At 39.1% G+C, this 144,179-nt stretch overlaps 4 protein-coding genes and 1 long non-coding RNA gene across 7 annotated transcripts; 1 reads left to right on the top strand and 4 right to left on the bottom strand.

Annotated features, from left to right (window-relative positions):
• Positions 1 to 44,832: 44,832 nt before the first annotated feature.
• adra2a (adrenoceptor alpha 2A) lies at positions 44,833 to 57,606 on the bottom strand. Its single transcript, XM_085161540.1, has 2 exons — positions 52,797 to 57,606; positions 44,833 to 52,617 (listed from the first exon to the last, which is right to left on the bottom strand). The coding sequence occupies exon 2, from the start codon at positions 52,406 to 52,408 to the stop codon at positions 51,122 to 51,124; it is 1,287 nt and encodes a 428-aa protein (XP_085017666.1). The 5' UTR covers positions 52,409 to 52,617; positions 52,797 to 57,606; the 3' UTR covers positions 44,833 to 51,121.
• Positions 57,607 to 60,030: 2,424 nt separating this feature from the next.
• On the bottom strand, positions 60,031 to 76,893 carry shoc2 (SHOC2 leucine rich repeat scaffold protein). The gene is made up of 9 exons (XM_085161535.1): positions 76,776 to 76,893; positions 67,498 to 68,541; positions 66,849 to 66,986; positions 66,567 to 66,697; positions 66,222 to 66,410; positions 65,348 to 65,470; positions 64,910 to 65,047; positions 64,477 to 64,594; positions 60,031 to 63,454 (listed from the first exon to the last, which is right to left on the bottom strand). The coding sequence occupies exons 2-9, from the start codon at positions 68,162 to 68,164 to the stop codon at positions 63,246 to 63,248; spliced, it is 1,713 nt and encodes a 570-aa protein (XP_085017661.1). The 5' UTR covers positions 68,165 to 68,541; positions 76,776 to 76,893; the 3' UTR covers positions 60,031 to 63,245.
• A 2,925-nt stretch (positions 76,894 to 79,818) lies between these two features.
• Positions 79,819 to 81,225, top strand: LOC146516553 (uncharacterized). Its single transcript, XR_014874353.1, has 3 exons — positions 79,819 to 79,945; positions 80,309 to 80,373; positions 80,934 to 81,225. It is a non-coding gene; the product is annotated as an uncharacterized LOC146516553 (long non-coding RNA).
• Positions 81,226 to 81,686: 461 nt separating this feature from the next.
• pdcd4b (programmed cell death 4b) lies at positions 81,687 to 90,165 on the bottom strand. Of its 3 annotated transcripts, none has more exons than XM_085161536.1 (12): positions 90,058 to 90,165; positions 89,492 to 89,597; positions 88,915 to 89,232; positions 86,962 to 87,056; positions 86,725 to 86,841; positions 86,358 to 86,579; positions 85,126 to 85,223; positions 83,388 to 83,502; positions 82,820 to 82,927; positions 82,481 to 82,606; positions 82,261 to 82,400; positions 81,687 to 82,166 (listed from the first exon to the last, which is right to left on the bottom strand). In XM_085161536.1, the coding sequence occupies exons 2-12, from the start codon at positions 89,532 to 89,534 to the stop codon at positions 82,106 to 82,108; spliced, it is 1,443 nt and encodes a 480-aa protein (XP_085017662.1). In that variant the 5' UTR covers positions 89,535 to 89,597; positions 90,058 to 90,165; the 3' UTR covers positions 81,687 to 82,105. The 3 variants fall into 3 exon arrangements, with proteins under 3 accessions (XP_085017662.1, XP_085017664.1, XP_085017663.1); XM_085161538.1 differs by having other exon boundaries at positions 82,496 to 82,606; XM_085161537.1 differs by having other exon boundaries at positions 90,118 to 90,141.
• A 2,501-nt stretch (positions 90,166 to 92,666) lies between these two features.
• On the bottom strand, positions 92,667 to 142,548 carry rbm20 (RNA binding motif protein 20). The gene is made up of 14 exons (XM_085161534.1): positions 141,257 to 142,548; positions 109,366 to 110,410; positions 108,911 to 108,975; positions 108,475 to 108,584; positions 106,253 to 106,353; positions 101,268 to 101,414; positions 100,293 to 100,424; positions 100,130 to 100,209; positions 99,331 to 100,033; positions 99,164 to 99,250; positions 98,464 to 99,052; positions 98,065 to 98,130; positions 94,967 to 95,088; positions 92,667 to 93,444 (listed from the first exon to the last, which is right to left on the bottom strand). The coding sequence occupies exons 1-14, from the start codon at positions 141,376 to 141,378 to the stop codon at positions 93,376 to 93,378; spliced, it is 3,438 nt and encodes a 1,145-aa protein (XP_085017660.1). The 5' UTR covers positions 141,379 to 142,548; the 3' UTR covers positions 92,667 to 93,375.
• Between the last annotated feature and the right edge of the window lie 1,631 nt (positions 142,549 to 144,179).

Below are 144,179 nucleotides of genomic sequence, written 5' to 3'. Positions count from 1 at the left end.
ATGATTGCAAATTAAACATTTCTTTTCCACCTCACACAGCGACAAAAGCAATCAAGAGGAGCTCATTGCCTAGAGGTGGGAGGGGTGGTGGGAGGGCTGGGGTATTTGAAAGTTCATATTCAAGCTCCTGCTCATTTACCCCTCAAAAGTGCATCATTGTCATGGAAACCATCTCCCATTATTGTAGCTAGAGCCTTATGAAAGTGCTCCTCCAGGCAGAGTCGCGCAGTAACAGTCTCCAGTTACCTCTTTGTAAATACACTTTGAGACTAACTTTGATCCATCAGAGTGTTAATGCCATTCTTTATTTCTCCAAATTTAATTTTCTGAGTGTGAGCTAGGCAGAGAGAGTGAGCAAGGGAACAGTCTCACCTGCTTTCCATTTAAACGGGAAGCACAAAATGCAGGAGAGACAGCCTGGGCAATGCATTTGTTTTCAGCACCTGACAGGATTTTATTATTGAAGCATCTGAGATAAACTGCTCAGATCGGATTCTTTTTCAGCAGATCTCAGCTTTGGCATCCAGAGATTAACAAAAATGTTAAGTTTGGCATGAACTCATATATGTAAGCATGCACTCACTGATGTGGTAAAGAAAATCTCAGCAATATGCCATATTTACAGCCAATTATCTGAAGAGGCACTACAACTGTGCCTCTTCTGGGAGACATGAGATGTCGTGGTTGACTGACTCTATAGCACCTCATACTTGCATATTGAAGCGCAAGCATAAAGACATTTTTCAGAGCCTATTTTGTAATAACAAAGGAATTATATGTATGTGTGTGTATGTATATGTCTTGCACATAAGCATGTGTAGCTTTGACACTTACCAAACTGGTAAGCACTCCACAGTCTTACTAAACAGCCTTCTACTGCTTCACGCTTAACTACAGGTGAGACATCTTCAGGATAGTTGTAGGATTTCGCTGAACATCTTCTGTCTCTGGACAGAACTTTTAAACATTTAGTTTTTAGAAGTCATGGTCTCCCTCTTTCTTTCTGCAGTTAAGGAAGCTGCACTCACCACCCAGTTTGTTAGGTACACCTGTGTAATTTGTCACTGCAGGATATATCCAATCTCAGTGGCAGCTAGTAAGCCACATGGCAGTAATTCAATCTATTTAGGCATCTAAATGGTCAAGACAGCGTGTTGAAGCTCAAATCAAGCATCAGACAAAAGGTGACTTAAGTGACTATGAACATAAAGTAGCTGTTAGTACCAGTTTGGTCTGATGCCAGTTTAGGAAAACTGCTGATTTTTCAGCAGTTTATCTCTAGGCTTTACAGAGAATAGCCTGGAAACGAGAAAATATCCATTGAGCAGCAGTTCTCTGTATAAAAATGCTTTACTGAAAGCAGAGGTCAGAGGAGCATTGTCAGACTGCTTCAAGCTAATAGCAAAGCAGCGGTATCTAAAATAACCATGTTTACAACCAATTCAATTTAATTCAATTCAGTTCAATTTTACTTATATAGCGCCAAATCAAGGTGCTTCATATTGCACAGTAGATCGTACAATAATAGATACAGAGAAAAACCCAACAATCATATGACCCCCTATGAGCAAGCACTTTGGCGACAGTTGGAAGGAAAAACTCCCTTTTAACAGGAAGAAACCTCCGGCAGAACCAGACTCAGGGAGGGGCGGCCATCTGCTGCGACCGGTTGGGGTGAAAGAAGGAAAACAGGATAAAAGACATGCTGTGGAAGAGACAGAGATTAATAACAGATATGATTCAATGCAGAGAGGTCTATTAACACATAGTGAGTGAGAAAGGTGACTGGAAAGGAAATACTCCATGCATCATGGGAATCCCCCGGCAGCCTACGTCTATTGCAGCACAACTAAGGGAGGATTCAGGGTCACGTGATCCAGCCCTAACTATATGCTTTAGCAAAAAGTAAAGTTTTAAGCCTAATCTTAAAAGTAGAGATAGTGTCTGTCTCCCAAATCCAAACTGGAATCTTGTTCCACAGAAGAGGGGCCTGAAAACTGAAGGCTCTCCCTCCCATTCTACTTTTAAATACTCTAGGAACAACAAGTAAGGCTGCAGTGTGAGAGCGAAGTGCTCTAATAGGGTGATATGGTACTACAAGGTCATTAAGATAAGATGATTATTTAAGACCTTGTATGTGAGGAGCAGGATTTTGAATTCTATTCTGGATTTAACAGGAAGCCAATGAAGAGAAGCCAATATTGGAGAAATATGCTCTCTCTTTCTAGTCCCTGTCAGTACTCTTGCTGCAGCATTTTGGATTAGCTGAAGGCTTTTCAGGGAGGTTTTTGGACATCCTGATAATAATGAATTATTATCAAGGTATACATAAGAGCATCTCTGAATTCACAGCATGTGAATGTATGCAGCAGAAGACCACATGAGTGCCACTTTTATCAGCTACTTTTATCCACTTTTATCAGCTAAGAACAGGAAACTGAAACTACAGTTCACATGGGCTCACTTAAACTGGATGATAGAAAAATGTTGCCCAGTCTGATAACTCTCGATTTCTACTGCAAGATTCAGGGTCAGAATTTTGTGTACACATCAAAACAACATGAGAGCATAGATCGATCCTGGCTTGTATCGATGGTTCATGCTGCTGGTATTGTAATGATGTGGGGGAAACTTTCTTGACACACTTTGAGTCCCTTAGTACCAACTGAGCATCTATTAAACACCACAGCCTACCTGAGTATTATTGCTGCCCATGTCCATCCCTTTATGACCACAGTGTTCTCATCTTCAGTGATGTGTTGCATCACAAAGCAAACAAACCAAATAATCTCAAACTGCTTTCCTGAACATGAGTTCACTATAGTAAATGTTCACATTCACATCATGAATGTGATGCAGACAAATCTGCAGCAGATGCAGGGTGCAGTCTTGTCAATATGGACTCAATTATACCACCAATTATATCTTTGTTCAATTTATACCACAAAGAATTAAGGAAACTCTGAAGGCAAAAGAGGGTCTAACCTGGAATCTGCAAAGTCTATATATACACAGTGTGTACTGTGTCTATATAAGCTCGCTAAGCAGTTAGGGTTTCTTTTAAAAGTTCACATTTCGACATCTGTATCAAAAAGAGCACAAATATCTTAACAGCACTAGCTTTATACATCAAAATGATTCAGTGGTAGACATATTGTTATCTTGTCATGTTGTGTTGTCATTGTTATCTTTACAGAATAATTTATTTTCATAAAGATAATAAGGTAGCAATTTTCTAAATGACTTTTTGTCTAAAGTTTTGTCTCTGTGTGATTGGTCTCTTATTACTCAAAGTTTAAAACTATTCTCTTATCTCACATTACTTCATATAAAGCTTATGAACAAAGAAAATAACAATTTTATTCCAAGTATATCCTCAGTACAAGAGTATCTAACAGAGTATCTGAGTTGCCTGGGAGAAGGTGTAGCCTTGGAGTATATAGTTAAACACCAAGAATGACTTGCAACCTAATATCACAAACTTTTGATACACATTTGTGCTGTCACAAAATGTTCTGTCCAGAGGTGGTTATACGTTTTATATGTTACCACTGCAGCTCTGAAAATGATGACAAATCCAGTGCATGAGAGAAGGAACATTATGATTATGATATATCAGCATACATGCACAAGTTCTCACTATTATTCCCAGAGAATTCCAACATTGGATTCAGTATTATATCTGAGTAGGTGGATACGGCTATAAGGATTGCAGTGGCTGGTTGGTATGCCGCTTTGATCCAGATTCACAGCATATGTTGCAAGTTGCTGCAGAGACACAAAGAATAAAAGTGTTGGAAAGTGGGCAGAATAAAAAAAATAGGAGCTACCAGGAGCCAAGATGCACACATCATAGCATGTTATTTAACCATTGCTTCAGGGGTAAAGCAGACTTAACATTTACTAAATAAATCCTATAGACATGCATAGAACAGGAGCATTAATTCTGCACCTTTGTCTCTGTCTGTCACCTTTCATGTTGACATAATAAATAAACACTATGAATACACAACACAGAAGCTCTTTCTAAAATGCGTACAATATTTGTACAAAATTCTTCTCCCACTTTATACTATGGGTGGCTTTTCAGTCTGCGCTGCCTTTGAGTGTGGCAGGCAAGAATCATTACTTTTTATTTTTGATGTGGTCACACAAGTTGCATGAACCATTTCTAACCTTAGTCTGGTAGTATTATGCATTTAATTATCCTAATGTTAATCGTTTTTATCCAGGCACAGGATGCTTGTAAATTTAGGTTGTGAGCAACTTAATGAAGATCTCACCATTAGTCCACTCATTACTGTTTTTAAAGTCACTCACCAAGCTGTGTACTGAGATTCGCTTTCAAAGGCCAATTAAATGTAGAGATCTGATGCAACAAGAGCCTGATTAACTCAATTCAAATGCTCTTTGTACTATTTCAAAGTGTTTTAGAAGTGAGGCTTAGAAAACCTTGCATTCATCACAGCAGGCAAGGACAAGCTTAGAAATACATTTTGAAAACGTACATATTTGGGGCTCTAATACTTTTGTTTTTTTATATAAACATGTTTTATGCATTGCAGCTTAATCAGTACTTTACAGCTGAGATTAATATGATCTTTGTGCAGAACTCTGTTAAGGACAGCTCATGTCAAAACTTCAAACATAAAGTAGAACATTAGCGCTAACGTCTATATGGAAACATCAGTATGGCAAATAGATGGTTCGCTACAATAAGTGAGCAGCATAGGAATAGAAGGTTGTGATAAAATCTTAGAATAAAATATATTTTAGATAACCTTCATCAAACTCAAGCAATGGCAATACATTTAGCTTGATGAACTAATAAATGGGGATTATTCAGAATATGTGAACATGCTGTGTGACATATCACTGTCATTAATGTGCCTTCAGAGGAAATGACAAGAGAGGATTAAAAGAGATTAGAAACGCTTAAAATCACTGCTGCCTTCCTGCTGGTTTCTTGTTATTGCTTCCTAGTTACTTACCTCCTGGTATTTTTCAAAGGCCCATATGGATCTCCACTGGACATAACAGATAAGGAGGAGCCAGAAGAAAATCGGCAACTCAAGTGATTCATTTTATTTATATAGCATCAAATTGCAACAACAGTAATTTCCAGAAACTTTTTACGTTCCATTAAGTTCCATTAAGTAATCTCCAGCATGACCAGACTCATCCCAAGCTCAACCAAACAAGATGAAGCATGTTAGAGAGAGACACACATTTAATGACATGAAGCAGGGGCTGCATGAAATACACATAAAAACGGTAAGAAGTGAAAAAGAGGAGAGGAGAGGTGCTCAGGGCATGATGGGAAGTTCCACAGGAGAGGCGTCTGACAGCTGAAGGGTCTGCCTCACACAGGTCTGGGAACAGTAAGCCTGGACTGTTGTGATATTACATCAGGAAGTGTTAAGTAAAGGAAATGATTTTAATCTATGATTTTACAGGAGCCAGTGAAGTGAAGCCAAGAACGCCACAAGATCTGTGCTTGGAATAAAATGTAGAAAAAAACTCTTTCTGTCTCATACATATTGTAATTTTTTTTTTTTAAATTTACATTTTAGTTTTTTTTTTTTAAATCATTATAAACCACTAATGGTGAACTCAACTTCACATTATCATTCACATTATTTCCTTTAGAATTCTGAAAACATTTAATTTCATCAAATTTTGAAAAAGACAAAATGGGACACACAAAACACAAAAATGTAAATTAGTGGAACTACTATGATTATTTCTAATATTTTTATTCTTGAACTTCTTAGAACAGCTTAGCATTATTCATAGTTCAGTAAAACCTTTTTCATCTTGTACTGTGAATTTAAGCAGCCCATCAGTTCAATTTACATGTCATTTCAGCTCCTTTCCATCTGAGGACACTTTCACTTTAGTTTAACCATCTTCTACCTAGTGGCCCTCGAAAACAGAAGGTTTGAACAAGTGCATGGAACTAGTCACAGCCAAGGATGACTGTCTAAGATGACAAGTAAGATAAGATAAAAAAATGATATCCCCCTCTTCTACTAGTGGGGGACAGTTTTTTTTTCTACTAGTGGCTCTGGCAGGAAAAGACTCAGAAACAGAGACTTTAGAGCAGACTGAAGCTTGATGAACTCGTGATTTTGATCTCTTTTTGCACTGCTGACCTCCACCATGCTGTGGTGGAGCACTCATTGCTTCTGGACATCAAAATCCGAGAGCCGAAATGTTCTGCTGTCATTTTATCACATGATGGCTTTGTTTCAACCACTTGGTCTTTTTTTGTATTTGTAGATTTGTGTCATCTTTGATGGCATAGATTCTATTTTTGCAGAAAGACGACTGGATTTTAACATCTACTGTTCTCTGACAGAGGTGAGATACCTGTCAAAGCACAGATGTGCTCCACTTAAAGGGCTGCTGCGCACCAGTCTTACGAGCACTGTAAACAGCCCATTTGCTCATTTTCATTACTGACACTGGATCGCCCAGTCAAACTAATTAACGTGACCAGTCCCTCTCCTACTTTGCTGGGGGCTCACCTTGTCGATAAAATTTAATGTGGAAGAAGGTGGAGCTGAAAAGCTGAGAGAAAATGATAAAAATAAACTAATAATAGATGCAGCAAAATGTGCCAAATTGACTGACATGTTAGCTGTTGGGGCTGCTGGACTAACTGTAGTACCAGCAACCCGAGGTGACAGCTGTCTGTACTTCCCTGGAGTATTTATTTTTCAGACTTTTTACTATTACTTTTTAGTTTTACTCCCTACATTTTAAGACAAATATCTGTGGTTCCTTCTCCTTACTTTTTCAAAACAGGCTTGTTACTTTTGGTTCAGCCGTGTTATCTAAAGTGTTTATACTCAGGGGTTAAAGTGGGCCAGAATAAGTGCAGGAGTCCATATGTTGTAGTCAGCTTTTCGTAAGTGCTACACAGGAGGAATGAGAATAAAGTGAGTAATGTTTCTACACAACATAACATTTCTGCAGCATTTCTATCATCTCAACAAACATCAGAAAACAGTTTGTTGTACAGTGTTGATAGCTAACTCTCCAGCTGCAGTATTTCCGAGGCAGAGAAAACAATGAGCGCTGACTTCACTCCGAGATGGAGAAAAAACAAAAGACAGGAGACGAGGAGGAAGAAGAGAAGTTATATTTGAAAGTAAGGACTGCTCAGTGATACCTGATAAACTGCAGATTTAAATGCGTGACATCATCATTTTTAATCATATATGGGGTATATATATGATTTGTTTTTCATATTGCTAAATGTCCTGCAAAACAAACAAAGTGTACTGACTTTGTGTAAAATACTGGGTAGTTTTGCCCAGGATGAGCAGGTTGGTTTGCAGTATTGTGGTGAATTCACAGTAAAGCACAGTGTTGGCTGGTACACAGTTGCTGTGGTTGTCAGTCTTTGGTTACATCATGTAGCAGAGAATAATTTACATTTAAGCTGATGATTCACAGAATTTAATTGTTATACCAACTTTATACAAAGTCTCATTCTACAATGTAGGCAAGAGAAAAAATAAATACATATTTTTAATTCTCTTGTACTGCTTGTGTGCTAAATAGCGGATAGAAGATGAGTGCTTTCATTTTTATTCTCATGTACTAAAATTATTGTATTATTTGTATAGCAAAAGGTCCAGTTACTTTTGCGTAAAAATAGATGGTAGAATTGTCCTTAAAGGAGCTACTTTTAACTTTCTTGCTTAGAGTCCGGTACTTTTTTGCTTTTACTTGAGTAAAGAAGTTGAATCCATACTTTTACTGGAGCATTTTGTAACAAAGTATCTGTACTTCTACTTAAGTACAGAATCTCTGTACTTTTGCGACTTCTGCCAGCAGCAACTAATAATCACAGTCACAGGAGGCTGCTGCTGCTAGCACCAGCTGTGGAGAAGCAAGGATGAGACAGAGGAAGGTGAAATTCATGTGCTAAGAAAATAGATGGAAGTACATAATGGGGAAGGAAGAGACTCAAGGATTCAGGTAAAATGAATGGCTACTTTGACCATGAACCACTGCTAATAGCTAAAATATGTTGTTTAATTGCCACGCGCTGCAGTTCAACTAAGATCTAACCAAACAACAACTGTACCAACCGGATTAAAACCTTTTTCGATAATCAAACAAAATGAAATGAAATCTATACATAATGTGTGTATGTACGATATATGTATGATGAAGGTGAGCCGCCTGGCATTTGTCCTAGTCCAGTGTATTACAGGGACTTTGAAAGAACTGTAATATTTTTGCTCCAAGAATGAGAATAGACTGCTCTGGGGTTAGAATTGTTTCTGAAAACTTACTAAATTGCATTTAAGATTATCATAAAGTATTGAATATAAATAGCAGTAAACTCTGTCATCTCAGAAAGGCCCCAACAGTACAACTTCATGAGACATTGACAGCACGACAGTACAATAGGATGCAAATACATTGCATTAATGGCACTTGACTAAGAGCTCACAGGCACGTGCTCCCTCAAGGACAAATAATTATTGTCATGCCTCAGGACAAGCTCATGTTTACAGAATATTTCGATTTTTAATTTTAAATTTTAATATCAACTCGATTCACTTTTTCCGCATGATCACTTGTGCTACAGCTCCCACTTTTATCAGTGGTCCTTAAATGGAGGCCACCTGTGACTACTGAATTAATCTGAATGAAGGAAAAACATGAACCTCTCAGCAGAAGGCCGCATTGTCAATAGTGTATGCTTTGTACAACCTAAGCTCTGAAGCCTGGACGTAGTGTTTTCAATGCTGTGTCCAGATGAACACCTGGATGATTGAGGACGCATCACGACGAAACTCTGAAGCTAAGAGATTTCTCTGTACATCAGTGACAGGAGTGTGTCAAGGCACAAAACTGAAAGTTTTCCAAAGATGTGGTCAGACAAGTCACGATGACTGAGATCCAAAGTTCGCTTATGGAGATACTTACAGAAGGATAGCCACTACTGAAGCACTCCACAAATCAGGCCTTCATGGCAGAGTGGCCAGACACAAGCTATTCCTCACTAAAAGGAACATGACAGCCTGCTGGGAGTTGGCCAATAGGCAGCTCAAGACTCTCAGAACATAACAAGCAAAGACTTCTCATCTGATGAAACAAAAATTGAACTTTTTAGTCACAATTGCCTCCACCATGTTTGGGGGAAACCAGGTACTGAGAAACGCCTTTATGATATAATACTATCAAACACAAACTTTGGCTGCATTTAATACACAGTGTACAGAGAGTCTGGGTTCTCGGGTCCCTGACTAGATTTTGTGGCGCCCACATGCATGATGCATGTTCATATATACTATAATGTAGCAATGCCAAATGACAGCGAGGAGCATTTCTCTTCGAGTCCAGCTCATCTGTTCTCGGCATGATGGTGGGATAAATCTTCCTAACAATGATAAATCTGGTGTTGAGGAAAATCATTTCACTAATGGTTATAAATTACAACTACCAACATAAACCATCATCCTCTGAGAAGACACATCACAAAAGCCTAAAGTGGCTGATGTGTGTGTGTGTTTTTACGTTTTTTTGTGTGGGCTTCAGTTATATATTTGCACACTAAACAACATTCAGTCATCAAAGCTTTCAATGATGGACGCAGATCCTGATTGAAGGTTAATTAAAACTGTTTAAGTATGTGCCTAAAACAGGTGGAAAACTTTCAGAGTGCTTTATATAATTTAAAGCAGCATTTGGAAAACTTTTGGCCTCTTGGAGGCAGCAAGTAAACAGTAAAGTTGTGGGCTGTAAAACACAGCTGTGAGCTGAAAGATGCCTTATAACACTGTGCGAAGCTGCAGTCTTTGCAAATCTCTTTGGGTTCATAAATAGGAATCATGAAATGTCACCCATAGTAATGTGGTCCTTGATTTTACAGGAATGGGAAACTTTGATGCCTAAGAATAAATTTGCAATAAAGAAATATTATGCAAGCTTTTGGCTGACTATATTAAATCAAAGTAGAGTAAAACTATTCAGCTGTGTTTAGAAAGGTTTCAAAACTGCAAAGTGACGAAGACGTCAAGGACTGCAAAGTTGAGTTTTGCAGCCTTTATGAGAGAGAATCTTTCATCAATGTTGCACATCAGTCATAATGTTCACTATGTTTTGCTAAATAGTTAGTATTGCTACATCAATCCATTCACCAAACACAGAACGTGTTATCAAAAGGGTGTTATGCAAACAGTGGAACTGTTTTTTTCACTGATTTACTGATGTTTTGCAAATAAATTGAAAATCATCTGACCTCAGGTAAAATCTGAATATTGACTGCAGCGCCATGGTGTCATCTGCTGAAAACAGATGGCATCCGCAGTGTTACCACGTAACTCATTACTGCTTCATTTTAGTGAGAACATGAAGTCATGAATTTCGCAAGGTTGATCCAGAAAAAAAACTGTTCTGATGATCAGCTTTTGTGCACGTAATAATTCAGTCAACATTTCCCCCTGAGTGAAGCTGACCATGCGTGAATAAAACATTCATGAGCTGAAAACAAAGTGTTTTGGTGTAGCTCTGAAAACTGAGCGAGATGACAGAGACACATTTTCAAAAAAGCAGTAAAATAGTTTTTACTCAATCATCGTGCCATCCTGAACTGGTCTGGGATTAATACACTGTAGCAAAAGAGGAGCTTTTAAAATTTATGCAACATCATCTACCGTCTGTATATCATTATGCAAATGTGCAAAGAGGAAAAGGTTGTGTATTGTTAAGTGTGGAAGTCGTGTGAGGAGTGAGTGAATAATATCTTATACGAAATCGTCTCTCACCATATTCTCAAACAGGGTTCTATAATCTATTTTCTTTCTGCATGAAAAATATTTTTTCTTAAAATCACAAAGGCGTGACAGCAAAGCCATGCAGCCCACCTCTCAGCTTCTGGAGGCTATAGAGAGTTCCCAGATTTGAATCCTGCTTTTTAATATACTTCAGCCAATGAGAGGCAATCTCACTCTGCTAAATTATGGCTCACCTTCTCACTGCATGAATATACATGAAAATGGATATAGTGATGGATTTCTGATTCATATGAAAAAATTCAGCACATTTCCTGTTCTGCTACTATTCTTTTTTTAAGTTAAGTCAAAAATGCCCTAACATTATTCCATAAAATAATATTTGTGTGCAAAATATTTTACTGTCATTTAAAATGTTGCTTTTTGAGAATTAGATTTCTTCCTATTAAATCTTTTGTAATACATCATTCATTATTTACATTTAGGTGTCCCAGCTTTTGATGCCTAAGGACAGACAGTAAAAAAATCTGTAGTCCTATATTCGTTATAATCAGTGTTGGGGAGTAACGGAATACATGTACCGCCGTTACGTATTTAAAATACAAAATATGAGTAACTGTATTCCGTTACAGTTACCGTTTAAAAAGGTGGTATTTAGAACACAGTTACTTTGTTGAAATAAATGGATTACACGGCAGTACTTCCCTGTTTCATATTGTGGCGGGTCAGGACTGTTTGGGTTTTGTTTGACAGCTACGTTCTGTTGTTCCAGGTGGCAGTGTTACGGTTGCCATGGTTACAGGGTGACGCTCTCTCTCTGTGTGTTTCCTGGGTGAGAGAGGCCTTTTTGTTGTTGTTGTGCTAAGCTAATAGGCAGAATGCTACAGGCATAGCTCTAAAGAATGTAGCATCATAGGCAGTGTAGTCCGTGCTGCAGGGAGAATGGACTGCCATACACGTTGTGTGTCTGTGAGCGAGGGAGGGAGAAAAAGGAAAAGTACGAGCTGTCATCGAGCAAAAACGGGAGCTGGAAGCATGTAAATATAATAATAACCACTGCAGCCAAGAAGAGTGCCTGACGAGCCCAGTTGTAAGTAAGCTATTAAGACTCGACTGTACACCGTGTTCGTGTTTTCCTCCAAAAACAATAAGTTCCGTTGGAGCAGCCTTTCAACGCCTCTCTGTCTCTCGCTAGCAAAGTTGACCCAGACAACAAAGTAAAGCTAGTTTTCGGCTACGAGCCCGACACAGAACCCGCCGTATTAGCCAGAGGTCCCTTTACTACGGTTTGGAGCCGCGGACCTTCAGTAACAGTAATAAATCACAGCAATAGTACATTCACGTAGTTGTAAACAGCATGATAATATACAGTGGGGCAAAAAAGTATTTAGTCAGCCACCGATTGTGCAAGTTCCCCCACTTAAAATGATGACAGAGGTCAGTAATTTGCACCAGAGGTACACTTCAACTGTGAGAGACAGAATGTGAAAAAAAAATCCATGAATTCGCATGGTAGGATTTGTAAAGAATTTATTCGTAAATCAGGGTGGAAAATAAGTATTTGGTCACCTCAAACAAGGAAAATCCCTGGCTCTCACAGACCTGTAACGTCTTCTGTAAGAAGCTTTTCTGTCCCCCACTCGTTACCTGTATGAATGGCACCTGTTTGACCTCATCATCTGTATAAAAGACACCTGTCCACAGCCTCAACCAGTCAGACTCCAAACTCCGCCATGGCCAAGACCAAAGAGCTTTCGAAGGACACCAGGAAAAGAATTGTAGACCTGCACCAGACTGGGAAGAGTGAATCTACAATAGGCAAGCAGCTTGGTGTGAAAAAATCAACTGTGGGAGCAATCATCAGAAAATGGAAGACATACAAGACCACTGATAATCTCCCTCGATCTGGGGCTCCACGCAAGATCTCATCCCGTGGGGTCAAAATGATCATGAGAACGGTGAGCAAAGATCCCAGAACCACACGGGGGGACCTGGTGAATGACCTGCAGAGAGCTGGGACCAAAGTAACAAAGGTCACCATCAGTAACACACTACAACGGCAGGGAATCAAATCCCGCAGTGCCAGACGTGTTCCGCTGCTGAAGCCAGTGCATGTCCAGGCCCGTCTGAAGTTTGCCAGAGAGCACATGGATGATACAGCAGAGGATTGGGAGAATGTCATGTGGTCAGATGAAACCAAAGTAGAACTTTTTGGTATAAACTCAACTCGTCGTGTTTGGAGGAAGAAGAATACTGAGTTGCATCCCAAGAACACCATACCTACTGTGAAGCATGGGGGTGGAAACATCATGCTATGGGGCTGTTTTTCTGCCAAGGGGACAGGACGACTGATCCGTGTTAAGGACAGAATGAATGGGGCCAAGTATCGTGAGATTTTGAGCCAAAACCTCCTTCCATCAGTGAGAACTTTGAAGATGAAACGAGGCTGGGTCTTCCAACATGACAATGATCCAAAACACACCGCCCGGGCAACAAAGGAGTGGCTCCGTAAGAAGCATTTGAAAGTCCTGGAGTGGCCTAGCCAGTCTCCAGACCTCAACCCCATAGAAAATCTGTGGCGGGAGTTGAAAGTCCGTGTTGCTCGGCAACAGCCCCAAAACATCACTGCTCTTGAGAAGATCTGCATGGAGGAATGGGCCAAAATACCAGCTACTGTGTGTGCAAACCTGGTAAAGGACCTATAGTAAACGTTTGACCTCTGTTATTGCCAACAAAGGTTATGTTACAAAGTATTGAGTTTGTATTTTTGTTATTGACCAAATACTTATTTTCCACCCTGATTTACGAATAAATTCTTTACAAATCCTACCATGTGAATTCATGGATTTTTTTTTCACATTCTGTCTCTCACAGTTGAAGTGTACCTCTGGTGCAAATTACTGACCTCTGTCATCATTTTAAGTGGGGGAACTTGCACAATCGGTGGCTGACTAAATACTTTTTTGCCCCACTGTATTAAGTAATCCAAAGTATTCAGAATACGTTACTCTCATTGAGTAAAGTAACGGAATACATTACAGAATACATTTTGGGACATGTATTCTGTATTCTGTAATGGAATACATTTTAAAAGTAACCTTCCCAACACTGGTTATAATAATGTTGCCTTGTAGTATAGAGAAATATTTTAATAAGTAGCTACTAATTTTATGCCCAAGTAAATATGGTAGTTACTATGTAATTATGATAGTTACACCTGGGGCTGAATTTGGAGAAGACACTTATGTACCAGTTTAAAATCTCCAGTCGCATGTTCTCCTGTCTTCCATACTCGTTATCACAATATCTAATTGAGGCTAATGTGGTTCATAATGTCAAAAGAATAAATCTACAGTCTACAATAAATGATCTCAACACTGCTGATACTCAGAGTGAGCTGATATTAGAGATGCCACAGTACCCACATTAGTAGTTACTACTAATATAGTAGAATGGCACAACTCTCTGTACCATTTGATACTAAAACAACATTGTCATTTGTAGTTGAACCTATTTTATTTTTAAAAAGTGTTTTAAATCAGGTGCATGGTGGTGCCAGATGTTTAACAAGTTGGGGAAGATCTTTTGCAGCAGCTGCACTGGTCACCATCTTCCACACATAGTTTTTCCTATAGTTGTGAGCGTTGTTCTTCTTCTTCTTCCTCAGCATATAGCAATAGACTAGAACACTTGTTGGCATGTGTTGGCCCTTTCAGTTCCACTACTACCTTGGTACACATGGTGTTCACAGGTACAATGACATGTTTTCATATTTTCGGCATCAGAACATATTTTAATTGTTGGTTCTCGTAATATCTTTAGCTGATATCATGCAGTGCTTTAATATGAAATCTGGAAAAATGGAAGAAGGCTACGACAGTAACATGTTTATAGCTGGATTTCCATAAATGCGTTTTAAGGAAAGTTTATATAGTTACTTATATAGTTAATAGTTTGATATAGTAAGAAGAGAGTTTTCCCTAATATCAGCCTACACTAAAAAAGCTATTGTATGAACATAATTTCAGATGGTGACGTTTCTGTCCTTGCTTGTACCATCGGTTAAGTTGCTGTTGTTGTTGGATCATTACCGAGCTTGTAAGTGGCAACATTGTGAAAAAAACAGCAGGTCTGTAAAAGTAAAAGGTTTGGTTTCTGCTGTCTCATTTCTTAATTTCTGATCTGTGAATTGACTAAACGATGAATCTTGTAATTGTACTATGCATTTCTTGTCTTCAGAGCTGCCGCCTGAGCGTTACTAACAATAAAGTCAGACAAAAAAAACAGAAAGACCAAAAACTAAATTGTACACTTATTGTCTCAGAGAAAACAGTGGACTGTCTTCTCCGGAGGCCCCTCTAAGCCTCAGCTTGATTGCTTTGTAGTTCCATGAAAACCTTGGATATGTTCTGACTTTGTGTTGCATTGCTCAGCTATATAAAAGCTCAGCATCCTTGATTTGGACATTTTCATTCAAAAAATGTGTGGCTATTACTTTTTTCAAGAATTGAAACAAACAAACACAAATCTAGCTCATGGCAAGAATAAGAAACGAGAAAGATTTACCACTAAAACTAATGACCTCTCACTTTCAGTGCCACAGCTTATTCTCTGAGTGATGTGACCAACACAGATTTATACTGCTAATACAAGAACTGACAGAGGGGAAAGATATGTATGCTGACACTGCAGAGGCCAGTACAAGGTCACCATTCTGCAAACGCATGCATGTAGATATAAATAATTAGCTCGAATGTGATGGGTTTTTCTTTAAAACTGCATCTAATAATATAACTCTTTGTTCAGGGTGTAATATTGCCTAACCATTCTATAACTAAATAAATAAATCACATAACCTGTGTGGTTTTTACATCTGCCATTTCTTCCACTGATTCAACTAACTAAATTTGTCACGGCTGCGGCAGCAGTCGTGTTGTGGATTGAAAAGGACCCAAAATGCAGGCAGCTGACTGATGAAGAGTGTGACGTTTATTTACAAGGTGGGATAGTGGCAAGCAAGCAGTGAAGCATGACAAATAACTGAAGAAACCGAAACTGGGAGAACTAAATAACCAACCTGAGAGCATACAAAAGGTGTGCGGGGCAGAGAGACGCAGAGGCAGGAACGAAACACCATGGAACACAGAGAAATGCAGACAAGCCAACAACGAACACAGACCGACACTCACTAAATATACACACACAAGGTAATCGGGTAATCACACACAGGAGGGAAGAACAGCTGATCCTAATACACATGATGACTGGAGGACACAAGCTGAACACAATGACAACAGACAGAAACCTTCAGAATAAAACAGGAAATCTAGAACACGAACCGGACACAAGGGGGGAGGACACAGAATACCAAAATCAGAATAACTAGAACAGAGGAAAATAATCATAAAACACAAAACGCGGGGTCAACGACCCAGCACCATGACAGAATTAGCTAAATCCCACGCCATTGCTGTAATCTCTTGTGACTCCAACCCACCTGCACACCAGGATCCCCTGGCTGCCAATTTCTCATGTCAAATGAATTGAATAGGACAGGTGTCACTTCCCAAGTCAAAAGTAGTATCTTTTAGGCACCCATAGAAGATAGTACAGCTCTTAGTTTTTATGCTGAGCTGAGCTAATAAGCTACTTTAGTAATCTATTTAATACACATATGTTATAGTAATCTTCATCTTCAAATCAGACTCTTACAAAGTGAATAAACATAAAACCCCCCTTCTTGGCTTTTAAATCTAAAAGCCGAATGATACAGAAAAGAATTAGTAGCAGCATTGTTTTCTGAACCTTCCTCTTCCTTAGAGAGAGCAACTTCTCTTTCTCCAGAGATCCAAACAACTATTAGTTCACCTGCACTATCGTTAGTCCGTACACGTTCTTTTTACCTTCCACTGTAACAAGTTCCCACAGCTCACAATAAGCCTGTATTGTTTAAGTACCTCTCTTCTTATCTTCACCTCGGTGAGCTTGTCTGACCACAACAACCTTATAAGACAGCAATCGGCCCATTTGGTGTTTTACAGAGCAGGCAGAGTGAGAACAGGGGCACCTTTCGATATGTGAGGAGCATTCTCAAGATTGCTTTCTACCTGGGTTTATGAAACCATTGCGAACATATTTTTCCCGCCCCACCTGCTTTCTCTGTGATTCCCCCACTCCACTGCTCTCCTCCTCCTCCCCTCTCGCCCTTCTGAGATTGATTTGAGGCGTTCTAGGAAAAAGCTTTTCTTTTTAGACCTGTGGTGCTGACGTACACATTGGTCAGTGGTCACTGCAGGGTTCTGATTAGAAGTAGTACAACTGCACTTTATGCCCCTTGTCATTATATAAGACTTGTATTGATTTAAAAGCAAAAATGTTTTACTCACAGTGTCGTATTTCTGTCTACTGTGTCATGCAGTGTCTACTGCTCCCTGTAGTGCTTCAAGAAGTATTCAGGTACCTTCATTTTTTGCACAACTTATATTGCCATGAATTCTCCAGACAACGAACACAAAATACAATTTTCCCCATCAATCCACACCCAGTAGCCCATAAAATCATACTGAAGCATATTTCTTGAAATTTCTATAAATAAATTGAAAATAAAAAGATGAGGTTTCTCATTTGCCTGAGTATTCAGACCTTTAATCAATACTTTGTAAGAAGCCATTTTCCAATCTCCCTGGGTAAGTTTACTGGCTGCGTGTGGGCAATCCATTACATTCATACTGTCAGTTCATGAGATTGGATTAATATATATTGGTCTGATGTGTTTGTGCTGATACACTGTGTTTGGTTTCCACCAAACATGCCACTGCTTATTATGGCCAAAACCTCTGCTTTGGTCTCATCTGTCCAAATAACATTGTTCCAGGTGTCTTGTGGTGTATTTAGATGTAACTTTCAAAAACCTAAGCAGTTCTGTCACCTTGTTTACAAAAAGAAGAGACTTTCTCCTGTCAACCCTTGCAAATAAGCTGTGCTTTTTCAGTCTTGAACAATTGTACTGTGATTAACATTTACCACACTAGATGAGGCCTGTAGAGTCTGATATGTATCTCTTTTTTTGCCTGCCTTTCAACTTTGCCCAGACTGACAACAATTGTTTCTCAAAGGTCGCTGCTGATGTCTTAGACAACTTTGGCATTGTGTTAACGCACACTTGAATGCCCCAGATCAGCGAATTGATGATAATTACCCTCTTTCTTCTCCTGTGTTTATAGAAGCAGTAATGTGTCTTTACTTTTTCACAGGACTGCATAGAGTGGTGCCTGTGTTCGCGTGTCCCACCACCTCTTCTGCCTGAGCCTTACCCTTTTGTGCAGCTGACTCTCGTCAACTCATCTGGAGTTTTTTTCAGAGATCTTTCTGTGTTTGGCTGCATTTGTAACATCTCCCCCTGGATTCTGAGCAGTCTCTTGGTTCTTTTCATTGAAGAGCACCTACAGTTGATTCTGCTACTGCCATGCAAATGCACAAATAGTTAAGTCTGGCTAACTTCCAGTAGGCTGTCATGTCCCTTTCAGTTATAGTTTCTTCTTCCTGATATGAAGATTTGATTGATTTTGTTGAGACACTTATCCTTCTGGCAGCTTCTTCAATTTCTGCCATGGAAAGAGTGACAGTTATCAGTCACGTCTGTCACAAAGTGCCAACTTTAGGAAGGTTTCTGGTTCTGAACTATTTCCATACCACAATTATTAAGGCAGATGTTCTCCTGAGAAAAAAAAATCAAGCTCTAGAAATATTTTCTTCTCTGATTTGTGTCTTCCGCATTTTCATCACAGAGGAAAGAATGCAAAGAATTGAAATGTATGCCTTAAGATTTATCCTGACATCCAAACTCTGTCCAGTTTATTCAGTCCATTTAAGTGATTAGCAAATCAAAGAGCATGCATCTAGGAATCTAGAGTAGAGTCTAAATGTTTTGTTAATAAGGTGTTTCAGTTTTGATTTTTAACTAGTGCTGTTAATCTCGTTAAAATGACGTTAACGCCATAACGAGGCAAATCTCCGTTAGCGAGTTATCGCGGATCGCCCCGTGCATTGGGGCTGCACGGCATCAGCGCAGCGTGGTTAGCTCGTAAATGGTAAATGGACTGATTCTAGCACTTTTCTACTCTCCCGGAGTACTCAAAGTCCTCTATTCAACATGCCGCATGTCTCTAAGTTTCTTAGTCCTTCCATTCATACACATTCATACTCCGATGAATGCATCGGGTAAGTATCTTGCCCATACTTGGCACCTGATTGGAGGAAGCCACTAACCTTCTGATCAGTGGATGACCTGCTTTACCTCCTGAGCTACAGCCATCCCTCGTTAACGCGTTAGCGCCGTACAGCCCCACACACGGGGCGATCCGCGATAACTCACTAACACGTTAACAGCATTAATGCGGTTATGGCGTTAACATCATTTTAACGAGATTAACGCTGACAGCACTATTTTTTTTTTTTGGCCTGTCCCGTTTGGCTCTTTTGCCATCAGAATTATTGTCTAAAGGCGAAGAAAGATGCCCAAACGGATTTTCTTTACCAAATTGACCATCCCAGCTTTGCCGTAATGGTCCATTTGATTCACCTTTTATTATTTATTTTATTTTCACTTGCTGAATACGGGACAGACTTGACTGGGGGAAAGAAAAGGGAGAAAGAAAGAGGGAAAGAAAAACAGTTGAGAAGAGGGACGGGGGAGAAGGGCAAAAAACAAAACCAACAGAATAAGCAGAAAAAAAAATACATATATCGATCACCTGGATCACCTGTTGAGAAAGAAAAAAGAAAACAAGCAGAAGAAAACGAGAGTAATAGAATAAACAACATCACGATGATCTATGGGAATATGACAGTAAATACTAAATATTAAACATTATTGTGCAGCACGTAAGATCGACAGCACAGTGTGCTTTGAGGTAGGAGCCAAAAAGGGTGTAGTTTGTGTGTGTGATCACCCGTGTGTACACCTGTGAGCATTAACGCGCTTGTTTTTTGGGTTTTTTTTAAAAGGTTCCTTCATGTAATGATCTGCTAGAGGGTGTGGGGGGCCACTGCCCCATCCTCCAGGGCATGAAGCAGGTATGGAGGAGATCAAAACTCCAGACATCCAGAGGCCCCCAGAACACAAGAGACCAAGGAAGACCAACAGAGGAGCAGCCGAGCCACTGTCCCAGAAAGAGCTGAGGAGAGTCCCAGATGAGGGGTCACTCAGCAGCCACGGAGCAGAAGCCAGGGGGGGTTGCAGTGACGTGCCCGTGAGCTCCGCCGGCAGCCAGCTGTGCCTGAGTGACCGAGCCCCAGGCCGAGAGGCCGGGGGCACCCCACCTCCGAAGTGGCCCGAGCGAGCCTCAGGCTCCAGGCCCCGACAAGCAGCCGCCAAGGAGTGAGCCGGTGTGTACCTGGACGCCCACCCCCGGACACAAAGAACCACCAACGCACCGATGTCTGAGGGAGACCGCCCCCGGCAGGGGAAGTGGTGGGGGAGATAGGCCTCCAATCCTTGGAGGGCCTGAGATGTCCACAGAGAGGTGGCGTCTGATACCCAACCTGACATATGGACACAGACATACAGGCACACACAGATACAAACATCCATTCCCACCCTCATGCCCTCATATGCACTTACTCCACACTCAACCAACGTGGAGACAGACATAAAGAGACGCTGTACACACAATCACACTCCCCAAGCGTACTCTACAAACCGGGTCTAGGTACCCTTGCCCCTGGAGGGGGGAACTGCACCCAGACCCAGGTGGTGTTATCCTTTTCCCTGCGGTGGGGAGAAGCAGACCACCCCGACTCCGCAGCAGCAGGGAGGCCCCACATTCCGGATCCCAGTCGGACGGCCAACTCCTCCTCCTAGCCCCCCCGCTCCAGCAGGTCGCAGAGAACGGGGGGTGAGAGAAGACCCCTAACATCTTCCAGACTACATAAGACAATAGACGCCCAGGCTGAGATCTTCCTCCACCTCCCCTGTATCTCCCCCTCTTGCAGTGAGAGTTCCTGAAGAGAGGAAAGCTCCTGCAAGATGTGACAACCCCCCCCCCCCCCCCCCCCACAGCACTATTTTTAACAAATTTGCACACGTTACTGAAAACTTTTCTGTCATCATTATGTTTGTAAATATTTTTTGATGGGGAAATGCTCATTTTATCCAGTATTAATTATTTTAAACTTAAATGTGTAAAACTGCACTAAATGTGCAGGTGAAGTGAAAAAGGATTAGTGACTGAAGCTGAACATTTAGTAACAAATTTTCATGTTCTACAAGTATCTGAATTTTAAAACAGAGAAAAATACAGGGAGGCAGAAAAAGAGGCAGAAGGTAGTCAACAAAATTGATGAAGAAAAAGAGACAAAGTTCCTGCCAAAGCACAAAGGCAAACATATTGACATAATTAAAAAGCATTTGGATGTCTCTTCTGTTTTTCCAGCAATCCTCAGCAAGGCCATATTAGACATATTGAGCTTCACTAAAGCCATTAATCTGATTCAAAACAAACTGAGCACGGAAATTTGTGCCACATACACAGGGGACACATGAACATGCATTCAGCTTGTGTGTAAATTAACAGTTATCCTTTTGAAGGAGTTGAATACTGACTTTACTGACTGAAATTATTTTAAATTCAAGAGAAATTTCTGAATACTAGGGTGCTGTTTCCCCAGGTAATAGCTACTGAACAACATAAAGTTTTGCATGCTAAAGAGAAAACAATAATTGTTTCAGTGGCATTACGAGCATGTCTCCTCATTGTTAGTATACTCATGTAGGCTCGGTCCCAATGCAGGCAATAAACAATTGGTTTTGGTTGCTCCTGTGACGATTAATAAATCTCCCACTTCCAGCCCTTGCAGCCAAATGGCAACATTATATACTCTCAGCAGAAAAGTCTAAACTTTTTTTCTACTTAATTTGGTTAACAAGCTTGAAAGCAACAGGAAAAGGTTGAAGCCAACATTGCTCAGCGAAATTGCCATTTAGACCGAGCAGCATTTGTCTGTCTGATTTTAGACAAAAGATGTGGATAATTTTCTTTAAAAGGTGGGTGGTTTATCACAGAGAGCATCTGCCACTCCTTTAATGACACAGAAAACATTAAAACAATGATCAGTGACTAAAACAATTAGGTCATAAAATAGTAAAAGAGGCTAAAAGACTCACCAAGCACCATCATCCATTAATGTTGTTTTTCTCCACTAACTTAGTGGTGACTTAAAGACACCAGAGATTTCCATTTTGGTCAAAACACTGATTTTTGCCTTTGTTTGTTTAGCAGATGGTCCTCGAATGTAGTCACTTCAGCTTCCAGAGCAGTAGCTTGGCTTTCAGTTTGGTCTTTTTTGCTCGTTGTTTTTGTCTTTAGTTATTTAAAAAAAAAAGGGCACAACTTTACTTACAGTCATATGCATTGGTGTGGTTTGTTTTTAGGGTTTTTCCTGGCTGAATTTTAACTGTGCACTGTAACTATCCATCTCTTTTGAACTTTTAACTTCATGCCTGCCCTAATATTACTGTGCACAATGGGGACTATTTTTCCATTTCTTTTGTGCAATGAGGGATTTTAGAAATCGAAGTTTTATGAAACATTCAAACAAAGATTGGGAGTAGGACTGGCTTCATCCTTGGTTAGCAGTGCAACACTAAAATTGCTCAGAGAGGAGCGAGATGCAACGTGGCGAATGATTACATCTTTCAGCAGGCAATCAAACTTTAACAGCATCTGTGTTGAATTTGGCAAGCCCTGCCAGCATCTGTGTTGAATTTGTAGCCACAAGCTGCTGTGACAATGCATTTGTGTTGGCCACAGCATCTGTCTTCAGACAAGTATCAGATGTGAATTTAGCATTTGTTTTCATTGTAAAACAAATGCTAATGCTTAAAAACTTGTAAGCACACAGGCTACTAGATTAAAAAACAAACTGCCATGCCCTGAGGAATAAAATGTTCTCTTCATTTTGGAGAAACATGTTGGGATTCATATAAAAGACCAATTAAACACTCAGCGAGGGCGAGTGGGACAGACAAGCTGCATAATGAAGCCATACAGCTAGCAAACAGTGGAAAAAACAGCAAAAAGAGATCAAAAGAACAAATTTAAGCAGAATAAATGAAGCACCTGAAGATACCACAAACAGAGATAACTCAAGAGGCCACTTACACCTGAAGGGAAATGTGTTTGTTTATGACAGATGGAGAGCAGCAGAAGCAGACAGAGCCAGAACACGATGAAACAAACACACAACTAATGAAGCATTAATTGCTACTTACACCTGTTCAACATTTGCAACAATCTACAAAAATTTGATGAGATTTTGCAGAGTTTTCAAATGCCTGGATTTCTGAACAAACGTGTGCACCGCATCAGTGTCAAGCCTGGGACTGTAATATTAGGATGGAAGTCATATTAATTTCCCCAGTGAGTCATTTCTATTAGCTCATATCAGTTCTCATGTAACCAATATGAACCAATCAAATCTTGTTTTTAAAAAAAGTACTGTCACTGATTTTGCTCTGTGGCTTTTTAAATTGTTTTGCCTTTCATTCTACTCATAAATTTGACATCAGAGGAGATTTATTTGATAGAAGAAGCAGTTTTTTTCTGTCTGTGATGCATTTTATTTTTCAGCTCAGTTTAAATGAAAATGGCCTGTATTTGTATAGTGCTTTACTTGGTCCTAAGGACCCCAAAGCGCTTTACACTATACACAATGATCCACCCATTCACACACTGGTGATGGCAAGCTACATTGTAGCCAAAGCCGCCCTGGGGCGCACTGACAGAGGCGAGGCTGCCGGACATGGCGCCACCAGGCCCTCTGACCACCACCAGTAGGCAACTGGTGAAGTGTCTTGCCCAAGAACACAACGACAGAGACTGTCGGAGCCGGGGCTCGAACCGGCAACCTTCCAATTACAAGACGAATGCCCAAATCTTGAGCCACGATCGCCCATAATGCTTAGACACGAGGCAAAGGAGAAGCAGTGCAGTAAAGATCGTTGGAGTGAATATTATTAATAATTAATTAGAATTAAATATAAAATGCAAATGAGGCCCAGTGGAGTTTCCTTGTGATAAGCAACCAAGTTATGTTTTCTCTGTACAATCAAAACTGCTCCCAACAATCATAGATGTTTACATCTGCGCTGTAACTGCAATAATTTAATCAAGCGATTTGCACTACAACCTGGTTTGCCTCTTATCTGTAGTTGATTTTATTTAATTTAATAACTGTACAGTACTCTGTTTATAGTAACCATTGTCCTTAATGTAAATATGTAAGAAAAATTGTGTATGTTTCTGTTCTGTGTACTGTTTGTTGAATATGTGTCTTTCTGGCTGCTGTTACAACCAAATTTCCCCTTGTGGGACAATTAAAGGATTATTCTATTCTATTCTATTCTTCTCATTCATTATTCAAAAAATATTCTGGCTCAGTTGAGCTGTTTAGTTTAGTAGAGATTTAAAGGTATATTTGTTTGAGTCAAAGCTATTTCCATGTCCCCTGATTTAAACTTCACCCGTGAATCTCTTTGAATGGACTTCTTTTACAGAGGATTAAAATTCACGTTTGGAGGTTGGACGTGTGGCAGTAAAGTGTCGAGTTTTGTGGGTTTTTTATGTTTGTTAGCAGCTCAGTGTCCACAAATTTCAAGGTACCATTTTTAATTTTTTGTGATTGTAGATACCAACAACAGCTCGAGCTGATTTAATTTGGGTGAAAAGTGGATCAAGGTCAAGGTCACACCAAATGTCAAAATCAGTAAAAACTCTATTAATCAAAATTCTATATGGAAAAATCACAACTAGGCCTTGAGGGACATGAGTAACTAGGTTGACTAAGCTTTTGCCCTTGACCTTCATTGTTAACCCCTAAGGTCAAAGTTAACCATAAAAAAAGAAACAAAATGATTATGATTATATCATATGAAAGGCCATAGAGAAAGCAGTACAAGACACTTTTTATTTTGTCAATACGACACTCTGCAGCATCACAGCGATGAATGAATATATCTTATATATCTTTAGCTTATATAAGCCAAAGATTTCAGCCAATTCTACTGCAATCATGGATAAAGATAATCATTTTAGTATAATTTTTGGTATGTAATACTTAAGGTTGTAGGTCAAAGGTTAGACATCAGCATAATGTAATAAAAGCAGGTTGACGTCAGTATGTTGTAATAAAAATACAAAACATCAGTTTTTGTATAACCTTTGTCCTTCAGGGGGCGCTGCGCTCTCTAATCGATCTCATTTGTCTTCGTTTTTACCCTCTGGTTAGTTTTGTTTTCAGTGGCCTTTTAACTGTTGCTCATATGGTTAATCTCAGGCATGAGATTGTCTATAGTAATATTTTCTCAGTTCCTCTTCATTCTCTGTTTTTATCTCTGTTATTTGTTTGGGAGAAATTTATAAGTGGTGCTACCCTTTGCAATGTCACCTAACAGGAAGAAGGTTTTAGGTTTGAATCATCTGATGGGCTGAGAGTTTGCGTTACCACCAACCTTTCCATTCAAATGTAAAATGTGTTTATAAGAAATGCTAAGACTAGTACTGTTCATTGTACATTAAGAATGAGACATTGTCTGTTTCTTTCTGTAAGCTATACCAATTTAAAAGTGCAAAGTTTCCACATTGTAGTTTGGGTTGGTTTTTACTGAAATCTCTCAAAAACAATTTCTATATTAAAACATTGATATTTTCATAGATACATATACTGTGTATAGATACACACACAAAAATGGCCTCTGGTGGTCATAATTAATGCATGAATGAATGAAGGGGTTAAGTAATCTTTGTAGCAAGAAACAGAATAATTTATTATCTGACAAATATAACATTTGGTAATTAATGCACCACCACATGTCCAATGCCCGCAAGAGTAACATGTGAGTAGTTTTTCACAGAAATATTGTCATTTGCATCGAGTCATCAGACAAATGTCAGTGATGACAATGTCAATAACTGCGTAACCAATATCACTCACAATCTAATAATTCTCGTGGATGATTAATTGAGCAGTACCACAGGAACATGAACGACAGTTGGAGCTCTGAAGAACTCGGCGCAGATCATTACACCAGTAACGATGAAGCAACACAGATCAAAGTGACAGCAATGACACTCGCTGCACTGCCTGATGTGAGATGAGACCCTCTGATGACCTTGGATTGCTACAAGTGTGGAGCAGTCACTATAACAATAAAACTGGCTGAAAATTCAACAAGTTTTTAGCGACTTTATTTGTCGGCTGACTCCCTGCCTCCTGAAACTGCAATGGTCCTGCCTTGTTGACCCAGTGTTTTGTGTTCTTTATTGAGCTTGAAAGTCTGTGTGAATCGCATTTTGCCTATTGTTTAAGTTTAATTCTGTGTCATTTTCATTTTAGTTTTGTGCATTTTCCTGTTTAGTTTTTACTTCTCACTTCCTGGGGTTTTTTTTGGTAAGCGTCTACATTTAATTCAGTTCTATTTACACTCCTGCCTCATTGCATTGATTATCTACACTTGTGCTAATTTGGCCCAGCTGTCTTCACTTCCCTCATTACATTGCGTGTGTATAAGTAGCCTCAGTTTGCCTGAATTCCCACATTGTGCTGTTCCCCTACCTGCCTGTTGCACTGTATGCTTCCCTGGGTTTCCTGCTATTCTCTGTTTTGGATTACCAGCAATAATAAAACTTTGTCCTTTTGAATTCTGAAAGTGTGTGATGCTTTCGGGTCCTAACCTGCAGCTCAAATCTGTCCATCAAGAGACAAGAGATTTGTGTGGTGTTCACAACAGTCAGTGGCCTTATCTTTGACCTGCTAGAGATTGGAATTTAATTTATTTTCCAAGACAAAATTATTACACTCCAATTTACTCCGCTTTACAGAATATGAAGAAAAAAAAAACAAACTTCAAAAATACATCATGTATAAATCCACTTTCACATTTGAAAGCTTCAAACTTCCAATTTTTTAAATGACAAATAAAATGAAAAATAATATTTCTAGAGTGTGTGTGTATATGTTAGCCCCCGTAGGAAAAGTACTCCATTCACCCAGTGGGCAGCCACCAATATAGCTCCACGACTCGAACCCCCGACCTTCCGATCATGGGGCAACCACTCTACCTACTGAGCTATCCCTGCTTTCCAGGAAATCCTTGCCTTTGAAAAGTGCTGCACAAGATCTGCTGACCTGCTGAGGGTCTAAGCAGGTCATGTCATTATTTTCTTATTACTCAGAAAGTGTCTCCATGCTATCAGCTGGAAGCAATGCTAGGCTCAGCACCCAAAAGTTTGCATGCATTCGACCAGCAGGTTAATGCATCAATGCATCTGTTTAATTGTTCATTAGCTGAAGATGGTGGAATCCTGTTCCTATGAACGCCCGTTTCCACCACTAAAAAAAAAACAAAAAACAAGTATCCATAACTCGAAATTTCGACTTATTAACTTAAAATTTGGAGAAACATAACTCAAAATGTCGAGTTACTTTAATCAAAATTTCGAGTTAGCTCTGCCAATCAGTAATCTACATGAATGAGGTCACTTTCTTGTTACCCAGAAACATATGACGCACTCAAAACCGGATCGCAACACATTGGGGCTTTCGCGAGTACGTTTGCTGATAGTAAGGCCATGTGATTCAGCTAATAACACAAGGATGTCATCATTTTTGAAGCCACGCTAAAAATACTCAGCAATCTGTGCATTCATGACTGGATGTAATACCGGTAGCTTAGCTGTAGCATTTGTACCTGAAGGCTTCAGCTTCTGGGTAACAAGGAAATGATGTCATTCACGTAGATTACTGATTGGCAGTGCTAACTCGAAATTTCGAGTTATTTTTCTCAAAATTTTGAGAAAATAACTTTGAAATTATGGATCCTTTTTTTTTCTTTAGTGGTGGAAATGGGCTTCCAAATGTTCCATATCATTTGGACTCACTTTATCCTCTGGTTACCAGTTTTGTTTTGAAACTAGTTTTCCTGTGTATTTTCACTTTTTGCCACCCTCTTTTTAATATCAGTGCCTTATAATCACTTCTTCCTGGCATATGTGTTTCTTCTCTCAGTTTTTGCTAGCTTGTTATTGTGTTTTCAAAATTTCTAGCTTTTCCATATTATACTTTTATCATTTTTTAACTTGATCATTTTGTTGGATTTCTTTCTACCTCCTTCCATCTTCATTTAATGGGTTTGGGCATCTGTAATTTAAGATTAAAGGCTTTTTATTTTTATTGCTTACCAGTGTGCCTCATATTTCTGTCAGCAATAAATTAGTTCTAAAACATGACATTTGGAGGGGTTGGAGAAACACTCAGTTGGAGATTACTCCTATACAACTTCTTGCTTTATCCTACACTCAAACCAGCTGATATTGATTAAGCATCTTCTCTGTGTGAGACCAGTATTTCTGAAAGTAAGATATCAGCTAATAATTTCACCCCATTCTGAAGCCTTGCCTAACCTTCTTATGCAAAGAAAGCTACCATCATAGCCAAATGGACCAATTACCAACCCCCTGCTGTCTTTGCATTAATTAATTGTACTAAATGTCAGATAGCTGCTGGCAAGGGTGCAGGCGATTAAAGGCGGCCATCATTTAGCAGGTCATGATTTTGATAAGGGCAATTAGACCACAAGCTGCTGCAGAAAATCAATGGGCAAAGGAAGAGGCTGCCTCACAGAATTTATCAGGTCTGTGGAGCAGAGAGAGGATTACAACTTGTCTGCTTGTCTGAGCAGAAGAGAGACAAATTCAGGTAAACCCTGAGGTGTCATAATTTCCTAGCAAGTTTTACAACGGAAGAACATTTTAATATTTATGCAAAACAGGTCAGTCAGTTTTATCTAGACTTGCTGATGAATGACTAAAGTGAAAGGTGAAATCAGAAATTTTGCCAACTTTCTTTAATTACGAGAAACATCACACTTTTTCATATTTCTCTTTATTTCAGTGCTTTCATTTGTTAAAATTATCCGACAGTCTCAGATATCATTATTGAAATACAATAAAACCTTGCAGAGCGGAATATTATAGACTTCATATATATCTTTTAATAAGTCGTTTCCAAAAAACCCACTTGATGTGCCAATAAAAGGTTTTCCCTCTTGCTCTCTTTCAGCATCTGCATTTCTTCGATCACGTGACCTCTGGCAGGTTTGGTTCACATGCATATGAGTGATGCCGAGGGCAGATAAAGCATCCTGTGGTAATGAAATACTCCACATCTGACAAATAGGAGTCTTCACAGCTCAGGTTTTATTAGATTTAGCCCTTTTTAAATGTCTCCTCAGTGGCATGGAGGCAGCTTCACTTTCAGCGGTGAGGCACATACAGCACACATAATGTCTCAGTATTAGCTTTACTTCATTCTCAAGGTATGACAGGCCACATGCATCTGTTTGGTGAAACCCTATCATCTCCTGCATGTTCTCATATTGACAAAAAGCTGAGGTTTCATTGTGACATTTAAAGTCTTCTATACACAGGCTGTGGTATTGACATGCAACTGCTAACATGAAAATCTGTCAGCTGTCCCATGGAATAGAGGGTTAAAAATGATGATGGAAAAGATTGTGTTTGTCAGCTATAATATGTTTGTTGGCTCTCAGGTCATACAAAGACAAGAAATACGGGAAAAAGCCTAAAGGGTTTCATAGCAGTGGTGCAGTCTAAGATCCTTATGAGGATTTAATTCAATTTTTTGCTTCGACATTTGAACTTTTGTGGGGGGTTTTCTCCTTTTTTAAACCAAATATTTGACACATTATGGGAAAAAGTCTTTTCCTTGCCCTTTGGAATAGTAGCAATTCCTCACTAAACCACAAAACCTTTACCCAACATTTTCCATTGTGTCCAAATGGTAAAACATTTCAGTATGGACAAACAAAGCAGAGTCACAAAACTATAGAATAAATGTCAATTATTATGTATGGATCCTACATTTATTTTTTATTATCCTCTGGATATCCTCTGGTTGCCTCACACCAAGAAGGTCCTGCGTCAAATCCACCATCTGACCGGCACCTTTCTGTGTGGAGTTGCATGTTCTCTCCGTGTTTGCATGGGTTCTCTCCAGGTGCTCCTTCCTCCCATCACCCAGGTGGGGGTGAGGGTAGGGATGCACCGATACCGATACTGGTATCGGGTATCGGGGACGATACTGTAAAATGTGTGTGTACTCATACTCGTAAAAGTTAACCGATACCATGAACCGATACCAACTTATTTCATTAATCAGAGGGTGGCTTGTCATTTTTGTTGTAGTTTTTGAGATTGGCCACTAGGGGGACATCCCACGCTAAACAGGCACAGGGGTAGAGGAGTCAGACTGGCAGCTCCAGATAAAAAAAAAATAAAAAATAAAAAAAAAGAGAAACTGGAGGCTGCTGTAGCTAGGCTAAACAAAATGTCAGCAGTGTGGACCGGAACAGCCAACTTTAACTCAGGTTTTGGAAAAGTGCTGAAAAATGTCAAGAGAAAATCCACGGGCAGTTAAAATAAAAGAGGCTCTGACTCATTATATCGCTCTGGATGACCAGCCCCAGCCACTGCCAGTCGTGAAAAACATAGGATAGCTCCGTCTTCTCGAGCTGCGATATGAAATTCCCAGCCGCCCATACATCAGGGAGATAATGGTGCCAAAACTTTCTGAAGAGGTAAAGACAAGCAGTGTGTGCACGATGTCAGTCCTTGGTTTAACGGCACAGTGGACTGATGATCCACGGGCAGATGAGGAGTTTGTTCGTCAATGCCAAATACTTTGGTTATTTTGTTTGTGTGTTTACAATATGGACACTCTGCAACAATTTAAAAGTTTATTTTATTCTCAAACCTAATTTGTATTTATTTTATTCCAAACAGAAGTGTTCATTTATTATTCTGAAAGCTCGAGACAGTGGCAATAGTTCAGTGATATTTTGTTAAATTACAATGTGGAGACTCTGCAATAATTTAACAGAAGTGCTTATTTTTCACTTGAAATTTTTTTGTGGTCATTTTTATTAAGATATTATTTATTATCGGCAGAGAATGAAATAAAACCTGTCTTCCAATTCATTGCATATTTGTGTGTGTGTGTGTGTGTGTGTGTGTGTGTGTATCGGTTTTTGTACTCTGTATCGGCAAGTACTCAGATCCAAGTATCGGTATCGTATCGGTTTGAAAAAATTGGTATCATTGCATCCCTAGGTGAGGGTGAATGGTTATTGTCTGTGTTGGCCATGTGACAGGCTGATGGCCTGTCGGTGTACCCCGCCTCTCACCTTATGGTAGCTGATCCTGCATCTCTGAATTCAATAAGTGGAAGAGAATGGATCAGACGGATGGATGGATGGATACAAGCAGTGATTAGCATAAAAGTGTAAATTAAAATGCAGTACAATAAAATAAAAATTACATAAGTAAAATAAGTACATTAAATGTAATTAATGTAATTATACATTTACAGTAACTTCACAGTAAATAAAAAGATTACCAATTGCTGTAAATTCCACTTCGCATCAGAATAATTTTTGGTTTTAAAAAGTGTTTACTGTAAATTTAATGTGAGCATTTTTATAGTAACTGGTTGCCAGGAAGTTACTGTAGAATTTACATCAACCTGTTTGTATATTGTTTGTTTTTTTTAAACTTCTCACCAAACACATGATTTTTTTTTCTTTTTTCCTTCTGTTTTTAACACAAAAATCTAAACAGAACTGAACAACCTTAAAAATGTTTTGATACAATTTAGTGCAAGTCAAATATATCAGCTGGGTTTATTGTCTCTGTGGTATATTTACTCCTCCTGTATGGCTTTGGTTTGTACAAAGATAGTACATTTCGGACCAAGGTCTAATATGGATGTGCGGTTAGCAGTAAGTCATAAAAGCAAATCTGGAGTGTCTCAGCCAAGCATCAGCAAACAATCACTGTTCTCAGTTCATTTCCATTGTTATCCTGCCATCACTGGATCTTTAAAACAAGAAAAAGAATGACTCAAAAAAAGATTCATTCACATTCAAAAAACCAAAAGATGGGTGTTCCAGTAGCTGAAATTGATCTATTTCAGAAGCTTTTACTAATTAGTTTTGTAATTTTTAGTTTTTATTAATTCTATTCAGCATCTGTTTATCCTCCAGATCCACATGTGGCTACTTTATTTTTCTGTTTCGTGTACTCGTTTCTCAGTCCTCCTGCCTGTAACATGGAAATACAACTTAGTGGGCCACCTTGAAGGATGTCTGACTCCCTAAAATACATCTGGCAGGAGAAAGAACCAAGGCTGTTTAGGGGGGCCTTGTGTTTTGTTTTGCTTTTCACTCTTGATGTATCACAAAAAGCTTGGCAACAAATTATAACACAAAAAATACTGAAAAAATAATAATTCCACTTCAACTCATGATGAAGATTAATAATTGACTGCAACACATTGTAATACCAATTGCCATCAAAATGGAAAATAAAGATTTTGCTGGAACTTTGTAAATCATTGCTAGCACAATGTGTGACTACTGCTGCTTAGAGGCTATACATAAATAACAGATGTAGCTTCCGAGTCTGAAAAGTGAAGCTAATAAAGAAGTGCATTAGACCTGCTTTTTTTTAATGGCCAACATGGAGAAAATACCTTGTTGCAAACTAAATGTAGCTGTGTAGGAAATCCCCCTTCTCTTCCCTTGATGCACATCTTCAGTAACCATTTTCTTGAGGACTTTATGGGCTCAACACTTGGCTGCGATCTACAGGTTGCAAACACAGAGAGTTACACAACAAGCAGAAACACCAGCAGTGTGACAACGGCACTTAGAAAGTAGGTGCGGACATGAATTGTCCCTCAGTTTCTTGTTTAGTTCGAGCCCATGCTCATCTGGTTCAAAACACCAAGACATCAGTGATCAAAACAATGAGGCTTTACAGCAAGACTTCATTAACCAATGTGTGTGACAGACTAGTGCAACACCCTCTGGCTTACACTCAAAGTTACAGCAGATCATGAGTCTCAAGGTTTAACACTGATCCCAAACAATTAAATCAGAAGACCTAATGTTAAAGGTGACTTTGAATAGCATTATTATTAGTAGTAGTAGTAGTAGTAGTAGTAGTAGTAGTAGTAGTAGTAGTATTTTCTCTTTTTATAGTGATATAAAGCAATTGTGCAGTGGTAATCTGATATTGTGAGAGCCTTAATTCAAGCATATGCTATCAAATAAACCCCTACAATAGACTGGTACACTATCCAAGTTATACCGCCCCTTGTTCCCTGTGACAGCTGAGACAGGTTCCAGTCCAAGCTGTTAAAAAAGTGAATAGATGGTCTTCATATAAATACCAGCCATGCACATTTTGTGATCGTGTCTGTGCATTTTCAGCTTATTTTATGTTATTTTCCACCATAATTGATACACAAATTGGTTAAGGTTCATATAAGGTGTGAAAGAGCACACAAGAACCAAAATATATGCTGTGTGCAATAATATGCAAAGAAAACACAGGAGCAATGTCATGATACCAAACCTGCGATATCGTCTTTCAAATTTCACGCTGAGGCATATTAAATGAGTGATGCTGCCAGTAACTGTAGCGGCACGGTAAACCTTAGTGTGAGACTGTTTGTACTGGACACCTGTTGGGTATGAATTTACCACCGCAGGGCTACAGCTCCTATAACTGCGTGTTCTTTGTTAATGTGGCTGTTTAAACAAAGTGCTCTCAGGCAGTATATACACAAACAGCAACAACGTCTGACATGTGTTTGTGAGTCATAGAAGAAAAACGCCTTTGAATGTGCAAGTAATGTTTAGTCATCTGCTTTGAAATACAGAGAATAGGTAGAGTAGGAAGGAATAAATTCCACCTTCACAAACCTAACATCTGCCTATAATATATAGCCTATCAAACCGTGTGCATTCTTTAAGCTATTTGGCAAAATCTGTATTCAAAGGAAATAATGCTTTGTTGCTCCTCCAGGAATTCAACTTGTGAAAATTCTTGTTATTGCTTCTTTAGCTCTCTGTTTCATTTTTCATTTCTCAGTGATAGCTAAAAGTGCCACAAATTGATAAAAAAAAAAAAAAAAGAAAAGATGGCTTATTTCATTTAAAGATGCACCAAGCTGTGAAAAGCTGTGGGAGGACTGGTCCCCTCTTTTTTTTCTCTCTCAGCCTTTGTGCGTCATAACAACTTTTCCATTTAGGCGCAAAGCTTCTGAGTGATTTGTGTGGCAGTAGCTTTTTTACATAACAAGTATTTTTATTAGTATCACCTCTGTACACTTTGAGGAGATTGAATGAAAAGGGCTGTAATGCCCGGAGCAAACACTAACCAGGAATAATCACCGATTCAGAGGGATGAATGGAACACAATGCATCAAGTGGCAAGCGGAAATTGCAAAGGCCAAAGCATCATATGATGAAACCATTTCTGTAAATTAGATATTTACTCATCTTTGGGAGAAAACCAGGAGACAGCAAATAGGTAGGGGCGAATGTAATGTGGATTCACAGCACAGTGCAGGCAGTAATAATGTCTAAATACGGACCAGACCTCAGGGTCTAGGTCGCACTAAACTGTGTGTTTTTGTAACCTAAAACACTGTAGCCATAACCAACAAATTACTGCCATTAATAAAAATAAACACTCCATTTTCTTCGTGTTTGGACTGCTAACCATTGGCACAGCATGTTCACGCCGGATCCAACTGTGAATAAATCAGAACACATAGCTCTGCCTTCCCTCTTGCTGTAATCATATTATAGACACATATCATGGGGTGAATGTAGTGTTGTCGCAAATCTAGAATTTTAGACATTTTATCAGCAGATCGTGGACATTTAAATGAAATTACGTGATGCACCACTTCATAATGGATGTTTTTGGAGCAGTTTCTAAGGTGTTATTTGAGTTTAGAAGTATTAACCCATTAGAAAACCAGTCAGTTGAATCTTCATGTTAAAGTTTAAACCTCCTGGCTGACAGACAGTTACGGAGGTATGGTGACAGGGACAATTTCACTTGCTTGTGTTTGTAATGTGGTGGCACATTACAAAAATCAGCACTTTATCCTGGCTTTAACTGTGGACAGATCTCCTGCTTCTGTAAACATCCTTTAATAGAACATAAAAGTATTTCAAAATGGCTTAGAAAATTTACAGTTTTATTGCTATAATAAATTAGATTTACTGTACAACAGTTGTGGTGGTTTGGGGATTCCCGGCAAAGGACCCAAACTCTGAAAGACGTGGATGGGGAGGGTGAAGCTTCTAAAGACTAGGAATGCGCTGTTTCACATGTGTAATGAGCACAAGTGCTTTGGGCGCAAACTCAGATGATCTTTCTGTTGTTTTTGCACACTACAAAACAAATGCAACCAGCCACTCTATATTGTTAGAAAAAACCCAAATAGGTCTTAAGTGGTAGCAGAGCAGATGTCACCATTTGGCTTGGAATTTGCAAATTTTGGTCAGTTTAGTGCTTTTGCGATTTATTCTTTAATATTTATTTTGTTTTTTGTAGAGGGTCTAATAAAATTATTCCAAAAGCACTCTGTAGACTGAAGTTAGTAACCAAAAAATATTTGAAGCACGCCGGTTAAAGCCAGGGTAGCACTGGCATCCATTAATAGTGAGTGAAATGTGGCAGTAATATAAAGGGGTTTATCTTAAAAGAATATATTTTATTTTTACTGCAGTCAAGCTAAATGAAATGATTTAGTTGATCATCTAAAGAACAACAGAACCAGAGACACAGTCATGAAGCATACCAGCACCCACACAGATAGGAACACATTCAGTCACGCTAATAAAAACATTCCCCACACATCATAATAACACAATGAATTCAATCAAGACTTCATAAAAACACACTATTGTACCGTTGCTGACAATAGTGAGACCTGGCTGCTGTCCTTCGTTCCATTTATTTTATGACAGACAGACTTTCCTCCGAGTAAACACCGCAATCTTTTTTTCAATCAAATATCACCGCACGCCATCCCTGAAGAAGATTCCTCCACATCCTTCTATGCCCAATTTTATTTGCTTTTTGGATACCCACTTTTTTCTCATCACAGCTCCTCCAAATATCAATAAAAAGCTTAATTATCATCTTTTTGGAGCTATCCTGTGTAACCCACTAGTGCCTGTTGGTATTTTTTCACATCATCAGATTTAGTGCGCTAAAATGCTGCAATAATATTGTGCAGCTCATGGATGTTTCTGTTTGCATCTCCCCAGTGTTGCATCAGAATGTTCATCATCCCCTTGTGATGGGAGAATGGATGGAAAGCCTTTGGGAGGTCGCTGAAATTACTCACAATGTCCTTCACATTGAATTTCCCTTCCCTCCACCAAAAACAGCACCAACTACCTGCCTGCTGTTTGTGCGTGTATATTTATATGTACGATGAGAAGTGACTCCAAAATGTTTCTGGCGCTTTGTCTTTTATTCCCCCACCCCCACCCCCACCCTGCCTATCGTCTGAGTTGTTGTTTTCATTTTTGTGCTACAAGTTCCCACTTGGTCAAATCGTCACAGGGGAGGAGAGGTCACCAGATACAAGAGGGGGAGAAGAAGGAGGAGGAGGAGAGAAAATGGAGAGGATGAGTAATGACAGGAAAAGGATAAATGAGTGCAGGAAGGGGAAAATAGAAAATGAAAATGAAGAAAAGAGAATAGAAGAGAAAAGAAAAGAACAAAAGGAAAGGAAAGGAGAAAAGAAGGATGAGGGGCTTTTTTAAAGGGGGGGGGGCAGCAGAGAAAACAGAAATGGATGGGAATGTAAAGAGGGAAAAGGTGGGGTAAAAAAAACAAAACAAAACTGGGACAGAAGAAGGAAGAAGTGAAATGAAATGGAAAAAAAAAAAAATTAAAAGGAAAATGAGAGAAGAGGCAGTAGAGCGGGGGGGTGCAGTTCCAGAATAAGCTTGGATGTTTATCGTTAATCCCCTCAGGAAGGGTGAAATCTTGTGAGAACTGACTACTGTGGAACCCTGGACAGACTCCATGTGGAGAGGGCAAGAGGCACCACACACACACACACACACACACAGCAGGGTGCTAAGTGATGAGGACTGAGAACTGTTACGCAGCAGCTCACCCCCTGCTAATTCAAAGTCCATTTTGACAGCTGAGATATTGATTGAAATGAACATATTTAGTGGCAGTTTTATTAAGGCATTAAGTCATAAGACATAGATCTTCCTATCTGTCAAGATGTTAATGATGCATTACAGTGAATGATAACCACAATGTAAACATCCACTCACTGAGCTCAATCGACTTCTCAGGAGAAGCCTGGAGAGATCCTGACATGTTTTATGAAACAGAGACAAAAGGTGCTGAACTGTTTCCCATGCATTCGAAATATGAAGACATGCATTTTGACCATCGAAACTCGCTGTTCTTGACTAATTCCCAACAGCATGCTGAGAGCACTACTTTGATGTGTTATTATTTCTCCTACATGTTATGGGAGATTGATGTCTGTATTTCCCTCAGACAACTCCCCCACGGCTTGAGTAATTCCCCCAGAAACAAACAAAAACCAAAAAAACGTGATGAGGAAAGAGTGCAAGACTGTGCCAGATGTAATCCTCCCCAAAGCGTAGCTCTCACTCCTTTTTTTTCATTTTTCTTTTCCAAGCCAATGCTGACTAGCTGACTAGTGCAATCGAAACAACTGATCATCCCATCAGTATTCACAGCCAGGACCTATCCCTACTGCTGTCTACCTCTCTGCTGGCCACGTTAAGCCATTTTTTGTCACATCTTCCATATTCTGCATCTCTTTTTGAGCTCTACGCCAGCTCCCACCTAAAAGGTTTGATGAATTAAATAATTAAATAATGGAATAAATTAGCAGAAAGTCTGTCGTGAAAACTGTACGTGTTTTTGTTGGGCATTTTGCAGTTTCCTTCGAAGCATATCCACATGGGATGGGAAGGGAAGAGGCAGATGGATGAGAGGTTAAAGGGGAAATACAATGAGTAGGATTCAAAACAGATCTGGAAAGCAAATCTCTAGTACTGCAGAAGACCTCTACAGCACCTGCTGTGTAAGGAGTGCTAAGAAAATCTTTAAAGACACTATAGGCCCTGGACACCATTTGTTCAAGCTCCCACCATCAGGCAGGCAGTTTAGAACTAAGAATGAATGCACAAATAGACTGAAACAACTTATCTCAAAAGCTGTAGTACTAAAGCCGAGTCATCGTCACTCTGGTAGGAAGAGTTATGTACCTTATTTTCTGTGCAATATTTTAGGTTCATATATACATATTTTTCTTTTATTTATGTTAAACATGTTTGTGAAGCTTATTTTATTTGGTCATAAAAAATGGAAACATGGTGTCTAACCAAATACATATTCCTCCTGGCATTGTGCAGGCTTCCAGAAACACTGTAGGGAAACTTGTATGGATATTAAACAGATTTCTAGGAGATCTTGTTTTCGTCTGTGCAATATTGCTAAATTTTGAGAGATGCTAAAAAACTATTGCATGCACTTGTTACTTTTAGGCTGGACAACTGTAATTCATTATTATCAGGCTGTTCTGAAAGCTCCCGGAAAGCCATCAAAATGCTGTGGCAAGAGTACTAACAGAGCACTCAATACCAGAAAGAAAAATCACATTTCTCCCTTACTGGCTTCTCTTCATTGGCTCCTTGTTAAAGCCACAATTGAATTTAAAATTCTTGTCCTCACATCCAAAGTGTTGAATAATCAAGCCCTATCATTTCTTAAAAAACTCATAGTACACTCATAAATATCCTAATTGAGCACTTTACTAGTGCAGGCTTACTTGTGGTTCCTGGTGTTTCTAAAAGTTGAATGGGAGTTAGAGCCTTTAACTTTCAGGCCCTTCACCTGCAGAACCAGCTCCCAGTTTAGGTCTGGGAGACATTTCCACTGTTTAGATTAGATGTTACTCTTTCCTTTTAGGTAAAGATTATACTTTGGGTTCGATGAATTGACCTTAAACCATTTCTGAGTTATGCTGTCATTGGCTGTGGCTGCTGGGGGGGTGCACCGAGCGTTTCTTTTACACTTACTTCCTTTCACTCCTGATGTGTTTAGATGCCTCTTCTGTCTACTTACTCCAGCAGTTTGAGTTTTGTCCTTGTCTCTCAATGATAAGATGTCTCTCAATCTCCCTTTTTGTCTTCTCTTCTGCTCAGAACCCAACCAGCCACAACAGATGGGCTTAGTGCTGCCAGAGCTCTCCTCTTCCTGTCAGAAGGGAGTTCTTTCTCCCTACTTTTACTATTGCCATTTTCTCCATTATACTGTAGGAAATTTAACTTACAGCAGAAAGGAGGACACTATTGCCATAAACTGGTGCTATATAAACAAAATGTAATTTTTGGTTGCCTTAGGTTTGAAGCAGGAGTTTGGAATTGCTAGCAGGTTTTTGCCTCGGGATTTCAAGATTTGACGCCATCTGGAGAACTACATTTGGGCTATGCAATTTTCTCTAAATGTTTGATTATCTTTTTGGCATTTAAAAACTGAGGCTAATTCATTATAATTCTTGTTTATTACAACTGCTTCCAGCTAGAAATAACTTTTGGGTCCACTAAAATTTGTTTTGCAATCACACTGATCTCTTCCCAAAATGTTAATCTGGTACTTATGAATAACAGATCCTGCAAAGTAGATGTCTCCAGGACCAGCTTTTGCCATGATGATACAGGCAAACAAACAGACAGACAGACTTACAAATGGTAATGTGAATGGTTATTATGTGGCTCCCTGCTGATTTGTTCGGGGAGCAATTTTAAGGCTGACCTTTGTTGGGAAAGGAGGCTATGAATTCAGTGACACTGTTTAAAAAGCCTTTCAGGTGTGAGTCAACCTTAGCAGCGATCATAGAGGAAAATTACTGAGATTTACTTGCGTCAGTGGTTTTATTTTGTTTTGTCATTGTTGTTTTTCTCTGTGAGGTTAAAAGACTGTTGTGTTTACTGAAAGCTGTCTCCTTTTACTGCAGCACTACGTACAGTGAATATATCAGGTTTTCTGAGCAATCCCTTGTGCTCTCGTTGATAAATAATAGCCTGTTATTTCAAGTGTGCAGCGCAATCTAAAGTGCTGCAACAAGCCTGTCTTATCACTTCATTTAAAGGAACAATGTCTACATGGTAGCAAAGTCCAGCCGTTGCCACATTTACCTTAATACAACAAAGGAATATTTATCTCTTACATGATTTTTCTTGACTAATTATGTTTCATATTTCACATAACAAATATTTACTGGGGGACTTTAAAGCTTGGCTTGTGAGTAGGCCAAGCACTCTCAGAAAGAAGCCATGCTTTTTTGTTTTCTAAAAGTTTAAAGGACACAGCCGGAGATTCACTATGTTTGGGTTGAAGGGAAAAGATGAAGGCAACCAGTCAGTGTGATTTGCTGCTGCTCTATTATGGGATGTTTCAATATACAGCTGTTTATGTCATGACTTTTTCAATTTTGCACCATATCCCAGGGGTTCCAAACCCATATTCCCTGACTGATCCACTGTTTAATGTATACACTGCTTGTCTCAGCCTTCTCATTTGCTGGGAATGTTCCAGAGAGAATACCAGTGGTTTTCTTCCATTTGTGTTTGCCAGCGACATAACCCAATTCACCTATAAATATGGGCTATCATGTCCATTTTCCATGCCTGAGCCGCAGACTAATTTACCACTGCCATTGATATGAAAGATGAGCCTTTTGTCTCAGGGAAATAGGATTATTCTCATTGATGGGAAGAGGCAGAATCACATCTGCTTAGACAAAAAAAGGCTGCCGTATGAGAAGATGGCAGCCTGAATACAGTTTGGGCAGAACGCAACCAGGGCAGAGCTTTTATTGTAGAGATCTGAAGATCGTCTTGTACAAAACGGAGCAGGAGGTTTTGGCATGTAGATGAGATGGACTCCCACCAAGGTACCCTGTGTACTCACTTCTCTCCCTTTTGCCAGTTTCCTAAATACACATATACCTGCTGCATGTAAAACTTTGGCAATGATCTCTGTTAGCTGTTTATTTTCATAATTTCAAATAATCTTGAGAGTTTACTTGCTCACTTTTATTGCTCTTGTGTCTTTTTTCTTCTCCTCATTATATTTTTTTCCACCTGTCTCACATGAAGCAAATGAGATCTAGGTCGTAACACCCACATATCAGATCATCTACACCATTTGGATACATGCTCACTGGCACAGCCCTTTTTTCTGTTAATTGCCTATAATGTGGTTCTTTTTCTGGGATTTGCAAGCTTCCTGCTTAAACCGCACATAAAATGCCATGCTTCTGAATTACTCATAATTACCACGCAGTAGCATGTCTCCTATTCTCTGGACTGTATTTCCTGAGAGCACTTATGGAGAAACACAGCTTGAGTTTTACAGGCATGGATATAGGTGGGTAAGAATGGGTGAGTCAAAGGATGAGTTCAATTCAATTTTATTTATATAGCGCACAACAGTTATTTCATCACACTTTGTATTGTAAGGTAAAGAACTTACAATAATACAGGGAGTGGAAAAGAAAAAAACTTCCTTATTACAGGAAGAAACTTCCAGCAGAACATGTCTGTGAAGGTTCTCAGTCATCCAGGTCATTGTAGTCAAAGGAGCTTGCAAAGAAAAGCGTCTGGACTTCTTTAAGTTACTTGAAGACATTTCACCTCTTATCCGAGAAGCTTCTTCAGCACTAAGGTCAAATGGTGGAGAAGTCCCAGATATAAACCTAGTGGGAGTGTCCCCCCACAGAGGGACAAAAGGACCCTCTCGGGCAAATACCCGAGATTGGTTCTGCTAGAAGAACCAATCTCGGGTATTTGCCACGACGGGTTGGGGGTGAGTGGATTGAGAAAGGACAGAGACATGCTGTGAAAGAGCGGATAAGCAGAAGAAGATGGATGGATGGACGGACGGACGGACGGACGGATGGATTTTGCCACGTTTGCATAAAAACTTTATTATAGTGGAAGGACTGTCTCTGTATGTCAGTCAGTTATGATTAAACCACATTAACTAACACTATCTGTTCAATAAAACAATAATAAATAACATGCAGTATGATGATGATGCAGGATGTGAAGCATGTGTCACTGACTTAAAGACATGTTTCTGTCTGAATGTCAAATTTACGCTCGGTTTTTGGTCTCTACCAAAAGAGATATCTGGGTTTTACACTGATAAACCTTCCAGTTTTTCTCAACGTCTTGTTTCCAAATGTGTCTCTCAGCCTTGTGACAATAAGAAGTTACTGGACAGAAGGCTTTTAGAGCAGGTCCAGAGAAAATAGCTGCCTTCTGGATCTGAAAACTAATGAGATTTAGGGAAGCTGCGGATTTAGGTTCATTGCGTTATTCCTTGTGTCATTATTCTCACACTGCTTTATGAGCCAAGTTGTGGATTCAGATTTAACTCCAATTGGTATTAGAAGCCCTAGCATTCATTGATAAAGAGAAAGGATGATGCACCAGTAGGGGCTACTACTTTAGTTTTTTCTTTTTTGTAAAAATGCTCTTTTCTGCATAAATCTACCAAATGTTTAACTTCAATAATTGAAATTTCAATTGAACCACATCATAGATACTGGGTTCAAAGAAACCCATGGGTACAGTTTACAGCCCTGTTGCAAAATGAAGCAAGCTTGAAGGTATCATAAATTCTCAAATATTACAACTTGCAGTCAGAAGAAGCCCATCCAGGAACTCTGTCTGGTTCTGATCAGCGAAATTCTGTTATTTTACTAACCTGTACTAACTGGCAGCTCTTCTCGTCTGTGTGTTGCACAATCTGCTGGAGTCCAGAAACCAATGTGTGAATTCTCAGCACCTACATTTATATCCAATCTATGTTTAAACTGTATCTTTCTAAGGAAATAGTAAAATAATCACGTGACTTGGCGCCAAAACTACAGAACAGCTTACCACCCTCTCTTCACACCTTAGAAAAATTGCTTAAAAGTCATCTGTTCAGAGGTGTGTGTGTGTGTGTGTGTGTGTGTGTGGTTCATAGGCGTTCATTTTGTCCTTGTTTTTTATTGATACTTCTCTAAAGTACTTTTGTAGCTAGTTTTTACTTTAACATAAAGGTTCAAATGCTTACTATTAAAACAGTTAAGTGACAACATTTGTTACCCTCAGAGTGAGAACAAGCTAAAAAGAGTGACTGCATTTGCAACCTGAACTTCTTTCATCAACACTATAAAGTAATTGTGCTGTAACTTCAAAATAAGAAAATGTTCATCCACGTTTCCTTCCCAGTTATTGTGATTATAAAAGCTGCCTAAAACACATGCTATTAACTTACAATCATGGTACCATGAAAAAAAAAGATCCAACATGCCCAAATTTATACCGCACATAAAAAGCTGCTATTCATGAACCGACTGCTTTCATTAAGTCATCGTTATTAAGGCCTGCAGCAATGAAACAGCAGAGTGCTCAGGTATAATCTCCTTCAAACGCCCACCGGCCTGTCCATCAGGACACACTAGACAGTCATTATAGACACTACAGCAACCTACTTCAAATGCCCTCTCTGCCTCCCATTCACTCTGCTGTTCCCGTGTCACCATACAGATATTCTTCTCGGCTGTCAATCACTCATGGAGAGATGGGAATTTCCAGCACAAAGACCTTAAATAATGGTGAGAGAGAGATCAGCTATTTGTTGCTTTTGTAGGTGATAATTAGCGAGCCGCACAGTTTGCGCGGGGCTGGAAAAGTATTGGTTGTTTTTTTAATCTTCCACCTCTGTTAAACACTCTTTCATGAAGCTTTTTCAGCCATCAGTTCTTCAAAACGTTACTCTCGCTTATCAGCTGGTTCTCTTGGGATTGATGTGTGACAGGTGCGTGTGGCGTGTCCATCAGGTTAAATAGTTCTTTAATAGGAAGCTCTGCTTGGACAGACAGTATACACATGCACATGGACAGAGACTGGGCAGAGAGTGCTGAATGGATTACACAGGAAATCAATTACAAATACAGAAATATCAAACTAGAAAAAACAAATTTAAACAGCTACTTGTTTCATTTTCTCGTGGTCTTGGGTCCTTAACACAGTCTCTTTGTGTTTTGGGGGGTTTGACTCTTTGGATTCTGGTTTATTTTATTATTTTATTTATTACTCTAGTTTGTATTTGGTTTCTGTTACCATGCCTCCCCTGTGTTCCACACTTCATGTTTAGTGACTCTTGACTTCATGTTTTATCTCTTGTCTCTATGTTTGGTGTTCCTTTTCTGTCTTGTGTCTTTTCTGTTTCTCCCTCAGTCTAGGGATGCACCGATACCGATACTGTAAAATGTGTGTGTACTCATACTCGTAAAAGTTAACCGATACCATGAACCGATACCAACTTATTTCATTAATCAGAGGGTGGCTTGTCATTTCTGTTGTAGTTTTTCAGATTGGCCACTAGGGGGACATCCCACGCTAAACAGGCACAGGGTTAGACGAGTCAGACTGGTGGCTCCAGATAAAAAAGAGAAACTGGAGGCTGCTGTAGCTAGGCTAAGCAAAATGTCAGCAGTGTGGACCAGAACAGCCAACTTTAACTCAGGTTTTGGAAAAGCAATGAAAAATGTCAAGAGAAAATCCACTGGCAGTTTAAATAACAAAGGCTCTGACTCATTTTATCGCTCTGGATGACCAGCCAATGCCAGTCGTGGAAAACATAGGATTGCACCGTCTTCTCAGCATACTCGAGCTGCGATATGAAATTCCCAGCCGCCCATACATCAGGGAGATAATGGTGCCAAAACTTTCTGAAGAGGTAAAGACAAGCAGTGTGTGCGTGCGATGTCAGTCCTTGGTTTAACGGCACAGTGGACTGATGATCCACGGGCAGATGAGGAGTTCGTCAATGCCAAATACTTTCATTATTTTGTTTGTTTGTTTACAATATGGACACTCTGCAATAATTTAAAAGTTTATTTTATTCTCAAACCTAATTTGTATTTATTTTATTCCAAACAGAAGTGTTTATTTATTATTCTGAAAGCTCGAAACAGTGCCAATAGTTCAGTGATATTTTGTTAAATTACAATGTGGAGACTCTGCAATAATTTAACAGAAGTGCTTATTTTTCACTTGAAATTTTTTTGTGGTCATTTTTATTAAGATTTTATTTTTTATCGGCAGAGAATAAAATAAAACCTGTCTTCCAATTCATTGCATTTGTGTGTGTGTGTGTGTGTGTGGTAGAAGTATCGGTTTTTGTACTCTGTATCGGCAAGTACTCAGATCCAAGTATCGGTATCGTATCGGTTTGTAAAAATTGGTATCGTTGCAGTCCCAGTGTCAAGATTGTGTGTCTTAGTATCCCCCTCGATGTCTTTCCTGTTTTATTTTAACAGTCGTGTGTTCAGTTTTGCTTCCCCAGTTATGTCTATTTGTTGCAGCTGTGTACCCATGTGTTTCCACTTTTGTTGGGTTGTCATCCTCTATGTTCTGAGTCTCAGGTTTTTCATGTGTCTTATGTTTCTTATGTTTAGTTTCACCTTGTTTGTTAGCAGTGTCTTGGTCTCTTTTTCCCTTGTATTTGCATCTTTACTCAGCCACAATAAAACAACTCCCTTGTCTCCATGCGTCTGCTTTTGGGTCCTCACCACTCTTCGCTCCACACAATCATGACACATTTGGCTATTAGGATGTTAAGGATGTTTTTAATGTAATGTACCGGTGTCCATGGGGTGTAGTTTTTGTAGTGTTTGAATATAATTTACCTTTTGAGTTTGCACAAAGATCACATCAGATAATATCACATGATCATATGCTCTCAGAAGTTCAGAATTGTCTGTTTTTATCTTCTGCTGTTCACAAATGTAAGCACTTCTGTGCTTGATGGCTTTCACATAGTCTACAGTGCCTGGTGATGTCTTCTGAATATCACGAGGAACATTAGATTTTGTTTTATTTTTTTGTTCATATAAGAACAAAGACTACTCCAGCTGTTATGGGGCAAAGTGTGTGTGGGGGGTACAACATAGACAGGTCACACAGATCCATGAGTAGAAAGAAATTCCAGAAATCGAGTGTTTCGAGCAGTCTGAAGCCTCAACCTAATTATTTAACGTTTTGGCTATGTTTAGCATGAACATACACCATTGTAATAGTGTATGTGGCATAGCAGCATAACTGGACACTTACAGAATGAAATTTCCTTTCCAGAGATAAGGAAGTTGAACTGCACAACTTGAAAACCTTGCTAAAAGAAAGGGGTTTTTCTTTAGAATATAATATATTCTAATAATAGGCATGTATATATAAACATATACATGCCTAATATCTACTACTACTTGTATTGCATTTATATGAATAAGAACATGTATGGATTTTTTTTAACTAGTTTCATCCCTGATGTAATGATGCATCTCTGACATATATTCTGTTACTTGTGGCAATTTATTCTGTCTCAATTTAAATTTTTAATTATTTGGTTATTTGTTATACTATTTACCAAAGTAAAGCAACTTGATTTATGTTAATAAAACTCTTGTACTATCTGTGTGCATCACAATACAACATCTGTCTATGTTTAGGCTCCAGTCAGGTGAGATGAAATGAATATACAGGGTGCACATCATAACAAAATATCAAATTTAATGTGTTACAAAAGTAAAAAAAAAAAAAAAAGAAAAAAAAAAAAAAAGATTAAATTAAATAAAAAAACAAAAACAAAGTGTAAGATGATATTAGTTTGTATCACAGAGCATTTAACTGCATGGTATGTTGTGTATTCAAAATACTTATATAATAAATAAATATTTACATATTGGATGATTTTTCTGTTTGTTGGTTGTTGTTGTTGTTGTTGTTGTTGTTGTTTTGTTTTGATGAGGAGGGGTTTTCTACGTGCTGTATTTCACTGTTACCAAAACTGGGTTTGACTGGCAAAAAATAGAAACACATGTTTTGATTCTGTTGCTAAATATTGCTGCCAAAATGCACACAGCTGTTAAAAGTGAGACGATGCATGTGTACACTTGTGCACTCTGGCTCAATATGATTCTTAAACGGTAGAAGCTTAAATGTATAAATGTTTTAAGACTGCTTTTGTGCTTTTCTTTCCTTGACTGCATATTTCCAGTCCACGTTGTTCAAAGATATTTTAGACACATGAAAACTGATCTGCTGCGCCAACATTTTTATGCGCATGACTAGAACACTAAATCCTGCATGCTATCCTTTCTCCAGGCAGACCAAAGTACCTCACAAGTTTAATAACCATGTTGCGTAATGCTGTGTGGTCTCTGGGACGATGGGAGCTGATTGCACTCAATCATAATGAGTTCCTGGAAAATAGATTTGTCGCGACAAATTATTCTTCAAGGGAAATATCCATTGCCCTGCGTTGTTTTGTTTCTCCAGTCTGACAGATAATCAGCTTGTCGTTAATGAGACTGGAATTTCATTTTAGATGACACCTGTGAAATTCTCTCTTTCCTCAAAGAGGAGCTGACAGCCGGCTAAGACTGCTAGAAAATATGATCCTTCTCTAGTCGTATGTTCCTGGTGTAAATCGTAGTTAAGATGACAAGTACAGTCCTCCTGTGAAATCGCAAAAAGGAAAGCAGGCAAATCAAAGTAGGAGGGAAAAAAAACACAGTGAGTCATCAGTAACACTGTGAATAATCATGTATATTAAAGCCACCTCAAATAGGCGGATGTCACTCTGAAAAAAAGCTGTACAGGTTGTAGTACGTGGGTGCCTCAGCCAACATTCGCTGTCATCATGACCTTTTCACCCCAGCCACCTACAGCATATGTGCACAACACACAGACACACCCATCCTCCCACGGCCACTTATAAGCACTCATCTCAAAACAAAGCAGCCAAGTAAAATGCAACTTTATCCCCACATGCATCCTCCATCTATCACGGATTATTTGTCCTGTATGATTTTCGAAGCATACTGACATTTTGTTCCTGTCATTTTTAGTGGTAGCTGCACTAAACCACACTTTGCCTTTAGAGACGGATGTGCACTCTAACCTGATGATCCATGCCCTGATTCCCAGAGGCTAAATGTTTGTGTGTGTCTATGTCTGTGTGTGTGTGTATGTGTGTAGAGGGTCTGCTGACTTCGACAGCTGGCTTCCTCCAATAGGCAGTCAGCGAGTACATCCGCCTAATGATATCACTACTGCTTGTTGATGTGAAAGGTGCAGAGGGAGCGATAGAGAGGAACAGGAGGACGAGACGAGGTAAACACACAACACATATATATATTAGTTAGTATCCATTCACAAACCCCTGTGACTTGCTGTGCAATATTTCAGATCTGTCTCAAAGGAAGAGGATATCACGACAACACATGCATTTAAATCAGCTATAATTAATATAGCACTAATCTATAAAGTGACAATACGAAAGCACTGCAATCTGCTCAGCGCCAAAAAACAGATGGATACTGTAACTAGTGATATTTCTCTCAGGAGTTAGCTAGAATCCAAAAACAGAGCAAAAATGACAGTAAATATTGGATTATGTTCATCAGCAGTTCCACAACCCAGCTTCAGTTGAATCATGTTCCTGTCACACAGCTGCCGTTTGCATAAATAAGCAACTAAAAGGGTTGCCATATCAATTTACAGGGCAATATGTTGGTTTTGTTTTGACCTTCCCACATGTCAGTAATTCCCAGTTTAGAAATTTAATTAATGTTTATGTTAAGCAAAATGACTTTAGTTACACAGGATTGTGTATCTATTAATATTAGCTCATACCAGCATGCTGGTCACACCACATCAGTGTATATATACTGTATATATGTTACTATAGCAGTATGCACACTGTCCATATACACCAGCAACAGTATGCAGTATTTATAAAAATCAATATTATGTTAATTATAAGAAGAAGCAAAAAAAAAAAAAAATAGCATGGTTCAGTTCAATTTAATTCAATTTTATTTATATAGGGCCAAATCACAACAATAGGTGCTTTATACTGCAAGGTATAAACTCAACAATACAATATAGAGAAAACTCCAACAATCAAACAACCCCCTATGAGCAAGCACTTGGAGATAGTGGAAAGGAAAAACTCACTTTTAACAGGAAGAAACCCGAACCAGGCTCAGGGAGGGGCGGCCATCTGCTGGGACTAGTTGGGGCCGAGAGGAGGAATGAGATGGTAAATTTCACTTTTGTAAGGATACAAAACATCTAAACTTCCTAAATAAGTTCAGTTTAGTTTTAACTTGATGTTTAATCTTATGAGTTGGCTACTCTTTCTTGACGATGGATATTTCACAACAAATATCAATGTGAAGAGCTTGTGTTCTCAACCTGCAACCTCACAGGAAGTAGAAGCACTTAAATCAGGCTCTGGGGAATCAATGAAAAACTCTCTGCTCTGGGTATTGTAAAAAAGTAACAACAAACATGTTGATTTAGGTCATAGTTTGTGACTGGCATTAATTAGGACACAGCACTCCAAGAGAATTTATTACAAATAGACTGACAGCAAAAGCTTGGCTTTCCTGTCCATTTCGAAACAAGTGAGCAGATTTTGAGAAGACTTGACTTTGATGTATTAGTTCAGTAAACTTTATTGACACCCATCTCTGTTGGTAAAGTTTTCTTTTCTTTTCTACAACATAACAAAATCTCCCAGACAATTTCTCCTCACATTCAAAATGAGCATGGAGTATCAGCACGACTGCAAACATGTCTGTCCAGTGGGAGCTCACCCCCTGTGTTTATATGTGCTGCAAATACTCTTGCACATTCTCACACACATGCACTGCCTTTTTCTCACAGACTCACCACACTTATACATGTTGTAAACGTGCAGAGAAACACTCCCCCGGCTAAATATAAGTGTACATCAGGCTGTGTTGGATAAGGTGGATACACAGTTAGAAAAACTCCCAAAAGACCATTTAGCTTTCTGAGGACTGTGCTGCTCAACTGCCTTCCTGACTTTCAAAAGGAATCCATTTACTCCTCCTCTGCGGGGAAAAGCTATGCACTCTGTATTCGATGCACAGATTATAGTTACTCAATTGTTTTTTTTTCACCCGCTCTTCGAAGTCTGGTGGAGGGAAGACGGTGAAGAGAGAGAGAGAGAGCAAAAGAGAGATGAACCAGTCAATCAGGATCTGGTTTGACAGGCTGCGTGTCTTTATTTAATGACACATACTGTGGTAGCACAAGACAGCAAATGAACCGTTACTTCTTATCATCCAAAACGAACTCTGAAATCTAAAGCCCCACTAGACAGACTTGGGATGGGAAAAAAAGATTAGTTTAATTTAATTTGACATCTTCCCAAAAAGAAAGTCTAGCATCTTATCACAATCTTTGTTAATTCAAAGAGCAAAAGAACATTTGCACATGTTCTGTTCAGGCTCATTAAGAGCTAAGCTCTTTGTTAATCTCTTGCAAAGGTCAGATTCAACAGACCTGCATATTTGCACTTTTCTGTTGGAGTATCCAATTCACTGTACAAGAAGGTTTTCACACCCTTACACGGGTGGCATGTGGGACCGCTTTATTTTCTCCTTTGGAAACTCTTCCTTAACCCGTGATCATTTTCTGAGAACAAATTCAGACGTTTTCTTTTGTTCGTGCTGCCTTTGTGCCTTTTTTATTACACGCCTCTAGTGTGTTTTGTGTGAAGTAAACACACAGTAACACTCTGTAAATTATAACATGTCATCACCAGTCTGAAGTTTTATATGGCTCCTTGAGACTCCTTCAGGAAATGGCCTTTATTTACTCTTTAAAAGGGTCTGCATTTTTTCCCACACCGCCATCATCATCATTATCTTAACCGTCATCGTCATCAACATCATATCATAAAAAAATGCACAATACTGTATCCATAACAACAAAAACTAGAGACAAATATTCAGACAGATCATTTTGTACAATACACGTTCAAAAAAATACAATACATATCATGGACTTCACTGTGTTTGTTTCTTTTATAAAAATACAAAGAGCAGTTACAATAAAACATGTTCTCGCTGTGGTGTTCGGTACTTTAAGCCTCTTTTTTGTGTGAACTTGGTCAATGTTGAGGCTGTGGGTGGCAGACGTTTCGAAAAGATGCTGCAAGACATGAGAGAAGTTAGCCTTCGGTTCTTTCTGTTGTATTTCATAGAATGTTTCTTAACCCAAACAACAATCTTTCTGAAATCTTACCACATATTTGTGTTGCTCAAACCTAGAAAAGCATAAAAGAAAATGAGATTTTCTGCCAGAAAGTTCTAAAGGCAAACTTTTCCCACTGGTGCACAGGAAGCTCATCCTGGCAAAGCTTTTCCAAGCAGTAACACCTAGAGCAAACTGGTGATCCATGCACAAAGATCAATGTCTTTTACAATTTATGTACAGGATGGCAAAAAAGAATGCATGTACAAGATCAAGTCCATCATACATATCTCCTAGTGTCCCTCCTGCACAGAATCTTTTTGAATGACCTCCGGAAGTCGTTGTTGAAGATGGTGTAAATGATGGGGTTCAGTGCACTGTTGCAATAGCCGAACCAGAAGAAAAACTTGAACAGTTTTTCAGGGACACAGCAGGACAGACACAGTGTCTTTAGCATGTATGTAAAGAAAAAGGGAAACCAGCAGATCACAAATGCTCCAATGACCACTGCCAGGACGAAAGTGAAGCGTTTCTCTCGGTTCTGACGGCCTTTCCAGCGGCTGCCTTTGGTGCTCGGCTCGCGCTTTCTGACATCATCTTCCCCTGGTTTGATTTGACTCAGTTTGGGTTTCCCCTTGGTCGATTTTTTTTTAATTGAGCATGGATTGTTCATATGATGATCAGAGGAGGATGAGTCCTCAATGTCCACCCCGTTGGCCTCACCTTTCTCATCCTCTGCACCATCGCCTCGTTTCACTTCCTCCTTCAGTTTGATGACCTGTTCGCCATTCAGCTTGTCATGATCCTCATCATCCCCCATGCCGTTCTGCTTCTGGTTGGAAGCAGCGACGGTGGCAGCCTTTGGCAGATCCTTTCGCTTTCTGTCTCCGGGTGGTGCTCGCGTCCTCTTTTTGGCAATCTGGTAGATCCGAATATAGACCAGAACCATGATGATGCAAGGGAGGAAGAAAGACCCAATGCAGGAGGAGATGACATACCATTTCTCATCATTGATCCTACACGAAGGTTTAGTAACATTAGTAAAACTGTTATTATTGTTATAATCATTTTCAGTATTCTTGTCTTTCTTCATGGTGATTAGAGGTGGGAAGGATATAACTGCTGCAATAACCCACACAATGAAGATGATGCATTTGATGCGACGCGGTGTCCTTTTCAGGTTGTACTCGATGGCCTGGGTGATGGACCAGTAGCGGTCTAAGCTGATAGCACAAAGGTGGGCAATGGAGGCAGTGCAGAAGAGAACATCAAGTGCAAGATAGATCTCACACCACACTCCACCGAAGTACCAGTATCCCATGAGCTCATTGGCCAAGGAGAAAGGCATCACAAGGGTAGCCACTAAAATGTCTGCTGATGCCAGAGACACCAAGAATAAGTTCTGGGGAGCCCGCAGGGCCCGGCTTGTAAACACAGCTATGACCACCAGGACATTACCAAACACTATCAACAGGATCATGATCGCCACCAGCACTGTGAGTGGCAGGGCAATCTGGAGGGTGTAAACTTTCATGTCTGTCTGGTTGGTCTCCATAGCACACTCCATTGGAGCAGGTTGACCCACTGCCTATCTGAGTTCACCTGAGGTTAACAAATATCATCCACCAGGAAGGACAGAGCTTGTAGCTCACAGCAGGGATGAGGAAAGGAAGCAAATGAATCACTCCTCTGGGGCTTTCCTCAGCTTTTTCTCTTTCATTGTGCACTGCCTCCTCCAAGAATTAGCCCTTATTATTTATAAGGCTGACAGTTCATCTGAAAATATGAGGCAACACAAAGAAACAAACATCAGATCCTTCAGTGCTAACAATTCTGTTCTCACTTAACTATGACATGACTTATGTACTAATATCACTTGTCTGAGACATTAGGTGAGCACTTGAACCTGAGTAACACTGAGAAAAGAGCGTAAAAAAAGAGCGGAGCAGCCTTACCTGAGATGAAGGGCAGTGGCACAACGTGTCCAGTGCATGAGAGGCACAGGCATTAAAAAACTGTCAGTGGGTAACTTCTTCAGGCAGACCGTTTGAAAGAAAAGAGGCTCCATGTGGCGGATGAAGCGTTTCCTCTGCGTCTCCTCTCTCTCTCCTCACACAATGATCTCTGTGCTGCATCTAGTTGTGCTCAGTAGCGGACCTAATAGAGCGCTAATCACGTTATCCCGGGCGCTGCCGTGCTTCTGTCTGCGTGTGGAGTTTCTCTCCTCAGTGTTAACCAGTGCGCCACTCCCTCTCTTTATATTCCGCACGCTGCAAAAAGTGTCCCCATCACCGGGCCACTGTGCTTCCGCGGAGTGTCAACACTGGCGTTTTGCCATGACATGTTTATCTGGCAACATATCGCACACAAAATACGGTCTGCAAGCTTAGTGCAACGGGGAGGTATTAAATGAGGCGGAGATGGAAAAGAAATGAAATGAAAAGAAAACTTGTGCAACTTCTGAACGAAATAACAGGTATATCTGGATCATGCGATGTTGTTACATTTTTGTTTAATTTAATTTGTTCCCCACTGCTCCAGGTGTTTGACATGATGCCTCGTGATCCTGATTTTTAAAACGAAAAAACAGCCAGAGTAAATCGATACTAAAGGCGGAAATTACTGCAAGAGAAAGAACGCTTTTTTGTAGCAAAGTTATGGAGGTTTTAATTCAGTTCATTGAGTAAGAAACCACATTTTGCAGTTCAAAAAGATACTATTGAAAGCGTAAAGTACAGGCCGTGTTGGGACAGATATTTTTTGCAGTGCAGCTGCTAGACTCTGTTGCTAAGCAGCTGCCATGGACACACCATGTGGATATCAGAGAAGCATTTTATTACCCACCAAACCTAATTTATTTGGCCACCTTTCACACTCCACGTAGAACACACAAGGGAGTCCCCAAACTTTTTCGAGAGCGGACCTCTGACTGACTCACAGACCTGTTTGCCTGAAGGATACGTATAACAAAGTGGCCAATGGTAGCAGAGGCTCAGGCAGATGTAGAATATTAGCTCTGTATTCCCAACAGAATCTGAAAAAAAGGCAACCTCTTTTATAAGGAGTCCTCTCTGTGTGTGTGTTTCTCTGTGGCCACTTATTGAAGCAAATTCGGTGATTAGCAGAATGTTTTTTTCTATTGGCACAGACGATCTTATCAGTATCTTGTGATATAAACAGATTGCTGCCAAGTAATATTTTTCTTCAAACATGCAGGTGGTTTTCTTCTTCAGTGTAATCTCATGTTGGCTGCTGACTTATAGGGCATTAAAAGTGGAAAGCTAAAAATTAAATTAAAATGGTTCAAATTAAATAAATATCAAACATATTTTTGCCTTTCTATTTATTTTCTAATGTGTCCTATGTGACTGTCTTGCCATGTAATGAGAAAAAGTTGTATAGTGGGAAATGTATCACAATACAAGCCTATAGGAGTCACTGTGCAATCCTCTTTGCAAGACAAATCCTGCAAAGTGCCTTACAACAAAATGCTAAAAACAAAATAATAAAAAGTTTCCCAGTGACCTGAAAAAAACCTGCCCAAATATTCCTTTTCAGCATTCTGACATCGTGACAAACCTTATCTCTCAACCTCCTAATTAACAGTCACTCCGAGTCCCACCCAAACACTCAGATATTTGACTATAACTATGAATAGAAACCCTTTGTCTCTTTACATGTCATGAACTCTGTTCAGTAGTTCACTTGATGTTTGAATTCAAATATTTAACTTCACCTGATGCTTGCATTACTCTGCCCAGTCCAGTTTACTTAGACTATATTTACCTGTCATATGATACATGCATTGCGTCCATAGACTAAGGATGTGGCAGGTAATCACACAAAAGCTGCAACAATTTAACACTAAAAAACATATTTATCAGTATGAAAAAAGGATAAACACTGGATCTTTACTGAACTTTAAAATAAACCAACAGTACGCAGAAGCCGGAAAATGTTTTTCATAAATCTAAAACAGCAAGGGAACATTAAAAAAGAGAGCAATAAAGAGTCAGTTTTAAGTATTACTTAAGTTTACTAGAAAGTAGTTGTTTTCCTAACTCTGACACATACAGTGTGGGCAGTATTCCTCTGACATTAGATCAAAAATCTCACAAGACTTCGCAAACCCCACAAATGCTAATCCCCTCTTTTTATGTATACAATTTATAGCTGGAGAAGCCTGCGCTTTTGTTTGGTTTGGACACTTTTAGCATTTCTTTAGATTTCATCCACTGGGGGATTCATTATGGTCCAAACTCCCAGAGTCTTCTCAGAAAGGCTTTCTTACCACAGAAACTGTGCTGAACGCATTGTTTGTGTTCCACTAAAAAAAAAAATCGCTCTAGCAGGGTGACTCGAAGGAGGGAAATCTCGAAGAGCTGCGGGAGGACACAGAGTACCCTGCTTATCATCGGTGTGTGCCGGGCGCGCTCAGAATGCAGGAGTCAGCAGACACACTGAAAAAAGTGTCATGATAATCCTGACTTCAGTTGTGCTCGTCTCTCACAAACAAACTAAAGCTGCAACCGTTAACGGCGACTTCACTGGGTTTAACACCCTGTTGCAGAGAGGCTAAAACTACAGCTCTAATTATGAACCAACCATATTTTAGTTTGCAATTTTAGCTAATAATACACTGATTTTTACAGTCACTTGCTTACATGTAGTGTCTAATTTTCTGATGTTTTTTCCGGGGATCTTTTATTTTCTATTCACCGTTAATTTGATGATTTTGATCACGGAAACAGAAGTGTGTCTTTGACCCTGTTCACTCCAAAGCAGGAGCAACAAGATGTGGAAGAGAAAATTGACATGGTTTTAGTCAGAAACGTGTAACCCAATAGCTTAATGGATTATTAGAAATTCTGGTTGCTCTGTGATTGTCTTCTGTTGAAGCCATAAACCACAAACTATCCGATAAATGTGCGGAAAGCTTTTAACGGGAAGTCAGTGAATATTCAAAGTGCCCACCTGCGAATCGCTGCTCACAGGCAGGATCCACAAAAAAGCCTGACAATCCAACTCTTATCTGTCCTGGCTGGTGAAATGATAGCAGCCGTACAGGGAACTGGCTGACTGTTTTGGGGGTAAACATTGTCTCGTGGCGCCGGCTGATGCATGAGGGCGCGCACAAAGCGCAAGGATACAGTGACACCTGTCGTCTCCAGCAAGAGCCTCCCAGCTCCGGGAACCAGCTCCGTGGGAAAAAAGATATTTATGGACAACACAGACGATGAGGAAGTGGAGGAGGTCAATGAGCTCAGTGTTTTTTTCCCCCCAAGTTTATGATTTCCTTTGCTAAAGACAGATATGTGGGCGAAAGCACTCTCCCACAGTACATACTTGAGCGTAACTAGACGAGACGATGAACTCGGTTGATCGGGTTGATTTTCAGATGGTGGTGGTAGCTCCATGGTGACATCATGTGAGTATTATTATAGATTTATTTCAAAAGATGAAATGAAGACAAGAAAAAAGAAGAAAACCCCGTTTCGAGCTTAAGTTAGAAAATAATTTCATCTTCCCAGCAGGGGGCGGTGTTGCACTGGACTGATGACACCGATACAGATTCAGGCCGTTAGAGAGACTGTGATTACTTGAAAAACAAACAAACAAACAAACATTGTGTAAAATGCACCTGCTGCTCTTTTACCATCTTTCGTTACACATTATGTAGCATAAATAAAACCGTATTAACCCCAAAGGCAAGGTGAAAATAGCCAGTCTGAAAGTGAATTATAGATAGATGGTGAGAACATCTGTGGCAATGCTGCATATCATCATCCTGACAAGTGAGAAATGCTGGATGCAGACAAACCGCGGGCAATACTTAAGATTAGAGCAACTTATTTCTTAACGTTATCATCAGTGGCGTTTGCAGCTGTATTCTCTGCACAGGTGACTAATGAATCACATCAGCACTTCCAAGATGAGCTGTGAATGAGAACAGGCTCAGCTCTGGCACAGGTCAGCAGCGATGCAAAACAAACAGGAAACGTGTTGTGTAGTGAGTGCTGAAATTGTCCCCGGGGGTGACAAACAAAGACTGCTTCCACTGCTTAAGTGGAACCAGTGGAAAAACATTTGTTTATTTATTTCATTTAGAACATTAGAAGAGTGTACTTTTATTACAAATTAATAAATAGATTTTTCTTTCTTTGTATTTTTAGACTGATTGCATTTTGGGCTACAATAAAGCTTAATGATTTGTTATTGAAGAAACTACTAGCTCTTACAAAAGTTTCTTGTCAAGGCAAAGTCCCACACCACCAGTGATGAAGCCCCAGTGCATGTCCCACTAATAGGGATGGGTATTGATAAGATTTTCACAATTCCGATTCCATTTTCGATTCTGTTTAACGATTCGATTCTTTATCGATTCTCTTATCGATTATTTTTTCAAAAAAAAAAGGAGAACACTAAGGTCAATTAGCTTAGATCTTTGTTTTATATCTTCTCTTTGAACAAGATAGAAATTTAGGAATAACATGGCCTTACAAACCCAACAGTGAGATCTTAAGAGATCCAGCCTACGGCTCTTCAATGGGGTGTCACAGGGTCCCCAGGAAAAAAAAATTGTAAATGTAAAATAATAAAATAAATATTCTTCTGTAGCAATAACAAAGTATAACATAAATTATTCTGTAGCAATTACACAAGAATATCCAATAATGTCCCTGCCTACAATTAAACACATTCACTTACCGAAAATCGGGGGCATCTGCTGTGGCAAATGGGTTCAAGCCTTTTACCACAGACTTAGTCACCGCGCAGGCCAGACGAATATTCGTCTGGCCTGAATGGAGACGCTACCGGTAGACTGCAGCGACAACTGCCAGCATCTGAGCCAGCCAGACTCTGTCTGTCTCTCTCATCATGATCACCTAAATGCACAGTAATGGCAGGTTTTGTAATAAGGCAGATCGCGCTAACATAATATGCACTGTTAGTTGATTATTTACCTGCCGCATTAACAGGAGAGGAAGTGCAAACGTTACCGCTGCTGCTGGATTGAGGTTCACGAGTCCGGAGCGGAATTAAAAACATGACATTCATTTAAGGTTATCGCGTGTTTTGTGAGCAAATGCTTTTGCATATTCGTAGTGTTTCCTCCCTTAAATGAAATATCTACTTTGCAAGTATTGCAAGTTGCCCTGTTGTCATCCGTTCTCGTAAAGTATAACCAAACTTTTTAGCGTTTGAACCGCCATGTTTCCTGCCAGGTAAATGACGCTCCGCAACGTGGTGACGTCATTTGGGGCGACTGGAATCGATAAGGGAATCGTTTGCAAAAATGGCAAACAATTCCAAGGAATTGAAACAGTGGGAACCGGTTCTCAACAAGAACCGGTTTTCGATACCCATCCCTACCCACTAACTAGAACTGTTTCTCTGTACAGCTGCTTGCTGTTGCCACATTTTAACAGCGCAACCACCTCTTAAAATTGCCACTGTGGTTACATAAGAAAAAGATTTTTTGTGTTTATTTGGTTGGTTTCTGCTATTTTAGAAATTATTGATATTGTGTTTTAAAGGTGAGTATAGTTGTGGCTGTTTTGTAAGTTTTGATTTTCAGAGCATGATGATTGATGACGATTAAGCACGATGAGTTTTTACTAGCACTTTCTTTTAATAAATCATTTGGATGTTTTGGATTTGTTCTCATGTTTTTTCATCATGGTGGGGAAAAAAACAGCTTATTAATTTCTCTTTTAAATTCTGATTACTGTTACCTTTTAACATTAGGGAAACGTTAATATTGACTTAATATTCCCATGCTGTGATGTCTGTCTGGAATACAAAATGGAAACAAAATGATAGAAAAATGGGGGGGGAAATGGGGAGGGGAATCCTGACTTGATTCCCCTCCCCAAAAATGTGAAATTTAAATACAAGCACATGAATTTGTAAATATTTATCAGTTTATTACAGTTAAAAAGATGTATGTACATACAGAACATCACCAAACATGGTCATTTTCACTCATTTGCAAAGTAGTACTCTGCAGCTAGTCGGTATCAGAATAATTTTCTTACAATGGGGCGGCATTGATTAAGTTTGTCATTTACAACCAAGCACAAGAGTCAGTGTATTTCTCTTCTTTTCCAATTGCCAAATAATGCTTATTAAAGGCATATATATCCAAACAAATAAAACATCAGAGGGGGGTGGGGGTGCTTAGTAAAACAGACTGTTGTTTAATTGCTGGTCCAGATTTCCTGTTTCAAACACACAGCTGTACACAGGTGGAAACACCTCAGACTGGATCTTGGTCACTGGTTAGCAATGAAGACTCACATAGAGGTAGTCATGTCTGCGTCTGCTCGTCCAGTCAAGAAACAACTCATCCAAAATCTGTTATGTCCAAGGACCCGCATCTCTTTACTGGCGTAAAAAGGAAACAAAAGAAAAAAATGACTGTCTTTGTGGATTAAATCAAGCGGTCATAAAGGTTTTGCTTGGTGCACATAAGGCAGTCAAGTAAATGTATGGAGATACTACAGGAGGATGTGTCAGTGGCTGGGTGCGATTTAGATAAGTATGCACTGGGAAAGATTGGACAGCTTCACATTAAAGGGCCATTCCACCAAAGCTGACTTGGTTTATATACAAAAAAGATGAGTAATTATGAATCCATGTTCCCTCATGTGGAAACAAACCTGAAAATTGTTTGTTGTGTTTCTGAAAACATGTCCAAAACTACCTAATTTCAATATAGATTTATTTTTAAGAAATGAAGTTTAGTCCCTCTGCAAAACTCCTGAATTAAACCTGATATAACTGCAGAGATAAGATATTAAAAAAATAAATATGTTGTTCTTTTGCAAAATAACAATGCAAGTCAGTGTTGGTGGAATTCCCTTTTAATGCCAAAGACAAGGGAGACGTAAGCTAATGCACATCCACTTGGTAGCATAATGGCATCATCTTCCATTGCGCTCTCTGTTTTCTTGAAAAACTCATCACATTACAGATTTTGTAATACTGAGCCTACCATAACGTCAGATTACTGTACAGAGTAAAAGGAAAAATAAGACAGAAGAAACTAGACCCAAATTTACATTGTAACAACCAGTTGCTTGTCATCAAGTACAGTCAGTGGCCATAGACACAAGGAATAGCCAAACAAACACATAAAAAAGACCATTAAGGCTGCTTGTCAATGTAGATTAAGTAGGATAAGCATTGCCACACAATGCTTCGACACCCTTTGCAATATACAAAAAGGGAGCATTTGCAGATACACCAAATAGCCACTAAATCGAAATCTTCTATGCAAAAACGCCCGATTCTGACTCAGACAAATCATGTCAAATATGTGTTCAACATGCTTGTTTCCTGTACAAAATAACAAGGCAAGAAAATGACGATTCATATGATCCAGAAACAAAAAAGCAAAAGGAGCAAAATGACTGATTCTGTGATGCTCTCGATGGCCTAAAAATCACAAACAATAGAAAAATAAACAAAATACTCCAATTATTTTGGATGCACCAGTACGCAATACATCATCACCACCTGCAGCAACAAGTCAGCACCTGGAACTGAATGGACAGGTCGGTGATCTCCATCTCCTCCTCAGAACATTAAAACTACATTCCACGATCTGATAAATGCTCTCCAGTCGATCAGCCCCGCTCAGTTCGTGCCTCACCTCCCATCATCTCGTCTCTTCATACCCTGGCATTCGCAGCCTTGCAAAATGGCACATGAATAAAGTAAAACAGAGACTGAATGTAAAAATGGGTCACAGCGCTCACGCTGCATACCTAATGCACATCTCACTTTTGAGTACTCGTTGAAGGCATTTTTCACACAATTGTTTACAGCTAAAAGTAAATACACACACAAAACAAAAGAAACTTCCAAAGCTTTTATATAAAACCCAGGAATGCAATGCCTCCGGTGTGTTGTTGAGCGTGAACACAGAAAGCCCTTTTTACAATTTTTTTTTTTGTCTTTTTCCGACAGTCTTGTACTGTAACTGCGTTAAGCTCAAATATGCACCTTGTGTTGTCTCATCGTTGTGTCCAAACGATTTGATCTGTGTGAAAACCACCGGGCCTGATGCTTAACCGAAAAGGTCAGTGGATTTGTCCCTTGTCAGGTTTTCGAGTGAAGTCTCTATCGTTCTTGGGAGTGGATCGTTTTCCCTTCTCCTGCCCTACTCGGCTCCCTCTGTCTCGGAACAGCATATGTTTAAGTCCATGAAAAGCAGCAACAGGTTCTGCTGGTAAATTAGAAGCAGCGTTTCATTGTTCCCCCAACCCTGACCCGACCCAACTCCAACGTGAGCTGTGGTGCTCACGTCACTTGGGCTTCCTGTTGAGAAGAGTGGCCAACACAACCCACTAAAACACACCAAGCTGCTGCAGAGAAAGTAGGCCCACACATGTCAATACAAAAAAAGATCCATGATTGAATATAGAATTGGGATGCAAAACAACTTAAGGAAACAAAAAAGGTTTGGTTTGATTTCCTTTTGTTGGATTTTTAAAATGCACAGTCACAGGAAATAATACTAACTGAAAGCACATTTTATCATTTTGAATAAAAAAACAAAAAACAAAACAACCCCAAAACAAATTGATTTAAAATAAACTGGGCTCATTTGAACTGCAGTTAGCCATTATGCTTGCAACAGAGAAAGCAGGATATGTGAATATTAAAACTGTCTCACACCCAGAGAGACCCCTTTTTTACAGTTCAAGAGAGCAGGTTCCTTTGCGACTGAAAGGAAAGCCTTCCCCAAAGAAAGTTACCATTTATTTTGAGCCAGTGAAACTCAGCATTTATATTTAATTGATACAAATTTACAACCGTTTAACAAATAAAATACTTCTGAAACAAAATGCCCCCATTCAAAAATAATCAATGAGAGACTACTGATTTTTTTTTTTGTCTTAATATAGAGAATGCAAATAAAAAGTGCATACAAGCAGCAGCATTGCTGGGACAGTGTGGGACAACAAAGATATCTTTAAAAAAAAAATTAAGTTACAAATCAATACAAATCAAGGGAATAGTTTGCATGATGCTATTAAGATTCTTAACTCGACCCTGTGAAAACAAACTACAGAAAATTAAAGACATTTTTTTTAAAAAGAAAAAAGAAAGAACTTTCAAGAAGTTACCGGCCAATGTTTTATTATAAATGTTTTTCTTCTTCTTTTTTAAACTCTCATACACTCACCACTTGCTCCAGAAGCTCAAAACGTCTTTTAAAAACGCTTGATATGTTGGTCAATGATCAACTGGATGACAGCTATGCAACCCAACACTGAAGATAATATCAAACAAGTAAACATAACTAAAAATTGCACTCAAGGCAACAACCACTATTTGTATTAATATATAAAAACATCATTTATCCCATCACCTATGTATGCTCTGTTTCTCAATACCTTTTTGTCACATAAAATCAATATAGACAGGGCCCACAGCACTGCCTGTTTTGGAGAAAAGTCCAAGTTGCTTCTGTTTTTCAAGCATGTGTGATTGGCATTTCTCTATGTATGCATTTACTATCTCCTGCTGCTATTTATTTTAAAAAAGACCCTAAAAAAGTAAAAACAAAAAGTAACAGCAGTGATTTAAAAAAAAGTTACCGAAATAATTTGTCTTTGTACTCTTGTGGTCAACCGTGTTTAGAAATAAACCACTGGTTCACTCTAAACATAGGCACATTTAAAAAAGAAAAAAAAAGAAAAAAGAAAACAAAAAAAAAAAGCCAAAAAAAGAACACCATCATTAGACCTTTGTTCTCTATAGTCAAGAAGCAATTAACACAATTTATGTCAAGGGAAGATGATGTTTAAAAACAATGTTTTAAAAATGGGAGAGTCAAAAGAATATATAACAAGATGACGTTAAAAATCACGGCAGCAGCAGTAAATTAAAAGTTCCAAAGACTTTTTGTTTGTTTGTTTTTGCATACAATTGTATCCTTGCTCACATAATAGATGCTTGTAATTACCGTAAATATATTGGCAATGGGAGCATGGTTTATATGGTTGAAAGACTTGCCACTTAGCTCACAGTTACTCAATATATATAACTTTATATATCTTCAGTTTTGGCAAATAGATGGAAATAATTCCTCTTGTATGATTCGGAATGAAAGACGAGTTATGGGTGATGGACTGGCGTCCTAAAATGACCGTGATAAACTGGAGAAACACAGAAGTCTCCAAAGGTTTGCTTTGCTTCTGCCCAAGGATGATAAAAAGAAACATTTTCCTCCTCAGTATCCTCTTTTTATTTGCCCCACCGACACCTGTTGTGACGAGTGTGTTTTCTTTACAGTGTATGATACACATAATGAGGGTGGGCAGGCAAAAGGGTGCAGAGCAAGTGGAGGGTTTGCAGTTAATCAGGACTGGCATTGAGCTGCTCTTGGCTCAGACCATGGCACGGTATGGTCCCTGCATCTTGAGGAACTGAATGATGAAGGAAGGGCCTCCTGCGACAATCTGGGGTGGCAGATGGGTGAGGGGACAGTTCTCTATGCTCATGATGGACAGTTTACTGCAGAGGGCCAGCTCAAATGGAAGGCTGTGCAGGTTGGGGTTGTCGTTGAGGTACAGTTCCTCCAAGTTCTCCAGTGTGCCTGAGGACAGACATTATGCAGTGTTAGTTGAACCGTATACGGTCATCCAGGGAAACTGTGTCAATAAAATAATTTTTTTTCAATGATCCTTTATTTAGTATATTAGATTTGATGCACTTTAAGCACTCATGAAATAGCAAATGAGGTACGCATAAGTGCAATTAATTCCAGCAAGCCAAAAGCTCAGGTCAGACTAGGTTCTGGTCATCTCCGCTAGACACCCCTGGCTCTGAGCAAAACAGCATCACCAACCTATTGTTCAAAGAGACAGCCAATGAGAATAGACTTGGGCTAAAAGCAGGGCACCTAAGTGCAGTTAAAGATAATCAAGGATTATTAAGAATGAAACTGTGCAAAGCTGCTGTAGTAACTACAACATCAAGAATAAAAGTATTTTATTTATATTGCAAGAGGTTTCCTTGTAATGTTTTGCAATAAACTTTACTGATCATGATACCTAAGGCTGCAACTAGTAATAATACAAACTGCCAGTTAGTGTCCTTTTGAAAGGCTTCATATGTTAGTGAATATGAAGGGCAACAACATAATTCATTCATATTAGAAAGGCCAAATTAAACCAAGCTCAGAAAAAATCATTAATGGCCATTAAGAGGGTAAGGAAAGACTGCTACACTATAGGCAAACCTCCAATTTTCATTAGCTATACAAATTTTAAGTCTTACAAACTATAAATGTTGCACTGTTACTGCTTCAAAAGAAAATCCAAATACCTCTATACCACATCTATAACCTACTACTTCTCTCTGCCTAAACACTCTAAAAATACACTAACCTTATCTTCTTTCCCCACTCATTTTAATCTCTGGCTTAACGCAACACTAACAAAGCTATCCAGATTGGTCCAGTCACTGGGAGGAAGGGTCAGAGGTGGCACATACTGTGGACTGTTAAGCTCTTGAACCCTAATGGTTATGCTTAGCTTTTATGGAAAAAATAATGGTTACATGTATTTGCTATGTCATAAAGGAGATTTTCAGAATGGGTATAAGAGGAGTACTGACCAATCTCCTCCGGAAGGTGTTGCAGCTGGTTCTCCCCCAAACCCAGATGAGTCAGGTTGAGGAGGTGGCCGATTCCTCTGGGTAACATAGTCAGCTGATTATTTGTCAACACCAGTTTCTGAAACGAAGGTAGAGACAGCATAATGAAACTGTAAAAAGGCTTCTGATTCCACTGTATGCCACAGGATTTACCAGCTGGAGACCAACTGTGGATGATTATCTAATGTGCAGACAGGCTGTGCTGTATCTGCTCCTTAAAACTAAAGTGATTTCTATGATAAAGGATTAGGATGTCAGTTTTTAAGATTGTTAAAACAACAAAAAATGTTAAAACATTTTAAATATTACATGTTAAAACTTCCTGGTTCTGATTAAGCCTTCATATACAACAAAAATCAGAGCAACCAGACAATTTTAGCAATGGTAGGCTTACCTGTAAATCTTTCAGATAAGCGATTTCATTAGGTAGACATTCCAACTTGTTTTCCTCCAAGTCAAGCTCCCTTAACTTTCTCAAATTCCCAATACCATGTGGTAACTTCTTGAGAAGATTATTGGACAATATTAACACCTGTGAAGACAATGAGATTTTTTTTAAATAAGGAACAATCAGACAGCTTGGCACTATTAAATATAATGATTCACAGAATTAAGCAATTAAACATCACAATTAAACCAAAAAATAAACCCAGAAAAAGCAACAGCAGCTGATGTGAGTTTATTTAATAAATCACTAGCCTCAAAGATAAGTTCCCAATGTTCCCAATTTATTATGAATCTGTACCAAATATCATCTCTTAGATATTGTGCTGAGATACTTTAAAAAAAAAAAAAAAAAAAATCACCCAACATTTATGTATGAAAGACTCACCTCCAGAGAAGCAAGACCACAGATATCCTCTGGGATCTTAGTCAGCTGATTGGTGGCCAGGTTAAGTTCAACCATGCTAGTCCATGTACCGAAATCCAAAGGCAGTGCTGTTAACTGGTTGTCCTGAGCGAAGACAAAGGAATAGCGTTATTAGCAATATAACTGACAATTCAGAGAGTCAACAAAATAGAGTGAGCAGACTGATAGATTACATTAGATATGCTTCTTACAATAAAACATATTTTTTGAAATGACACTTTAAGAGTACTCACCGTGTGTTTTCTTCCACGTAACAGATATTTGACTTTGATATATTTAATGATTCCATGAACTTTGATCGTTCTACCTCACTTTTATTAGAACTACTGTAAAAACAAACTTTCCAAAAGTGCAGAATGTTGATTTGTTGCTTTTTTTAAATATCAAAATTTTCTATGAATTCACCGGAGTGCATAACTTTTTGTATGTGACTCCATATTGCTCAGGTATAACAAAGCTTCAGTTCAATACCTGATGTTCCTGTGGTTTTTCTTCTCTGAAGATATTTTAACATGTCACAGCACAGATTCAATAATGTTCAAATTCAATTTAGCTCCCTCAGTTTCAGCCTCCTAGTATTGCTCATGCTGGCTCACAGTCACAGCTTACTGGAACACTTGACAATAACGGACCCATTGTCCACCTGGACCTTTCTTTTTACGACAAGTCAAATATGTCTGCGGTAAAAACCAGGCTTAATATTCACCCGTTTTATCCCCTTGTGATACCTTACTACTACCAGACTTTGGCAAAAATAAAACAACAGCAGATAAAATGGAGATAATTTAACCAAAAGATATTACTTGTATATTGTATTACAAGCGTGTAACTATACCTTCATGTTAAGCTTGCTTAACACTTTTGCCCTGGAAAAGATGCCAAAGGGTATCTTGTTGATACGGTTGTGCTCCATGTTGAGAGAGTAAATGGTTGAGAACTGGGATGGCCCACCCACAGGGTACGACTGGAAGCAGTTTCTTGCCAGTGTTAAACTCGTCAGATTGACCAAACTTGACAGCAGACCCTGACCAAATACAGAAACAGTAGCATAGCAGGAATCATATGAGCAGAACAAGGCTGTTGGTATATGCGGTTGGGTTTTACACTGGATATATTCACAAGTAGACCACAAACATATCATATTACATTTGTGATAAAAAAAAATCCATGGTCTACCTACCTCTGGCAACACTGAAATGTTGTTGTTTTCAAGATTTAGCTCCTCCAGTTCTCGACATTGCGCTAAAGATCTGGGAATAGCTGACAATCTATTGTACCTCAGACCTAAGCGATTTATGCTTGCCAAGTTTCCTGAAATAGTAACCAAAAACATTTTTACAGTCTTTTTTGTATCATTATTAAATGTAGCTGGATTCACAAGGTTTTGGGGGAAACAAAACAAATTAAAAAAAGCTTTAACAAAAATACAAACTGATGAATACAAATGATGTAGTTATATTACCTATAGTCTCTGGGAGGTCCAAGAGCTCATTGTGCTGCAAGTCGAGGTTAGTTATCTGTGTGCAATTTCCAATCTCCCTCGGTAGGTGTTCCAACTGGTTATGGGCAACGTCCAGAGTAATGAGGCTGCATAGCTCCCCTGCAGGAAGATGCATACAAAATACAAAAACTACTAATTCAACAAGGGTGTTTTCAATATTATACACTGGCCTCACTGACAACTTCTAAACCTTTTGTCTCATTCCACATAAAGAGAATTAAAATACAGATTTAAGTGTGCAGAACAGATTTTTTTTTCCCCAAATTGGAACAGCCAAGTTAACAGCAATAACTTTTAAATGCAAGGGACTACAGTACGTTAGAGAGAACATTGACAATTACAACGCTGTTATTGGTTTGGGATTTTGGACTATAGTAATGGTCTATGTAGTACTGCTGGAGCTGAAGGAGACTGTGTATAGGGATGTTGTAGAATTATATACATTAAAAAATGGCCATCACAGCATACACCCTGATTGAAAATGAATACAGCTAAATATTTCAAATCCATGGTCAATCACTCCCTTACACTGGAATCTTCTTACAGTCAGTGAAAAAAGGCTGTCTTTTGTCCTTCCTTCATCTGAAGAATTCATTTCCATTTTACTCACCTATCTCAGCAGGTAGCTGTTTGATCTTGTTCTCACGAATGCTGAGCATGGTGAGTTTGGATAGGTTTCGGATGTCCTTCTCTACTGTTGTAATGCGATTGAAGCGCAAGTACAGCGTGGTCAAAGATGTCAAGCGATAGACGACTGGTGGTATCTCTCTTAGCTTGTTATGTCGGAGGTCAAGCATTCGAAGCTTCTTCAGGGAGTCCAGGGAGTCAGGCAAACTGGTCAGGGAGTTCTCACTGAGGGCCAAAGTGACCAGGCCTGATAGGCAACCCACCTCAGCTGGCAGGCTCTGCAGCTTATTGCTGTATAGGTAGAGTTCAGTCAACTGTGTCAACTCCTTAATGGAAGTGGGCAGAGTGTGAATGGACCGCTTGGACAAATCCAGTCTCGTCGAATTCTCCTCCCGACATTTGTTAAGCTCTTTGATCACCTCTGCATTACTGGACTTCTTGCGTGTACCTGTTGCTGGGTTTGGCCGCTTTATCGTATTGTCAACGGAGAAGGCAACACCTGGTGTTGAGCTGCTGGTGTCCTTCTTTCCTTCTTTGGCATCTTTCCCTTTGGTCTTTGGGTCTTTGCCCCCATCCTTCACCAAGCCGGCCGGACCACCTTTGGGGTCCTTTTCTTTCGTTTCTTTATCTTTACCTAAAGTACTACTCATGTCGACGTTATCGGGGAACCTACAAGATTGCTCATGGGAGTCTCTCTTGTCAGGTTACTTATTCCAAAAAAACAGGACAGACAGCCAAAGAGGCTTTTAAAAAACACATTCCTGTGCAGGCCCACACATTTACAATTACCCTTGGAATAAAGGCCTTTGGATCCAAAGACTTTTTGGATACTTATGATACTTTGTCCCTTTGTTAAAATGCCATGGGAGAAAAAATCCTTTGAAGTAGCTGGATTGTGGCATCCATAGGCCACATGCTTAAGTGTTTGAACAGCACACAATCCCAGGACCTTCGGATGGAAGCTCTTTCCCGTTGCAAAGGTTAATGAGGGTTTTTTTTTTTTCTTTTAAAATTCCTTCGACATTTGCTATGGGAGAAAAACAAAAATTTTGTTTAAATTGGCAATTTTATTTTTACACTCTACAAATATAACACTTTGGATTTTGACAGTAAATTTCAACTAGCTGTCAGTCACTTTCTCCTACAATTTTTGTTTCTTTTAACCCTTTCCTGGCAGTTCTGACAAAAAGAAATACCCCTTTTTGAAAGGACTTCTAAGAACAAAATGTTTAGAAATATTTTCTACTCTGATGATGAATCTTAAAAGTGTTTCCTACTAAAAGAATGCAGTTCTCATTACCATTTAAAATAAATCTTTCGTCCTCTTGTAGTGGGCAAAGATCAGAATATGTGTATATGAAAACTGACAAAAACCCCAGAGAATAAAATGTAAACATGCTCCTTAGAGTTGTGCTGATATATGACAATGTCGAGATCAAAGATTGTAAAAATGAGCAGCAATAGCATAGGTAATTTTTATTTCATTTCCTCTTTAATGCATTAAATCATTATTACCATCATCATCATTATGAAAGTTTAATAAATTGGATCTGCTTTCACTATCATTTCTCCATAGAATCAACACATGCAACACAGAGATGTCTGGGTTTGCAAAGGCACGAAATTAATGTGAGTGAAGCAGCTATAGCGAACCATCATCATCATCATCTACTGGCAGAAAACATGAGGATATTTCTGACTGCCGTACTGATTTTTGAATTAGAGCTTAATGTGACTACTGAGATGCTCTTCTATCTTATCTCATTAGGCCCTAGTTACCTAGGTCTAAAAACCAGGCAGTGATCCCCTGAAAACATCTGGCTGCTAGGGAGAAGCGTGTATTCCCAGACCGTCTGACAGCAGGCTGCTGGCTGCCAGTGCGTGAATTTGCAAGAACTGAAAAGAGGGTGATTGATTTGATCACTAGCAAGTTGCTGCTGTTAACGAGTGTGATACAAATAGGAAATTCAGACCACTCACCCTCAAAGTAAAAAGTTGCAATTTTTGAAACATGGTGGTTTGAGTGTTAAGAACTTTTATTTTAAATGAAAAAAACTGTCCATTTCGAGTTTGTATCACACTTTCACAACCGCTTGAAGGTCAGCAAATGTTTTCAGACATATTTGTGTATTTCATACAAACTACAAGTGACCACAGCAACCTACTGACCAAAGCAATTGCACAGAGGGTTTCAGTGCAGCACTGTATATCTCTTTGCGACCAATTTCACTTGGCGATAGCAGCAAGCAGCCTCCTGAAACCACTTGCCAATGGTAAGAAATACTTAGTCAATTTCACAGAAACCTCAAGCAATCAGTCAAGCAGTCAAAACCGGTTGAGCAACCCTCCACCCACCTCCTCCGTATCTTTTACCAGACATAACTGGTTACCAGGAGATTGCAGACCAGTCTCTCAACTTATGTGATTGGAGCTGTGACTTTTTTCTTCATCTGGTTTTTCTGTCAGTGAAAAACTCAGCTGTGTGAAAAGGGTATGGTATAGAGGTCAGGCGAGATGGGTAAGATAGGTGAAATGTTTTATTCAAGGGGGGGAGGATGATGGATGCTACTTACAGCTCTACGGTTAACAAGTCAAGAGTCAGCAAATGTTGACTTTATACTGTTTTAGCTGTTCAGCTGATATCTACCCACTTAAGTTAACTACTTATAGTAGACTCGTTGTTGTACTGAACATGCGACATTGCTAGAAAACTGCCGGAACATGTTTCTCTTATTGTGTTTCACTGGCATTTAAACAAGATACACTGACAATATTCTTCCTTAAAAAGAACTCCTAATTTAACAGGTTTCATATGCTGTCATTATAATTAAGATATTGAGTGTGCTCTGCCAGATCAAGAAATCTGTTTAATTCACTCAAGCATAACCTCACACCAACTACAAAACAAACATTGCATTGTTTTAAGTCTAACACCCCACTTAACCACCCCATACAAAATTTACAACAAAATGATTATATTGACTCCTGAGGCAATACTTATGCCCTAGATGTCCAGAGCAAACAAGAAGGGATGTTAAAGAATATACATGTGTGGTACTTGTCTCAAATACTCCCAGACAAAACACGGTCCTTTGGATCTTTATGTGACAAACTAAGACAGCCTCTCTCTGGCAGCCGTCTCCGTTTAGCCTCTTGCTGGTGCACCTTGATGACTGTGTAAGCTCTCCAGCACTAGTACAGGCTAAGCTGCAGCAAAAAGAGAGGCAGGTTTGGCTCAGGATCAGAGCTAAGTGAAAAGGTTAGGACTGCTGAGAGTAATCTTTAGAAGTGGTTTTCAAAGCATGAAGTTCCTACAACAACAGGTCATATGACCTTTTGGGTAAAATAAATGTTTGGTCAATAGTAGCACCCCTTACATGAGAGAAAGCCTTGTAGTGTGTTTCTGTAAATAATAAAATGAAGTATCCACTGCTCTTTTTGCCTGTCATAAATAAGTTAAACAGCTAATACTGTCTCTAACAGGCATACCTGTGTACTACATAATTATTTAAAGAAAATGAGAATACCCAGGCCAGTCCAACTCCTAGAGCAATGTAAACCAAACTGTGCAAGCAACTTCCTTTTATGGTTGTACTCTCCGTACCTGTCCTTTTACTTCTTTATGGCTATAACAAACTGCAAGTAAAAAAAAAAATCATCTGTATAGATTTGAATGCAGTTATAGACTTATAAGAGTTGTTGTATGTTATGCACACAATATGCACACTGATTTCAAATCAGTGCAGTTAAGAGTCCAATGCATTCTGCTTTCATTTAAATCTGTTTCTCTCCTGTCTGTGAACGGTAGACATGAGCATTGATCAGTGGTCACGACTATTTGCATAGTAATGATCGTGAAACTGAGCTCATGGCTCACTGTTAGTCAGTGGTGCTAGTTTTCGTCATTATGCGAAAGTACTGTTTATAAGGTTAGGGAAACCTACAGTGAACTGAGACTGAAGAAGTCACGTGAATGTGTAACAAAACATTTCTCCTGCTACATCCAAATGAATGGAGAAAACTTTCTCTGATTTTTCTCCACTCCTTTAATTTTTTGGTTCACCATGTGTGTGCTGGTAAAGAAAGAGTTTAAGGTAACTTGTCACATTACTGGAAATGAAATTCCAGTACAACTGTGGATGCTCCTTAATCCAAAAATGAAAAAAAATATCAACCCCAAATTTTTGGGGTAAGACAGCTGCCAAAACAATCCTGAATATGATGACAAAGGTCACACAAGCTCTGCTGCTGATAGTGGAGTTAGTCGTGTCCGAGGCAATGGCTGGTCTCTTGCTGATATGGTTGAAGCACAAGAAACAGATTAGGGCAACTCCTGGCTCCATAAGACCAACATTCAGGCTACATACAAAAGTAAAAGAAAACGAAAATGAAGCCAAGAGAGAAAAGCAATGTTGTCCCCTCCCTTTGAGCGTTGCTCCACTTGATTTTACCTGAATACAGTCAACTAAGGAGAAATATACTTTTATTTCATAGGTATTCTGCTTAATTTGTCCTTGGGACTAAGCACCAAAGAACAGTTGCCTCATAGATGAGGCAAAGACTCTGTGTCTCATTTATGGCAATCTGATCAACTAGTATGCATTTTATGCCTCAATGAATGAAACGGTCATAAATATTTTTATTAAAATCCTGGAGCATTTCCTTTGGGAGTGACCAAAACCTCTCTGGTGGGACCAAAATTCTTTGTATGCAGGATAAACCCTGAATTTGTGATTATCGTATCATCATTGTAAGTAGCAATGACAGCAAAACATTTCCCTAAGCAAAACAAGGGTATTATGATTTGTATGTGTCAAATAAATGCAGTGGTTTCTGTAAAATCACTAAGTGGCTTAATATTTAAATGAGCAAATACATTCTCACGTCAGAAGGATAATAACAGAAAACATCAAGAAGCACCAACAGGTAAGAGCGCTGTTGAACAACCACAGATTCAAGATATTCAGCCACTAGGTTAAGGCAAGTCCCTATTTGCATGAATGTAATGGTTGGCTATAAATACTGGAGTCCTGCTCAATTTGGATCATTTTAACATTGGCTCTACCAGGCAGCATTCAAAAGCCCCTCCCTTTGCTAGGTTGCTGCACAGTGATAAATGATGATAAACAGAATCTAACAGCAATACATATATTCAAATACTAAAGACTGACAATATGTGACACCAATCTTTCAAGTGGGGATATGCTATAGCCAATACGGGTGGGAGAAAAACTGACACAAATATGAGAGATTTTGATATTTCGACTGCCAATACCCTATCGATACAGGGACACCAAATATCAATAATGTATTACAGAAACTAAAATACTCTTGTGCACCACCAATCTTGAGATAATGTTAGCCCAACAATATTACATTTTGTTACAAGGAGACTACAAGGAAAACAAATCTGAACACACTCAGCTTGACAAAGCTACCACCTAATTCAGAACAAGCTAACAGCTCACTCACAAGTAAAAATAGGACAGCAACCTCACTGCTTCTACTAAAATTGGTGATGGCATCAATTTTTTTCCGCATGCTGTAGTATCTGAATGGTTGCTCAGATTTTGAGTGTTTCACAATCACAACAACTTTTGATCACAAGGCAACTGCACAGGTGGCCAGATAGGAGGCAACCTTTCTGCAAACAGTCACAGTCTTACTTAGACTTAATGCAATCACTCAAGTGAGACTGCTAAAGGTTTGCAAATAATTTCTATCCAAGCTATAAATGCAGACACATTGCCAATATGTTACCACCAGTCTGAATGCGTTTCCAGGAGACTGGACTCAGCTGGCTTTGAGCTGGATGTATTCTGGTTATAATCCTTTTTATTAGGAAAGCTGTTGAGTGTAAATGTAGTAGTTCAATATGAATTTCTGATAAATGATACAAATATGTGATAGCAATAGATATTTGATTTTTGACCATTTATCACAGTTAATTGTTGTATTAGCATAAAAAGATTGCATGCAATTGCCAACTTGAACCATTTGAATCACACACTGATAGCAAACTGACTCCACCTTAAGATAACATCAGACAACAGACAACATATGCCTGAAATCTCATTTTGCACCAAAAAGAAAAATAACTTATCAAATAAGGTCATCTTATCGAATGAAAAAAAGATCAGTGATATCTAGAGAAAACTGCTGTTACTTGAAACCTTTTTTCAACATAAACTTTCTCAACAAATAACATTTAAACTCATCTCTCAGAAGAAATTATATACATATTATTAAGGCTTATTACAATAAATATTACATACATTAAAATACTCCACTGCAAACTAATATCAGAGTAGGTCTTCAGCTGGTTTAGCATTTAATACAATGTCCTATCCTATCTAAGTCAACCTAATTGTATTTATATAGTGCCAAGTCGCAACAACAGGTCCCCCAAGGTGCTCCTAAAAGTAAAGAAACTCAGACACCATGTAGAATGATCAGTGTAACTTTTCTTCTCTATGTGCATCACTCTAATTTTGCACTTTGAACATTCCCTCACATCAGTTCTGATAGTTTCAGTAATCTACATCCAGCAATTTGCTGAAATCTATGACTCCTTATATTGATGTTATGGTTATTATTTGTTATTACTGAGACAATGATTGTTATTCTCTCAATGATAAATATAAAACCTGCAGTGAAAAAGTAGCCAGAAATGCACAAGAGATATTGCTGCATCGACGCAAAGTGTAGTTACATTTCTAGGAAGGTATACGTCAGGTTATGGTGTAGAGTTTCAGAAGGGTTTGTGGTTATGATGTAGCTACAGAGCAGATTTCCTGCTGAGGCATAATTTCCCAGTCAGCAGTTAGCAATAAGCTAGCTGTTTTTTAGCATCTGCTACCCCATGGCTCACTATAGTACCTTTGTGTTAATATAAACACATTACAGCAGACAATCTCTTTCTAAAAAAGACTTGGATGAGGGTTCATTTGTTCTTAAACAACAGGGGGAAAAAGTGCATTCATATTCAGGAAGCAGACACTGAAAACAGACAAATCATAACCAGGTTAGCAATTAATATGATGTTATGTGGTCTGAGTTATGTGTAACCAAAAGGTTCTATATCCCAGGCTTAATCCTCATAGTGAAACCTTACTTGGCTCATCTGTAAGCCCCGAGGCTCTAGTATACACAGAGATTATTGTTATTATTTTACACCTCAGTCTAAACATGTTGTACACATACTGAGGTCTAAGAAAAAGCCATAGAACATGTAAAATGACAACATAATTCTTGGGGGACTGTTCAACCTGAAGACACCACACACATACGGAAAAGGTTTGGTCGGTTGTCAGAACTAGGTTACTGTTAATGCTGTGGTATTGGGTGTGATTAGTCAGACCAAGAAAGTCTAGTGTACCAAGGATAAACTCAAACCGACTTGCTCCTGCTACGCAAACATGGCCCAGTGGGTGTTAACATTGCAGTAAGCCTACAACCCCATCTAAGCAATCGTTCAACTACTTAGCTAAGCCCTACAAAATCCACAAAAGAAAGACAATTTTAACTAGATACATATGACTGGAAAACCTAATTAGTCAACAAAGGACAACTCATGAGAAATTATGCAACTACTCAGCCAAACCTGTTTGACCAGAACGGTAAATTGTGGATGAGCCTTTAGATCACCCTTCACAACTGACTGATATGCTCATGTGTGACTGTGTGTAAGCTGAAAGTACTTGTTTAGCCAATGTAAATATGAGGCTGAACTCAAGCAAGGTTTTGCAGAAAAAGCTAATGCATTTGTCCATCAACACAACCACAACACCACCATAAAGTGCTATTTGAACTTCCCACATAGACTAATGAAGTTATCCATTAAGGATATCTTGGGCCCATCTGCTAATGTCAGTACATTCAGGCATGAGTGGAACTGTTCTCCCTTGTTTGTCCATTATAATCCCTTTAGGATCAGATGATACATGTGCCGATATATCAGCAAATTAGAGAATGCAATAAAGCACGTCCGAAGCAAAGAAATGTTTCCGAATCAGATTCAAGAAATATTCAGTCATCTGCTTGCTGGTACTTCACAGTAAGTTGAGGCCTGTCAATATAGAATCTCCGTATGATAGAAGGACGCAAAATTGCACAACAGGGGTGAGGTGGCAGCTATCGCTGCTGCCACTAAACAGAACTCCACATGACCCCACTAGGTTGAGGGGGGTCATGTAGGCTACGTGTGCAAATGGCAAACCCCTGGAAACAGACTACCGACAGAAACGGTAGCTACCAGGTCGAGAAGTCGCATTTCAATATCACCCAATTTCCATGATATGAACACCTAATATGGGTATGACAGTGTATTATCAGTAATGTGAGTGTAACACCTTGACGCTAATAATGCTACGTTGTGACTGTTAACCTAACTGCACAAGCTAGACAACTATTTGTCGTAAACCAACTCGAGTAAGCTAAAATGTCTTCTGTTAGCTAAGCCACTCATAAAACTAAAATATATAATACACGTCTCAAAGTCTTTTCTAAACTGGGAGAAACAGCAACCTGCTAAGACGACTGACAACAAGGCAGGAAATAAAAACAGCTAAGCTGAGCGTCAACGGCACGGCAAACGTCAGTTATACCAGACTGCTAAATTGCTACCGTCAGCTAGCGAGCAACTTAGCTTACAAGCTAACGGTACTTTTATTTTCCAAACAAGGGAAATCAAAACAGCTGTCATTAGCACATAATGAAATAAAGGACCATTGGTGGGCGTTTGCTAGACCGTGAAGAGAGGGTGTCGAGATTTGCCCTTAATACTCACACCCAGCACTTAGCTTAATCATTATCAGAGGTGTGTGTGTAACGCAGGCCCGAGCGGAGCGGCTGTCGGACGTAGACCGACCCGACCGAAGGGGGGGAAATCTCTGCTGTAGCCAGCTGAGTGCATACGGGTAGCAGATACCCAAAGAGAACATCCTGTGAAGGCGTGAAGGCAGCTGATATTCCGACCCGAGCAGCCACGCAAGGCCACAGAAGAGCCGACAACCTGTAACGCTGAATCTAAGCGCCGTTTCCGTTGTGAATATGAGCCGAGAAAAAAGAAAACAGTGAAAAACAGCGGCCATTCCGAAGCTGAACAAAAGAGTGCGTTCGTACTCGCCACCGCAAAATGACACATCGCTGTTACACACGCCTTAACGAGAGGCTGACAAGTACGTTACCTGTAGAGCAATGCGTTACCGTGCTGTGGGGATAAAAATGTCCACTGTTAATGTAATAAAATAACTGCTTTACCTTCAGAGGTGTGACTCCGCCATCCTCGCTGCTTCCTCCTCTTTTCCTACACTGCTGCTCTGCTCCCCTCCCTCCTCCGGTCACCAAACTGCGTCATTCACACGCCTAACCAATGTTATCACGAGACTTTGAAATGCAATCAAACGTCCATTATTTTACAAACATTTATCTGTGAAAATCAATCTGAGATAATAATAATGATTGATTACAAACCGGAGCATTAAAACAATGTATTGAAAAGAAAATTAAAAAAGAAAACGAACTCATACAAATCTCTGACTTTTATTAACTGTAAAACTGTGCAAATACATTCTCAAAACAACTAAAAACAGATGACTGTCCTTAAAAAAGCAAGCGGATTTTTTTTCTAATTTATGTCATGTCTCTTCTTCTTTTTTTACACTTATGAAAGTTTTCTGAGTTTTCAGCTCCTGAAAACGCCCTCTCCTGAAAACGCCCCCTCATAACTGTAAAAAAACAACCCTGCTACCACTTGGGTCTGTGTCCAAAAGTTATTCGCTCCCATGTTAAAATACACACAGCAAAATGTGTAGACTTGCAAAATAGATGCAAAATAAAATCAAATGAATAAATAAAAGAGTTCAATGTACATTTAAAACAGTACTACAAGAGGCAATTCTATAATTATAACCTATACACTGGGCCACCTTTACAAATACAAGACAGATTCAAGCATCAGCAATCTAATTTAAACCACATCATGAACCCATCTGCATCATAAACAATACAGGCATGGTACGATCACAGAGAAATATAGTCAGAGCTAGGGATGGGTATCGAAAACCGGTTCTTGTTGAGAACCGGTTCCCACTGTTTCAATTCCTTGGAATTGTTTGCCATTTTTGCAAACGATTCCCTTATCGATTCCAGTAGCCCCGAATGACGTCACCACGTTGCGGAGCGTCATTTACCTGGCAGGAAACACAGCGCCTAAGCGGCTCAAACGCTCAAAAGTTTGGTTATACTTTACGAGAACGGATGACAACAGGGCAACTTGCAATACTTGAAAAGTAGATATTTCATTTAAGGGAGGAAACACTACGAAAATGCAAAAGCATTTGCTCACAAAACACGCGATGACCTTAAATGAATGTCGTGTTTTTAATTCCGCTCCAGACTCGTGAATCTCAACCCAGCAGCAGCGGTAACGTTTGCACGTCCTCTCCCGTTAATGCGGCAGGTAAATAATCAACTAAGAGTGCATATTATATTAGCGCGATCTGCCTCATTACAAAACCTGCCATTACTGTGCATTTAGTTGACCATGATGAGAGAGACAGAGTCTGGCTGGCTCAGATGCTGGCAGTTCTCGCTTCAGTCTACCGTTAGCGTCTCCTTTCAGGCCAGGATAGACGAATGTCACCGAGCAGTGACTAAGTTTGTGGTAAAAGGCTTGCACCCATTTGCCACAGCAGATGCCCCCGATTTTCGGTAAGTCAGTGTGTTTAATTGTGGGCAGGAACATTACTGGATATTCTTGTGTAATTGCTACAGAATAATATTTATTGTATTATTTTACATTTACAATTTTTTTTTTCCTGGGGACCCTGTGACACCCCATTGAAGAGCCATAGGCTGGATCTCTTAAGATCTCACTGTTGGGTTTGTAAGGCCATGTTACTCCTAAATTTTATCTTGTTCAAAAAGAAGATATAAAACAAAGTTCTAAGCTAATCGAACTTAGGGCTCTCCTTTTTTAAAAAGAATCGATAAGAGAATCGATAAAGTATCGAATCGTTAAACAGAATCAAAAATGGAATTGGAATCGTGAAAATCTTATCAATACCCATCCCTAGTCAGAGCTATAAAGGTGCAAAAAGATCTGTATTTATGGCTTAGTGCACAATATAGGAGAGACTTTCTCTGCAGAAATGGATTAATAAACTCACCAAACACTAGGATACTTGTGAATCCAGAATATATAAAGGCTGCAGTTTGTTTTGCAATCTTTGACTGAGCTTATGCTTTTAAACCTTGTTGCGCAAGCTAAAAAATTGCCTCTTTTTTAGTCTAATTTAGACATATGGGGGTTAATCCAAACATTCTGAATTGCATAAGCCCATCCCCTACAAAACCATTTCTAGTGCAATTGCTGTAGAGCCACTACAGAGCTACTATTAACCAAATAATTAACATGAGTGTGATTGTTACTGCAATAACTTACTGGTGATGCGAGGGGGCAGAGGCCACACAGTTATGGATGGGACTGATAATGCCACCCTTTCATTCTATATGATAACTTCTGGCTTCAAAAACAATAACATGGCAGCAGACAAAATGCTAATGTTAGCTTTCATAATGGGGAGTACAAAAACCAGTGGTCATGTCCATGTTTTATATACAGTTTGTTATCTTTACACATTTAATTTACAGTGAATACAATTTACAGATGACAGTGGAAATACACTGCTCAAAAAATAAAATAAAATAAATAAAGGGAACACAAAAATAAGACATCCCAGATCAGAATGAATGAAATATTCTTATTAAATACTTTTTTTTTTTTTTTTTACAAAGTTGAATGTGCTAACACCTGTGGCCCTCATTTACATTGTGTGTTACATTGTGCCAACCAGAAGCCATCTCTCTGCATATACAGAAACATTACCAACCTATATCAGTGCAATAAGTGCACATAATTATTTTCCTTCTCTGGCTGGTCCCTTTATGGTTCACCATTGTGGATCATCTGCCTCCATCACATCCTACGCCTAGCATCCTCTTCTGTCACACCAACTATGTCCTCCTTCACTACATCAACAAATCTTCTGGTTTTCCCCTTCTGGTCTTCTTTTCTTTCCTCCTGCCTGGCAGCAGTCTTGCCTCTCTAACTTTGTCTCTGATATGCTTAAACTCATCTACCTCTGTTCCTTACAGCTACACTGTCACACATGTGTCTCTCTCATCCATACACATGTTCCGTCCAAAAATAAAAGTGCAAAAAAAATTGAAGCGTGAGACGCTCAATGACCCTGTAAAGCCTGCTTCATAGCGTCAAACATTATTCAAGTTATTGAGTTTTGCTATTCTGCTAGCTGCCTATAGGTGCCAGTAAAACACTGTTCAAATTAAATAGACAACAGAAGAAAATCACGTGATTCTTGCGGACGCGTTGGCTTGACAACTGTAATCTTTACCTGGTGCTGAAGGTGAGAAAAAGATTTCCATTTTACACATGCCCGAGTGGGTGAATAGTATTGATTTGTTTATACTGTTGTGCATTAGTGAGACATTGTGTCTTTGGATTAGAGAGCGTTCGCTAAAAGCAAAGGTATCGTTAGTTTAGCTGGAGCTGAGCTTGTGTAGCTAGCTAGCTAGTACTGTGTACTGACCTGTGGCTAACCTTCTGACCAGTTTATTATAAACTATGTAATACCTACTAGAAAACTAACAGGCTCCTTGAATTTTGCATTCCCTCTCGAGCGGAGAGCATTTAATAATGCAAAAACTATTCGGAATTTATGAATATGTGTCCAAAAGTTGTGAAATGTCCAAATATGCTTACCTTTCAGCGAGCACTCACAGGACACCATGCCAGAGGTCAAATCAATATTCAGAGAAGTTCTGCCTAAACAAGGTTTGTACCAAAGCTATGTGGACAGCAGTAGTTACAAAAGGTTGTTTGTGGCTCTCAAGACAACACGTGAAGTGAACTGAAATTTCACAATAGCTTGGAGATTTAATCAAGCTATGCTCTGTGGTCTCTTCTGAAAGTCTTTTCTGGCTTAAAAATATAATTGGGGTCAACATTTGGGGCAATATCGCTTTTCTTTAGTTAAAGGTGTACTGGTTGTTAGTAAGAACAAGCTGTTCAGTGGCTCACAATCAGATGTGTAAGATGCCAGATTGGTAACTAGTTGACCAGATATCAAAAATATTGTTGAATTCTTCCGGAGTGGTTGAAAAGATATAAGAAGTTTATAGATGTAGCATCGTATATTTGAAACTCCTTTAAATAGAACAGTAGCTCTGTTTGCAGTACTATAAAGGTTAAAGTGTAAAGAGAACATTTCTCACAGCTAATGTGCTGCAGACTTTTGTGAGAAATAGCACACATGCTAGGTTTTTACATAATATCTTCATTTATGCTTAAATTAAAATTTAATCATTTGTGGATTGTTTTAATGCACCTCACAGGACAGCTCTCCATGGAAGATGTCCCTACTATGGTTTTGTGTAAGCCAAAGCTGCTCCCACTCAAATCAGTCACCCTTGAGAAACTGGAGAAAATGCAAATGGAGGCTCAAGAGGCTGTTAAACAACAGGAACTTGCAATGAAGGAGCAACTACAGTACATACCCAATGAAGGATTGGAAAAAACAAATGCCTAAACTGGCAAATGTCCTTCAGATGGATCAAGCAAATGCACTGATTCCAAGCACTGGAATGTATTTGTATGGACTTGGAGGGAATCTGTCTTTACAGAGTTTTTAAAAAAGTGTTTAATCCCTCTTTGTCCCTTTTGAAAGTCTTGCTGTTCTGTGGTTATTGTTGAATGATCTATAGCATGGAATTAGCGAAGATTATATCTTTTACTTGCAAGTAGGGGTAGTGAGCTACTCATTATTATTATTATTATTATTATTATTATTATTATTATATCTTTCAGATAACTGCTTATTTAAGTTGCAGTATGCAGTTAGTACTGTGTGTTAAACAGACAAAAACAGATTAAATGATTTCATAGTGATTTAATCAACAATCAAGGAGCGTCAGGGTGTCTCTCACACTCCTTATTCCCCAAATATAAAAATAAACACTCTTAACACACCACTTTGTGAAGTTACCTGATTGGTATTCATTTTTGCACAGAACTCATGCCACGGATGTGTGATTAAAGACTGAAAACCTAGCACAGCATAGAAAAAGCAGCTAGTTAGGAAGCCAGTATTGCATTGAACCAACAAACTCCCTTTTATTTTATTTTTTTTAATACATTTTTATAAAGCTCTTGACACAAACCAGTCATGTCGATACAAACACTGCTTTCTAGAAAACAAAAGGAGTGGCAGTGAAACCAAGAAAATACTGTACAAAACAATGTGGAATGACTGACACGGAAAGGTGTGGCACTTTAAGAGCTAGCTTATGTAAATGTTTATATTGAAAAACCTTGGAGAGAGTGATCTACTTTAGTTTCAATCACAAGTGCATTTTTTTTTTTTAAATTACCCTTACCTCAATTTCAGAAATGTACCTTCTTTTGACCATTAGAAAGGAGAAAAAACATTTTTCAGGTACTTTGAAAAATATGCAAGTAAAAAAGTAGCTTTATGTTTTTTGGGGGTAATCTGGCACACAAAGTCTTCTCAGTAGCTTTCAAGTTTGACAACACCACCGTCTCCCTCGCTGACATACCTCTTACGGCCCCTGAGAGAAGATGAGAGCAACAACATGATTAACAAAAACAGAAGCACATCTCTGGAGACGAGTGTCAGATGTGTGTGAAAACCAGCGTGCTTACCGACAGGGACAGAGATCTCTCAACTTTACATCAATGATTCCCATGCTGAAGCTCTTGTCAACAAACTGCTCCAAGATAAAGTATGCACGAGGGACATCAATGTTGATCTCAGCGATGTCCATGTAAACTCTTTGGTAGCCCTACAAGAAAAAGCCAACCATTTTACAGGGCTACAAAAAAAAAAAAAAAAAAAAAAAAAAGCAGTGCGTAATTCACACACCAGGTGGCACCATACCCTTCTCATTTGGTCCACAGTAATGATGGAGGACACAGAGAGTGACTTGAGTAGCTGCAGAACCATTTTGAAAGTTTTCTCTCCATTAGACTCCAACACCATCACTATCGCCTGCGAGAAACAGAAACATTCACAATCTTGTGTTAGTACTCAGAGTACTAACCGCTTTTAATTTAACTGAAGACCACACAATGCAACATTAAGGGTGTAAAGCTAAAGAAATCCCCTCAAAACAGATAAAATGTTTCAGTAGTTTTATAACATTTTACATTTAGACTGCATTTAATGTGTCTGCTGCTACATCAAATGTAGCCATGAATTTACCTCATAGACAAACTCGTGATGGAAATGGGGAACCTCAAGATCTCTGAGGCATCGCTCAGCCTCCTTGCTGTCACCAGATAGGATGTACTCCTTCAGAAGAAGGTTCATCTGGCATGACAGAATACAAATGAGAATTTTTGTTATGGCAATATCCATACAGTAACAAAGAGCTACACAAAGAAAAACAAAATGCAAGTTTGCTACCATCTGCTTTCTAATTTCACTTGAAAGTGATGAAAACAGACATATTTTACACACAACTGCTCAAAAGTTGTAAAAAGTTTTTTTGGGATTCTTTTACTTCACCAATTCCTTGCTTTCAGACCTCTTAACGTTTCTCCCACATATGACTGCTATTTTGAAAACAACAACAAGACCAGGTAGGACCGGTTCATCAACATGGCACGGTTTGCATTTTAGGAAGAAGTTCTACAACCCCCCCAAATACATGTTGAAGACTGTACAGTGCTGCTTCAGTTTTATTCGAGCTTTATAATAAGAACCAATTACAATTCAGAAAAACTGCTTTCATTTCAGAGTGTACTTGATTCTGCTTCATATAACCTACCTCTTTGATGAGCTGTATGACTGGTTGCTGGCCTCCACCTGTCCCCCATTGGCTATCTATGCGAAGCCCACCCATACTCATCTTCAGTAGCACGGCTGCTCGGTCCAGAGCCGCCCTGAGAAGAAAGCGATGCACGCAAGGTTTATAAAACTTTAACCTAAACTCTCTCTTCTTGTTTTGGAGAGTTGCTTGTAATGTTTAAGAGAGGTGGTGCCTGAGTAGAGCGTGCTGGAGGCAACACACGATGCACACTTCCTCATTGGGAACTTTAAATGCTCTGCCCTCAATCTACATTTCTCCAAATAGCAAGCTAGCAAGGAAAATTGGACATTTGCATTCTTAGATACAAATTAGACAGGCAACATGTAGCACAAACTCTTAACAAGAAGAGAAAAGAGTCCTGCAACAGATGGTCTGGTCCTAACAGAGCCCTGATCACAAAAACCAGGAGTCAGTCTGGGATTACAAAACACGGGCACTGAGACAGCCTTCATTCAACCAACCTGCCCCAAATACCTTGTACACTGTGAGAACTGGTGCAGTTTCAAAAGCAAATCATGATCCCAACATTTTATTTTTTATTAGATATTGTTTTGCTGTCCTTTTTTTTTATAAATGTACACTTTTATTCAGTTTCTAGATAAACAATATAAATGGCAATATTTTTGAAAGCATCCTCACATCACTGGCAAAAACATTTTAAACAATACTGTTGGTGTTAACCTGTTGCTCTCCAATTAGAGGACAACAAGAACAGCTGATCACAAGGCTAAACTAAATCCTCTTTTCTCATGAATCACATTGACTTATTGCATTATTCCAACAGCTATAATTACCCTGATCTCTCAAAATGCAAATGGTGCAGACAAACATGTAACTAACCATTAAAGCAATATAATAAAAGCAACCTATTCTAAGTTTGAAATCAGTTTATTGCTAAAAGATCTGAGTATATATGAAGACATCTTTAATTTCTGTGAAAAAACACAAAACAAACTTTTATTCCTTTTTGACTCCATGAACTTTTTAAAAACAAAGTTAATGATTTGGACATCTTTGTGGCATTTAAATAATAATAATAATAATAATAAAATAAATAAATACATTTTCAACCGTCCATCCTAACTATTACCCCACATAGGCTACAGCTGGCAAATATTATGAGTTTCAAGAGATTTATACAAATTTATTTTCTGAGACAGAAAAAAAAAAAATACTTTTTTTGCTATCATTTTATTCAAGCTCCAGAGTAAAACCCAAAGAAAATATTTGTAAAATATTTACTGCCTATTTATTTAGCAAACTTTGATCTAACCCAAAATCTGAAATACAAATTTTGTATACAGTTTTTCATATTGAAGTACACATGGTATAGCTAAAATACAAACTGAACTTGTACCCTGATCCTTTCAACAGAAATGATTACGCTTCTCATTATTATTTATAGTTGGATGCTCATATTTAACATGGTTGACGTTTAAAATAATGAGGTCAGTGTATGAACAAGTAATCCCTGTGAGCCAAAAGCTTCAGACTCGCCAGATTAATCGCTCTGTTTCTGACGGCAGAGAAATGTTCCTAATGTGGTAATACCAGGCCAACAGCTCCCCACCTACTGCCACAAACCTTCTGTTTGCTAAGGCTAGCAAATTAGAAGAGGTAATTTAAAAGGGAGAAAGAATAAAACTCCTTGTTTCATCATGTTAAGCTATTCTGGTGGAGTCCAAGAACGACATACCTTGCATATTCACAGTCAACTTTTCCTTTGTAGCCTTCGATGTAGGTCTTGGATAATATTTGGTCACTTACAGCTCGTGCAATGAATTGACCCACCAACTAAAAGAGAGATACAAAGATAGAAAAAAAGCAAATAATTTTAAACACTCTTGCACCATGTTCCTGTTTCTTAGAGCTGCTAACCCACTAAATCAGGAGATATGATTGACTGGTCATTTATTTTCGGCATAAATAAAGTCCGCTTTCAACAGCCTGCAACAATAAGATTATTTGTAGTTTACAAGCTTCAGTTTGGACGCCCCACAAAAACACTGACTGGACAGATGACTGACTGTTGCTTCACTTGTGCGTGTCTCTTTGTTTACAGTAGTGTGAGCACGTGTTTGAGGAAAATGAAAGAGCTGCCTTTGCTCTTCTGGCCTCCACAAAGCCTGGGCTCACTGTTGCTCATTGTTCCTGTACAGACAAGAGGCAGCTACATCTCAGCTGACCCACTGCTGTGTCTAGACCGACAGGCAAATGAGGAGTAAGGGGGCGTGTGTGCACTTGTGTGTGAAACTGAGAGAGCGAAAGCGCAAAGGGAAGGAAGTGGGGGCAGGGCGCTATAATAATGCCCCTTTAAACCCACTGAGAATTTGGAGAGTGGGACAGACATGACCAGCGAGACCCAATGAGATGGTGAGAGGAGGGGTGCGGGGGGAAGTATGCAGAATAACCCTTTTAGCGTCCTTTGCTGAGCTTGCTTTTTGCGAGCACAGTTAGACAATAGCCACAGATCTCATGTCTGTGCAGGCCGAAAGGGAAAGAGCTCTAAAAAACACACCGGCTCTCTCTCGCACACCAACACACAAGAAAAAAAAAAAAAAAAAGAAAAGAAAAAACCCCACAGCGTTGTTCCCCTGTGCTCAACCACAAGCTATGTTAACACTTCAAACAAAAAGCATACTTCTAGCTGACGAGTGTTAAAACTGTTATCTTCTTTAAAGGGACTGAGTTGAAATAATTATTCTTCAGGAAGTCAGTTTGTTAAATGTCCTTTACCACTTGTTTTATCTCGATTATCTTGCTCTAATTATCGCTGAAAGCCAGAATTATAACTGAAGTTCTTTTGTTTAACTGCAAAGACCTAGTTTGGACTCATATCCTCAAGAAACAAGTAACTAGAAAACACACAAACAGAATAAGTTGCTAGCTGGGGAATAGGTATACACACATTTGTCTCCAAACACTCACCTGAGCAGCCCCAGGTGTGTCTAGGACCAAATCAGGCAACTCTCTGAGGAGTTTGTCAAATGACTTTTCCATGTCGCCGTGGGACAAAACCGGCCCACAAAGGTAAGCCAGCAGCCTGGAGGTGAGCTCTCGGTGGCTGGCTTTGGCCTCCAGGGCCAGTGCTACAGCCAGTGAGGGCACCACGCTCCGCATAGGCCCCAGGTTCAGCTCTGCAAGCAGCTCCTGGAAAAGGACACCAACTTGTCTTAGACTTCATGGTTGTGTTAATATCAGTTGTTTTTTTTATAGTGTGTTGATGTCAGCTTCTGTAATAGAGTAGCTCACCTCAACTGCCAGTATGCATCTACATTAACTTGGTAACACTCACCGCTACTTCATTTGTGTCTCCATGTTCAAAATACTCTTGCACTATGGGGGTAACCGTCTTCTCGAAGTCCCTTTCATCCAACGGGGGTACCACCGTCTCATACACACAGTTTTTTTCCTGACGAAGCAGAATCGCACTTCAGTCACACTTGTTTGTGGAATATGTATAATTTTTTTACATTTGCAGAAGAGCCTGTGTTAAGAATAATAATCCAGTTGATGTCAGCACAACAATTACCTGATCTTCATCATAGTTGGGGTCTCTTTCATCTACTGCCTCTGGTTCATAAACTTCACCAGATCTGCCCCATACACCTTTTCCTCCAGCCCCACCTGGAGACAAAGGGCAGTGACAATATGAATTGTGATGCGTGACATTGTCAAAGTGCTTTCTTTTTCTTTTTTAAAAGCTTTAATGCCCCCACATGTAGTGGCAAATCTCATTGTTTATCAAGTGTACAAACAGGTTTGACAACAGGACTGAATTTAGTCATAAGATTAAAGTGTCAAATGCATTTGGTGCTCTACTTTGAACTAAAACTGCTACTGATACTTCATTTACTGCATGTTTCCTGAATATTCTCTTCCTGACTTGCTTTGGTCATAGAGTACAAACTTCCTTTAAGAAATGGGCTTCTAGTGATAAAAAAGGGAAAAATACTCTTGTTTTTCTATTAGCATTTAGTCTAAATTTAATCAATCTGTCTGCATAATTTGTTCCTGTATGTTACATGCATCACAGTGTTGGTATATGGCGGTCTACTTGCTATATACTTCCTATGTAGATACATGCAGAGAACTGAAGCTGCTGCCAACATGCTGCCCAGGCTACATTTTCTGTGTAGACACAAGCAGCAAACATCTGCCAGTTCTGAGGTCAGCACTGGCAGATTGCAGACGGTTTAAGAAGCTGAATGCCAAAGCAGCTTGTGAGACATCCCTTAAAACCTCCATTAGTCTCCCACCCAGTATGTGGCATACGACATGTCACTATATTTAGCTGAGTCCACCTTGGTTGTGAAAACCACCAAGCTTTAGCATTTAAACATTACACTTGTGTACACCCTCTTCAATGTTTTTCCAAACCTTAAATGCATAAAATTTTCATGCAGGAAAGCTACAAGCTCAAATTGCCAGGCTCTGATAGTGTGGCAGTTCTGTTACGCAATCGAGAAAAAAAAAGAAACAGAAACAAAAGAGGGCAGGCTCTGCGCAGGGAGAAACTAGACATGCCCATGGGGAGAGCCAAGTGCCTGAACTGTACTGCAGTCTGCAGGGACACATACTGTAACCGAGAACTGTATGCTGACATCACTGAAGATCTGCAGCGAGAGGTGGCTGAAGGATTGGAAAATGCTGACACTTTACTAAACTCTCATCTACTTAGAAATCAACAATTATCTATACAACCTATACAAGAGGCAAAATGTTGGCAGGCCAGAGAAGCCATTATGCAACATTTCCAGCTGATTGAAAAATTATATTTTCAATAGCATAATTATCTATAGCGTTAATGTTGCTTTACACCCAAATAGATAGACAACAAAAACACAGGAAATCAGATGCTCCATAAGCCTTGTGACTGTAACTTCGAGTTTGAGACTCGTTTAAACAGCACCCGTGCATCCAATAGTTATCTTAAAGATGGACTATTCATGTCACATCCTGTGCATTAATATCAACAACAAAAGCAGTTTGTGGTACATTATACACAAAATGGTACCAGGATTGTTTTTATTTTAACCTTCTCACAACAAAATTGTAGGATTGTTGAAAAAAAATAAATAAATAAATTAGACCTCCTATTAACAAAACTAGTTACAACGAACGATTATGTTACAATGCTATTTTTGGGGAAAGGGGGCATTCACCATGCTGCAAAGAAGCCTGGAAATTTCCAGAAGGCTTGGCTGAGCAGATGGCAAGGAGAAAAAAAGGATACAAGTAAGTCTGAGCCATTTGTTTACTTGTTAATTGGTTTATGGCTTCCATAAAATAAAAACAACAACAACAACAACAACAACAAGAATGGATGACAGCACTACATGAATGTGTGGATGTAGCACCTTCCCTTTGAAGTCCTGGAATCTGAAATACAAATGGCTCTTTGATAAACATTCACATGCCTTTGATAACGACAGTGCTTTGGTTACAACTGTGCTACGTTCTTCATTTAATAATATGCTCTTACCTTTCTTTGGGAGGCCTCTGCCCTTCCCGAGCCGGGACTTTCTGTCCAGCAGCTTGCTCTTGGGACTTGTGGGTGCCACTGAAGTTCCCCTAACCACATCTCCATTATCGCTGAGCGAGTCCCCCCTGCCAGAGTCCCTGGAGGAGTTCTTCCTCAGCCTCCGCTTGGCCTTGGCCTTCAGACGTGCCTCATGGATGCTGTTGCTAGAGGAGGCCACCCAGTTGCCATTGATCTCGTTGTTAATATTTTTATTAGAGGTAATGAAACCTCCATTGTCTTCCTCCCCAGATACAAAAGAGTCACTCAGGTCTCCAACCTCTGTTGGTTTACAAGAGAAAATTGTGGTGAGTTCGTGTTTGGTTTGATTTGATTGACAATATGCATGCATGCAGTTAATTTCTATCTGCACTTAAACACAGACTACAGCTGAGGGGGAGTAAAAAAAAGTAACCGAATCTGTACACAGTGCAAGATAACATACTTTCACCCACTTCCGCATGAAAAAAAACCCACTGCCCTACATACTATCCAGCTGATGAAGCACAATACTTCAATGGCTCTGAATGCTCACACTTACCCACGGGGTTTGCGTTCAGCCAGGCCTCGCAGTCAGCTGCCATGATTTACAGTAGAAAAGAAGCTTTTGCGGCAGAACGGCGCAAAAACAGAATTTCAAGCGATACCTGCAATAACGAACAAGAAACTGTCACCTTATGTGCGGACGTGCGTCGATAACAAGCCCAGACAAGATTCAGTAACACCACGCCTCCCCCCCCCCCCCCCTGTTCATTCAAAGTCGCACTGTTGATAAACAATGCCTAACGCTACATTAGCTTAAATATTCACTGCTAGGAGATGTAACGGCTTTAAATAAACAGAGAAAATCTATCTCAGTGCGCGTATCAACGAATAAAACTCCCACACCGTCCAATATCCGCACTTTTGTAGGCGTTTTATGCGTCGCTAACTGTTATCTAGCTCTTCTTCTCGAAGCCCGAACGTCAATTAAACATAATATCGAATTGCAAAGTCGCGAGCTCGGTCTCCATCTTGAAATACATCAATAAAATCCTAATATCTTTATCTACGCTGTCATATAAATCACAGCATTAGAAAAAAACAAACAACAGAAAAATCTCCGACCGTTTGCTGGGTCCAAGCTCCAAACTGTGACACGAACACTGTTGTTTTTGTTTTACTTACAGGCAACGCTGGCACTTAGGCCAATGTTTTTCCTTTGCTCATTGGCTGGGAGAAAGGTTTTTTAAAGAAAGAGCCAATCAGCATGCAACACGGATTTCCTTCTCGCAATTTCTGTGAGCCCGTGTGCTTTATTAAGTGCTGCCCTCTGTCGGCGATGTCGCGGAGCTGCACTTTCTATACATAGAAGTCCTTTATTGGCAAACATGGCATGTACTGGCAGCTGCAACATGCAGGTTTCAAAAAAATAATAATAAATCTATGGTTTTATTGACGTTACATTATCGATAGCCTAGGACAGGACATTATTAAAATATAAACTATTTGTGTGGTACTTTATACATTTCTATTTGTATTTTTTAAAAATAAAGATTAAAGTATATGTCTAAATTTGTATAAATGTCTTTTATTTTCACAAAAATCCTCTAAAATCAATAATGGAGGAAGAATATTGAGATGCTAGTGCTAAAACTTTTGCTTATTCCATCACCAATTGCTAAACCAGCATGTAGGCATGTGTAAAGTATGACATATAAGGGCAATTTTAACAAAATAGCCCAAAAAATCAAAAGCATTCCTTTATTCACTCATCCACTGCACCTTCCCCACCAACCTCCTTAATTTTTTATTTTTGACAGTTTCTAATGCAAAATATACATAAATTCTCTACCATTAAATGGCCCTTCTTCCTCATCAACCTCTCTATGTATCAGAGAGAGTGATGAAAAAGAACATAAGGCTGTGGTGGACAACTTGGTCACAAGGAGTGAGTAAAACCCTCTGGAGCTTAATGTGGCAAACACTAAAAAGTGGTTGTGGATGAGGTAGACACGAACACTAGTGACCATTATTTTTATCCAGTGGGTCTGTGTGGAGAAAGTAGATGATTACAAATACTTTGGTGTTCATGACAATAAACTGGACTTCATCAAAACACAGAAGGCCTTTGTTTCTATTTTCAGAGATGACTGAGCTCCTTTTACAGCTGTTCAGGATCTTTTATGAGTTTGTGCTGGACAGTACCATGCTCTTTGCTGTTGTGTGCTAGGGCATTACACTGAGTGTGGTGGAAAATAACAGATTCAGTACACTAATCCGAATGCCAGCACCGTTGTGGGTGTGGAGCTTGACTGTCTGACAGAGGCTTCAGAAAGGAGGAAGCTATCCAAGTTACAGTCAGTATTGGAGAGTCTGCAAAATGTGGCCACCAAACTTTATAATTCACATTTATAATTCCTTACTTTCATTCCTGAACATAAAAATTGGTTTTAGTGATTGAATGTTATACTTGTTCTGGCTCAAATTTGAGTGTAGAAACATGAATTCATTTTATATGGCTAATAAATACCAATATAATTTTTAGTTTTAAACAAGACTGTGACAGCTTTCTAAAAGTGTGTTATGTTTTTTATTGTTGTTGTTTTATTTTTCATGTCAGGTGGTCTAATAAATTTATTACGTACTGTATATCTCACTTCCAGTTTCTAGTTCCAGACCTATTGATATAAAGGGATGATGCATTACTTTACAAAAACGTTTTGTACGTTAACACCAGTTACATTGGGACAACTGATGTTTAATTAATATTAAAAACTGTTTTTTTTTTTCCACCATGGCAATATTATGCTTAATTTAATGTGATGATAATTTCACTAAACGTTAAAAAAAAATACATGTAGTTAAAAGTGCGGTACATGGCAAATCTTCCATTTTTAAAATTGGTATTTTAAGTGAATAACTAAAATTCTGAAAACCTCGTGTATGAACAAACTTAAATTATCATTACAACATTTTCATTATAAGGTCATTTAAAAGGATTTTTGCAATTGACAGCATTTCCAGTTTTTGTAGTGCGATTTGGATTTTTGCATATTGTGAGTAACCAGCAGATTCAAATTTATCACAGTAAACAAATAATGATGAAATAAAAAACACGCATCTGCATTTAAAAACTTTCTCTTGGTTTTACATTTCTGTTTACAGCAGTAGATTTATTGCAGAATTACATGGATGTAGTGGGGTTTTTTGCCTCAACACTTGGTGGAGCTCTTTCACAGCACTGCCTTTCAAGGTTATTACACACAAAAAAGCTGCTAAAGCAAAATGATCAAATCTGTTTTTTGTTCAAGAAAGGAAGATGGCTAATTTGAGACATTCACAATGTTTATTCAAGTGTTTTCCATCAAAAAGTCAAGACGTCTGTCAAAGAAAAAATAATACTATATTGCTGAAGTCACAGGATCAGTATTCACAGTATACAAAAACAGCGTGTGAGCTTGATAATCCCTCCGTAACAAATTGTCGTAACATGAAACATGTTTAAATTAAACACATGGTCCAGTTGAAGTTTCATATCTAAGGCATTGCATGTCTTGGCAAATATGACTGGGATTGTCCTATGAATTACATTCAACATAAAAGAGAAAATAAAGATCTTTTGTATCACTGAAACATTGTTAATCTAAAGGACGTATAGTTTTCCCTGACGGATACTGAAGTTCACAATTGCATGTGGGGAAAAAGGGAAAAAACAAAACAAAAACAGCCTTAGATATAAATAAAAATGTTAATTTTATTATTTATACAGAGAAATTTGTTTAACAAGAACAATAAACCTGAGAATCTGCCTCAGTTTTTAAACCGAGGGGGGAAAAAACACAGTGGCCCTGAGAGCTCTCGTCACAAAGACGTACGAGAAGATAAAACACAAGCAGATGAAGAAAACATCCTCACTGATGATGTCACAAGTGAAAAAAACAAATGCCACAAATGTTTTTGTTTTTTTTTGTTATTGTCTAGTTTTCTTAAATACACATAGCTCTCAGGCTCTGTAACAAAAAAAACCCATAAACTTAATACCCAACATATTCAAGTAATTTAGCAGACGTAAGTCTGTCCCAGTTGTTTCAGTGATGACGAGACAAAATTCAAAACACAAAATGTAAAAGACTTTTTTCTAGATAATTTAAGATAAATGTAAATGCACTTTTATTCCAACAATATAACTTAATTTCATTTCACACAAACCATTAAAGTAAACTGTAAGAAAAATGATAAAACCTTACTATACATTTCACTTCACGTATGTACAAACCTGAAAGCCTCTATTGCCTGCGCCATTCAAACATTGCTCTCCCATAAACATCAGCATTCTTGCATTTGTCCGCATGTTCCATGCACGGCATTATCCGTGCTTTAGGATCGTTTAGGAAATCCTTCCTCTGATGTTCGTTTCGCAGCAGGTGAGAGGTCGAGGTATCGTCACTGTGCAGCTGGAGGTTCGGTCAGCACGCTCGATAGACTGACCTCTGCCAGCTGGGAAAGGTATTTCTGTTAAAAAGAAATCAAAGCAGATACTTGCTTAATACCTGCAAGTTGTGTGCTAGCCCTCTCATGGGTCGGTCTTGCTCCAGAACATCCCCCAGCACCCTAACACCCATCCATGCTTTGGTTTTTCTTCAGACACCCTTTACAGGAAAGCACTTCACAATTGATCGATATAATCCCAGGAAGAAGAGACACATTATACTCAGTAAAATTAAAGTAATCTAAATGCTGATATAAAAATCCAGCCTCATCCTGAGAAGTGTCAGCACGATGGCTTAAATCATTTATTTTGTACTGTCTGGAGATGAGAAGAGTAAAACAAGAATCAAAACAAAATCAAACAAACTACTAAACACACAGAGCTTTGACAGACAGCACAACTGTTTAAAACTGTTTTTTTCCTCCTTGGAATGTAATGCATCAAATGTGAAGGAAACACACTCCCCGACCTCGCTTCAGCTGTGCTGCAAAGGACGAGGGAAATGTAAGATGGGTCGGTGCTGACTGGCCAATAACGGGAAACCTAATACAGTCGCAAGTTTACATGCGATGCCTATGTTCGTGTGTATGTGTGCACGTTAGGACGCGACAGCAAGCTGTATATTTATTTATTTATTAGATTTCAATTTACGATTACGATCCATTGATTTTGTTAAAAACTTTTTTTTTGTCATTTAAATTTGAGCTGTTATGAAATGAAAACTTAGAAAATGGGTTAAACGATTTATCAAGCCACTAACGCCCATTAGAAAAGTAAATCCTCACATTTCAGGAACTCGAATTAGCAAACATTCTCTCAATAAACAATAACAAAAGAAAACAAAAGGGACAAAACAGTTATTTATTGCCAAAAGTCTCTTTGTGCTATCTGATTATTTAATATCTGTTATGTCTTCCAAACTAAATTTTGTGAAGAACATCTTTCTGAGAGCAATGGAGTCTGTTTTTCAAAAAGATTATTTCAAATAATGTAGTTGCAGTTGTGTTGGGGGGCTTGTGTATGTTACTCCTTCCCTGACGCCTAGCAGAGGGGGTCGTAACAGGTGTTAATGAATCATTTGCTCCGTGCATTAATAGGTAACACAGCTTCTGCAGTGGGGTTAGTGCTAAATTAAAATATGAAGATAAGTCATTTTTATCATTGCAATCCTGTTTGGAGAACAGAATCATACTTAATAAAAAAAAAGAAAAAAAAGAAAAGTAAGTTTTATCCTCATGTGAAGAAAAGCAAGGCAAATTAATATAATATGCACGTGCTGACTGTGGAACAAAGAGATTACTCTCTAGGCTGAAAACAGCTGGTGTAATCTTTTGTTAAGGCCACAGTTGATGTGGCCTAATGAATCCCTCAGTAAGGAGTGTGCGTCACACAGATCGACTTTATATGGGCATGCGGGAATGCCAGCACACACGGGTTTATGTCAGATACACTATCTCCCGCTATAAAGGTTTGATGTGTTCATATAATTAATTTCTCAAAGACTGGATAAAAGAATGGAGGTGTGTGCCGTCTCGCAGTTTGTACCTGTAGGTTCCTGTAATGGACCGTGCTGCGGCAGTGAGTGGTCTTTGCAGTTTCCTCGCTGGTGTAGAAAAGTCCGCAGAGTTTACAGTAGAAGCCGGTTCTCGGCACAACAAACTCCACTCCTATGAGAGAGCGAAAACAATAATTAAAATTTAATCCCTGACAAAAGACGGGACTCGCATGGTATTTATTAATGAAACCTTTTTTAGAAGGATTTTGATCCAGAATCACAGTCAAACCTCATCCCACTAATTTGAGTCATTCTACTCACAAATTTGCATACGTTATGGCTAGATAATAAAAAAAAAACAATTATAGAAGGTCAGTTATCAAACGTAAATTAACTACTTTACTGGGACTGGCGCGTGGGTTTTGCGGCTGACTGAAACCATCATGCTGCTGGTCTCAGATTACACATTTTCTTCTCTCTCCCCCGGGTGCCCTGATACCAAATTAACTTTGAACAAAATTTAATTGTAAATGTTTTTTTCCTGTACTGACTTCTTTCAACTCATAGTCTCCATCATCCTTTCTTTTCTTTTTATCCATAGAAAATACATAGTATTCTTTGTTCTAACAAACGTCACAAGATTTTAAAATTTATTGTCTTTTAATCCAAATGTATCCTGTCCAGACGTGTTTTGTTTTTTTCTGCTTTCTAATATTTGTTCTATTTTCCCCAGTCTGCATAGGTTATAGTAACAGATTTAAGGGCACCAGATGGGTTGTAGCTGAAGGTAAACAGAGGCTTGGTTAAAAATTAAACATGGTTGGACCAATAAGCACTGAATGAAGCACACTGGGAGTGATGAGGTAGGTGGAGACCTTAACAGTTGCTTGAATATTCTGTATGTCAGTTGTAAACAACTATATCCTAAAATATATGAATTTAGTGGGATTAAGGAACTTTACACTCTCATTGCAAAAATATCTTATAATAAACAAAACCCAGAAACTAAAGTAGTTTTCAGTCATGAACAATGTCAGGGGAATCAAGTTGTTTGATTTAGCCGAGGGAGAACCTGGATCAAGTGTATGGAGCAGGACACGTGACATCTAATCATTTGTTGTGACTCCATCGGGCAATTATCTGAGCTATTTGCACATGGGCACGATCAGACATCACACAGACTGAATGGAGCTGGCAAGGCAACAGCTGTTTAATGTCCAATATAACTCTACTGGACATTTGATGATAGATTTCCATAGGCTAATGTAATAAAATCACAATCTGATTTTGTGCGGTTAAATTCAATTGAAAGAATGGGATTATATTATCTAACAATAAAAGCGATCATACCTTGCTGGCAGTGAGTTCTTATAGTCTGCCCACTGCATTCATTTCACACTCAAAGACACGCCAAAGCCCTATTTTTAATAGCAGGATTAATTATGTATAACATATCTGTATAGGTTCTCAGTCATCTGTAGTCTTAAGAGCTTGCAGAGAAGGTGAGTAGAGTTCTTTAAGATTTTTGAAGATGTTTCCCCTCTCATCCATGAGGCTTCTTCAGTTCTGGACTTTAAAAGAAGTCCAGTTGCCTTCTTTTCAAGCTCTTAAGAATTATTTATAACCTAAACAACTAAAATTAAAAAAAACAATTTTAGTTAGCGGGAATAAAATGATTGCTGGACATATATAAAGCATAAGCGCAATGATAATGTGCTCTTAAATAACTAAAAGCTAAATGTATAAAGAAAGTTCTAAATGGTTGTTTGAGGCTTTGTTACATATTGACTCAGTGACTCAGAAACCTTTGTAAATTTGTTTCTGACTGGGTCACACAATGATCCACATTTATTACAAATAAGAAAAAGGCTAAAAAACTAAATTTAAAAGCTGGAAACTAACAAGAGCCAAGCTGAATTGAAAACACATCCACCACACACACCTATTTTCACTTTCAGGCTGGTAAAGAAGGAACAAGATGGAAACAATCAGAAGACTTATCAGTATTCCATTGGTGTTAATGCACACAGTTTTTTTCTGGACACATGTAACAGAAATAGCTCCACAGTCCTTCTGTGTGTGCACTGTGCACTGAGCTCTGTTGTTGTTGTGCCACTCCAGGGCTTTTGTACAGTAAGTCTCTGCACCGCAGGCTGAAAACTGGCCATGTGCTTTGGCTGTGTCATTCTAGCTCTAATGATAATATAAATACTGATCCCTCAGGGGTGCATTTCACAACCTGCTCACAGAAATAGGTCAGCAAGTGGCCAAGCAGTTCCAGGCAATTAGAGTGCTAATGCAACAGATTGTCAGTGCCCTTACTAATGGTAAAAAAGATAATACTTTATCTTTGGGACTAAGATTATGGGCTCAAGACTCCCGCAGCTTTTGTCCACAATAATGATTAAATATAGCTGTGATAAGCAGGTTTTAAGCCCACTGCTTTAAAATATATGGACTAAAGAATTTTCAGAACTGAGAGCAGACAAAAGCATCAGGATACACGCTGAGACTTTCAAACCTTATTCTCTGACCATCAGGATATACATTTTTTTTACAGCAACAGGTGTTAACTGGCCTCTAACATACAACCAGGTTAAATTAAATGTAAATCTTTTACAAACAATTGTGCAGTTGATCAGAATGAGGTTGTTAATTATTAACAAACTCGTTAGGAGCAGAGGAGGTGTGTGTGAGCTTGTGAATTTCTAATGCAATGAAATCTGATGGTAAACAATTTTTAAATTGCCAGCTCAATAGTACAAAATCCTTTTTCTTGCGTGCTCTGCAGGTTCCCTCACCTAAACCTAAAGTATTTCCAGTAGTGCAAATGCATTTGAAGCTGACCATATCCTGTTGTGTGTTTTATCTGAGCAGCAAATTCTCATAAAAAGTTTTTTTTTTTAAATTTAATCAGAATGTCACACGTAAGAAGTCTAGACTAGATTAGAAAAAAGGTGTTACTTTTTACTTTGATACTGCTGTAACTTAGTGGGTTATCTACCCAGACATCCAGTCTTCTACTGGTGACTTTTTTAGGTTGTGGACTTTACTCCGAATGATTGGAAAAACTTTAGAACGAGAACTACTTGCTTTCAGTGATTTTGTTAGTTCAACAGTCATGGTAACAAAACTGTGTTATGCTTACCCAAAGGAATGCCGTGTTCACTGACAGCTCTATCTTGTTCACGAGATGGTGAGCGGGCCTCAAAGTCTATGAAAGGCATATGAGTTATGAGAAAGAAACGTACTTACTTCTTGTTTTGTTTTTTGTATCTGGGTTTAGACAACTAAATAAGACACTTGTAGAAAAAATCTTCTCAGGTTACCCATTACGTAGCTCTAATTACATTTATAACCTGCACTGTCATTTGAGACCATATTGGTGACTTATTCTAATGAGGTACAGAAAGAGGAATAATTTTACACTAGCTAGATGCTTTTGTCCAACAAATGATTAACAAAACTGTATACGTTTAACAAAATAAGCTTAACAGCTACACTTGTTTGTTTTTAATGAACATTAATGTTCTCTTGTAAGCAGTACCTTTTTTATGAACATCATCCTGGTGTTGCACTCCATTATTGACTACTTCCATGACCTGTCCTACTTCTGGGGTCTTGCTGTCCTCTAATACACAGATGTGATTTTCCATAGTCTCTCCTGGTGGACCGTTGTCAGCTATTTCACTACCTTCAAAGCATGTCTCCTTCAATGCAGCTTTAAACTCCTCACTGGGGAATTCACTAAGGTTAGCAACTGGTAACTCAGAAGTCACTGGATTCGTTTTCTGTTCTTCTGGTTTGGCTGAAGTTGTAACATTCTCTTGTTTCTCAGTTACAGTTGTTGCTGCCTGGTCTCCAGCATCCCCACAAGACTTTTCAGTCTCTGGAGATTTCTCATTAGATGTTGGCTGCACCTCCAAGGATGAGGAAGACGGCAATATAGACTCTTCTACTGATGGCTCCCCTGCTGAGTCTTTGGGGCAGGATGCAAACTCTTCCAACTCAGAAAGGTCTGGCTCAATAATGGAATCATCTTCTCCTCCCACTTCATCTACAGTGACCAGTTCCTCCATGTTCTTAGGATACCAACACTCTTCATCTGTGTCGTCACAACTTTCCCGATCCTTCTCCTAGGAAAACAGGTCAAGAAAATTGTTTTTAATACACTACTTCCTGGAAGCAGGAAGTAGTGTATTAAAAGCCAGAGCTTATAAGGTGTCATAAACATCATGTTTACTTACAGCGTCCCTGTCTTTACCACCTTCAGAAGTTTCTTTTGTCTTACTGATTCGCTGAGGTGAAACTGATTTTTCTTTTGACTCGCGGTCCTGAAAAATTTAATTGCTTTAGTTACAAGAAATATTTGGCAGATGTAAATAAACAATGTACATTTACAGAAGTTACTCACAGTATTTTCAGTAGCATTTTCTTTCTCTTTTTTCTCCGCAGCTGTGTAGCTCCTGCTTGTTTTCTTACTCCTGCCCCTGCCTGGTGAACTCTGCCTCTTATTTTCCGGTGTTCTGCAAAGTTTCTGATCAGCCATCTCAAATTCTGAATGCCTGGACCTAGAGTGGTAGTCATCACCATCCCTCCTCTTTGGCTTTGTGTCATGTCGCTGGTATGGAGCTCTGAGCGGCTTGTCTGACTTGTACACTTGTTCCTTGTAGAAATCATCTTCGATGTTCCTGTACGAATTATAGGATGAGCGTTGAGGGCTTCCTCGTGGGTGCCAGTCTCTGCCCCTCATCCCTTCTCCTCCACCTCCACCTCCTCGCTCATCTGTAGATCTGAAACTAAGATGATCTAAGGATTTTTGGTAGGTCTTTCGACGGTCAGGCGCCCGTCCACCATTAGGTCGATCATCATCCACGCTGCCCCCATTCCTCCACGGATCATCCCTCTCCCTTTCATCCTCACCCCTTCTTAAGTGTGACGACCACTCCCATGAGCCCCGGTGGGGGCCCATACCGTCTGAGCCTCTCTCCGGACCCCTGCATGGTGGCCCTTGGGGGCTGTGGGCTGAGCTGCATGATGTAAAACTGGGGCTGTGGGAATGAGGACTTAGAGAGTGGCTGATAGGGCTGCGAGAACGTGCTCGCTCTGGTACAAAGCTAGAAAGAGAAGATACATGTTTTTGAGATTGCATTTTCTCCATTAGCAACTCAAAGGAGTCTGCTGCATGAAAACAAACATTTGAGTTTTCTTACTGTTCATGTTGTTGTATCTCATCCCTTTCCCGCTGTGAGGTAATATCCTGGATGATTGATTGAACATCTTTACCTGGTTTCTAAATTAAAAAGACTTATGGGTTTAGTAAATGCCCAACATAGTGTATAACTGATTTTTTGAAATGTTTCTCTTTAGTTTTACCTTGAGTTGCAGCTCCTTGTACCTCTTAGACATTCGTATTAGAAGTTTTTGGTTGTTAATCATAGCTGGAGTAAGTTGGTAGTACTGAACCATGGCATGAGCTGCCTCTACATATGCCATTTCTAGAAAGGCCTGATGGAGGAATACAATGTTAGAAAGTTGCAATAAACATGAACCCTGTTACGAGAGGTTCTTTTTTCAGGGCGAATCTTCTCAAACATATATACGTTTCAGATGACAGAGTAGATGGAAGAAAATCTGAACATCATTATCCTCCAGTATCGTATTTCATTAACGTAATAATTCACTGAAACATTTTCTTTAATCTTTGCAACTAATACAGGGATTTTAGAGTGAATGCTTTAAATTTGATAGGGGTGATATGAATGCTGCAGGTCTGTTAAATGAAACCCTGGAGCCTAAGTGAGCTGTCAAGTACTGGTAGTTAAACAGCCAGTAAGTTATGACTAAGTGTTTGGTATCATATAACAGCCGTGGCAGAAAAGAAGATGCAGATAATAAAAAAGAAAAAAAAAGATCATTGGAATTTTACACATGTGCTCCATATAAAGATAATCATCCAATCCGCAACTTTTCTGGCGGTAACCACTAAAGAAATCTGTGCAAACATAGCAAGATGCTTCATATATTTTAAAGTTAAGTTCGGGGTATAATTAAACACCCTGCCACTGGTATTAAAACCCCAGCGGTCAACTGTATGTATGACAAGCAGCTGCAATCAATCAATAAATGCTAAAATAAAGAAAACTGTAACCATGTGTCCTGCATGGTGCACATTTTAAGCACAGAAGTTACCTTTTTATACTAATGTAACAAAGAAGGTACTGATCTGAATGAGCAATGGCCAAAAGTATAATTTACGTTTTATATAGACATGTAATTGAGACCAAAACAGTTTCTGATAAACATGAACAACAAGTTACTATTCACTCATAAATAATCATTTTGTTTTACCTGATGTGTAGACCGCATGAGAATGTAATTGGTAACTTTGCCAAAGGGTATTCCCAGGTTGATCACATCAGTCTCCGTGCAGCTGCCCTCAGGGAGGTTGCATATGTGGACGACTCGACCGACGGAGGTCTTTCTGATCGGAAATGGCTGCGAATATGAAACAAAAATGCAATCTTTGAGCAACTTTAAATACTTTATCTGATCTTTATTTAGATCGTCAAACTTTAAAACATCTTTATTCTATTTGCAGCACTTGCAAACATGACCAGGATACAGAGAGCTGTGTTTATGTGTCAATTTTAGTGTGTCCCACAATGAGCACACGACTTCCCAAATGCAGAATGCAGCTACTGAACACAGGTGTCAGCCATGGAATTCAGTTACCCAGCGTCTCAAAGGTAAATATAAAAGATATCACATGACATTTCATAGCTTTAATTTCCCCTTTGACAAATCTTAGCAAGAAGTTTTTTTTTCCTTCCTTCAGGAATTATGTGAAGCTAGGCGTAGGAATTGTTATCGATCCTATCATCTAATTTTGGCTGATAACAAACATATCTTCAAAACTCTGTGTCAATCTCTGCAGTATATGAAAATCATGCATACTGTGTAAAATGAGTCTATCTAAGACTGCAACACTAACAAACAGACAATGTGTAAATTTCCCTCCTTCATACAGCCCACCTCAGCGCATTTATTAATAGATTCTTGGGAGCCATCCAGCAGTAAAAATTGCATTTTGTTATTTTTTGGCATTAGAGACATGTCAGTTTACTAGGCCCAGACATATGACACACATCTCTCCAGGATGTCAAGTATTGTGACCTGCACTGCTCAGCACCCACTTGTAATTCCTTTTTTAAATCTGAACTGAGAGGGGGTAATACAGAGGCACAAAAACACTAGAAACTAGACTCCAGGAACAATACAGATGAGGTTATACTATTTGTTTTGTATAAACAAATAGATACTATAAAATCCTATGTCATTATAAATCGAATCCCTTATGTCGATCATCTGGTGTCCCACAGGGACATGATCCCTGTGGGATGCTCTGTAATGTCCAGCATTAGGTCAATCATCTTCCACGCTGCTCCCATTCCTCCATGGATCATCCCTCTGCCTTTCACCCTCACCCCTTTTTAAGTGTGACGACCACTCCCAAGATCGTCGTTGGGGATGGAGACCATTGGAGCCTCTCTCTGGACCCCTGCATGGTGCCCCTTGGGTGCTTTGGGCTGCATTGATGTAAAACTGGGGCTGTGGGAATAAGGACTTAGAGAGTGGCTGATAGGGCTGTGAGAACGTGCTCTCTCCGGTATAAAGCTGGAGAAGGAAGACAAGTGGAAGCTAAAGTGCTTCCTTTAGTAATTCTCACATACTTAGAGTTTGATAAACCCGTCAAATAGAGTTTTATAACACGTAAAACTTTAGTATTAAAACCACATAAGGTATATTGTAATTGATAATACAGATACCTGCAACTCTTATGCACCTTCTTTACTGTGACGGAGAAGAGTGAATCCCGCGTATTGCATCTTGCAAATGCGAAGCGCTATATTCATCACCAGACTAGCTGGTCGACATGCCGTTTTGACACCTCATGTTCCTTTGACATCACTGCAGAAAGCAGTTATAAATTCAACTTGTTATATCACTGCAACTGCAACTTTTCCAGCACCCCTCCTCCTCTTTCCGCGTCTCTGGTTGACAAACCTGACCGACAGTTCCATGTGTTAGCCAGACCGGGGTCTTGATTCGACCCGCAGCATCTTAGTTTTATTCTTAGAATTTTGTCCAAGGAAAGCCCAGCAATAACAAAGACTTTACTTTGCTTGAATCTAGAGTGTATATAACTGTATAACCTTCAAAATTTACATGTCAGTTTGGTGCATATTCTGTGCATACACAAACAGCCCAAACACAACATGTGCCATGTGACTATATTTTAGACAAAAAAAACCATTTGATAATGCTATTTAAAAAAAAAAAAAAAAAGATATTATAACTTAATAGTTTCTGGCCAGCACAGTGACATTAACAACTTCAGATGCAATTATGATAATTCTATTAACAGCCACATGCCAGTTCCACCACCAGAACACATAAAGGTCAGTTCAGGATGGGCTCAATAAACAGATCCAGGAATAGGCTGTTTATGTCCCTGGAATATTAGTGAGAACAAGAGGCTCAGTCGCCGCTTGCTTTAGTCACAAATGTATGACCTGTAAAAGTCAGGCCTGTGTCTGATAGGCCAGACAGTTTGATTATCAACAATTAAAATGCACAAATACATAAAGAACAGGAAGGACTCCAAATAATCTTTTAACTGAACTGGCAATCAACCCTGACTGAAATAGTTTAATTAAACCCTTGCAAGTTTCTTACAGTTTCTTACAATCCAGCGAAAAGAAACAGTCCTAAAAATATAGCTTTGCAATGTGTTCAGTAAATTGCAGTGGAATCTCTTCTGAGGATACGTCTGCTTATTTTTACAAATCAGGGTTCATGCTGCAAGGCAGTCAGTTTGGTTTCACAGTTTCTCCCCACGTTCCTACGCAGAGTGCTCACAAGCCGATTCCTCAGATCACTTTACCAGTCTCTCACCAGTCTGAAACTTAACACTGCTGCCTGGGGGGTGTGACCCTGGGGTCTTTAGGTCTGTGCTCCACGCAGCGGTTAGCTGTAATCCTGTGTTTATCTCTGTTCGAGTTCTGTCGAAAGAAGCTACTGTGTTACTTCAGGCTGGACAGCTGACACTGCAGTGCAGAAGAACAAAAGTTGTGCATGCTTCTAATGTATGTATGAACCCACAATATTATATGTTGTGGTATTTTCACAGTTTAGTGGTTTACAAATTCCCTCACAAGCAAAAGATCCCTGGTTTGAGCCTTGGATGAGGTTGTGTCTGGAGGGACTTTGGTGAAAAAGTGTCAGATCCAACATTTGGTGGTACCTAAATCCCCTTTTGAATATAGAGCAGCTGAAAATAGCTTTCATCTTTATAGTGGTAAAAAATCTTTCCTTTTAGTCTGGTTTGTATCTGAGTTATTGTAGTTTTTATTTTTCAGTTTTAATTAAACTTTGCTCACATTTTAAAGCAAATATATCAGCTTAATTTTTGTTCCTTCTAAATGCTTAGTTTTTATTGTAGTTTTTGCCTTAATATGGTAAAATGGTGCACTTTTGCATTTTGGTTTTGTGACTCTTGCCTGTGACATTTTTTTATTCACTTACTAAAGTGTAGTTTTTATTTTTTATTTCAGTTAACTGCAACCACAATTTTTTTTATTCAGTTAAGTGAAATTAATGAAAACAATTTATGTAACTTTTTAATTTTTTTTCTGTGCATATCTAACAACTAAATTGCTGTTACACTAAAAATGACACAGAATATCAAAACTTGTATGCGTGTGTGCATTTGTGTGATCTCTGGGATCTCACAGGGCTTTAAAAACAATAAAACCTCACATGTTAGTCTTGGACAGGTGTGTGTTTATTGCAACCAACATTAGCTCATGTAGCACACCCTATAAATACTTCCACGCTAATAAAATCAAATCCTTTGTCAAAAACCAAACAAAGACGCACACGGCTTGTTCCATCGCTTACTTCAGCCTTCTGTTATACAGTTACCCTGGCAACAAAGAACAAACAGCGGCTTTAGAGGCGAAGGAATCTAGTTCAAACATTAAGGCATCCATCTCTGGATCGGCCTGTCTTGTCTTTGAATTTGACTTTGAATTTGTCACAAATTAACTTTCATTTAAAGTTACAAATTTAACTTCAAAATTTAAGGGAAATTATAGAAAGTGAGAAAATATAATCTAACAAGTTGAATGCCATGCTTTATGCATTATAAAAAACTGAAGCTAAAATAAAGTATAGACCACACGAGTCTGTATAGTGTGTTTGTGTAACCATATTAATACATATCCATGCACTGGGTGTGTGTTGATGCCCGCAGGCTGTTGAAAGCTGCATGCTAGTCATAAGTGTAGGCTTTCCGAAGGTTTGCTGGGTCTAATTTTGGTGTCCTTTCTCTTCACTCATCATCTGCACTGTGCTTTTCAAGAGACCTGCCTTCATGATGGACGCCTATCAACAGCTGCTGTTTTTTTAACCCCAGTCAAACACAGGCTCTTTAAGTCAGGCAAACTCACTGCAGGACCACAGTTAGGACAACTATCCTTCATCTATACTCTTAGAAATACTTTAAAATCAGTGTTAGGATTATTTTTTGCTTTTGCAACCCATTTGGTAACCCTCTACATTGCTAATATTAATTATGTTTGAATCCTTCAGTGTCATCAGGAGGTTAAATCTAAGTGTCTTTACAAATGTGTGCATAACCAGAAAACATAAGTAAAAGAAAAAGTGTTCAAGCAATTACAAAAAAATCTCTTATTCTTAAAATATAAATATATTCTTGAGTAAATCTGGATAAATGTTCCTATGCATGTATTCGTATTTATTGCTGTTGTGCTCTTTTTTAAACCCAGGGCTTTTGTAATTCATGCGCTTGATAGATTTGGAAGTAGTCTTCTAACTATTAAAGTTCAGTGGAAGAGCGCTAACATGAAACTTGGTGTTGGGCCTGAGCGTCTGTCAACAAGGTGAACTGAGTCCATTCAATAAGCAGCACACATTTGGTGTTGATTCTTACTTATTCACTCTTTCTTGATGTTTAAATGTCACATGAAAGAAGTGTAGCAGAATAAATGCTCAGAAAAACTAAATGAAGAGATCATGTCAAAGGTATAAGAGCCCTTTGAACATACTGTTGGATGTTCAAATGTAATTTAAAAAATCAAATTTGAATTATATATAATTTTTTTTATAGGGAGTGAAAAATCAAGAATTTCAGCTGCTTCTTTGTCACTAGCATTTTTTCCAACTTATCTTAAAATTTGATTTATGTGCGCTGGACAAGCTCTAACAAAGAACCATTTATCCAATCCAAAAAACCCAAACATTTGTCTGACCTTTGACTCTGGCTGGTGTGAGGCAAATCCTGTGTCTGGCGTGGGGTAAGTCTTCATGGCTGTAGCTGGCAAGTATGACATACTGGCTCCTGACGATACATCTGTGGAAACAATTTGATATGAGAACTTACAACTGTCCTGAAACAGTAAACCCAGTGCGAGGGAAGAACTTTGTTTAGTAAAGTACATTGTTAAATATTTTGTTCAAAATGTTTAATATATATATTTTTTTTATTGTTGCTTGTCTTAATTTCCTCTTTGTTCAAAGTCTTTTTTTTCCAACCAGCACCTAGCTGGAAGAAAAGGCTTTGCTAAACTCGTCACTCTTGAGAAACATCTGGAAAACAGTAATGATGCTCCACTGTGATGCAGATGTAGTTGCAGTTTCATTCGCATAACCCATTTTCACACAAGCCCTGTAGCTTTATAAATATTACAGATGGAGATGCAGCTGAGAATGAAAATGTTTGATGAGTCAGATTGGAGTCTTCATTCTGCAGTTTCTCTGCACCACAACATTCACATGGTGTCTGATTAAGCAGATTTCTGCCATTTTGGCCGATGTGAGAATCGTGCAGACATTAGTCCTAGCTAACTCGTGGTGATTATGTTTTCTTGTCTCTTTCCCCTCATGCTTGAACCAGTTGCAGCAGATGGCTGAACTTCCCTGAGCCTGGTTCTGCCAGAGGCCTCTTTTTGTTACACGAGAGCTCTTCCTTCCCATTGTTGTGTAAATACTTGCTCATAAGGGACCATCCAATCACTTGGATTTCAGCTCCAAAACTATTTAAACCAGATGGTTTAATCTTAAGTGCAGAGTGCCTCCACAATAGTAGAGGTGGGAATCACCATACATCCCATGATACGATATTATCACAATACTTAACGCATGATATGCTATTATTGCGATTTTTTAAAAATATTTTGCGATATTCAGATTCTGTACATAAAGGTAAACTTTATCAATATTCATTTTATCTAATATCAAAGTCTCGCACTCAGTCTTTCTCTCATTTCAGTCAGTTGTATTGTTGACCAACTGAACGGTTTGTATTACAGTCTAGTCCAACTTAACTGAATGCAACCATCTGGTACAATTATAGCTATCCTGAACTATGAAATTTATGAAAACTATGCAGCCCCTTCAGCAACTGAAGAATTTGAAAGTAAATTAAAACAAAATATAATTTTACATTAAATAAAAAAGTTTTAAACTCAATTAAAATAAAACATGTCTTAAATTAAAATAAGTAAACTGTTGTGTTTATTGCTGCCAAAAAAACAGTTAAACACATTTGGACAGTGAAGGAATGTCAGGATTCTTGCTCAGAAAAAAGAGCTGATCAACATGCTCTGAAGTCAGAGCACAAAAACTTTTTTTGTAACAAAATATCGATTTCTGCTGTCCCTGTATCGATACATTATTAGCAAACAAAATATCACGATACTACACAGTATCGATTTCCCCCCCCCACCCCTACACAATAGATATCCAAATGTTAGCTTCAGATTTATTTAAACCCTAAAGAGAAGATTGTCTAAATTTAAAATTGGTTGAATGTGCCATAGGAGCTGTAACTATGATGGAATGACCTCAGAACTATTGGAAATTGGCACACAGTACTAGCATAGTTCAAACAGCTACCCAGTCTTGGGTAGCTCAAAACACATTGTTTTCATTTTATTTAAAGTCATTTCTTCCCCATCCTTCCAAGCAGTGGGAATACAATACTGAGACCGAGATCTTCTAACAGATTACTCATCCAATAAAAATTGTGTTAGTTAATTAGGCACAAATATTATTAATGCTGTATGGGCTTGTTGGCAGTTTGTAGTTAGTAATTATACATAAGTGAATGCATGAAGCATATATAATAGGATCAAGAGAGTTTGTCAGAAAAGCAGTGCATAGAAGTCTTCGGCTTTGTTGTGTTTACTGCTACTCCTCCAGCATGTACAAAAAAGATGATTTGGCACGGTGCAGTACTGTTTTAGGACTTCAAAACACTTCATGCTAACTGCCCGCAGCACTTCAATGTGTTAAAATAAGAAGTGTTTAACTATAAAAACATGCTGCCTCATGTCCTAAAAATACCCCGTTTCTCATAATCAAGTGATGAGTAAAATATCACTTTTACAGCAGGAGTTAAGACTGATGTTTTACACTTTGCGCTAATGTAAGGAGATACACAGCTGGTGGTGTTGGTGGTGGGTTATCCTACCTTGACTCGCAGAAGAACAGACTATGGGGTTCGTTCCTGCGGGGTTCAGACCTCCATCAGAAGGCCTGCTGACAGCATAGTGAGTAGCTCCAGCTGATACCACCGCTGAACTGCAACAATCAGAGACGGCTGATTTTAGCTGCCTCTCCCCTGCCTTGCTCGCTCATATCTTATGACAGAGCTCATATTCATAGAAAGATTAAGACAGCTGCATAAGAAGCAAGGAAAAGGAAACTAACATATTTCCAACTGCTAAAAGAGGTTTGCTCTGAATTGATCGACATCGTTTTAAAGCTGTGTAAAAAGTCTGAAACTCGGCAAAACAAAAACCACAACAAATCACATCAACACAGAGGCTTACTGAACGTCCTCAGTCATCAATGATAGTCTAATTTAGACTCTGTGCAGTGAATTTTTGGAGTTGTAAATGACTCACCCGTCGTTTGCATACAACATTCGATTCTGGAGGTGTAGCTTTCCCTTCACGTGCTGCTCCCAGTCCTAAACACACGCACACACACAAACACTGTCTGAACATGTAGACTCAAACAGCTTAGACACAGGAAGCCCAATACTTGCCCTCCCTTAGTGGCTCTTAGCTACCCCTTGTATAACCTCATGGCTAAAACCAATTAAAGAGACACCATCATGGACTTAGAGGCCATCGAACAAAAATACTTAACTACCGTCTATTAGCTACTCTTAATATCTGCTTAATGTTCATTCAGAAAGTCAGGACTTGTTTACATTTTGTAAAATCCTCCAAGCAACGCACAAACTTATGTTTTAGTTCAAGAAAACTAAGTTTGTTCTGTTCCTGTTTCAAATATACAAATGCATAGATTCATATAATGGTCACGTGCTAAGATTTACACTCATCAGTTTGCTCACCTTTAGGTTGTAGACCTTCTTGTCACAAATGCTACACTGGTGTGGCAGCTGAGTGGGTGTAACAGCATGGTAATCATTGACTTGATAAGGCTGAAGTGTCCTGGTACCTGACGATAAAGCTTCCTCTTTTCCGTGCAGGTGCTGGTAGAGTCCTAAAGCCTGCATGCCACTTGAACCAAAAGAGGAAACTGCTGCACTATTGCAGTTTAACTTCGTATCACGGGTTGGCTCCTCTGGGTTATATAGTTCAGTCCTAGGCCGAGCCGGCTGTCCAGCTGGTGTCCACGCAGGGGGAGGATTAGAACCAACATCCAACATGCCGGTGTGAGACAAGTTGGTTTGACCTTGCCATTGCTCTTTATGTCCCATTGAGTTAAAAATGTTCATTTTCTGCTCACTAAACCCAGCTTGTTGTACTTGCATATCCTGCCTATAGAAATCTCGCTGAAGACCAACATTGGTCATGTTATTTGCCTGAGTATTGATAACTGTGGACAGCCCGTTACCAGCAGTGGCTGATGCTGTAGATGTCCCTCCAGATAAGTTGTACTGAAGTCGTCTGTCTGTGTCAGAGGGGTAAGTCGACCCAGACTTTTTCCCATACTCATTGCCCTGTTGACCCATCGTGTCCCCTCCACAAGGATGGTTCAGCCTAACATTGCCTGAATTTTGGTTGAATCCCCCACTGACCAAGGCTCCCAAGGCTGAATTTGAAGAGGGGAAACCTAGAACTCCTGTGGGGAAGGCACTCTGTTGACTTCCAACCATAGTTGAAGTCCGTAACTGATTAAACAAGGGCTGAGACATGTTGACATTGGAGAGAACCTGATTGAGAACAGTGGCCGCAGCAGCTGTGTTGCCTTCCTGAGCCAGTTTCAGGCGATGGAGGGTAAGCTGGGCCTGGAGCTGAGCGAGTTGGAGGCTGGCTGGAGTCAAGAGGAGCTGCTGGTTTTGCTGCTGAGGACCTGTCTGCGAACTGCCTGGGAGCTGGACACCCAACTGGAGAACCTTATTGTCAACACCGTCCAAAGGTCCCGAAGTGATGCTGCAGGGTACAAAAGATCACAGATGTTTTTCAGGAACCTCAAAGATCTAATCTATTAACCTTGCCTATGAGTCTAAGCCTGTTTCTGAAGATTTGGGCAAATTTAACTGATACTTATAGGCTACAGAACAGATCTTTGCTCTGCTCTTCATTAAAAATGGTGGATTTAGTCTACAACTGTCTGTAAAGTGTCAATTACACATTACACATGTTTTTCATTTCTAATAAAATGTGTGGCAATACTGTGATTTTTATGATATTTTCAGCCCATTTTCTTTTATAGCTTCATAATTATTTACTAGTGATTTGCAATACTGCAAGGTTTGGTAGCAATCCAATACCAAGTAAAGACACACTGAGTTTTGCTAATACCAAGAACCAATACATATACTTTTAACTTAAAAAGCAGCTTATGTAGAGCAGAGAGCTGTGTCATGATTTATGACATGAATCATCACCAGTTTGCATATTCTGAACACATTTTAAATATCACTAAAGCATTTTTTACTTTCTAGAATATTTAGTTCACAAAATAAAACACAGCTTTTACTAAACCATCGATTCAATCTTGCTAGTATTGCTCCGATAACAATACTGGCTCAATATCTGGATTGATATGTGTACACATATTATTTACCACACCTATATATAAGTAACAACTAATGCTCTACAGTTTGCATCACACAGGGTCTTGTGTACAGAGCTTTTTTTTAAAAAAATTGATTTGCAAATGTTTTGTACTGATACCAAATAATGACACATTTTGCACAGTTTGCACAGTCCTTTGCAACAGCTTAATAAGCACTGATATTGTGCTTGGCTTAATGCCCACCGGCAGCTAATTTTTGGTTAGCTTTCATTACACTAACGATACCATATATCGCTGGTATTACAAAGAAAGATTTATCAGATACTTCACAGTTTTTCTTTTCTTGCTGATATTGGCTGATTTAAAGTTTCAAAGTTTCAGCTTTAAATGTTTACACACTTAAGTGCCCCACAGCTAATATCTGCACATGTGGAAAATCTCACAAGCAATAAACCAGAAAATGAGAGTTTAGCACTGCCATTAGCCTGTTGTCATTGCTGCTGGGATTAAGGCAAACCAAACAATGTAATTACACAGCATTTTGCTTCTGATAATGTCACGGCTGGGCAGCAGTCGTGTGGTGGAATGAAAGAGGACCCAAGATGCAGATGGCAGTGGAGATGCAGGTGGAGATTTATTTAAGGTGAAAGATCCAAGGTGAGGGCAGAACTAAACATAAACCTAAACTGGTGAAACTAACACAAACAGAGGACACAAAGCGAGGAACAGAGAGACACGGAGACATACCAAAATTATGCAGAGAAATGCAGACGACGAGATGAGGAGCACAGGCAGACACGCAGTATAAATACACACACCAGGTAATCAGGAAATGGCACACAGGGGGGACACAGCTGGAACTAATGGACATAACGAGACACAAACCTACAAAGTAAAACAGGAAACTCACAGACTGTTTCACAACACTAACTCGGGGACACGAACAGAACACAGAGGAAGGACACAGGTAGGGATGATAGGAACACTAAACACACAACTCAAACCATAAGAACAAATACAAAACAGCAGAAACTGGAAAATGGTCCTCAACACACAATAAACTCAGTGTTTTGAGTTTATTGTGTGTTGAGGACCATGACAGTACCCCCCCCCCCCCCCCCCCCCCAAAAAAAAAAAAAAAAAAATTGTCCAAAATGTCCAAAATGCACACAGGGGAGCAGAGTCCGAAACATAGTTCAGGTGGCCGGCCTGGAGGTTGCCAGCCCAGGAGTCCAGAGTGAAACAGTTCAGGGGGTCGGCCACGCAGAAGGCAGTGGCGGCAAGAGAGCAGATCTGGGGGCCGGCCACGCGGAGGGCAACAGCAGTGACGCAGGCGAAACAGGTCCGGAGGCCGACCGCTCAAAAGGCAGCGGTGGTGGCAACACCGTTCAGGAGGGCGTCCACGATGGCGATGATGACCAGCCAGCGGCCTAGAAGATGGCCGGCGATGTTGAGGCGGCAGTTGGGGACCTGAAGGCCCCAACTGGCCCCCGCAGCACCGGGCGAGGCAGAAGCCAAGGCAGAAGCCGAGGCAGAGGCCGAACACGGCGAAGCTGAGGCCGAAGCAGAGGCTGCTGTAGGCAACACTGAAGGCAAAGGCACAGAGGCTGGACCAGGCGAGGCAGAAGCTGAAGAAGAGGCTGGACCAGACGAGGATGACGAGTCTGAGGCTGGACCAGACGAGGATGAAGACTCTGAGGCTGGACCAGACGAGGATGAAGACTCTGAGGCTGGACCAGACGAGGATGATGACTCTGAGGCTGGACCAGACGAGGATGATGACTCTGAGGCTGGACCAGACGAGGATGATGACTCTGAGGCTGGACCAGACGAGGATGACTCTGAGGCTGGACCAGACGAAGATGACGCAGAGGCTGGACCAGACGAGGCTGAAGCGGATGCGGAGGCTGGACCAGGCGACGCTGAAGCTGATGCGGAGGCTGGACCAGGCGACGCTGAGGATGCTGAAGCTGGACCAGATGACGCTGATGATGCTGAAGCTGGACCAGGCAACGCTGATGATGCTGAAGCTGATGGTGGAGCAGCTGGTGGCTGGACGGGCTCCTCGAGCCCCCCAGCCGACGAGGCAGGAGGCTGGACGGGCTCCTCGGGCTCCCCAGCCGACGAGGCAGGAGGCTGGACGGGCTCCTCGGGCCCCCCAGCCGACGAGGCAGGAGGCTGGACGGGCTCCTCGGGCCCCCCAGCGAAAACAGTCTCAGAACCAGTGGGCACCGGGGCCCCTGGCACACACAGGAGTGAACCAGCAGGCACACGGGCCTCTGGAAAACACAGAGCTGAACCAGTAGGCGCACGGGCCTCTGGCAGTGACAGAACAGAACCAACAGGTGTGCGGGCCTCTGGCAGGGAAGAAACAGAACCAGCAGGCACGGGGGCCTCTGGCACACACAGGGCAGAACCAGCAGGTGCGCGGGCCTCTGGCAGAGACAGATCAGAACCAGCAGGCATGGGAGCCTCTGGCAAACACTGAGCAGACTGCAGCTGCACGGAGCACTGACCCAGCTCAGGCAGCGACAGCCAGGTGCAGTCCTCAACTGGGTTCTTAGCCTCCAGGAGTCCAGAGTGGGCTGAGGGCGGAAACTCAGCCTCTGGGGAGGCCCTGGAACGAGTCATAGCCAGCTTTTGAGGAACCAGTTCATTGTGAATAGGTTTGTCTCTCTGTTCAGAATTAGCGTTAGAGCAATAGTCCAAAATGGGCAGCGTAGGCACAGCCTGCTGAAGGGAGGCAAGTGAAGACTGTGACTGAGCTGCAGGTAGCAGAGCTGATTGTGGTGGAGGTGTAGACCGAGCTACTGGCTGTTGAGCAGCTAACTGAAGTGATGGCTGAAAAGGTTGCACAGCCAGTAGCTTGACTGTCCCAGAATCCGGCTGTGGAGTGACGCGCCGGCGGCGGGTTTGTCGCTTCCCCCCCGCTGATAGCTCTGACGGGCTGGGCAAAACCTCTGGCAGGCGAAGTTGACACGGCTGCTCGGTGACGGCCATAGACTGCTGTTGCTGGGCGGACTCCGCCACTTCCAGAGCTTGCACCGCCTCTCGGGTCACATGCAGGTCCGAAATTTAATCCTCAAATCCCCGGACCAGGCGGAGGTAGGGGTTTCCGTTGAGGATTGCTTCTATAGCATTGATCCCGACAACCCTCGCCCTTGCGTTGGAAGTGTGGGACACCCAATCCACCAGGCGAAGAATGCGTGTCACATCGCTCTCACCGGGCCAATCCGCTGAATCCATAGTGGTCTCGTCGTACTGTCACGGCTGGGCAGCAGTCGTGTGGTGGAATGAAAGAGGACCCATGATGCAGATGGCAGTGGAGATGCAGGTGGAGATTTATTTAAGGTGAAAGATCCAAGGTGAGGGCAGAACTAAACATAAACCTAAACTGGTGAAACTAACACAAACAGAGGACACAAAGCGAGGAACAGAGAGACACGGAGACATACCAAAATTATGCAGAGAAATGCAGACGACGAGACAAGGAGCACAGGCAGACACGCAGTATAAATACACACACCAGGTAATCAGGAAATGGCACACAGGAGGGGACACAGCTGGAACTAATGGGCATAACGAGACACAAACCTACAAAGTAAAACAGGAAACTCACAGACTGTTTCACAACACCAACTCGGGGACACGAACAGAACACAGAGGAAGGACACAGGTAGGGATGATAGAAACACTAAACACACAACTCAAACCATAAGAACAAATGCAAAACAGCAGAAACTGGAAAATAATAACAATAAACTCAAAACACTGGGTCAACGACCCAGGACCATGACAGATAAGCAGATTCCTATCTGCTTATGCATTGAAACAATGTCTTAAATCAAACATAATTCCCAAAGGTCCCAACCTAAAACTATCAGGTCTCCTGCCAGGTTCATTTCCATACCCCAACGGGTCACAGTTGTTTTTCAGGACCTACACAGTATAAACATTGTGGCTAATCAGTGTGCAAATGGACACAGACACTAACCTGTTAAGACCTGTTCATCAATTTAATTTTGAAACCTTTTGAAAGTTTATTACATCTCTATGGCACATATACTAGCATAATTAAAGCAATGTTATATCCATCTAAAGCAGCATATATTTCAAAGTGGTCCATGAGTTCTCAATACTAACACATCTCCAGTCCATTGCTGACAGCACAGGAAATGTCATGTATTCTTTTATTAAGTCCAAGGTGCAAGGATGAAACAGAAAGGTAAGAAGACAATCCACTGAGGTATTCCCATGATGATGGCCTCGTGTACTGACACATCTGCACATCTCCCTGTCGTGTCTCTTTGTCAATTTCTGAAGGCTCAGTTCTTCATATTTAGCAGCTTTTACAGGTGATAAAGAGCTGATAAAGTCTTAAAATCACACTGTCTTGGTACTGATTGTGTTGTCCCCACAGAAGTCAGTTTGCTCCATTTTGCAGTTAACCAGGGAGCTCATTTCATGTTCATGCTCACAGGACACAGAAAAACCCTTAAAAGGTCTCTGCAGACCTCCATTAGCAACCTGTGATATCCTACTCACAGCATATCAAGCGGGCTCAGTGTGTATCATGAGTGTCCCCTAAAGTAGTTAAGTATTGTCTGTTTGAATACAACTAATGCGTTCACATACTCAATCTGCCCCAACCGGGATGCAAGCAGCAGCAACACATGTGAACTCCCTCGACCAATGACATGATTGGAGCCTCGCAGCAAGATGTTCACATTAACATTTCCAGAATAACATCATCTGTTAATTCTACATCACATGTACTGCAATCCTCACACCTTTCCTCTTGCCAGTCTGCCTCTTTGGAAGATTTTCCTGCAAAAATATCTCAGTAAAGCACGTGATCCTACAATCCCAATGTCCCTCTGGGTCTTAGTCAGTGCAGCTACCATCTCAATTTCTCAAAAGAAATAAACTGAAGAAAGAGATTAGACTTTCTAGACCTTACTCTCCATCTTGGCCGCAGCCTTGCATTCACAGGGTATTATCTTTAACTCACTGAGGATTTGGGACCTTGCAGTGTGGCTTCGTAGACCTCAATCAGCTGATTACTTATGTAAATGATGTTCCACCTCCTGATATTATAGCATCACAATGCAAAGAAAAAGCACTGGGAAAAGCAAGAAAAATCAAAGTTTGGGTAGCCAGAGTTCAAACGCAAGTAGAAAACACAAACATTGAAATGAGCTAAACTATGCAGGAAAATTAAGTCCTGTATGATTTTTAATCGTAATATTTGCATATTAATATTTGATTTAACATTATTCATCCATGTAAAACATAAATTCCATTTAATTTTTACAAAGATGTTGGAAAGTTAGCACCTGAGCTATCTATTTACAGACACAACAACACAACACAAACTGTTGTAATAGAACAACACAACCCACAGGTACCATGACCCTGTTTCACTGGTCAGCTTTTTCAGTTTCTGATGAATGCTCTTACAGGAGAGCTAAACTTAGTCCACTTGACTATTCATCACATCATCTATGTTAAGCCCTTGACACCGGCCTGCCTGGCCACTGCTTCAATATTTGTGCAAACAGTCTGTCAGAAACAAAGAAGCGACAGCCATAAAACTTTGTTTACAGCAATTATGAAGCATTTGAATCTGGATTATTTGTAATTTTTTCATAAAAGGTAGTACTGTGCATAAGAAGTGAGAGATTATAAAATGGATTTTGGTTGTTCTAAACAAACACAAGGCAAAAGGCATTTTCAAACATTAATTTATGAAACAGAATCTTGCAGAGGATTATCACCTTCATGTCTGTCATCCTGTTGGCTTCTTCAGTTGTGATATGGTCTTGTGATTACATCGCCACATCATAAACTTGTCATATCACAGCCATCACTCACACGTCAACTGAGCCATAAATCATCTTGCTGTATATACTGTGGTCCTAAAATCCCACCTCTCCAAATGAAACATCGTGAGTTTGTTTTGGACTTTGAGAATATTGTAGTACACTTTGTGTTGAAATATTGTATTAAAGGTGGTGTATTTTCTACAGTATAAGAGTAATGGCTGATGTATAACACCATCAAATCATAAAAAAGATTACTAGTTCAATCAAATCTGATAATAAAGCATTCGTTTAACTTATTATGTGTCCAAAGTGGTACATCACAATGAGTTAGTTCATCAGCATAACTTTCTGTTTCCAATTATTGGTCATACTCAGTGTTTTTGGCTTATTACCCTAATTTAGTCAACCGTTTTTATTGTTCTTTGTCTGTAAAGCTCTTTGGAACTTTGTTAAGAAATAATTTATGTATTTGCAACATATACAAAGCAAAGTAATCCAGTACAGTCTGTGGAGTTATAATACCTGTGCGTATGATATTTTGCTCATCCTGGACAATTCACAGCTCCCAGTTCTTCTGATGATTGTACACACTCTTAAGTGAACAAGCATGCTGATGGAGAGATACACTTACACCATTCCAGCTTATGACTCAAAGCTATAAATACTAGAGTTGCCCTCTGCCATCATGATACACAGTGTCCTTAATAGGCTAATATGGACTCTTGGGCTCCTGGCACAGTGTGCCAGACACTTCAAGCTAATCTTGTTATGACGATAGGGAATATAGGTGTCAAAATAACCTCAACCAGTTGTGGAAGGGAAGGGTTTAACACTATGTATGTATACGTATATGTTTCTGTATCTTTCTCATAGACAGACAGACAGACAGACAGACAGACAGACAGACAGATAGATAGATAGATAGATAGATAGATAGATAGATAGATAGATAGATAGATAGATAGATAGATAGATAGATAGATAGATAGAATAAACATTCAATGTGACTTTCTATATTTAATTGAAAAGTGGAAAAGAATATCAAGAATATTTAATAACTACAGGAATTGAGAGGAAACATAAATAGGAAGTTATAAAGTGACAAACAAATCTAATCTGAAGACAAATCATTTAAAACAGCAAAAGCAAACAAAAACATGCATTTCTGTTTAAAATAACCAATTTATCAAACTTTTCAAATGGACTACAAAGCTTAGATTTGAAACATGCCTGTGCAATTTTCAATCCTAACACACTCTTGTACTATAGTATCCAAAAGAGAAAACAGTTGCAAATCATATATAAAAACATCACACATGTATGAAATACAAATATAATATTGATATTATACATTATATAAATGTAAGATGGCGGCACGTATGCAGCTGCACAGCGCCCCCAGTCCCACAATTTTTTTTATTTTTATTTTGAAAATAAAGGGCTATTCTATTCTTTTCTATTCTATATTTGAATATTCAAATATAGAATATATTTGAATCATCCGCTGTGATGTGTTCTTATTTTGTTTCAGGTGGTATGCCGGTGTGTTTTTCGGTGTGTATTTGTTACAGTTCCCTGCTCTGAGTGACGCGCTGAAAACAGCCTCTCACAGTCAGAGTCGCAGTACAGATTCATAGCAGACAGCATTAGCTCAGTCTTCAGAATAGCTTCATGTGTTCTTAGCTACATAAATACATGTACAGGTTTCTATTTCGTCCCACAAGGTTTAATTTTAAAAATACATAATTCGAGAGAATATACATCAGAATTACGGCTGTTTATAAACTTACGGAGCAAAGTCATGGCGGATGGTATCAAACAAGAATGTCTACTTTTTCATATGGCACCATTTACAAGTTAATTTGCTGCTAACTATGCATGCTCACTTATTCATTTTTTTCTGATAGGGAACCATAAGCTGTCACAAAAACATAATAAAGACTCATAGTGACCTTTTTGCTAAAGAAAAAAAAGGACAATAAAAAGAGATTAAAGGCTGAGTGTCATCAGCATATTTTAAAATCAAATGAAAATACATTCCTTAACACCAGAAAATATGGTGTTTCTAATAATATAAACCAATATAAAATGGCAATAACCAAAACAATACGAATCCATTTTATTAAGAAAATATCTTCTCTCTCTCTCTCTCTCTCTCTCTCTCTCTCTCTCTCTCTCTCTCCCCCCCCCCCCCCTTTTAGTGGACAGGGGTACATACGTCGTGCATTATGATGTCCTCCATTTTCACTGTAGTTCAAGAATCTGATTATTTCTAATTATTTCAGTGAAGAATTCATATGAATGTTAAAAGAAAAAAAGTCAGGTAAGCTCTAATCTGCACCTGGAGTGCTGATTCCTTGTTAATTCAGCTCAACAAAGCGTTATACAAATACAAGACCACATCCTAATGTCCAGTTAAAACTTCATTCGTGCATACTGTATGTTGAGAAGCATACGTAAAGCAGCAGATTCATAAAAATCAGCCAAAAACAGCTGCCAAGCAACTTTGACTGATAGTTGCTTCCTGTTCTATTTTAAAAACAATAATAACACAGTCGTTTGGGGCACATGTCAAACTACAACAACCACGTTCTCTCTGCAAAACTCACAATTTCTAAGTTCGAAGACAGCATCATAGTCAAAAACTTAAGCGTTGATCTGGTCTGCCTACAAAGCCTCATCGGAGGAAGTAACAAATTAGAGGAAGGGTTCAGGTCCAGTTTGGTTCAAGAATAGTCATCCGCTGAGTCCAGTAAAACATCCAGCAAAATGCAACATTGTCCAAAACAGTTGCATCTTCACGATTAGCTATAAATCCTGCTTCCGTGCAGCTGACAACACTTGCTGCTATACACCCAACGAGCCAAAACTGACAAGCAAACCTTGACGTATTGGAAGAAATGCACAAACCTTGAAAAGTTAGGCAGCGAAGGTCCGAGTTACACCTCTGACGCTAAACTCTGCACTGCTTCTTAATAATCTGACCTTTGCCCAGCAACAGAGACTGCATCTTTGTCCACTAACATGTTGACTAATGCTAGCACATGTACACTAACATAACATCGCTAGAGGTCTTTACCCCAGCGTGAGTGACGCTGCTTCCCTGTGTTAACGGGACAGGCAAAGGCAGAGACGCGTGTGATGAAAAGTCACAAGTGGTCGGCATGTGTGTGTGAGGACGGGGCAGACCAGCACATAGGAGGAGAAAGTATTTACAGAGAAGGCATTTGGGTAATGCAGTGCAATCCGGAATCTGTTGCCTCCACAATAGCAGCTGTAAAGCTTGGTGTGGAGTCATGAGTCAGGTTCAAAGTCACAAAAAACAGTAAAAGCTGTCACAAGACTACCAACCAACTACCTCGTATGTGTTTCGCACCAGCAAAACCAGAATCGGGAAGTTTTGCGACGCAAAACATGGATGTAAAAAAAAAACAACAAAACAAATAAAACATTTGATAAATCAAAAATGATGCATATTCAAATACCTCCAATCTGAAGGGTATGCATATGGTGTGATTTTAACAATAAAAAACATTAGCTTCTTGAAATGTGGGGAAGGATCAAGGCATAATGTGCACATATGTAAAATTTGTTTTGCCTAAAAAAAAACTCATCGGCAAAGACTCGTCTCTAATTTCTGCTTTCTCCAAAAGATATCAGGTAAACAAGTGAAGTATGCGTGAAACTCACGGCAACCAGAAAAGCTGTTGTTGTAAGATTTATTAACACTGTGAAAAAATTGAATACATTTACATTTCTACAATAAAAGTTGTCTTTTTTATTTTATGATGTAAATAAAACAAAATAATAATTATTTGTTGTTCATCATTACAGCTACATGACTATAATATTGCAATTTGTTTTTATATTTATACAACTTAACTCTATTTATAAAAAAAGATACACATTTAAGCACATTTATAAAATTATATATACTTTTTCACTTTACAAATGTGCTGTCTGGGCATGTACAAAAAACAAAACTTTCAGAACATTTGTCTTTTGATTTACTTTTGGGTTTTTTTGTTTTTGTTTTTGTTTTTTGTTTTTGTTTTTTTGTGTTGTTATGCATTCATGTAGTTAAAACCAGATCATTAGAATTGCATAATGCATTTTGTTCGCTTCCTTTTTCATAAGAAGTCACCGTACATGTAGTCATGTACATTTGATTTGACAGATTTTCACATTAGATGCTTTTCCTGACTGAACCACAAAGAGATTTCTGTGTCCTCCCCTGATCGCTTGTCAGGCAAAACACACGTTTAAAACACGACACTATACTCCAGTCTACTGTAGATAAAATAAAATTTACAAAAAACATATACATTAAAATGCATATATAATGCATACATACATAATATATGTAAGCCTACTTTTTTTAATTAGAGTTTTCTGAAAAGTGCGGTCAGTACATTTTTTATAGCTGCAAATAAAATCTTTACCTAAGCACACATGCATTCAACTCTCAAGGAGCCTTCAGTTTGAGAGATTTATAGTCACTCCATCTGTTAGCATCACAACCAGATGGCAGGGAGAGAACAAGCTGCTTGTTTGACTGCCATACTTTATGACTATCAAGAAAAAAAACTATTATTTTTTTAATAGTAGTAAATGTATTATTATTATTGTTAAAATTCACCAAAAAAAAAGTTGCAGACTATCTTTCAAGTACTGTTTTCTAACACATTTAAATCAACTGCATTTTCTGACTGGATCCAGCAGACTAATGCAAAAACAAATTGTGTGTTAGTGAAGAAAGAAATCAAACTGATAATTATACTAAACATAGACTTTATTTTGTCTCCTTTAGTTTTTGATTTAGCTTCAGAACGTCTTCTGTAAGTACTTGCAGCTGCAATGTCTTGTGATGCTGTTTTCTTACAGTGTGGCACAACTTAGAAAATCAGACTTTTTAAAAACTGTAGCTGGAAGTACACGGAAAAGCCTGAAGTATCACACAAAAGGTTGTCACTGGTATTTATGTTATTCCTCTATTCACAGATGATTTTAATTCCATTAAAATGCAAAAGTAATGTTTATTCTGCATATTATCGAAACGTTAATTATGTTTTTTGTCACTTCTATTTTTTTGTTTTACTGATTAGAAATTTCTTTAGCAGTTTAGGATTAGATCCACATTAAATCATGTCTCTACTGCTTCACTGACTTAATATTTAAGTATTAATTTCCTGATGACTGTACCAACCGACAGGGTTGTCATCTTTTTTGCCTAATTCCACTTACACACAATCTTTACCATAAAATGTAATAATTTACAACATTTTGACTAAAAAGGGACATTATTTTTTGTCCACACACTGTTAGTAAAAAGACCTACAAGGTAGGTTCCTTACAAAACACTTTTTCTGCTGTCCACTAGGTGGTGCCACATATCGACATAAGTAGCCCCAGGTGGTCTGATAAGGATTCATCATTTTGCCATATGAGGGCACTCTTTTCATTTTAATTAACAGGTCCTTACCAGGTTCCTAGAATATGACATACAGTGTTTACATTTGCAGGCAGTGATTTAGAAAGTGTGCCTCATAATGAAATGCCATGATGGTGGTATGGTAGCCTTGGAATGGGAAACAAAGGCTTTCCAGTCCCTTGCACAGATGTGACATGCAGACAGAATGTGGAGAGATGCGTATATGTGGATACTGCTGAATGCATGACTCAAGACACTAATCAAGAGGAGCACGTGTAACCTCTGCTCTTCCTAATAGGGCAAAAAAATCGTTACTGACACTCCAGAACCTTAATTTAACTTTTCACCAATAGATGCAGCCTATCAAGCAATGAAAGACGGTCACATGGTGAGATATGTGCTAGGAAGCGGGGTCAGCTTGCTTTCGTCCACATTTGGCACAGATGGTAGTTCCTGATTTATAGGTTTCTAGCAACGGGTGTGGTATCTCGGCCACAGAGACATAGGGTCTGGCCCATCACAACCCCCGTAAAGCTGACACATCCACTCAAAGGCATCACTTTGATCCACAACATGTTTCTCTGGTGATGCTTGTAAAATGGTCAGATTTATGCAGGGGATCAGTCACAGGGTTTTATGAAGTCATATTAAAATGTAAACTAAAGTTTGTGGGGCAACTTCAATCGCATGCACCCCGCCCAGGCTAATCAGCAACAAACAAACCTTTAAATCAATGACTTACACCAAAAGTGAACAGGAGATATGCAACTACACGTTAAGAGAGTTAGTTCTCAGATGCACACGGTAGCTGAAGGTGATCTTGTTTCAAGCATAGGCTGGTAGGATACTGGAGTCGTGGAGAAACATGCAGGTCAAAAGTCTTACTTGACAGCTGTCTCCCAACTGTGGACTTTTAAGAGCCCTCCAAAAAATATGTTTCCTAGCAGGAAATCTGCAGTTAGTTGTCAAAGCCCCCATGGCATGGTGCCCACTTAAGGACTTTAAAGGGACACCTGCTTAAAGCGAATGCAAATTTTTTTTTACTAGCCAACTGATGACAAAAAATGTGCTCACTATTCACTAAATTTACAAAAAAAAAAAAAAACTATGACAAGTAACCCATGAATTGTAATGCCAAACTTTTATCAACACTTGTCCATTTTTTCTAGTCTATCGGATGTTCTGTGGTTAGTTTTGATTCAGCAGTGCTGACAAGAGCTAAGAAAAGCCCTTCGGTTACTTGGGATCTGCTGACACTGAGTGTCAAACTGGGTGCTGAGTACTGAGGGCCAGGTGAGTCAGTTTGCTTGGACTTTGGACAGAGTGACATCAGCGATCCAGCTGGCTGTCAGAGCTGCTGCTGGCGAAAAGAAGGAAGGCAACCTCATAGGGAAAGTCTAAACTTCATAAACTAGCACCAGTTAAACAAAAAATGATCCATTTCCCTCAATTAAAATAAAGATATATACTATGTAAGAAATACAGTCAGCCCAAATAGTATTTTTTTTTTTCTTCTTGGCGAGAAGAAAAAAAAAATCCTGGTTAATCCTGTCTAAACTGGATTAGTAAAATATTTGTAATGTGGGAATTCAAGCACAGGAACTGTCACAAGACTCAGAGGTGAAGTAATATGAGGAATGGGGGTGTGTGTTGGCTTTGACAGCTGAGCTTTACCAGCCATTTTTTCTGCTGCTCTGAAATAGTTATTTATAGCTGCTGTCAGGGTGCAGACAGTAAATTTACTTTTCACTGGAAGCTGCTGTGCCGTACCACATTCATGTTCCTTTGTGAAATTCCCAGTGTAAACATAAAAATAAAGCTTAACATGTCCACAGGCTTACTGATTACTTCTGTTGATGTGTAACTGCGGGGTACAGTAAGGAACACGTAAGTTTAGTCTTTTAAAATTACTCCATCTACCCCTGAGTAGCACTAATGCAAGCCACAGTGTTTCCTGACCTACATTATAAAATTGCATCTTTTCAAACTAAGCTGAAATGCACCATTAACGATTCAATAAATTCCTTTAGAGCCGATACATAGTCCAATCAGCAACGTAATTCAGTAAAACCACTGCAAACCAAGTGAAGCATGCACAGGATTCCCTGCAGGAAGGTGACTGCACAAAACTGGACGAAGATAAAATAAAATGGGTGGAAGAGCTACGAGTATTGATCGTATTGCAATATGCAAAATCTCTGTCTGTCTGCGACAGTCCTCATACACAATCAGGAGTTCAGCAACTAAACTTGGTACAAAGGATGAGCTACAATCCCTGAAGATTCGTATCTGTATCAGAAACTGTTGCAACTGCCTAGCAACAGACTAAAGAAACCTGTTTTAGCACTCGTGCACCAATAACACATTATAAAAGCTTCGTATCATTTTTACTTGGTAGCAACAACATCTATAATTTACATCCATAAACGTGGAATTAAACGTACTATAAAATGAAGTCATTGTGTTGCCTGACAAGAACATAGCAATTGGCTAAAATGAATGCTTTTAAAGCACCCACTACTTTAAGATCACTACATTAGCATCTCATTTATGTCCAATTTGAATGATAAATGCCTACAAACTACCTACAAACGGGCTAAAACAAGCAATTAAACATCTACTACCACTTTTACTTATATTATATATCATTTTTCAAACAGTACGGGCATTTACTAGTATTTTAAATACAAGGTAATTCAAAGACATTGAAAGTGATTGCACACATAGACTTTTCTTGTTTTCTCTCTTTCACTGGAAATATTGGTCTCATGCAAAAAGAGGGATAATCTGCTATGAATTTCATGTTTTATTAATAGTAATTTATTAGCTATTTGTAACTCTAATATTATTTGTGCAAATATTCCAGTCTAAACTGCATGTTGAGTAATGGTTCAGTCACCTTTTATTTTACCAATAAAATTGGCTTAGTACGGTTGTCTCATTGTGATATTGAAATACAGTCAAGACACACACCACATGGCACACCAGTAAAAATGAGAGTTAAAGTGAAGACGACAGAAGGATAAAACAGCCAGTCATACTGTTTTACCCTAAAAGTAAAACAGCGGTGGACATAACACAAAGCTGACAGTGATAGAAAGGCCATTGCTGCCATATGGCTCAATATATCTCATCTCAGGAAACTGCTGGCATCTCAGGCTGCTCAAGGAACCATTAGTAGAAATGAGCCTAAACAGGGAAAGCAAGCGATTTTACCACCTTTTCCAACAGCTGCTCTGCAGAAACCCTAAAAAGACAAACGAACCAAAGGAGAAAGAAGAGACAGTCGTCCCAGTGTAAGTGAGAAATCCCCCTCAAAGCCAGTGGACAGAATGGGTTGGCTATGCCCTGGAGTAATGACCATCGAGGGATTTCTCTGCAGAGCTTAGTCATTGGAGTAATACATTCTAATAAAACTCAAGCGATAAACTAAGACTACTCATCTTGTACTTTATCATTTTATAGCTACAAATACACAGCGCTGAGTCACGTCTTTCCTTTCAGTCGCATAAACTAAATCAAAGTCAAAGAAGAAAAAAAATCCACACAGCATCTGTGACAAGCTTCAGTGTGAAATTCTGAAAAAACTGCGATGCGCACACACACATATATGTCTACACATATATTGAATAACAAAAAATTGTGTTTATAAACTGACACATTAGTCATGGAGCAGAAAATTATAGTCATATTACAAAGACTGACTTAATATGTTCACAGATTTGCACAATATACAGTTGCATGTACAGAAAGTCGCATCTCTGTATTTTTGAATGCAAAACGATCTGATAGCATAAGGCTGATGATGCGCCTCGATCAGCAGCAGTTATTGAGGTAGTCTGTGTGTGGTTAGCACCATACGGTACGATAACTGCAATGCAAAAACAATCTGAGATGCCACGAGGCTACAAAAACTACTGTAAACTTAGTCTGGCAGAAACAGCTCTGGGAGGACTAATGAAAAAAATTACTATGAAATGTCTACTGGGTTCATGCAAACATTAGACAGGCTTGTTTTGCCACAATATACAATAACTTTCAGAAACTTCAAATTGAAATTTTAATGCTTTTCCTTATTTTCTGTAATATTTCACATTACCAAAGTCTCAAATAATGCTCTTGGATCGCCGGTCTCTTTGATATGGTTGTGTCCGGAATATAGTTCACGAAACATTTTTGTTTACGAATGGCAGTCAATCTGAAAACCGAAAGAAGGCGTCCTTAAAGCAAGAGTAGCTGAAACCGCTCGGCTCAGACACATGATGATGTAAGAGGCTCCACCAACCTGCAGTTCCATTCCAGGGATAAATATGTGATAAATACAAAAATAAGCAAATAAGCACAGCAGGTCAATTTTAAATAAATGTACCATATGCTGTTAAGCCCTACTAGGAGCTTTCTCTCTGTGTGTTTTCAACTTAAATAAAACGTTACCATCATTTCTCTTGAATCTTTTCAAGAGAACCCTCAAAGAAATATACATGAAAAAGCATGCCTACATTGCAGCACACTGCAGTTAGAAATTATGTGTAACATACACACACAAAGATACATATAAACCAGAGAGGTTTTTACTGAGAACACAACGCCTCAGCAGTCTGAGGGAGTTTTGTCTTCAGTTTACTGCCTGCGAAGGGGAACAGGCAAATCCACACACCGCAGGGAGTCAGGAAGGTTACTGCCCTGCTATCTTCACACTGATGAGTCACTGACAGCTGTGTCTGAGCTGTTCCAGACCCCCACACAAAAACACCAGAGTAACTTTATTTTTTTTCCTCGTGCACTGCGCTGACAGTCCGTGTTTCTCAGACAAATGAAAAACAGAGAGAACAAATTAAAAGGAGAAGTGCCATTATTATGTCAACCCACCACCTCTCCCACCTCCCTGTGGTGCAGTTGATTAGCTGGGAAGTTAATTGACAGGAAGCTCTTTGGCATGGATGCTGACCTTGTGGTGACAAGCAAAAATCTTCCAGGTCACCTCCCCCTTATGACACTGGATATTTTAGGCTGCCCATTAGCACGCTTGATTTCTAATCCCTTCCTCAAACTCCTGCTTGCTATGTAGCTACACCCCCATCTCACTATTTCTTCCTGTTTGGGGCTGTTCTGTGCTTTAGCCACTGTTTACCTCCCATCACCACCACTGCCACCTCCCTCCCCCATCCCAGACATCCACACAGACATCTCTTTATCATCCCTGTCTGTCAGTCGATGATAGGGGATGGAGAGCGGATGATAGAAGACGCCAGAAATAGCAGCCTGACGTATGATTGTTTCTGCCTTGGACACAGCACCGTGGAGTAATTGTTGCACATTGTAAACACCTGAAAGCGAAGTTGCCATTAAACAAAAAGGAGTTAGCAAATTTTCTAGGAAGAGCCACAAACTTTGTCTGTGTTAAAACTGTGAATGTGGTTAATTATTTTTGATTTTAAAGAAAATAAGATAAAGAAATGAAAAAATGCAAGCTGCAATTCTACCTCACCATCACCACTCGATCATACCCTGTCTTCTCTAACGCCCACAATGACAGCCATCGGTCTTACACAGAGTTGAGTGGACTGGAATAAGACTCCATCTCACACCACCCTCAAACAACGTTTCAAAGCTAAAGAAATGAAAACATACAAAAACATTATGCCAACCTTTCAAATGAGGGTAAAGAAGAGGCGTGATCAAAGATCTATGCTGTAATTAAACCTAGTGTGGGTGAGTCAATATACATACACACAAATGTGCTTCTAAAAAGGTGATAAGATGATGGCACAAAAAGAATGCGTACAAAGAGTTACATAGCAGTGATGAGTCAAGTGTAATGACAAAATAAAGATGATCTTTTTGCTTTCAGTTACTCATTTGTCATTAACCTACATATTATAACAATAGATGAACTACAAAGTAGCATCTTATTAAAGCTAAAGAGCTCAAAGCCTTTTAATAATGCTACCCACACCGATAAAAAAAAGAAAAAGAAAAGTTAGATGTTACATCAACACAATGACGATGACCTGACCTAGTTTGCCAAGTTGAATATTTAAAAAAAAGACTGTTTTAGTGTTATGTAAGGTCTGTGCGGATAGACAGGGCAGTGACTCATTCCAGACCCCAAAACCTCTCCATGACTCAACACTACACCAGAAATACTGTGAGTCCTGAATGCCTGCTGTTCCACACTTTGGGACAATCAGTAGGACTTAACTTGAAAAGAAGGCTGAGGTTTTATAATTGATCAAACTCTTACAATTAAGAGAGAATTATAAAGTAGAGGTAAAACCTCAATACCAAAAAAAGATTCTGTTGAAAATACAAAAAAGCAAAATTAATCACACGCAAATAATTTAAACTACAGCCCTTGAAAATCTGAACTAAATTCCCACTTTTATGCACATTTTTATATCATTTGAGAAAGCATGCAAATACTGGTGGATAGACCATGACAGCAATATTACAAAATGAATAAAAAATGTCGGTAATTACCAAAAATGTGGAGCAGCTGTGCCATAATCCTCGCATTGAGTGGTATGGATGGTATATTCTATATCTGTCTGAACACAGTGCCAAAACATGTACGATGAGGAAATTTATCCTAATATTGAATTTGATGCCAGGAGCATATTTTCAATAGTTGGAAAAGGAGCCATTTATCCCGGTGAAAGATTAAGCCTGGTTCAAACACACTGTATGCATTTTGAACCTGAGGAGCACAGCTGCAGTAGTTTTCAACATGTTTTCCCTTTCTTGGGTGACTGATTAAGGATCTGCTCCACAGTTTGGGCCTCGTGTATTTTTTGTAACATAACGCGCAGATGCATGTCAGAAATGAACTGTAGGCCAGTTTAGCATTCTGATTTACCGACTTCACAGCTAAGCTTTTGTAATTTCTGCGGAATATGACAGTACTATCTTGCTTAAATAAGCAAAGTCTTCCCCTAAAAAAAGGTCATCTGGATGGTGGTCATTCATGCTTCTGCATCACATTGTTAAAGCTTATCATATAATGCTTCTGAACTGGCATTCTCCTCCTCAGAAGTGTATATACACAGATTTTAAAGTTTATGTGATGATATATAGTCCTGCAGTATAAAATCTATGTGGTAACATAAAAGAAATACCCTTGCTTACTACCCCGCTTGGATGCTCTTAAGCAAGACACTTATCCTTAGCAGTTAGCAGATGCATTGTGCATTTACAACAAACATGAAGGTACCTTTTCTTGTTGTGTGATTACATGCAAACACTATTCAACTGTGCCAGCCAATGCAAGTAGATAAGATAGTTAAAATAGTTAATATGTGAAAAACCATCGGATTGGAGTTTCCTCATACACACTCACAAACTGAGGACAAGTATGGTGCCTGCAGTAATATGGGCAAAATTGCAGGAAGTTATGGTAAGTGGTAATACAGGTAAAGTACAGGTAAATGGCCTGTATTTATATAGCGCTTTACTAGTCCCTAAGGACCCCAAAGTGCTTTACACTACATTCAGTCATCCACCCATTCACACACACATTCACACACTGGTGATGGCAAGCTACATTGTAGCCACAGCTGCCCTGGGGGGCACTGACAGAGGAGAGGCTGCCAGACACTGGCGCTACCGGGCCCTCTGACCACCACCAGTAGGTAACGGGTGAAGTGTCTTGCCCAAGGACACAGCGACTGAGATTGTCGGAGCCGGGGCTCGAACTGGCAACCTTCCAATTACAAGACAAACTGCCAACTCTTGAGCCACGATCGCCCCGCTTGGTTCTAGCTTTCAGTGTTACTCCTCGTTGGCTTTTAGGGGTGATTATTTATTGTTTCAAAAACTTCAAGTCATGCAGCTGTACTCATGGGAATAAACTAAGGCAAAGCTTCTCTTCACATTTGGTGTGAACACATCATTACTTGTACTGTCCCTTTCAGCAGTGCCATAATTTCCACTTCACTTCAAAACAAAAACTTTTCAAAGCTTGGTGTAAGGGCCTGAAAGACTTCAGCATTTCTTGGTAGCATAAATAATGTTATTTCCAATGTTATTTTACAGAGTGTAGAAACAATTTTTCGGATTTTCTCAATTTTGTCCAAAAGCTTGGATGGTTTTATATTTAGGATAATAGTATACATATACTTCTTCTTTGAGTTTTTAAATTGTATAAAATGTTTAAGTAATATTTATTTACTGATCTGGTGCTGAGAGTCTGGCAAAGCTCCATGCTTCTGATGCTTACATGAAAGATAACACAAAGGGGGCTAGATGACAGATAAAGTGGTTCTCACTAGTAGTAATGTGGTCTCATGGGAAACACTCCCATTCCAATATGTAGACAAATTACCAAGTGACTTAAGTGGGGTTAATTTAATGCGTAAATGTAGCTCAGGCATCTTGATTTATTGTTGAAATTTCACTATTCAAAGTTAAGGGAGGCAAAAAGTGACTTTAATCTCCAGGAAAATGAAAAAAAATTGAAAAAAGGATAAATTAGAGTGCTGATGTTGTCAAGTTAACCCATTAAACATGTGTAGCCTTTAATTTTAAGATGAAATACAATAATTAATAAAGTTGTAAGGAGCTTAAATATTAAATGTGGTCACAGAAACTTTATAGTCTTTAATGGCCTCATAAAGTCACAAAAATACTTTTTTTGTAGAACTCCACTGCTCAATATTTATACATATAAGTACTGAGTATATGTAATACTAAGTACTCCAGAACTACTCCAAACTAGCTGGGATGTTGGGTTTAATGTAAAGGTTTACGTGTTAAAGGTGATCTGATTACAACTATAGTATTAAGGACACTTTTCCTTAGTTAGTTATTTTTTTTATTAAATCATTCATAGACGTCTTTAACAGAAAAGAATTGAATGTTTACTGAACATTATGTCATAATGAAATCATAAAAGATCTACCCTTTAAATTAAATAATAGTACTACATAATATTTATGTAATGATGTTACTAAACAGATAATAATAAACAGATAACGTGTGCTTACTCATCTCTCACATTCACAGAAACATTGGAGGCCTGTTTGTCGTTGGCTGCAGTTCAGCCACACACAAACTCAAACAGTAAGCCATTCTGTGATGGAGAGTTTATCAAACACTGTTTAATTATTTAAATTTGAATATGGCTTTTGTCCAAATGAGTTAAATTGATTTAATCCTTACTCATCTTCAGGGCTCCATTTTACAACTACTCCACTAAACTTCATTATTCTCTCAAACGGGTTATAATCAAAGTCCTGTGTTTATTGTAAGACTGCCCTCTGACATCTTTCATTTGCCTCCATTTCCACACAAGAGCATTCATCATTTTTCTTGACACAGCAACCTGTTCTCAACATATATACTATATATATCAGCTGTTCTGTTCACCTGCTATGCCAAACTCCAGAGTGGATATCATTAATATTTGTGCACGCTGTATCTACAATTACAATTGCTTAGTTGTAAAGTTGTATATTAGCTCTAACTATAAGAGTCCTCTCTCCTGGCATGTCTGATAATTTATATATTGCCCACCTGGTGTCCTCCGCATATCCCGGAGTCTGAACGTGCCACACCGAGAACAGCTTCTGTCATCTACTCCCTCAGCCCAACTTTCCCGCGCCCCTCGTGAGGGTGAAAACAAATAGATATGGGTCAAAAAGCAACATGAACCAACCCTATTAAATATCTATCTTAATTCCACCACAAATCATCAAGCTTCTTCAGGCTGTCACTCATTTCCACATATAGTCAAAAGAGTGTGAACAGTGTTGAGCTGCCTTACAGATGAAAGTCCTGTCATTTGGTAAAACACATGGTAAAATACAAAGATAGAGTAAATTGTAATGAGAAAGTTTTTTGTACAAGTTTTTTTTGTATTTTCTGGACACTTGAGAATGGAACTAGATTAGTAATGACATTAATAATCAAAATGTTCAGAGAACTTTATCTGATGACACTAAAATGTCCAGTTGGAGATGTAAAGGCAATACAAAGAGCCACAAATTGCCTACGCCAAAACTTCTGTGTGAAATTCAGCAAACAAGAGCAGATATATAAACATAAAGGCAGGCAAACAGGTCTAATGTCCAAACATGTCTCTATGAATGAAATACCGCACTCCTTTTTGTACCTTACATCAAAAAGGACCTTGTGACTTGTGATTTTTAACTATATAAATAAAACTGAATTGAACTGAGTTATAGTTTCCAGACTTCCATTAGTTTGAATGCTTTTCACTATTAGAAAATATGTCAACAGTTCAAGGAAACATGGTGATAGTCAGAAATGGTGAAAAGACTTGGTTGGTCATGAACTAGTTCAAACTACTAGTTACAAAAGAAAAAGCTAAATTTTGATATATAATCCTGAATTTGGTCAAATGAGCTTTGATAACATATCGGCTTTTACAGTTTTTAAACTTCAATTCAATTCAATTCAATTCAATTTTATGTATACAGCACCAAATAACAAAGACAGTCGCCTCAAGGTGCTTTATATTGTAAGGTAGACCCTTCAATAATACATACAGAGTAAAACCCAACAATCATATGACCCCCTATGAGCAAGCACTTTGGCGACAGTGGGAAGGAAAAACTCCCCTTTAGCAGGAAGAAACCTGCAGCATGAATGGCAGCTAATCACAAACAGATGGCTTTCTTCAAAAAGCAGTTCTATTACTATATCTGCAGACCAACTGAGTGTTTTTGTCTATTAATCATTAAAATCAGTAATGAATAGATTTATTTCCAAATATCTATCACTGTTTTTTTTTAATTAGGGAGACATATAACCTTATAAACACAGAGCATTTTCACTATATACATAACCAAAACCTGACAAAGTTATTAGTACGCTTTGGATCATATTAACCATTAAAAACCACTTAAGCCTAGACCACCTGACTTTCTGTGGGGACTTTCTGTGGTCAGCCAGACACGTAAACATGTCCTTGGTGGAAATAAAGCCAGCAAAAACAATCAGGCACCGCTCCACTGCCTGTGACGGTCAAGCTGAATGAATCCAATTTCACACGCAGTTCATTTATATGGTGATTATAAATAATTATACAAAGGTATTTATCACCTTTTGCCTTCCTTCAGCTTGCCATGGTGTTCCCTACTGAGCAGCCCTTCTTTTAACGCAGAGAAGCTGAGTGTGGTATTTCTGCTATTAAGGACCTATACATAGCCAAACCCCGGGTAATGGGACGGGGGCCACTTGCTCATCCCTACCCAGATACTGACAGAATTCAAGTCCAAATTCAACAACCAGTAATAGACTAGCTCTTTAACTTACATAACCAACTAATTTTAAATTGTAAGCACAAGGTTAGGCTAAATCCTTAACATAACAGAACAGTCTACGCCCAACGCCGCCTATTTGTTTTTCAGCGGTGCTCTTTTTCACGATACAAAGAGACTGCATTAGCAGACATTAGCACCATGCAATAACAAATCCATTGCTGGTAATATGTTGTGCCAGATTACTTTGCTCTATAATGACAAGTATATAATGAGCTACAGTAGTACATAGTCACACAGCATAAGCAAAAGCACGCTAACGCATAAAAAATAAAAAAAATACACCCACACACCAAGTGCGTAGACACAACGAAACAGATAAACAACACCTAAAAAAACTGATATATCTGGGATTGTAACAAGTCAAGCAAAATATGATATAAAATGACTTTAAAATATATGAAACAGAGATTAAATGTATGCATGTCTTTAAATTACACTTCACAAAGGATTAGATTGTCTTGGCAAACCCACGGACGACATAGTGACATAATCTTGGTGTGCACATGTGACATAACATTTTTAAAAAACTGTCCTCATATAGAACAAAGATAAATCAACAAATAAAGTTCTTATCTGCAGGTATTGCCTGTGTATGTGTGTGCGAGCTCCACCTGTGCATGACAAATATACAGCGAATTTGATTTCCTGGATTCTGGCCTGCTCACTATGTGGATGAAAGGAAGATGCCTTTGGGGTGAGCACACGTGCTACAATCTCCACTGGCCTCAGCTGTTGATGCCGGCCTAACAGAGCAAAGCAGAGTGGCTGTGTGATACTGTGTGGGTTTATGTGTCACTTAAACACCCGTGCTCTCCTTCTGTTAAACCTGTAGGGCAACATGCATTTAGTACATTCTCCCAATTCGGAACTGAGCTGCTTCCTCTAACTGTGTGTGTGCAATGTGTGACCTTGCACTGAAGTCTGACATACAGTAGCTGCACTGCAGGGTGACATTATTTATATTAATTAGGACAATCAGAAGAGCCAGTCTATTTAGACCTTTCCTGTTTCAAAAAATAGCTTACTCCCAGGTTAAACTACAGCTTTAAAGGCTGAGAAAGATAAACTTATTCATTTTAATTCTCAAGATTTTAGACATTTAGAATATTTTGTAGTGAAGGCTTTTACTGCAGCTGAACAGTGCTATAACTGGCTGACAAATCCTGTAAATGTTCATTTTAACTGACATATAATTTTATCTACTAAAGCCAAAATATTAATTTTGCCACCTGCAAAACAGGTTACTGTAAGCACCAATCATGCATGCCTCTGCAAACCGAAAAGCTCTCTGCTAACTTGACAGGGACTTCTTTATCCGCCAAGGCCCTACATGTGAGAAAAGTTGAAAACAAATCAATATTGTGCTCGGCATTAAAAGTAAAATCGTCTAACTTTGTGAAAAACTTTCACATTCAGTATTAAACTTTCTGACTGCTGGTTTTGGATAGCAGCAAATTTGTCAGTCGAGTTTTTATACACTACATAGAGTGTCAAAAAAACGAACTATGCTTGTGGCATTAGCCTTTAATCCTCCCTCTTCCCTCACTTTACTATATCTTGAACAAATACCGCTAAACGACTGATTGACAACAAGCAGCAGAGGCCTCCTACTCGCATTAGCCTTGTCAGAAGAAAATAGCATAGCAGCAGCAGTATTGACAAGACCTTAAAACAGTATCTGACTCATTTATGACTCATTGAATCCAATGTGGGGTTTAATTATGCTCAATTCAAGCAAAGTGCCCACGTACCCAAGCTTATATGCAGCACACTACCTACGTGCTACCTGAACAACAAAATACAAAATTATGAAAAACTAAAGTCATTTGATTACTGTCACGGACACAAGATACAAAAAATGTATTCAATACTTTGATGATGCAACCCCCACATCTGCAGAAGAGCAGCAGAGCTGTTGTCCCAACATAATTTGTTATAACAAGAGGAATGTCTAGTCCAGCAGCAGATGGTTTGATAAAAAAAAAAAATGCATCGTTTATTTAATAACAGTGATTATGCAAGGACTCATAAAGATGGAAAACAAGCCATATAGTCAGCGTTAAATAAAAAGTGCCCAGTTTAGTGTTTGATGAGCTGCCAGTGGATCATGACGAGAATATGTCCTCACTAAACTTTTCACATAATCTTCCCATTTTTGTTTTTTGGAAATGGACAAAGGCTTATTTATATTAGGATAGTAAAATATTATCCCAGGCCCAACAAAGGCACAAACATATAAAAGCAGTCACTGTTCACATGCACGGAGCAAATCTTACAAACACGTTGAAGAATTTATCCGAAAAAAAGAATGTTGCAGCCCCCGCTGGGAAGTACACTTCATCCGTTTCAAATGAACAACCCTTTAAATTTAGATTGCGTTCACATCGAGACCTTTAAACTCTGCCAGCTCATATATTTAAGCATTAAGAGCTGGAAAGGTAGTGATGAAGAGCTGATCCCAAAGACGACTGATTGCCTCTTGTAATTAGAGCGAGGATCAAGTGCTCAAAATGTTCATGCTATGCTATGTAACTGTAACTAAATGATTTTCAAGAAGAAATAGTCACAAATTGAAAAAAAAAAAAAAGTAAAAACCTCAAACAGCTACTGGATACTTTAAGCTCTGAACAAACTGTAACCATCCTAACAGTATGACTGTCTCTCTGGGCAATCCTGCTAATCTTTCTCAGTTTTGTGCTCATGGTGCTAGAATTACAGTCCATCCATTGGAAGAGCAAAAGTCTGTGTGATTCTTAGTAATGTGCAGCTGATACTGTGTTACTGATGAATCCAAGCAACTGCAATCAAACGTCACAAACAATTACCGCCTCTCATTTTTTAATATTGTTCGAGCTGCGTCTGTGATTTCTTTCTGCATCAGCTAAGAAGACTATCACAGCATCGGCGTCATATTACCGCTTCATTTATAGAGACACCAGAACTAAACTGAAACTGTGATGATTTCGGGATTAAGTGGTGTATCCCTCTCAAGCCCGTCTAAGTTGCGTGCAAATCTCATTGGTAAATATATGCAGATGCAGATATTTGACAATGCTCTTTTATCATTGCTGTCTTTTAACGTGGATACCATTTGTAAAGACATTTAAACCCCTTTAACTCTGACACTCCCATTGTTCCAAATAGTTAGCCTTGCTAAGTCTACCAACTCAACGCCTATAAACCCTGTCCCACCAGGACATAACCCCATGTGCTGCAGGAGAAGAACCACAGACATGAATTTACTGTCACAACCAGCACAGACTCCGTATGATCATTTCCTGTTTTATTTTGAAACTTTGTACCAGTTTATTGTACTTGTTCCTTTGGCTTCTGTTTGCCCACAACACCTGTTTCCCTTGACTTAATTACTCTTTATACAGCCATGCTGCCATCTGTTTCCTGTCAGACTATCTCAGCAATTTCCAGTATTTTCTTGTGACTTGTTTCGAAATTTCCTGTAAATCTTCCTTGTCTGAATTTTTGGATTTTTGCTCTGTGAGTCTTTTATTTAGCCTTTGGATCTACTGTTTGGTTCAGCCATTAAAGCTACAGCATACTGCTGGAGTCTGCCACCACCTAAACTTTCTTTCACCATTGTGGCATGTCACAAATCCTGCTTGTAACAATGTTTTTCTAAGGCCTTTTCACAGACTGTTAGCTTGAAGAATATGCATTTAATAGTTTTGGCAATGGCCTTGTGCTGTAAAAGAATGTGTGCTGAATTAAGTGAAATATTGCAGAGCTTTAGAAAAGGTGTAATCAAGCTTAAAATTCATTTAAATTAGGTAAAGCCCAGCCAAATAAACTGTTACGTGTTTGTTTTTACTGTTATGCTTTTTTACTCTGCATTAGAGACACTGATCTTTGTGTACAAGTCACAAAGGCTATGTTAAAGTTATAGAGAATGAAACTTCTTTGTTGTGCCTTGGGCTGATATTAATGGTGCATTTTGTGGTAACATCCTCATCCTAATTTAATGATCCAATTACAGGATGCACCAACACTTGGCTGAAAGTGGACACCAGTGCGGCCGTTGTACCTACGAAGACTGTCAGCCATTTAACATCAAGATTAGCCACAGTTGTTGCCACGTGTCAACAAGGCAGTGAACACATGCTTGAGGTGTTGGTGGGGGAGGTAGATGGTCCCGCGACACAAATAGGTGACACTAGAAATTAAGATTTTCTGTAAGCAACAGAAAGGACAAATCTTCCTGGTAAAAAGTGAAGGACGAGCATAATTAATCTGTTTGGTCAACTTTTCAAGATCTATTGGAGGGGACAGTGATGACTGTATTTTAATATCAAATGTTATTTCAAAACATAAAAAAAAAACTACTCTGTATTTTTTATTTGCTCGGCCTTGTGCCAACCAACATCACAGGTTTCAAAGGGATCTGCAAAGCGACCACACCAATCACTCGACACTTCTCTGTCCAGACGGCCATTTGGCCAGATCCATTTAAAGTGTGCGAAAGTCTAAATTAGCTCCCGTTAATGACCTTGCAGGGGATTGCAGGGATGATTGAAACTTCAAGTTGACGACTCGGTGCACAGAGCGCTTTTAAACATTACACACTTGGCAGCAAACTAAAGGATGTGAATTTGCTTTGATAAAACACATCAATAGTTTTCTATTGTTGTAAATTTTCAGACATCTGTGTTTAATGGCTTAAAATCTATGAGATTTAAACAACAGAAAAAGGATGTTAACAACACGTCACCAGAGGTGGTGACTTATATAAATATAAGTACATGATTATAGCTTTATTTATAAATCCATGGATACTCCCAAACGCAAATGTTTTTACAACTAACCCAAAAATCAAATGCAATATATTCACTCCGTTAAAGACATGGTTGTTCTTTACAAAGCTGAGTTTTAGACCGTAACGTATTACAACATGTAATGCCTTTGAATTTTGTCCTGAAATGTGGCTTTCACAGCACTGAAGAAAAGTATGAGCACATCGATGGAAGAACACCAGCTTTTACCTTTCCTGCTGCATTTTCACATATCAACTTCCGATGCGGAGCCGCACGGTCTGTGGTACAAGGTAAAATTCGCTCAGACACTTAACTTTCCCCTCTGTGACGCGCTGTCACAGTGATATAGAGCCGTGGCAGGTGGGAAAGAGTCATAAGATGAGGAAAGTGAAATGGCAAAATAAGGGAAGGTATGAATGCTAATGCATAGATGGTGTGACAAAGCATGTCAAGTATGCTCAACTGATCTGTTACAGGACAATCCGTCACAGGCTACTCACCACTAAACCACCACAAACACACAAAACTACCATGCAGTCTGGTCACCCGGATCCTTCGGTTCTGTCCTAAATTCTGGCGGAATGTTTTTGTAACGACATGTTACAACTTTACAGTTTCCTTATTAATTGTGCAGATGTTTGCACAGTGGTCCGTATACATTCACGGCAAGTCAGAAAACTGCATACGTGGACATGTTAGGCTCTGGAAAATCCTTTTTTTTTGTAGCCTGTGGTGATATGAAAAAGAAAAAGCTTCCTGATGGAACTAATTCCTTATATCTGTCTTATATCTTGGATAATCTGTCACATTAGAACTGAAAAGACCCTGGTAGGTGTTTAAGAAAGCAGCTAAAATGGCTCTTTTCTTAAAGGGGTGACAGCTTTTAACAACAACAACATCAAAAAGTCTCACCAATCTTGTTACGGTCTACTACCCAAAGAGCCGATACTGCACATATTTATTTGCTGCATTATAATGATCTTAGTACATAATTGTACATTCCTATTGTTGCTTTTTTCATGTTTATTTTTTGTAGAGCCTTATTCGTGTGATGCAGAAACACAGAAAGTCTGGCAGAATTTCTTTTGTTTTTGTTGAGCTCTAACTTTTCTTGTTTCGCAGAGGTTTGCACAGCGGTCCGAATGTGTAACAGTCACTGCAAGCGAGACTGCACATAGACTCACTAAGCGCTGGAAAATCTATTTGCTCCATTAAAAAATAATAATAATAACAATAATTAGTTTACATGTTCAGACCTTTACAAAGCTAAAAGTAAAAAAAACGTGTATTTTATTTTAGTCTGAAAAAATATCTGAGCTAAAAGTTTGCCTTATGTACAAATGTACAAATTCCTCATAACTAACAAAATTCAGATTATTATATCTGAAAGATTTTTTCTGACATGCTTAAATGAATGATATCCATGCCTGGGCTGAATATTTAAGAATTAAGAAAATGTTTATAGCACTTAAGACACTTAAGACAAGAAGACCTCAGCGTGTCACAGTGTAACTGAAAACACCCGGGTCGATGTTTAAGAAAGCGCGTAATGATCTATTACATTTGAACATTTGTACAATCCTACCATTGCTTGTTTCTGGTTTTTGGAATATTTAGACTTTATTTCCCTTAAACACTTTTCCTTTAATAATTTATCTCAACTCTTGATTCTCCAGGTTATCCAACAATACTTTTAGGTAACTAATAAGTCTCGAGAAAAAGTCGTTCTAAGGCTGCACAGTCTGACTACATGTTGGGTTTTTGTTTATTTTGATGATGGCAGCAAGCAGGGCGACAAATCCTTAACTGAATGACGATCTTAAATAAACAGCAGAATGGAAGTCCATTAAAGTGCTATCGAACTCTTTTACTTTGCTGATTTGCCACCGCTTTGACACTATCACACACAACAATTTTCATGTATTCATTCAGTAGAATGAATACATGAAAATTGCCCAATAAACGTTTCCACCAATTCATATTAATATTTAAAGAAAAATTGCACAGTTGTCTCCTCACACACTGTACTCCAAAGAAAAATCATCAACAAATACAAAATATAATCAATATATAATCAAGATTTGTTACAGAAATGATCGCATATGTTTTACAGTTTTATTGTAGGGTTGCAGAGCTTGAGCTCAGTGATACTGTGTTGTTGACAAATTTAATATAAGACCTTTCAGTGACTTCACCACGCATTGTTTGGCTTACAAATTACATCTAATTTTCCAAATTTAATGGATATGTTTATCAACTGAATTTAGTGGTCATGTTGAAAACAGCTAATGTTCCTAAATTAATTGTTTTGGTTTTAAAAAGTTAAGTAGTTTACAAAATATAATTTATTCCAATTTAAGGAGAAGCAGCAAACGTGTGATGTTAAAAACAGTGGGATTGTTTTCAACACATCTAATATTTTGAACAAGACAACCACAGATTTGAATGAGGAGCGAAAATACCTGCTTTTTAATATGAATCCTGGATATGTTTAGATAAAGGGGGAAATGTGTTAGCTCAGTGCTCAGTATATTCAGATAAATCTGTTGACTGTACAATTTCCCTTTTATTTAATTTTATATTGCTTTTCCCAAAAAAGAACCTTAGAGCCTCTTTTAAAGTGCAGATATTTTTTAAATAAATTTTAATAAGCACTTTGTTATATTGTTGCATATTGTTATTTTTTTATATATGGTGAGTATAAAATCCTCAGTACTGTAGTAATATTCACTAAGACACGTTATAGATAGCAGCTGTACGGTTATCAAATTCGATTTCATGCAAGACGACCTTACAGGACAGATGCAGACATTTTTCCAACATCACAACTTTTTTCAGGATATTCATGATACCACTGCAAAAACATGCTGTGGACTTTTTTTTTCATAGAGCCACGTGAGCACCTGGCATGTGTTTGTACTGTATCCTGATTCTGTACAGATTTTGCTCTTACCTCTGTAAGGTGTTGCTTGTTGTCTCAGGGGGGTATCCACTGCTTTGTCCTTTTCCCAGCATTATTATATGACCTGTTTTGTCACTGTCAACGCTGCTTGTCCGATCCCAAACGTTCTGCATGGCAAAACAAACTCCCTAGCACCACCCCCAGCCTTTACACCCTTCCAGTCACCCCCCTCAGAAGTAACCACCTCAGACCAAAGACACCAGATCTTGATAGGGCAACTTTCTCCAGCCTGCTTTTCTTTGTCTTTTTTTTTTTCTTTCTCTTCACTGAACGGCCAGATCACAGAAATACCAACAGGCAGGAAGAGACTGGGGGCTGAGCACTTCAGCGGGGTCTCTGCTGCTCAGCTACTCCTGATCGACAGCAGCAAAGGCAGCAAAGCCCCCTTTACCCTTGGCTATCCAACTGTCTTTCCCTATAAACTATGCTACATACACTTCCAAGACTTCCCTTCACTTCCTGTATTCTCTCCAGGGGCAAGAGATGGGGAAATCAGTGTAGCGCCTGTTCAAAGAGAAACAGGAGGATGACTGAGTGAAGTTAAAGAGGGAATAACAGAAGAGGTGGGCTCAGGGGACCACATAAGGGGGGGGGGGGGGGTGAGTTAAATAGACTAAAAGGGAGTCCCTGCCCAGGACAGCTCCACGCAGTACAACAACAGGGACGAGAAGGTCTCTCCAGCAACCGCTGATTATCACCTCTACGCTGACACAGAAACACAGACACACGCACGCTTGCATAGTCTGGCTGATGAAGGGATGCACTGCGGTTCTGGGAATGCCATCAGTCACTCAGTAGGTGTCGGGATCAATTTAGCTGCTGAATCATTGGAGAGATCCAGTCTCTAGGCCTGGAACACAGTGTCAGATTATTAACATTTTGCAATGGTCAGACAGGCTGAGGTTTCACATCTGTCAGCCAAAAAGTAGGGTGTGCTTGATCATAAATCACCATTAAGAAAAGGTTCATACAGAGTGACAACACATCAATCCTCAGGGTCTTGTACGTGCTGCGTGGTTGGATTTTGGGGTATTTATTTAGATTGCAAAGGAAATTGTAATTTTGCAGGGGGATTTAAGTTATGAAGACAAACCTGGAAAAAAGTTTCCAAGAAATGAGTCAGAGAATCTGAGAGATGATGCTTGTTTAAAGAAACCTAAACCATGTCTCCCGTAGACAAACATATCATCTAGATATACCTGCTATTTTATCTGATTGATCACGAAACAAAGATTTTCAGCAAAGTCTTGAAACCTAAATTTATAAAATAATTGAAAAACTTTCACAATATGCTTTTACAAGTGGATTCGAGTTTCATAGCTCATCTGGATTTGCCCTAATAAATCTACTTGTACAAAATGAAGACTGGAGGAAAAAAATAAGGAGCTGGAGCTTGCGTCTAAGCCGTTACTCTAAAACATAAACAGACCCGCTACACTCGTGGTTGTTCAAGGAAGCTGCTCCTGACTGATCAGCCGTTTATGGTAAATAATTGTAGTGCACAGAAACAGCCAAGCAATCAAATTCAAGTCACAGAAAAGCAGGAGGCAATTCCTAATCATCTACGAGATGCCACATTCTCTCCATCTTCGCACTGACTGCTTGAATGATGAACGGCAAAATTGAAAAATATCCGACACACCTTGCCGACAACCGCCAGGAAACTATCGCTATGCGTTGCATGTGCGCAAGCAAGCGTGTGTGTATATATGCATGTGACAACTCTACATAACAATCCCCCACACTTATTTTTGGCGCTGTGAGAAAGCAGATACCACTGTAGCATGAAGTGGTTTCTATAATGGTGTGTGCCTGGATGGCTCAATGATAAGCGTGGCAGTTAGAGAGGTGAAATACATTTAAACTGTATTGATTCTGTATTGAATCTTTCAAAAAAACAAAACAAAACAATACCAAAGACTTGACAACTGAAGTTACCTAGATTTATTTTCATTAAAAAATGATTAATGAACATATTTTTTGTTCCTTTTTTCTCTTATTTATTCCAGTTGTGATACATCAAGGCAATTTTATCTCAAGAGAATTATACACAACAGAACAACAATATTAGAAATACAGAAAAAAAGGCTAATTGCTATGACTTTGTTTTACATGTAGTCACATTAAAACATTAAGTTGGGCACTTTTACTTACACCCAAAGAGCCACTAAACTGCAGCTGGAGCAGTTTAGGGAATGCTGTTTATAAAACAAATACCTACATATGGCTGATAACTTATCACTTTTCGCCTACATGTGAAAGTACTTCACTATTACCCATCTGAGTCTCTGTGTACTGATTATACAAAAATGCACTCTGGTTTTAATGACTATGTGAGGTGAAAGGAATCAGAATATATCCAACTCATCTGTGTGGCATAAAACCACATTTCCCACAATTCACCAATACAGGAGCTAACTTTAGCACCGTCATGTGAACTGAGACGACAGTGACAAGTGATCTGTCATATTCAATGTAGCCAGCTGTGGTTGGAAAGCCGAGTGATGAAAAGTGGTTTTTGATGATAATGAGTGACAACAAGAGGCCCTGCAAAGACCTAATCAGTGACAAAGTGCTGTCCAAGTCACAACTTACAGGGTAAAAATGGCAAATGGACAGCGATATATGACCAACCAGTCAGAGCGGTTAAGGAAGCCAAACTGTCTCTGGACACATTTGCTACTCATTAAATGTTTTAACTTTTTTACAGTTTTTTACTTGTTGCCTTGTATATTCAGACAATTACAATCTTTTTCCTGTCTTCAATCATTTTCAGTCCGGTCCTTGTACCTGATCATTTTCAGACTAAAGTGTTTAACTCAAGGGATCAGCCAGTGTCTGTCTACACACAGCAGACAACTTAGCTTTGTTACTAGCAGCCTGTCACAAAGACATAAGATTTGTTTAAGTTTCT

The sequence above is a fragment of the Neolamprologus multifasciatus genome, chromosome 6 (genome assembly GCF_963576455.1).
Source record: "Neolamprologus multifasciatus chromosome 6, fNeoMul1.2, whole genome shotgun sequence".
In the NCBI taxonomy this organism is placed as follows: domain Eukaryota; kingdom Metazoa; phylum Chordata; class Actinopteri; order Cichliformes; family Cichlidae; genus Neolamprologus; species Neolamprologus multifasciatus.
The sequence above is the reverse complement of the archived record's forward strand: the minus strand, read 5'-3'. Positions and strand labels throughout refer to the sequence as shown.

Bases quoted from the DNA above. Each gene is read 5' to 3' on its own strand.
- adra2a (XM_085161540.1), bottom strand. From the start codon at position 52,408: ATGGAGTGTGCTATGGAGACCAACCAGACAGACATGAAAGTTTACACC.
- shoc2 (XM_085161535.1), bottom strand. From the start codon at position 68,164: ATGAGTAGTACTTTAGGTAAAGATAAAGAAACGAAAGAAAAGGACCCC. The intron at 65,471-66,221 runs GTATAGTTACAC...GTCTTCGCTCAG, and splicing joins TAAGCAAGCTTAACATGAAG to GACAACCAGTTAACAGCACT. The intron at 64,595-64,909 runs GTAAGCCTACCA...CCTTCGTTTCAG, and splicing joins CTTATCTGAAAGATTTACAG to AAACTGGTGTTGACAAATAA.
- pdcd4b (XM_085161536.1), bottom strand. From the start codon at position 89,534: ATGGCAGCTGACTGCGAGGCCTGGCTGAACGCAAACCCCGTGG. The intron at 89,233-89,491 runs GTAAGTGTGAGC...GTAAACCAACAG, and splicing joins GCTGAACGCAAACCCCGTGG to AGGTTGGAGACCTGAGTGAC. The intron at 82,928-83,387 runs GTAGGTTATATG...CTGTCATGCCAG, and splicing joins TCATACAGCTCATCAAAGAG to ATGAACCTTCTTCTGAAGGA.
- rbm20 (XM_085161534.1), bottom strand. From the start codon at position 141,378: ATGCAGAACGTTTGGGATCGGACAAGCAGCGTTGACAGTGACAAAACA. The intron at 108,976-109,365 runs GTGAGCAAACTG...GCGTGTGTTTAG, and splicing joins AGAAGGTCTACAACCTAAAG to GACTGGGAGCAGCACGTGAA. The intron at 99,053-99,163 runs GTAAGTAAACAT...CTGTTTTCCTAG, and splicing joins GTGGTAAAGACAGGGACGCT to GAGAAGGATCGGGAAAGTTG.